The following is a 111,202-nucleotide window of genomic DNA, read 5'->3' on the forward strand; positions in this document are numbered from 1 at the left end:
AAATTAGTAAACAGAGCTGGAGAGAGAGTCGTTGGATTAGAAGCTAGAACTGGGGAAAACTTTCGGGATGAAGTGTAGAATAAGGGAATCAAACTGGGAAACAAGAGACATCACAGAACAGATGCACATCTCCAGTGTGCATAGTATTACTCAGGAGATACTGAAGAGTGACCAAGCTCTTTCCAAAACCGACACATGAATTTCTAGTTTGAAGGTCCACAGACTGCCTAGTAAGACATTACAAAAACACCAAGAGCAAAAAAAAAACAACAACAAAAAAACAAAAAAAAAAACAAAAAACAACAACAAAAAACCCTACATCTAGACACCTTTTATACAAAAGTGTAGAATATCAAGAATAAGGAGGAAATTCTAAAAGCCGCCAGAGAGAAAAGATTGCTTATCTACAAAGGTCCAATAATTGAATTGACAGTAAACGTCTCATCAGCAACAACAGATGCCAAAAGACGGTGGAAGAACATCTTCAGAGTGCTGAGAGCAAAGAACTGTGAACCTCCGTTTGCGTCTATTGCCAAACTATCGTTTAAATCAAAGGGCAAAATAAAGATATTTGGACATGTGCAGTGTCTTAGAAAGCTTTTGTCCCACAGACCTCCCCTGTTAAAAAAGGCACAGGGCCTAGAGGGAGCGGCCGGGAGCTCACAGGTGCCTTGAGGCTCAGTGGAGGCCAAGTCTCCAAGGAGGGGCAGGAGGCTCTGATATGCAGGCCAGCTGGAGCCCTTTTCAGATCTTGCCTCAGCACTAGCCAGACAGAGGAACCCAGGCCAGCGTGACCCAGCTGGGGCCCAGCTCACACTTTCCCCTCTTGAATGCCAGCCTTGCTGTCTTCTTGTTCGCTCTTTCTAGGCTATGGTAGTGGCAGATACCCAAGCTAGGGGGTGATACCGCTTGGCCCTGGGGCCGTGAAGAGGCCATGTCCAGCTACTCATGTGACTGGGCACTTGACCACCATAGGGTCTTCTCTAGATAGCTCAGATGTCACCCTAGAAAGGCCTACGTGTAGCTGGTACTGTGGAAAGGGACAAGATCAGTAGAAGCCAGGCCACACGAGACTGACAGCCTGCAGCTGGTGCCCTTGAGCAATTGCTTTTTTGTTTTTGTTTTTGTTTTTTCTTTTCTTTTCTTTTCCTGAGAAAGAGTTTCTTTGGGTAACCCTGGCTGTCCTGAACTCCCTTTGTAGACCAGGCTGGCCTCTGCATCCTGAGTGCTGGGATTAAAGACATGCACTACCACTGCCTGGCTTGAGCAATTCCTTAGCTTCTTTGTTATCTTAGTTTCTTCCTTATAAAATGGGGGAGACTGCTCACTTATTGACGATACGATTTTGAACTGAGAGTCAATGTAGTACTCCCCCTCCCCCCTTCTTGAGTCAGGGTCTCATGTAGCCCAGACTGGTCTCAACTTGCTATGTGGCCAAGAATAACCTTGGACTTTCCTGTCCCTGCCTTCACCTTCCAGATGCTAGAATTAGAGGTGTGTACTACTTATGCCCAATTTATCGTGAGCTGGGGATCAAACCCAAGGCTTTATACATTAGGTGAGCGCTCTATTCCTTAGCCTAGCTCTGTTTTCTTACACAATAATTCCTTACAAGGTCCATCCCAGAGGGCCTTGCCTAGCAGACCATCAGCGCTGTTATAAAACAAACTGTCATGGTGAGCATCTGAGAGTTGGTGGGTGTGTGCAAGTGCTAGAGTCCACAACCTCTAGCAGGGACCTCACCTGGCTTGTTTTCAGCTGGACTCAGAAAGTCCCAAACAGTAGCTGACATGCGCACAGGGTGCCAAAGAAATCCCTGCTGCGGAGCTGTGTATGTGAGCTCTAATAATAGTCTGTAGACGTTGATGTAGGAACATTGAAAGAGTCCTCGCTGACTCCGCTCAAGGAATTAGAAGTTTCTCCGTGAGAGCCATGTCAATTGGGCTTTGATGGATGTATAAGAGATCAATAAGTGAAAAGGGCTTTCCAGGCACCCGGGCCAGCACATTCTGAAAATATGGCCACAAGTTCAGGAACCAGACCAACGGTTAGAACAAGAACACGGAGTGCAGTGGGCAGCTGGGGCCAAGAGGGTGCAAAGAAACGAGAGGACCATGAACAGACTACTTACCTGCATACACAACTCCAAGGAGGGTAGTTTCCAGTCCTACTGTTATCAGTGGCCCCTCTCTTCAAGGGGTTTGTTGGAGTCTTAGCAGAAAAGGGATAGCCATACCCCCTCTATTTCCTAGAACTATCTCAAATTGATAAGAGGGCACGGACTCCACGATAAGGATTTGGGTAAGGGCTGTTTGCTGCCCCCTTGTGGCTTTGGACAACCTGGGTGGCAAGGCATCATCCAGGCTGTCTTCTCATAATCCCAGGGGTCTCCAATCCCTACCCAGTCACCCAAGAGCAGCATTAACGACTTTACTTACTACACCATATACACCCAGGGCTGGAGCAGGAGGCCTGGGGAGCTGAGAAAAGGCCAATGGAGCGGAGGGGGGGGGGGGACGGGGGACGGACATTATCTAAAGCTTTTTTACACATCCCACCTTCAGATAAAGCAAGTGGTGATGAACAGGGGTCGGAATGACCTTGGACAAGTCATTGCACTGGGCCTTTCAAGCCGCCACACGGACTGTGCTCCCTCTTCCTGGCTTCTGAAGGGTCACCGTGAAGATCATAGCCAGACAGGATGATGTGAGGAAATGCTCAGAGTGCTCCGGATAGATGTAAGGGGATCTTGCTGGGGATTAGATAGGGGCTCTTTGGGGCTCTTCACCAAAGCGTTTGTTTACATCTGAATGGGCCCTGCTGGCAGGGCCATTTAAAGGAAACATGCTGTGCACAGAAGCTGCTTTTGCCAATCACACTGATCGATTGAAATACTTACAAAACAAAGATGTAGTCCGAGTTAAGGCAGGTGGTAACTGGACATTCAAAACTGAGTAGAAGAGCAGCAGATGAGACAGAGGGTACCAGGGAACAGGTTTGCTCCGTTACTGAGACCACCCCACCCCCCGCCCCACCTGTTCACTGATGGGACATCCCACTCTGGAGGGTCTGAGTGTGGCCAAGTGGGAAGGCCAGAAGATGCTTCCTTTATTGAGACAGAACTGGATGAAGACTGATGAATGGGGGAGGCCGGGGCAAAAGGAGAGTAATTTGGGAGTTAGAGGCACACAGAGACTTTCCTAACCCTACTTACTGAGTTAATGGTGAGGTCACTTACTTTATCTTCTGATAAGGTAACTGTACCTACTCAACACCTTAAAACTGCTTTTGTAAAACTATTTTACTAAAGATTTATTATGTATACAGTGCTCTGCCTGCATGTACACCTGCAGGCCAGAAGAGGGCACCAGATCTCACTGTAGATGGTTGTGAGCCACCATGTGGTTGCTGGGAATTGAACTCAGGACCTCTGGAAGAGCCAATGCTCTTAACCTCTGAGCCATCTCTCCAGCCCCAAACTTACTTTTCTTGCTTATACTGTTAATGACTCCCTTACTTGGTCCTAGCTTTTTGCTTTGGTGGCCAGAAAGCACAGCAGATCATTTCAGAATTACATAGGCCTTGATAGCTATTCCTATTCTTATGATCCCAATTTCCTATTCAATTGTTTTTCTTTTCTCGAGACAGGATTTCTGTGTGTAGCCTGGGTTGTCCTGGGTTGTCTACTTTGTAGACCAGGATGGCCTTTAACTCACAGTGATCCACCTGCCTCTGCTTCCCAAGTGCTGGGATTAAAGGTAGGCGTCACCTTCTTAATCCTAGTTTTATAAAATCACGTAAGGTATACTTGAGCAAATGGTCTACATGGACAATAGTATTCCCCATCCAAGGGCGGTTTGGCCAGACTTGAGTGTAAATCAGCCTCAGAACCTGCAAAATAGCCAAGTGTGAGCCAGGAGTCTCTTCTGGTTTTCCTATGCCAATGCCTACTCTACCACACAAGTTTCCAGCGAGCCATCTGTCTCAAGGAACTCCTAAAGATAGCAGGCCTCCCATGGTAGAGTCTAGTACTAACTAGCCCTTTACCTGTGTAAGGTTACCCTTTGAGCCCAGAGCCCAGGGAGTTGCCTACAGTTTATCTTGGCACTCTGCCATCATTCCCGCGAGAGCAGGTATGACTACGGTTGTAAAAAGGCAAAGCCATCAGAAAGACGGTTCCCTTTTCTGTTGCCCTTGCTTCAATGGACAGGAAGCAGAAGCTGGTTACAGAAGGCTTCATGTGACGGGAGACAAGGGCCTTGGGCTGCCCTCCATGGCAGACGCAGGCCTTTGGTAATGAGAACTGCAGCAGGCAGTGTCAGGAGCCACTGCATGCTAGGGAAGACTGCAGAGACTTCCTGAGGTCCTTGTTTGCAGGAGCAGCCAGAGTACTCCAGGAGAGAAGTCCCCGCGATGCCACACAGTGTGGCCCATCTATTCTGAAGAGGAGATGTGCTCTGATGAAGCTCATCTGTAAACAAGTCAAGAACCTCAGTTGCAAGCCACCGTGTGGGTTCCCTTGGCTCTGTATACGTGCTCCTTAGAAGTGGGCCACCTTTCCTGGCAGCCAACCTAGAAACAAATCAACTCTTCCACACCTATCCCAAGTGAGTGGTCCCACTAATGTCCCAGACATGGAAATAGACTCTCAAGTACCTAAAACAAGATTTATTGCATTTCATGCAGTTGGAAGTCCATGCAGCAACGGAGATGCGCACAATCTTTAATGTATTCAAAAAATAAAATAGTGGGCAGAGCAATGCACAATGTCCTAGCTCTCCTGGGTCCTGGAGAGAAGGGCTGGGAGGAAACCAGCTCTCGGTGGGGAATGAGTTCATGGCCCACGGGCAAGAAATGTTTCCACAGCTTCTGGATCCGGAGGGCTGGCTCTAGGGAAGGGGCAGAGAGGAACGCTGGTGGGAAAGGGTTTGACTTGCTCTGAGGACAGAACTGGCAGAGTGGAAACCCTACGCACCCCTAGAAGGAGGAGCACGGGCTGCTGCTTAGCACTGGCGGCTGAGTGCCCAAGCCAGAAACACACAGAGAATTTTCCTTAGCTACACACTTCAAGAAAATGCCATAAATATGTTATTTAATATTCTTGTTTCATAGCATTGGACACACAGCTCAATATACTGAAATATGATTCCTTGGAGACAAAATGGAAAAAAAATATTGCATCTTTCTGTTGTAGAATCTCAGTCCCCAGGCATGGAAAGTAGTGCACCAGTATTTTAGCCTGCAGGAGGCACTGAAGTCCCAGGTCCTCTGGTGAGGGAAGGTATGTCCCCATCGCCTGGGTCTCTATGGCAAACATGTGTTGGGTGTCCTTGGCCTTGCCAGCTCAGGCCCTCAGTCTCCAGTCACTTGGGGGGTCTGCCCATCGGAGGGCTGGTTGGCTGACTGAATGAACATGGGCTGGGTGAGCTCCTGGCCTGCAGGCATGGTGACTTGCTGGATCTGGTACAGCTGCTGCAAGAGGTAGAGAAAAGAGTGAGGTCACTCCTAGGGTAGAGGCAGGCAGCTCTCTGTAGGATTCCAACTGGGTGGGGTCCCAGATACCTTAACTACTACCCACTGCAAGGTGTCAGAGAAAAGCGGGATAGAGTAGCAGTCTTTGTAGTGGGAGGGAGACAACAGCAGCAGACACAGGAGCCATCAGACTGCCATGTGAGATAGTTTACTGGACAGGGGAGCTGCATTGCCTGAGTTGTTCATGTCTCTGTGCTCTCTAGCTAGCTCAAACTTGCTGCACTCTTTTCTGCTCTGACAACTACAAGCACTTGACCATGGTACTAACACCTTGCAAACCAGAACCTTCCCACCTCCTTTCCCCCAAGAGTTCTGTGCAAGGAAGCTCAGTTAACCCTTTACTAAAACCAAGCCTGTCAGAGTGAGACGAGTTAGGGCAGGCTAGCCTCCTTGTTTCTTGGGGTCCTTGAAAGAAACCACCAGAGGAGCTCTGGCCTAGGAGCCTACTGCTCGTCTTGGTAGAGACCAGAGGGGCCAGAGGCCAACTCCTTTCTCTTCGGGCAGCATAAAACATAAATTTGGACATGTCACCTATCTCATCCTCAGTGGACCCTAGGACCATGCTGTGAGAGGAAAGCAGGCTAGCAGAGAAGGCCCCTCTTTCTTAGGGGTCTAAGCATGCTTAAAAGGTCCTATGGTCCTTCATTTGAACTCATCTCCATATTACGTATACTGGCTTAGGAAACAGTCCTAGAGGAACAAAGAAAAACCCTAAAGACTAGCACCGGCTCTGTATGAATATCCAAGTGAACCTGGAAGAGGCACGCCCCACCCACAGGGCTTAGTTCACTCACCTAAGAGACGGCAGTGTGGGTGACATAATGCTTAAGGCTTTTTGTTTGTTTGTTTGTTTGTTTGTGGTTCCACAGCCTGCAGCTCTAAAGGCCTCCTACTTGTGTAACAGCTCTCTGTCCACAGCCCTACCCATCCAGTCTGCGTCCCTGGACCCCACCCAGCTCAGGCTGGGTCCCTACCTGTCCGTCTGTGAACTGGCTGAACTGCTGCTGCCCTTGTTGGACCTCTGTCTGTGTGATCTGTGGGACACAAAAGGAGAGATCAGGCATGTTAGCTACAGGTTTTATTAGCCCACCACATGAAGACTGAACAACACAAAGCCTACCAAGTGCTCAGAATGAGGCCTAACAGCAAGCAGGTGCACAGCGTCCTTCCCAGTCTCCCTGCACTGAGGGCTAGCAAAGCCCTGGCCCTACAAAGGCACATCAGAACCACTCTCTTCCCTCAAGGTCTGAGGCTCAATGAGAAGACACAGCTCCTCAGCTTTAAAGTTATGGCTTTGAAAAGAAGCCCTAAGTTTTTTCTCAGCAAGTGAAAGTAGATTGGAAAATCCAGGGCAAAGAGGTGAGTGGTCCCTTTTGTCCTTGGAAGGTGGGCTCCAAACCAAACCTGTATCACCCAGATTATCTGACTGCAATATGAAACACCCTGAGCAGCAGCCTTGGCCCTCACAAGCCCTCACAGCAAGTCATGAAGTACTTTTTTCCGACACTCAGTATGCACCTTCTGGGCCAAGAAGGAGAGATGTGTGCAGTAAAAAAAAAAAAACAAAAACAAAAACAAAAAACAAAAAACATTCACTCCACACACTTCACATCCTCCAGAAGGACTTAATACTGACAAGCAGAGCTAAGACAGTGGCTGGGAAGAGTTGGGCAAGCCGGGAAGACCAGGGTGTGTGCATTCAGGTCTGTGGAACATGTAATTTGCAGCAGCCTCTGGGCCAGCTTTTGGAACCATCAGAGCCCATCTATCAGGTAAAGCTTGTCCTCTCGTGTGTCCTAAAAAGGCCCAAAACAGCTCCTGCTAGCCTACCAAGGTGGCTATAAAGACCAAGAGGGGAGCGGCTGTGAAGGACGACTTCTTATTACTCCTCATTCTAGGTCTTCCTTCCTCAAGTCCTTAAGACGCTTGAGGACAGCAGCTCTGATTAACCTATACACTTCTCTAGTGGAAAGTCACTCTTGCAGAAATGCCTGAGACAAATTACAATTCTCACCGATTAAGGCTAACTGTACCTTGTGGCCAGCAAAATTGTTATTCACAGCAGCTGAAAAGTTTAATTTACATGTATTTTATCCAGCATGCACGCAACAAACATTCATTGAGCACCTACTAGGTGCCAAGCTGTAAAATTTATATCACGGAAATTTTAAGTGGCCTCAAAGTACCCACTTTTTAAATCTCCCCTTCTCCAACTTTCTGGTTTCTATTCCCCCAATTGGTCTCTGAGGAACCATAAACCCTTCTCACTTCCTTCTGTTTCCATGCCATAAAAGGTTTCTTGGATCCCAAGCATCTTAAATGCTTCTTTTGTTCGTTTTTCCAGACAAGGTTTCACTATGTATCCTTGGCTGTCCTGGACTTGCTTTGTAGACCAGGCTGGCCTCGAACTCACAGAGATACACTTGTCTCAGCCTGGGATTAAAGGCATGCACCACCACACCAACTCAATTCATATGCTTTTATTTATTTTATGCACACGAGTGTTTTATCTGTGCGTACACCTGCATGTCAGAAGAGGCCATTAGAGGACATAGATGGTTGCTTTGGTTTTTTTGGTTTTTTGTTTGTTTGTTTGTTTTTCAAGACAGGGTCTCTTTGTATATCCTTGGCTGTCCTGGACTCGCTTTGTAGACCAGGCTGGCCTCGAACTCACAGCGAGCCGCTTGCCTCTGCCTCCCAAGTGCTGGGATTAAAGGCGTGCGCCACCACTGCCCGGCAAGGACATAGATGGTCGTGAGCCACCATGTGGTTGCTGGGAATTGAACTCAGGACCTCTGGAAGAGCAGCCAGTGCTCTTAACCTGAGGCATCTCTCCAGGCCCAATTCATATGCTTTTAAAGAAAAAAAAGGTGATGGGCTCATGGGCATTAACAAGAAACCCAAGAAACTTATGCTCCCATAAGCAGGTAGTGGGGATGGAAAGGGTCCTTTAATGATTCCAGAGATGGTCCCGAGCTCAGACATCTTACTTTTGGCTCATTCCTTACATTTGCTCAAATAAGATCTTTGGAGACCTGCTGTAACTCAGCTCTGTCACCACTGTCAATAGATACATCACCAGAAATGCAACTGGGCAGACGAGTCCAGCTCTTAAACGATTGCTGCTTTTTTTGGGTCTGAGGCAAAAGGATCCATTAACAATGCATCCCCTTCACCACTGTCCCCCATGATCTGCAAAGGATGACCACGGCCCTCAGGCCCAAGGCCTGGGGTGAATAGCCCCCTTGGCACTTAGGACTCAGTCTTAAAGACTGTAAGGTAGGTGTGTGTGTGTGTGTGTGTGTGTGTGTGTGTGTGTGTGTGTGTGTTGGGGGGCGTGTTTCTCTGGCTGAGGCTATCTGTGGAGGTAGAGAGTATGCTTTTGCAAGGGTTCAAGAACACCAGGACACTACTGCCACTGGGAGCATCGCCTGGCAACCAGGCTTCCTCCAGCCTCGAGTGTACGCACGTATACTAGGCTTCTTCTGGTACTCTTGAGACCTCTCTGTTTGTTCTTTCACCCTTCAAGAGCAAAATGGTAAGAAACATTATGAAACCAATTGTGCAGTCAATCCCATCTGCCCCTGGATACCACACAGATAAAGGTTTGGGATAAATGGTTCTTGCTGAAGGATGAGGTGATGAGAGCTCTGTGTCGAGCACTCTCTTTCCTACAAGGTGGCGGCCACTGATCCTTGCCTCTGGTGTGTACATACCTGTTGGGCGTTGGTGGCAAGTGTCTGGATCTGCCCCTGCACGACTTGGGTGCCTGATACAGGCTGCGCTAAGCGGATGTACTGCAGCTGGCCGGCATTCAGCTGCACCTAGGACAGGCAGAGACAAAGACCATAGGGGACTGAGCACAATCTCCTATACACATACTTCCTATGACCAGATTTAGGGACTACCCATGCCCTCCAAGTCCCTCAAAGAAATCTACCCTGAAAAAGTCCTTTTAAACAGAGGCCAGAACAAGAAAAACACACACAAAAGAACACACCCTAACACGGCCACGTACTCATCATCTGCTGGCAGGTGGCTATTTGACCAGAGCTTATCTGAGGCTTTCCTTAGACTGCCCGATACTTCAGAACAACTGAGCTTTAAGAGTAGGCTTCTCCCATCATCTTTAGACACTGTGAACAGTTCCAAGGTTTGCTAGAAGCCCAAAACAGATGGCCGTCAATCTGAGCCATTCAGCACATCTTGGAGAAAAAGCCTGGCCTGCTTTACTATCCCTGTCCCCAAGATCCAGGACCAATGGTGTGGGTGTGGGTGTGGGCGCATGATGGGGGATCTGTGGACCTTGAAGATCCTTGATGTTCAGCATTAGCTTCTGGCCAAATCCTCCCCAGTGGAAGCAGAGTCAATAAAACTCTCACAGAAAACCCCACCATGGGATTTTGTACAAAATCCTTGGAGTTCTTTATGCTTACAACGATGCCTCAAATAACTGGTAGTACAGCAGCCTGTGTTTAATTGTGTGCTGAAAGCCTTAACTCAAGCTCTTAGAATTCCATTGTGCCGTGAACGTACTGTTGCTTTGAGCTGGGGCTGAAGGGAGGAATGAGACAGTTACTGAGATCTGTGGCTCCACAGAGATAAAGAGTTGCTGAGGATAGTGGCTGTGCATGCCCAGAGCTCTGGGGTTGAAAGTTCCTGGGAGTAGCCGGGCAGTGGTGGCGCACGCCTTTAATCCCAGCACTCGGGAGGCAGAGGCAGGTGGATCACTGTGAGTTTGAGGCCAGCCTGGTCTACAAAGTGAGTCCAGGATAGTCAAGGATACACAGAGAAACCCTGTCTCAAAAAAGGGAAAAAAAAAACCCAACAACAACAAACAAACAAACAGAAACACAAACAAAAAAAGGAAAGAAAGGTAGTTAGTTCCTGGGAGCACAAGCACAAGCCAGAAAGCACTCTCCTAGCTGTCAGCTTGCTTCTTTTGCAAGGAAGAACTTGCTCAGGCATACAGCACCACACCATTGTACTGGCACAAGCTTCTTCCTGGCTTTCAAAAGCTAACTTCATTGCAGGAATCTAACTTCCATGAGGAAAATGCTGACAGGATAAAGTTGTGCCCTACATGCAGTGCTATACCAAATGCTTCTCTGAAATGCTGGCCTCAAAGGATTTGAAGCATCAAGAAAAACAGAAGTTCCTTTAAACAAAACAAAACACACACACACACACACACACACACACACACACACACACACACACACACACACACGGCATGCACCACAGGCTGACTCTGATCTCACTACTAGCCAACACTGAACACTGATCTTCCTGTCTCTACCTCCCAAGTGCTGGGATTGAGGGCAGGCAGTTTGTACAGGATCAAACCAAGGGCTTCAGGCATGCTTGGCCAGCACTCTACTAATAGTGCTGCACCCCTAGCCCATAACTCAAGTTCTTGGCGAACAATTCCAAAGTTATCTGCTTGAGGCAAGATAGGGGAGTCACAGCACGTCAATCTGTTGAACGTCTGATTCAATAGAAATACAGGAAGTGTACTGTGACCTGCATCACTTCGTTCCAGAGCCAATAGGAACTGTTGGGAAGTTGTGCCTGAATTCCTTACCAAATCTCTATTGCTGTTTCCTGTTGACATCAAGCCACTTCTGTGGGTGAAAGTGGTTTGGAAATCTAGAAGGCGAGCCAAGAATCCTAGGGTGAAAAATTAGCGCCTTGTTCCAGGTGTAGGTAAGGCTCCTAACAATCACAGGTGGTTACGACCTTCTCGCAGGAGATGACACCTGCAACAGCCTGGGCTGCCAGGTGATCTGCTTTGTTCTTAGGCTTGAGAAACCTAGACTAGAGTTGCCCTGTGCCTCAGTCCTCTACGACACAGCAGCTCTACTGCTCCCCGTGGCTCTGCTGCCCAAATTCCTCAGCAAGCCTCTTCTTTAGCTTTCCTGAGAGAAGGAGAGGTTCGGCTTTGAAAGTCACCACTATTTCAGAACTGCTGAGTGGCCTCAAGAGTCTGGAAATGTCAACTTCTTAGAAGGCGTCTGACAGCAGCCAACATCAAGTACTGAGCTCTGTACCAAATCTTCTAACCAATACTTTGTTCCACAGAGGGGTAAAGTCCCTACTCCAAGGTGGGAACTCTGGTTTACGTGACCTTATTTTGGTTCATACAAAACATTCATACAAAAAAAAGAGAGCCATTTAAGAGGAAGGTCTTAGAGCTGGTGGCTGAAACAATGATACAAGGTAGAAGCCAGATATCTGGAATTACTAGAATGTTTGTTATGAGAGACAGAAGAGGGGAGGAGAGACGTACTTACAAACTTTAGTTTCCTAAGGTTTTGCTTGGTCTGTTACTTTATAACTTAAGAAAAGTTCCTAAGCTGAAGAAAAGGTGCCCTTTGGACTTTCTTTCAGAGAAGAAGTGGCAAAGCAAGTCCAAGTGGGCTCCTATCAACCTACATTTCATAAAGGACTATTCCACTCTTTCCCATTTTGATTGCAAAATGATCAATGTAGAGTCTTTGCTAGTGCTTAGACACTGTTTTTCTGGAGTGTGTGTGTGTGTGTGTGTGTGTGTGTGTGTGTGTGTGTGTGTGTGTGTGTGTGTGTAGGTTCAATTCCCAGTACCAACACAATAGCTCACAACCATCTCTAACTCTAGTTCCAATATGTCTTCTTCTGGCTTCCACAGGCATCAGGTACAACTGCATGGACATGGTGTACAGACATATATTCAAACAGAGCATCCGTATGTATACGAATTAAAAACAAACAAATACAGGTTAAAACAAACAAACAAAAAACCTAAGGAATAAAATCCCTCAAGGCAAGCAAGAAGCTGCAGTCTACAGTAAAGGAATGGGTGAGTTAAATGAAGGTCAAAAATAGACTTTGCTGCAGGCTGCCCTGGGAACTGACTTATGAATATGCAGCAGGTGTTATGTATGGCCTTCCCTACATACCTCCCTCTTACTCTCTGCTAATCAAAAGACAGGTCTGGGGGTGGTGAAGTGGCACCTGCTGCCAAGCCTGATGGCCTGAGTTCTATCCCTAGGACCCACATGGTGGAAGAAAAGTTGTGGTGCCCAAGTTCCCTGCCAAATACATACTGAAGCTTTCAGCTGAAACATTAAACCACTTGTATAGATGAAAGTGCCTTGAAAAATCTCATTACATACAGTTGTCCCGATTTCCAAACACATACAAAGAAGCATACTCACCTATGCACAAACAAATAAATGCAATAATAGTAACACTACTACTAACAACAACAACAACAATAACAAGCAGGGCAGTGGTGGCGCACGCCTTTAATCCCAGCACTTGGGAGGCAGAGGCAAGCAGATCTCTGTGAGTTCTAGGCCAGCCTGGTCTAAAGTGTGAGTTCCAAGACAGCTAAGGCTACACAGAGAAACCATGTCTTAAAATAACAAAAACGCAACCCCCAAGCCCCGCCAATAATAACAACAGCGATAGGCATGAGATATAGCTACCACGATTTCTCTGTGTAGGTATAGGAGGGGAACAGAGAAGAGCTACACCAGGGGTGAGGCAAAACCTGGACTGAAGCAGAGTGGAAACGAAACACTGAACAAAGCTGGGTGTGTAATGGAAATACTGACACCATGAGCTGAAAAGATCCATGCAGCTGGGGCCAGCGGGGCCAGGCTTACCGGGATCTGTTGGATCTCTCCCGTGTTGGTAATGATCTGCTGCATCACCTGCATAGTCTGTCCAGTGCTGCTCTGGGCCTGCTGGGCTTGACCCTGAGGCTGGGCCTGCACAATCTGTACCTGCTGACCTTCTCCAACTTGCATGGTCACGGGTGTAGTCTAGAAGGAAGAGTCAAGAGAGAACTGCTTGAGCTCTGGCTGAGAACCTGTCGAAGTACATTGGGAGCATACACACACTCCATTAATGCCTACATTTGTCACCCTCTTAACATGCAGCCCAGTGGATGTACAACACAGCTAGAGTCAAGTCTGAAATAGAAACAAGAAAGCCAAAGCAAGTTTCACGCTCAAGTGCAGAATAGCTACCTAAATCTACACTTAAATGCCCAGGCTTCAATTGCTGCCAACTCCGTAGTCCTTCTGTGATGGCAAGGTACATACAACATAGGAAAACAAAACAAAACAAACAAACAAAATCAAAGCAACCATGACAACTGATATAAACAGACCCATGTCACATTAGGAGCAGGTGAGTCTGGAGAGCACTATAAAACAGAGTGGAGCCTACATGAATGCATTATACTTGGGGTCCTAGACTACATCATAGACATGAAAAACACTGAAAGGCAAATAAAGTACACAGGCTCATCTCTAAGGCCAGGCCTAGTATGCATAGGCTTTCACCGTCAAGCAGCAGAGTGAGCCTTGGCCACCTAAGCCAGGCAGTTGCTATGGAACATAACACAGCTCACCACAGAAGAGAATAAAGACACCAGATGCTGCCCTCGTTCAACAGTACTCAGTAAATCAAGAGCTTCAACAGCAGAGAACGAAGAGCTCAGGTGTAAGAAACTTCTGCCTTATGTCCATGACTTGCACTTAACAGTTTGTCACTATGAAGCCAACTCTGAATCTCAAGACCTTAGCCCTTAATGTGTGTGGTTTGTTTTTTTTTCCCCCCCTTGGGAGAGAGGCATTCAAGACCGGGTTTCTCTGTATAGCTGTCCTGGAATTCACTCTGTAGACCAGATCCACCTGCCTCTGCCTCCCAAGTGCTGGGATTAAAGTGCTGCCACTACTACCCAGCTCCTTTAATGGGACTTTTACAGAGAGAAATAAACCCAGTGTGTCCGACTTGCCAGGTAGTGGGAGTGGTAAGAGATAGGTGGAACAACTACACATCAGACACGATCTGCCCTGCTCTGAGCTAAGAACCCTGCCAATAAGATGATACGGGGAATCTCAAAGCATCATGGGCTTCAAATGATGCTGTCATTCTGATGTTAACTCTCGACTACACAGGTGCCCCAGACATAATAACGTGGTAACTAAAACTATGGAGCAAGGGGTTGGTAGCTAGGAACTACAGAAGATATTTAAGAGATTACTAGGTAAGGAAAAATTACTCTGAATTGGAAGAGGAGAGACAGCAGTCTTAGTAAAAGTCTCCTTGGTGGGCTAGGACAACAGCAAACATCTCTCCTATCTGTCTAGCATGATGCTCCACCCACCTATCCCACACTCCCAGAAAAAAGAAGTTCCCAACTAGAAACAGAGAGCACTGAATGTACTTCACCACAGTTCCTTCCAACTTTGCTATAATGTATATTCTATCTTAGGAAAGATACCTGCACTCAAATTCAAACAGTCTTCACTATCCAGTCACTATGGGTCCAAAGAGGTACGACCCAGCCCCTGGACACCCTGAAGCAGCCGGGCAGCAGAACAACAGCTGGAAGGGACCAACTTCAACTTCACCAACTTCACAAGCTTTCTCAGCTCCAAGCCCAGCAGGTCTTGGTTGGAAGGAAGACAGAGATTTTTGCTGACCCCCCCCCCAAAAAAAAGCATGCTGCCAATTCATCATTGTATTCCATCAACCCAATTTTTGAGAGGATTTCTAAGGTATTTCTAAATCATTTTAGGAAATTAAGGGCTTGTGTTAGCATGTCAGCTGCCAAATCACCTATGGTGTGCCCTGCTGTAAGTAGAGCAGCCATGGGCTTCTTGGGATAATCGCCAATCAGGGCTATCCCTTGGAACCTTCTCTTTAAGCTCACTCAGTAAAGGTACAAGGCCTTTGGCAGGTAAAGCTCTCTCACTGCAGAGGCACAAACAAGATGGTCCCTGAGGCATCAGGGTGCAGCGAACGCCTGAGGCAAGGACTGGGCTATATATTGGCTTTGAACCTTGCCTGCCTAGCAGTGTCTGACAGAAAGCACTCAATATAATTCTATTTTATGTATAAATAAATGAGCAAGGAATAAACCCTAAAGTCAAAATTAATATTTAAATCCATCCACCCCAGTGTTTTTCTTCTAGGCAAATTTAGCTCTTTACTAGAATATACAAGACTCTCCAGGATGTGTTTCCTGGACATGCCTAAATATCTTCCATGCTAATTAAATTCTCACACCACTTCCTTTGCTGTTGTTCACTTTTTGTCTGTCTGCTTGCTTTACTTGTTGAAACAGGGTCTCAAGTAGCTGAGTCTGGTCTCTAACTCCTAATTCTCCCAACCCCATGTCCAGAGTGCTGGGATTTTATGTGTATGCCACCATGTCAGCTATTTCTCAACTCTAAGCCTCTGACTATGCTGGCCCTTTGAACAGCAGCACCCACTGTATTAACACTTGCAACGATCCCTCTAAAAGCTACATTATTCTCTTCAGCAGCCTTTAACCACCTTGTCTTCCACCAATTCCTCACATTTTATAACACCCTGCATATAATTCTAAGTCTGTCTTAGTCTTACTCATCCCTGTGGTGGTATAACCTTTAAAAATATTTGTATCCCCAACTAAGACTACTGTGAATTCCTTGGAAATCAGGATTGTTTTATCCATGCTTATGTCCCCAATACCTAACATAAGACTTTACTCACAGAGGATGCTCACTGATGAATAAATAAAGTAATGACTGACAGAATTTGGATTCAGAGCTCAGTACTGAGTCCTCTGCAGCCTCTCATGACTCCCAACGGATGGTACTGCTCTCAACAGTACTATGGGGGAGAGAAAAAAATCCTCTGATTACTATTGTCAAAAGAGAAGGTCACCTGACACAAATACAGAAGGACAGAGAACTGCCAGAAAGGAGAGGTATGCAAGCTGGCAATCATGCTGCTCTCCCCTTTAAGAGTACAAACTCCAGTCCTGGTTTAGACAAACAGCAGGTGTGGAGCCCACTGGAAAGACCTTATACAGGCATCCTACTACGGCTCACCGGGGCATTAGAGAATTTATTTTTCCTTCTAAAATGTATGAGCTCAAAGGGATCCTGGAGACCATCTTGTCCACTGCACTTTCCTCATCTGACCTATGAGGGAAACAAGGTGATAATTTTGCTTCTGTGATTCAATGGAGGAGAAGCTCAGGTTTCCAGACATCAAGTGCAGCACTCTGTAAAGAAATGATGTCCCCTCTCTGCACTGGTCACACCTTCCCCACCCAAACCTAAGAGTGCTGTGTTGCTAGGCAGGTACCCTCGGCACTCACAGACCTGACCCTGCTGAGGCTGTGCAATGATGATCTGGCCAGGCTGGATGGTGGTCGTGGAACTGGTGGTCTGCTGGCCTTGCTGCTGCCCCTGGACCTGGACAGCAGTGGGCTGCTGAGCCAGCGTGAAGTAGTACTGGACAGGCTCCGCAGGAGTCACAGACTGGCGCACCTCCTCCTGTCGGGTGGAAGGAGAGGCAGGTAAGGGGAAAAAAACCGACTCAGCAACCGCCACAGTGAATTTCCACTCTTCCTCCGAACAGGCTATGTGCAGTTGCCTGCCGAATGCTGAGCTCTCCACATTTGCAGTCAAAGGAAAAGTGGAATTTGAAGAGACCAGTTGTACTAAATCAAACTAAAAATAGCAGCTTCTATAAGCTTCATAGAACATACAGCCAACTGTCTGAAACACTGAGTAATCATCCATTGTGTGATGAGTTGAAAACAGGCAAATAATTACTGTAACAACAACCACGCACCAGCAGCACTTGTCAGTAGATTCTGACAAGGCCTGTGATGGAAGAACCATGCTACCTGCTAGCAATGGAGTCCCATAAAGACAGCATCCCCCATTCCAGGATGGACTTATTAAGGAGAGGGGAAATGGCCTTTTCTGGGTTAGAATTCCAGAGCCAGCTTTCCACAGCACACTGAAAACTCTGTGCTCACCACAGACGTGTGTACCCCCAGCATCACATTTGAGTCTAGTTGCACTTAGCCACAGAAGTACAACCCAGGGGGCCTGATGATAGCTCTCCGCTGGGGTGCTGCCTTGGCTGACTAGGGAGGCAGTATTCTGTCCATCTGCTGGGTGAAGAGATTGTTCTTCAGCTGACGTTTTCCATGGCAGAAGGAGTAAACAACCCTCTCCCAGCCACCTTGAGCTCACAGCTGAGAGTGTAGGATGTTTACACACACTACAACATGGTTACAGCCCAGGGGTTGGTGGGCCCCTGACCACCCACAGAGATCGGCATCTCATTCCAAGTGACTTGTGACACATGGTGTCCCTGTCTAAGACAACAGAAGCATTTGGCTACATGGGCTGAGTAAAAATATTAGCTAATTTTATTCACTTCCTAACACAGAGCTAAGCCTGTCAGGTCTCAGAAAGGAGACACTTCTAAACTGAGACCTAACTGCCTAATGTTCTCCAAAGTGTGCCTCATGGCACTGTCCTCATTGCAAGATTTTGTACCTACACGGCAACTAACTGCCAGTTCTGCTCCAATTTGCCCTATGAGGGCAAATACTGCCCGTCCCTTGCTTGCTACCATCCCTGGTATTCCCACACAGGTACTGGTAAATGCTGCCTCAGTGATGAGTCTCAACTTAGACAAGCAGAAAGCTAGAGCCAGAAAAGTACTTTTCTGAATGCATACCGACTGTTGGACAAATCCTTCCGAACGCAACAGCTATTAAGCTAACTCTAGACACAGTGCCTAAGCTCTCCATAGTTCTCCTCAGATGCTGTGCCCATGCATATGGGAAAAGTTCTCCTTGCAGTATTGAGCTGACTGCTTTTGTGTTTGCCTGCTGATACTGTAATTGGACTCATGGACAGCTAGTCTCTGAGACACAGGAATCACTACACAGCAAGGTTCCCTAATGGTCAGCCACCCAGACCAGGAAACTACTGCTAATATTCTTGCTATATAAGCGAGTCTTTAACCGTAAGCTGGCCTTCTGGGTTATTGTATTCTGTGCTTCAAACCTACATAGTTTCAGTTCTCAGCATGATTATGCAGAGGCAAAAGGAGGGCAGGAGAACCCCTTTTATTTTCACCTAGTCTCAATTTCCAGAACATTGTAAGCTAAGTCCATTTCAACTTCAGTTTTTTTTTCCCATTTTAAGCAAATGCCATAGCAATACCCTTTTAAAACAGAAAACTGAGGCCAACTACTCTTTCCAAAGCTGTGGAAATAAGTTCAATCTCTATTTTGCTCTCACTGAAGTCTCCCTTCGTATTTTATAAATAGGAAGACCAAACCTAACACAGAAAAGCTCTTGGCTGTGAGAGCACTAAGGACTGAGCAGCAGAGCAGCTGGGGAGGCAGCAGAGACACTGGCACTTCCTGCCTCTGACCTGTGACGGCTCCAGGTATCCATGGTTAGAGTTAACAAGCATTGAACATTTTTTTAGTAAGACAAAAAGCAAATTCTTTAAATGCCTCTGCCAGAACACAAAATTCAGCTTTATCAAAAGCTATCAAGCAGGCAGGTCGCCTCTCTTATGCTTCCTACTGCATCCTCTCAGGGAATAACAAACCAGACAGTTTCTAGGACACTGTTGTCAGGACAAGGCACGGCAGCTTTCAAATCGTTGTGATGGAAGGAGGCACAAGTAAGTTCTTCCACTTTATGAAGACTCATTCTGAAAATGGAGGCCAACCAGCAAGGGAATGATAATGCTTGATTTAAAGAAATGGGTGACACGGTAATGACATTTCAATGAGCAGGAACTTTCAACTCGTAGCTTAGCCTAGTGGGGAAGAAGTCAGCCCTCAACTACCTTCTACTTGCACACAGTCTACTTACTTCCATGGAAAAAAGAGAGTTAAAGATTCCAAATCATCTCTGAGAAGTCAGAACCATAGACTCACAATTCAGTATTTCCCTTTTCCAGGTATGGAATAATCCATGGATGATACAGAAGCAGGTATTTGCTCAACATTAACAGTTGCCTTCTCCAAGGTGGAGACTAAAAAACAATGCAAGTGAACAAATAGCATCACGTCACAGGGTCGTCACTACACTGATGAGCAGCCAGCTCCAGACTAGGAAAAAAATACATTTGCTTTAGTAGCAGAGTGACCTGCTGCCTCCTTCACAGGGTATGTTCTGGAGAGTAGGCACTTTTAAAGGACTTTAGGAGGTGCCAGCCAATTTGGAGCTTGGGAAAACTTCATTGTCTACAGAGAATTAAAAAATGCTATCTTAGAATTTCAGGCCTGCTTTCTGCAATCTCAACCTTTAAACGCTAGGCAGCAGCTGTCCTGAATAGGATGCCAATCAATAGCTCAAACACCTACAAAGAACTAAACCCAGGCAGCCTAAGGAGTGCTCCTGCTCGATATTCTTTAAAGGCAGCTGGATCAAGCATCGTGGAAGCAGAGCACTCGGGAAGGAGAGACAGGCAGCTCTCTCTGAGTTCCAGAACAGGCTGGTCTAGAGTTTCAGTCTAGCCAGGGATACACAGTGAGACCATGTTGCAAAAAACCAAACCAAAGCAAAGGAAAAAAAAAGGGGGGGGGGGGGAGGAATGAATCAGAGCACTTCAAGTCTAATACCCCAAGAGAGCCAAAAAGACACACAGTTTTGGAGAAAGGTATAGGACAGTGGCTCTCAAACTGTGGGTTGCAAACCTTTGGGGGCGTTCAAAGATCCTTTCACCTGGGGGCTGGAGAGATGGCTCAGAGGTTAAGAGCACTGTCTGATTTTCCAGAGGTCCTAAGTTCAATTCCCAGCAACCACATGGTGGCTCACAACCATCTATAACGAGATCTGTGGTGGCCTCTTCTGGTGGTCAGGCACACATGCAGACAGAACATTGTATACATAATAAATAAATAAATATTTTAAAAAATGCTTTCATCTAAAACTAACGGAAAACAGATATTCATGATTCCCTACAGTAGCAAAAGTACAATTATGAAGTAGCAACAGAATTGTATGGCTGGGAGCCGCCACAACATGAAGAACTGTATTAAAGGGCTGCAGTGTTAGGAAGGCTGAGACCCACTGGTGTAAGACAACACCCTTCCTTCTCTTTAGTCAGACTATTCAGCAGGCAGCCCACAGTGAACAAGAAGTTACTACAGTAAGAGCAAGGCCTGATCACATCACAGATCTTACCACCTTGTTTTTAAAGGGGGCTCCTGGTGGACACATGAGAGCAAAACTCCAACAAGGAAAGCAAACTCATGGTATTAGCTACAAAGGAACAGAAGCAGTCTGAGTTCTTGTGACTTCTCAGAGAGAAAGGAATCACCCCAAGAAAAGGAGTCCAGTTCATGAGCACAAACCTGAATGTCTCAAAGCCGATGAGCGCAGCCGGGGACGACTGTGGCAGCCTGCCGCTGTAAACATCCGACTGAAAGCTCCTCTCAACACCTTACAGCTTCCAGTCAAGGATGTTTACAGTAGCAAAGACTGCCCTCAAAAATAAAGAGCTTCACTGAGGAACACCCTGCTCCCATATAGAAGTGACCCAGGGCTTGGTAACCCCAAAACAGTCATGCAGGGTCAGAATTAGTGTCAAATAGAATGTCCACTTCTCCAACACACTTTCTGACTGGTTACTAGTACAGGTCAGCATGGGGAGAATGGTTGTCATTAAATGACTCCAGACAGCATATTACAAAATAATTTGTTGAATAAAATAAAAACAAGCAGGACATGGTATGGCTTTGCTTCTATGAGGCTCTGCCACTACTTCCCATGCAAGCTGTGTGACTGAAACAATTAGTTCTGTAAGACAGGGGTCTACTACAATCACAATTAAGAGTTGTATGCACCCAAATGCTGAACCAAGCAATTGGTGTGATCTTTGGAGGTGAACAGGCAGAAAGAAGTGAGGGCAGATACTCTGTTCTTGTAATGGACAGAAAAATGTAAACAGTGGTTCTAAAACTCGGCTGGCCACTAAAGCATCTGAGGAGCTTTAAATGTTATTGATTCCTGGGGTCATGGTATCATAGGCTCTGACTCGGTGGAGGAAGGGCAGAGCCAGCACACTACAGAGACAGCACAGAGCAAGACAAGCAAGGCCACGTGCTCCAATCCCATCACTACGCACAAGAGAAGCTGTTTCTTAGAATCTCAAGTCTGACTAGCTGAGAAAGATTTATTTTAGATCAAGAAATCCTGAAATAGCTTCATCCCACTGTCTGTGACTAGGCTTTAACATTCACTTTGTTTTCAATGCAACGCCACTCCAGAGGCACTGAGTTAAAAGTACCCATCAATGAGAAGGAGATGTTGAGGATGGACTGGAGAGAAGCGACAGGAACAGCAAATGCCTCCAGTGGGTGGAAGGAGCCCTGGACAACACTTTGCCCGGGCCCTGCAGGCAGCACTGGGCATGCCCTCCCTGCTCACCTGGCGCTTTGGAGGTTTCAGTTCATCTCTTGGAACAATATCGATGAGAAAGTCGAACTGATCAAATTTTGTAATTGCCATAGCAATATCATTCCTCTGTAACAAAGAAAAACAGAGTAAAAAACTGGCCTAGGAAGAATCTAATTCTTTTGGCTTTGTTATTCTTCAAGTAAGATAGGGTGACCTCCCCGGCCCCCCCCTCAGCCCCTAATATCTGGGATTAAGCCTATGGTCTTATATAAGCTAGGCAGATGTTCTAAACTGAGATATTCCACAGCCTAAGGAGATCATTTTTAGGCTGCACTAAATATCCCTAGGTGTATCCAGAGCTAAAAATAAGAACAGCTAAACTTCTATCAGACTTGTTGGACAGAAACCAATGAAAAAGATACAGGTATCTCGTGCTGTAGGGTGGGACATCTGAGCCCGACTCACTTTTCTGCTTGTTCTGCTTGCCAAAACCCTCCATAAAACTGTCAAAGTACCATCCTCTAACTAATTCAGGACAAAGCCAGCAATCTCAACTGGCATTCTGTGGTCAGCAAGGTCAGCCCATCATTCACTTGTTGACCTTTTCAAGGACCTAAACACAAGTTTTTATAGGCACTTATAATTGAGCTACTTAATCTTTATATGTTAGCTATGGATTTTAATTTAGAATTCAACATTATATTGCTTAATGCATAGTTTAAATCTGAATTTGGGCCTGGATGATCAAGCCTGAATTTACTATAGGTAGGTAGAGAACATAGGAGTCAGCTGACAAGAATGTTACAGCTTGCTCAGGTGGGCTCTCTCTTCAGTCTGCAGGTCCCCTTCCCTTGAATTAATAAAAACAGACGCTTTTTGGGGGTAAGATCTGAGTATTTTATTGAAAGTGTCATGGTAAAAGAAAAACCACTAAGCTCAAGTGAGTGATAAACTTTAAGTATATAGAGGAAAGTAAATCTTGAAATGTATTTAAAGATCAACTACTTGATAGCTGAATGATGTAAGGGGTGCAATAAATTTGTTTTGTTTTTCAAGACAGGGTTCCTCTGTGTGGCCCTGGCTATCCTGGAACTTTTTAGAGTAAAAATTTAATGACAGAACTTGGGAAGAAAATATACAGGTACTCGCTACAAACTTGATGTTTGAAATCCTTCACAATAGCATAACAAAGAAAAGCAAACAAACTCATAAAAACAGTCATCAACCTCTATAACCCACATCTTAACCAAAGAGGACCCATCAGACCAAACAGGAAGGATGGAAAATTTCTGTTTTTTTCTTCCCTGGTATCTGTCATGGCCCCAAGCCACTGAAATGCAAGCCTCCAATCCACCCTTCTTGCCAATTCCCAGCCTGATAATAAACCCTCCTAACCGAAGCAATGCATATCTTACAATCTGCCAGAACTCATCCAGAATGCGTACAATAATATTGCATTCTTGACAATGTCACCTATTTAAGCTAACTAAACAGCTCATCCATGGATAGAATGAAGGAGAAAAATAAACAATGCCTCCACACATATACACAGGCAAAATTTTTCCGGAGTCTTCTGTTAATATAGATATACTTTAAATAGATCTTTTTTTTACCCTTCTCATAGTCCAGGTTAGCCTTGAACTTGCTATATAGCCAAGGACGACCCTGTGCTCTGGAACCTCCTGCCTCTACCTTCCAAGTGTCAAGAGTTCAAGTATTATACTATACCCATTTTACTGTGCCTTCCCTTTAAAATTTTTGTTTGGTGTTTTGTTTTGTTTTGAGACAGAATTTCTCTGTGTGGCCCTGGATGACCTGAAACTCACTCTGTAGACCAGGCTGGCCTAGAACTCAGAGATCCTCCTGCCTCTGCCTCCTGAGTGCTGGGATTAAAGGCGTGCGCCACCACCTGGTTTACTGTGCCTCCCTTAATATTTTACCAAGTTATACTCATTTCAGTGAAATCTAGAAATTTAAGCTATTTGGATTTTGATGAACGCATACACCCAGGAAGTTAGCACCACGCCCTACAGCAGAGGCAACACCAGTGGTTACCAGTGAAGGTGGTACTGCTTTGATATCACACATTAGACAGTTTTCTCTAGGCTCTTTCACTTTCATACAGTTTTTAGTTTTACTGTATTATATGATGTAGTGGTCTTTGTATCCTAAGTCCTAATACATTTCTTGATGTATCAGAATTTGTTTATATATTTCTGATGGGTTCCTACGCTGTTCCCAGTTGGGAGCTATTACAAATACAGTTATTATAAATACTCTTATGTAAGATGTCTACATTTCGGGATGCAAATCTAGGAGTGGAATAGCCTAGAGTGATCATGTGTTTAACTCTATTCCAAACTGCCAAGTAGGTTTTCAAGAATGATTACACCAGTCTAAAATCTGGCCAGCAGTAACTTTGGATACATTTTATACGAATACTTGGAATTATTTCTCTCTGACTTTAAGTTATTCTGGCAGATCAGACCAGCATTTGCTGCAGTTTTAAGCTGTTATTCACATATGTCTGGTGATGCTGCACACAGGCTTACTGACTACCACCTTTCATTTTACTTTATTTATTTATTTTTTAGACAGGGTTTCTCTGTGTAGCCATGGCTGTCCTGGACTTGCTTTGTAGACCAGTCTGGCCTCGAACTCAGAGATCTGTCTGCCTCTGCCTCCCTAGTGCTGGGATTACAGGTGTGTCCCACTGCACCTGGCTCTCTGTTTTACTTTTTAATCTGAATTGACCTAGATAGTAGCCTTTATAAGACCATACATATATATATGTATGTATGTATCCTATGTATATACATATATATGAGAGTAGGAGACAGTGTGCCAACACCATGCACATTTTTTTAAAAATTTAACTTTTTTGCATAGTGGTTGGGCACAGTGGCACATGCCTATAACCTTGGTACTCAGGAGGACAAACACTCCAGGCCTAGAGTTGCAGAAGTAGCTCAGTGGCTAGAGTACATTCTGTTCATTCAGAGGATCCAAGTTTGGTTCCTAGCACCCACCTATTAACTCCAGCTCCAAGAAATCCGTTGCCTTCTTCTGGCTTCCACAGCAAGCATGCAAGCAGGTGCGCAGTCTTTTTAAATAAGTGGAACAGGGAATATAATTCCAGGGCAGCCTGGACCACACAAAGACTGTGTCCCAAAATTAAATAAATAGCAAAGCATACAAATCTTAACTTGTGTGTATGTGGTATACGTATGTGTGAATGCATGCAGAGGCCAGGATTGATCAGTGTCTTCCTAAGTCTCTCTCCACCTTATTTTTTTTTTTTTTTTTGAGACAGTCTTTCACAGAATCTGGAACCCAATGAAACTGGCTGAAAAATGAGCTCCAGGGACCACCTGTCACAGAAGCACGTATAGCTTTTTACATGGGCTCTACAGAGCTGATGCTTACGACGCAAGCACTTACTTTACCTACTGAGACGTCTCCCCAATCCTTTCTATTTGCTTATTTTTTGAGATGAGGTCTTACTATGTATCCGATTTACCTGAAATTTACTGTATAGACCAGACTGGCCACAGGCTCCCGATGATCATCCTGCCCCTGTCTATGGAGGATGGAGTGACAGGCTTGCACTATCATGCCCAGATACAAATCTTAACTTGCACTCAATGCCCATCTGCACTGGATGCAGACTCCACAAGCATATGATCTGTGTATGTTTTAAACACTGCTGATGGATAGAGACTGTAACAGTGCGTGTCATGTTGTATGTGTCCAGTAAACATTTCCCATTAGAAATGAGTAGGTGTATACATTTCCAATTTTGTAGGTAATAAAAAATAAGGAACTCAATGGCTTTATTAAAAATACTTTCAATATTTTGTATCCATCACATTTTTTTTTTAATATCTGGAAAAACCTTTCTTCTAGAACAGTAGTTCTCAACTTTCACAATGCTGTGACCCTTTAATACAGTTCCTCATGCTGTGGTGACCCCTGTCCATAAAATTATTTCGTTGCTACTTTGTAACTATAATTTTGCTACTGTTATGAACCATACTGTAAACCTCTGATGTGCACCCCTCAAAGGGTATGAGCAATAGGTTGAAAACCACTGCTCTAAGGGCTAGTGCTTACTTAATAAGAAAGGATTTTGACTTGCTAGGTTAAAATAAAGAGAACACAGACAGGTGGCTCTCTCAGTGAGCTCAAGGTCAGTGTGGTCTGCACAGTGAGTTCTAGACTAGCCACAGTTATCTGATGGGGCTCTGAATCAAACAAACACATACAAGAGAACACTGGAAGCAATGTCAAGGAACGCAGACAAGGTAAAAAAGAAAACAAAACAAAGACAACAAAAACCTAGTGCACATTAGTGAGACCCTGAATTCTTTTGGGGATTGCCTTTTCCTGACAGCTCCTAGCTTCCAACCAGAAATCACATCTGGCAACAGACAAATTCTGGATCTCTTACACTTTGTTGCTAGTGCGGCAAGTAAACTCCATCACTAAGCTATGAAAATTATGTGCGAACTAGAAACTAATATTCTTAGAAAGGAAATACCATCATTGTGTCTACAAAGTATACCTGTTCCAAAAGAGAAAGATCACAATTACATACCAGCTTGGTGGGGGTCCACTGGTCCAAAGCATAGGAGAGGAAAAGGCAGATGAAGGCAGTTGCTTGCCCTAGTTTTTTTTCTCAATATGAGTCTGCATTACCTGAAGAGTACGACGCTTGTTATCCTCTGTGTGGATCCAGGCTCGAAGAGTCAGCTCAGTGATAAAAATCTGGGCTGCCTTTGCAAAGAGCACAGGGGCTTCTGCACTGATCATCTGTAAGAGATTGTAGGCCCACACTGTCATTCAATCCAGTCAGCCAGCCAGTCTCTTGCATCAACACCTACATTGGGACAAGAGCTAAAACAGAAGGTGCTGGCCTCTAGAGCAAAACAGATGCCAGAGCAGGAGTACGACAGGTGACAGGAAGAGGAGAAGAATGCCAACGCCCAATGCTGAGGTTATAGGCATTCTGGGGGTGCTTTTTTGTTTTCTAAAACAGTTTTTCTGTTATTCTAGTTGTCCTGGAACTCTCTGTGTAGACCAGGCTGGCCTTGAACTCAGAGATCTGCCTGACTCTGTCTGGGATTAAAGATGTGAGCCACCACCTCCCAGCTGGAGCTCATACCTTAAAACACAAGCATCAGGCAGAGACTGGAGTGGTACGGGCTTTTGAAACACTTCTTCCAATGAGGCCACATGACCAAATCCTTCCCCAAAGCTGGGCATGTGGCACACATCTGTAATCCCAGCACTCAGAAGGCAGAGGCAGGTAGATCTCTGTGAGTTCAAGGCCAGCCTGGTCTACAAAGTGAGTCCAGGACAGCCAGGGCTGTTATACAGAGAAACCCTGTCTCGAAAAACAAACAAACAAAGAAAAAACCAACCAAACAAACAAACAACCCCAATCCTTCCCAAACAGCTCCACCCACGGAGACTCAAGTATTTAAATGTCTGAGCTCTACGGAGGCCCCTCATTCCACCAGCACATGTACCTTTCTGATAGTCTGAGCTTTTACAAAGCAAGCAAGCAAACAAATAAAAGAGCCATTAGTGGATTAAACTTGTGAGAGGATTAATCCCTGGCCATTTTTCTATTCCTAGGAATTCACCTCTAATTATGATTCCCAGGGAAGAAGAATTCTGTCTCTTTACCTCTCAAAATGTAGATGGCATTGAATTTGCAAGGAAAACTAACAGTTAGTATAACATTCCTCCTTTTATTAGCTTCCTTCCTCGACTAACTCTATGGGATTTAATGGAATAAATATTCTATTTGTTTGTGTTCTGTTAAGACAGGTGTCGCCTCATCATATAGCCCAGGTTTGCCCAGAACTTTTGGTTATCCTGTCTCTGTCTCCTGAGTGCTGGGATTATAAGCATGTGCCAACACGCCTCCACATTTTACAGGTATGGAAGTATGCACAAAAGTGAAACGACCATGTATGTTGGTAGAACCAAGACTCCAGTTCTCATTTGATGTATCTTTAACTCTATAGCTGGTCTGTTTCTGTAGCTCTTTCCAGCTTCGGTTGAACTTGGAAGTCACACATACTAAGGCAGTTTAGTACATGTCAGGCACTGTGCTGGGTACACAGGCTACCCCCACTTATTTCCCTTAGTAACACTAGAAGTGTCTTATAACAGCAACAGAAAAGTAACTAAGGCAGTATAGTATCACCATGAGAAATTTCTCACAGCTCAGAAGAAGCTAGAAAATGCCACAGATGCTGAGAGGACAGCAGTGTTCTGTGGAGCTGATGTACACGGATGCTGAGAGACAGCAGTGTTCTGTGGAGCTGATGTACACGGATGCTGAGAGACAGCAGTGTTCTGTGGAGCTGATGTACACGGATGCTGAGAGGACAGCACTGTTCTGTGGAGCTGATGTACACAGATGTTTACACTCCATAATGACAAGAATCAGGGGCAGCACCTGATCTCAAAAGTAAACACCAAGTATCTTTGGGAGGAGGGGGGGTGAAATCCCACAATATCTCTGATTTTCAAAGAGACATCATTTAATAATTAAAGCTGTTCAATTAAAGGTCACTTCATTTTAAACAAAAGCCAAATAAAACCATAGGCAATATATCATATTTTCATTTCTGTTAAACCATGAGATCTAGAGGAACGATCAATACTTATTGTTTTAGAAATTAATGTGAATTCATTCACCTTCACATCTTCATCCAGTTTCATAATCTTCTTAATGCGAGCCAGTGGGAGTTCCTGTACTCGGAAATCTTTCTGAAACGAGCAACAAGAGGCGCGTGAGTGTGGGGTGGCCAGCAAAGTGGCAGAGCACAGGCAGCAGCAGACAGACCGGTATAGAGCCCCAGTGCAGGAACTATGGCAGGAGAAGAAGAACGGATAGATTAACAAAACACAAGCTCCAAACAAAGTTCTTCACTTAGCCCTTGCAGAGCTGCAAACCCTCAGTGTGCACTCCTGAAGGAAAGGCAGCCTCTAACAAGTTCGCCTCTGCTCAGTAGGTTCATTTCAAGTATCTCCTCTTCTTTCTTCTGTAACCAAGTTTACTCACGTACAACATGCAGATTAAGAGATAAAATCTCTGCCTCCAAGGTCCTCCCTATACTATGGGTTCTTTTTTGGTTTGAGACAGGGTCTCCTTACTGGCTAGCCTCAGATTCACAGAAATCTCTCTGCCTTTGCCTCCAGAGTGCCTCCTGCCAGCTCTTTGTTCCGTGGGAACCTAAGGGTAAGGGTAAACCAAGCAGCTATTTTCTAGAAACAGGCCTGCTACTTTCCTCTTAACAAAAATGGGATGGAGAATATACACCACACCAGCTGGGATTTAAGAAAGGGTTTTTCTGAATATCACCACTCCAGTTATGTGCCATTTAGGCTCTTCCTCCTTTTGCTTTATTTGAAACTACTGCTATTTAAACACATGTCCAAGAGTGGATATAATTCTAGAAATAAAAATTAACTTTGAGCCGGGCAGTGGTGGTGCAAGCCTATTATCCCAGCACTTGGGAAGCAGAGGCAGAAAGATCTATATGAGTTTGAGGCCAGCCTGGTCTACAGAGTGAGTTCCAGGACAGCCAGGACTACACAGAGAAACCCTGTTTTGACACTCCACCCCCAAAAAAGTCTAAAAGAACTGGCAGCACAAAGGAATACCTTCAAGGCAGAATATGAAAAAAAGGTTCCTAATGTCTCTACATAGGCCAACAAGCTTCTTGGCTACACTCAGTTCTACAAATTCAAATAACACTTTTTCATCTTTTTCTTTTCAATCTGGTAACATTCTCCATGAAGCCTCTACTATAACTAACCTTGGAGTGGTAGAGGCCAAGACATCCAGTTTATTACTACTTTACAAAGAGACAGTGGGACATCCTCTGTCTAACCTTGTTTCTGCTCCTCTTTCATTTAACTCATCCCTGTAGCCTAACCTGTAACTATGTAAAAGTAGAATCCTATCCCTATTTTTGAAGAACTTGTAATTTTTCAAAGATAGTCATATCAGAAATATTATATAGTCCCCATCTCACACTAGAGAACGTGTGTAAGTCCCACAGGGACACAAGGAAGGAAGCCAATAACCAGCTGGCAAATTGGGGCTAGAGGGAAAGAAGAGCTGGGAATTGTTCCACAGAAAAGGTGACATAGAAATGATGTTTAGTGATACTACAACTTGCATTCTCAGAGAAAGAACAGTAAGTACCAAATACCACCTGTAGCATCAGAAGCATGACTCAAGAGCAGAGGATAGCAAAAGCAAAGAGGGAGTTAGATTAGAGCCAGACACTTGAACACATTTTTTTAAATGTTTAACCACAACAATCTATCCCTTGCCCTCTTACTAGTGTGACACATCTCACAAGATAATAATGCTCAGAAATGTAAAAGAAAATGTGAGGGATGTAACTCTTAAAGTGCCCCCTGGATACACACAGCACATGACCATAAGAGTTAGCTCTTTTGCAAATATCCTGCCATTTGTCATTTAATGTCATGTCCACAAGATTTTTCCAGAATTATGTAACCAAAGCCCAGAGTTATTTAGCATGTGCGCATGTGCACACACACAAACACACATGTCCAAATCAAAAAGCCCTCTTAAACCAGCATGGCAGCACATGCCTGTAATCCCAGCACTGAAGAGGCAAAGGCAAAATGACTACTTCAAGTTCCAGGACAGCCAGGGCAACATAGCAAGATCCTAATCGCAGAACAACCATACAAAGAGACAATCCAAGCATAGTAGTACACACCCCATACTTCAAAAGGCTTATTCTAAGACTAGATTGGGTTACCAGGACTGTCTCAAACCAAAAGACCCCCAAAAGAAACAAAACCCCAAAATGAAACTTTTTCCAACTTGAAAAGAGTGTAATATCACTTTGAAAGTTCTAGGAGATGATTCCTGATTTAAAGCCAACAACAAGTAGACTAGCAGAACACAGACACTATGAAAATAGAGTGCAGGAGCACAGGAGTTGAAGAAGGGATGGGGGGGGGGAGTGAAGGAGGATGAAAGAATGATGAGCTATCCGAAACTGAAGGTGTGATGACAGACACCTTTAACCCTAACACTCAAGAGGCAGGCATATTTTTTATGAGCTCAAGGCCAGTTTGGTCTACATCGAGATCCTCATCACCACCTGCACCCCTCAAAAAGGCCTTATGTAAGCTTTAAAAAAAACAAACAAAAAACAAAACAACAACAACAAAACCTTGGTTTACTTTTGTTTTTGCCCCCCCCCCCGCAACAAGGGAGTATGAATGGAGGTACCTGCCTGAGTGGGCCACACTTCTGTCAGAAAGCATCAGTTACTAAATGAAATTTTCAGTGCCAGGTGTAGGATACCTCCCTACGAGTTAATAATAGTCAGGGAAGCCCCAGAGGACCCCCAGACAATACAGGCTACTGCTCTTGTTCTTGGTTGCCCACTGGAGTTAGACAGTAAGCTCCTATTGCTAAAGACACAACACATTTTGATTGAAGGAAAGGGAAATTTAACTAAGACTGACCTCCATGCTGACTAGCTTTAATAGTGCCTTAGGGTGCTATGCAAGAGAGAAGTTATCAACTGACTTATTGAGTGATAGATGGTGCACGGCATAGCCCTGGCCTGAAAGGCAAGATGTGCCTACTAGTACAATAGTGGCATGACTATATGGTGGTAACCAACAGCTTTCTGACTGAGTTTGAAGCCTGCTCTGCAGGAAGGAATTCTTGTCTAGAACGCTAGATCTGGTTTAAAAGGGGGAAAAAAGACGATGACGACCTGGGGGCAGGGGGAGGGGGAGGAGGCGCAAACGACAGGCCCTATTACTGTTGGTTTTGTTTTTTGTTGTTGCTGTTTTGTTTTTAATGTAAAACTACCTTCTAAATATTTATATTTATATCCACAGATTAACGCTGTTTTCAACCTTGGTCAGAGAAGCTTCTTTTTACAGTGAGTAATACATAAGTGGTCAATGTGCTGAGAATAACTGACTATTGAGCACTTAGCTCTCAATGAGACATTTATGTCAATCCCTCCAAGGCCCAGGGAAATTGTGGTAAAAGAGTTAAGAAGAAAAAAAAAGAGCTGGAGGATTGGGAGGAATATTGCGGAATGCTGTCTTCTGGATATGACATGGCTGCTGAACTTATGAATTCACAGCACCTATGGTTACTTGTACAAGACCTATAAGATCAAGCCAGTCAACATTCTGTCATGGATGAGATGGCTCCAGCTCTAACAGGGGAGTTACTGGTAACAGGCCTGCTGCAGGGGAGTGTGGCCATACTAGGTTACCCAAGCTCCCATGGATGATGGTTCCACACCCATGCCAATGCAGATAACTGGAAACAGGGAGTTCTTTCTTTTTTTAAAGGACTTGAAGGCGAAAGGGGAATGTTTAGGGAGATATGGAGGGACTGGGAGGGGAGATCTGGGGTGGATATAATCAAGATGCATTGTATACACATTATGAAAATGTTAAAGAATTTTTTTTTAAAGATTTGGTTTTTTTTTATATGTACTCATGTTTATATGTATGTCCCATGTATATGAGCACCTGCAGGGGTCAGAAGAGAAAGAGCATCAAATTCCCTGGAGCTAACCTACCCAGTGTGTGTGTGTGTGTGTGTGTGTGTGTGTGTGTGTGTGTGTGTGTGAGAGAGAGAGAGAGAGAGAGAGAGAGAGAGAGAGAGAGAGAGAGAGAGAGCGAGCGCGAGAGCTCGTGTGTGTCATGATCCCCAAGCCTGAACTCGCCTTCTCAAAAAAGGGAGTATGTGGGGCTGGAAAGATAGCTCATATTTGAGAGCACTGGCTGCTGTGTAAAAGACATGGCTTCAGTTCCCAGCACTACACGGTAGCCCACAAGCATCTGTACCTCCAGTTCCAGGGGACATTTTTCTGACATCCACAAGTACCAAACACATATGTAGTGCATATACATACATGCAGGCAAAATAAAACTCATATACATCAAAATAAATCTTGAAAATTTTTTCTAAAGCAACAGTGTATGAAAAATGGATCATAACAGGGGGTTTTGTTAGGGGTGAGATTAATTGTTCCTGACAACAGCCTAGTTTTCTATAATTCCATTCTAGTTTTCTAGAAACAAATAAGAAGCCAAAGCCAGTTTGCAGGAAAAGGGGGTCTCTCTACTGTCAGCTTACTGAAGCCCCACACTGACTTTCACGTCAGAGAACAGCACTGACTCCTCTCCCAGTTGACTCAGGAGGAAGGACTAACAGGCAGACCAGTCTACTTTTTAGGAACTGGATCATTAAGTTGCAGAGTAGACTCTCTCTGAACATTCTCATGTTCCTGACTACAGTTTGAGAACTGTACTTAAATTATTGCCATGTTAATGTGTCAAGTTTCAAGAGACTTGAAATTACGCAAATGGAAAGCCAAAGAAAAGTCAAGTAAATTCTTTAAGCTACACTACAGAACCCAAAGTTTCAACTACTCAGCCCACTAAGACACTCCAGAAAGTCAAGATTCTCACCCTTCTGAAAGCAGTAATTCTCAAAGCTGGCTTCATTTTGGAAATGTTTGGGGGACGCTCTCAAAAATCAAGTTGCATGGGCTTTGCTGTAGACTGAGACACAATAGAACTTAGTCCTTAACATCAAGCCTTTTTCAAAAAACTCACTTCAAAACTGTCATCAAGAGTAAGGGTTAATGGTCACTCTTTTAACTAGAATTTATTACTCAAATGCCATCCTTAGACTTGTAATGGAATTACCTTGAGAATGCAAAGGAAACAGACTGAAGATCCACTGCAGATTTTTAAATCAGAATTAATTTTTACCTGCTTACCTCCTGGGCTCTCACAGACATTAAATCTGTAAAGCACAGGTGTACTGGAAGAACTTACAGCACACGGCTTGTTTTATGGGTTGTTATTGATACAGGGCTTCACTATGTAGCTGGTCTGGAACTGCTATGTAGACCAGGCTGGCTTTGTCTTAGAACTCCTGGCTCTACTTCCCAAGTGATAGGATTAAAGGAAGCCACCTTGCCTGTTTGTCTTAAAGATTAATTTATTTTTACTCATTTTATGTGTATGAGTACTTTGCTTGCATATGTCTATGGACTACAAGAGTGCCTGCTGCCCACAGAGACCAGCAGAGGGTGTTGCATCCCCTAAGACTGAAGTTACAGATGGCTGTGAGCTGCTATGTGGATGCTGGGAGTTGAATCCAGGTCCTCAGGAAGAGCAGCCAGTGCTCTTAAACACTGAGCCATCTCTCCAGTCCTCAGGGACTATCTTTTAACAGTCCACCAGCCTTCCATGATCCTGCTTGATTACATGATTTGACTGTCCTGTCAGAAATGTCATTGTCTCCAGGCAGTGGTGGCGCACACCTGTAATCCCAGCAGTCAGGAGCAGAGGCAGGTGGATCTCTATGAGTTTAAAGGCAGCCTGGTCTACAAAGCGAGTCCAGGACAGCCAAGGCTACACAGAGAAACCCTGTGTAAAAAAAAGAAAAAGAAATGTCACTCTCCAACTTAGAAGTGTTACAGCATGAAAAGAGAAATTAGTTAATTACTAAATTATAGCTATCTGAAGGCTAAACTGGACACTGAGAGTAAGTCAGAGAAGATTACATTTTTCAAGATTCAGGATTCTCGCCATTTGTCCCATCTACTCCCGCCCAAATCACTACCCCCAAAGATTAAGTCAGCTTTCTCTCCTCGACCCTCAAAGAGGTCTCTACAATTACAAAACTCAATGACAAGATGTCTACTATGACTTTACATGGCGCTGAATGCTTGTAATTCTAGTGTTTGGGACGCTGAAAGGACAGAGGGTAGAGGGAAATCTGGATCCTATGAGACTGTCACCACCACTTAAAAGGGTAGGAAAGAAATCTGTTACTGACTGTTCCCAGAGCATATAATGTTTTATGTAATCACTGAGGGGTATGGTTACTTGTAGGATCTGTAACCAACTTCATTCCCATCTGAGCACTTGGATTTATGGACAATTACAGAGCTGTTAAGAGTGCAGGAACAGATGGTCAAGTTGAGATGAAAGACAAATTGCTATTACTTAAATCAGACTAAAATGACTAAGGACTGATATGTTCAATACATCATGAAATACACCACTTGTCAAAGTTCAGTTACTTGCTTTGGAACAACCTGAGTTCCAATTTAGACAACACTACTTTTTTGTTTGTTTGTTTGTTTTGTTTTGTTTTTCGAGACAGGGTTTCTCTGTGTAGCCTTGGCTGTCCTGGACTCACTTTGTAGACCAGGCTGGCCTCGAACTCACAGCACTCTGCCTGCCTCTGCCTCCTGAGTGCTGGGATTAAAGGCGTGTGCCACCACGCCCGGCTGACAACACCACTTTTACAAACATTCTTCTTCTACTTATATTTGGGATGATTTAAACACAATAGATTTTTTAAAATCTGCTCAACATTTTGAAGTATCAACCTAAGAGGATCTGGCACATCTGAGAAAGTCTGCTATCAGTGTGGCTGTGGTGGTACACTCGGGAGACAGACATAGACAAAGCACAAGTCTAGACTGGTCAGGGCTATATAGCAAGACCTTACCTCAACTCCTTTTTCTCAAAAGACTAATTTTAAGCACCACTGAGTTCTGGAAAGACACAAATTAAGAGCTAAAATGCTGCACAGTCAGAGAAGGAGAGGTCTTCCTGTGCTACAGGCCCTAGAACTAACCACAGGCTGTACTATTAGAAAGGAAACAAGCACCCCAACTTCACTCTCATGAAAACTTGGAACTGATGCTCTCTATACTAAGTCTGATTCATTCAATCATTCCTTACGCAGCTATTATACGTCAATCATTCTCCTAAGATGTTGCAGCACAGTAGAGATCTAAGGATCTTTCAGAGGCACATGGAGAGAAAATTTTAGTTAAGCCAATAGAAGAACAAGCAAAGGCAACTTCCGTTTTGTACTGCTTTTCTTTTCTTTTCTTTTTTAAGATTTGTTTATTAATGTGTATACAGTTCTCTGCCTGCGTGTACACCTGCAGAAGAGGGCATCAGAGCACATTATAGAGGAGGTGAGCCACTATGTGGTTGCCTCTGGAGGAGCAGCCAGTGCTCTTAACCTCTAAGCTATCTCTCTAGCACCCCCCCTTTTTTTTTTAAGATTTATTTATTTATTATTATGTATACAGTGCTCTGCCTGCATGTACACCTACAGGCAGAGGAGGACATCAGATCTCATTATAAATGGGCATGAGCCACCATGTGGTTGCTGGGAATTGAACTCAGGACCTCTGGAAGAGCAGACAGTGCTCTTAACCTGAGGCATCTCTCCAGCCCCTTCTTGTATTTCCTTCTCTTCACCTACAAAACGTGAACCAGAAGGGTACTCATATTGCACCTGCCTGATCCAAATCAAGTAAGCACATAAAATCAAGGAAATATAGGCAGTGGGTTCTATGATGGCTAATTCTGGCTGTCAGTTTTACTGAATCTGGGATCAACTAAAATACAAACTGCTGGGGTACTCCTGTGAAGGATGTTCTTGATCACACAGTCTAAGTGAGGGAGACCCACCCGAAATCTGGGTGGCACTTTCTGGCAGCACATATAAAAGGACGTAGAGGAAAAGAGCCTTTGCTTTCTGTCTGTTTGCCCTCACGGCAGTGGCAAGTTCCTTTATCTTGCTGCAGCATTCCTTTGCTGATATTAGAACTGACTTCTTCAGGATTCCAGTAAAGACTGAAGCAGCCTTCCAGGAACCCTCCAGGCCTTCAGCACCAGAATGGGCCTGCGCAACTTCCAGATTCTTGGCTTCTCCAGTGTTCATTGTTGGACTCCCTGTGTTGTGTCCTATAAGCCAATCTAATGTGTGTGTGTGTGTGTATGTGTGTGTGTGTGTGTTTTGTGTGTTCTTTTAGAGACCACTGACTAATAAAGATTATCTTCCAAAAATGTGTGCAAAACACACCACACTTCTGACTTCATAATTTCATTGTTATCCCCTGTTTACTCGATCTGAAACAGCACAGATAACTAACACTTGGGAATACTGAAAAGAAACATCTCTCTGGAAATCCACTCTAAAAACAGGCCACTCAGAAAGGGCTCAGCCAAGCTCAATAACCCAAAACCCCCTTTGTGTAAAGAAACACCACCCAGTGGTACATTCAGAACATTAATACCCCGATGTCAGTACTTATTTATAGTCTGTCTTGTGAGAACACGTTCCCCACAAGAGCAATGATCTAGTCTGTCAGGTGTATTATTAGAGCCACAGAACGCAGCAAAGGTCAAAGTAGGTGAAAAATAGGAACTTGTTAATTAAACATATAAACAAACAAGTTGATTTTGTTTACCAGAATATAAAGGACATTAAATCTATGACATTAGCTCCATGTCAGGAAAAAAAATCTAGCATCTGCTCTGCCACTATACTGTTACCTCCAAGGCTGAGCACACTGGCACAAGACATAGGGAGTTCCTTCAGTATTTGCTTAGACACCAGACTAAGTGTTTTTCATTAAAAACATGACAATGCTAGCCAGGTGTGGTTAGGCATTCCTGTAATCCCAGCCCTCGGGGGCAGAGGCAGAGGCAGGCAGATCTCTGTAAGTTTGAGGCCAGCCTGGTCTTCAAAGTGAATCCAGGACAGCCAAGGCACAGAGAAACCCTGTCTTGGAAACCAAACCAAGACAATGTATTTTGGAAATACTTCTGTTTTATCCTGCCTTTATCCTATTACTACTACCTCTGTACCACACACTGCGTTCCTACCCCAACCTTAATCATACTGAGCTGCCTGTTTTTCCTCTAAACACAGGTCCTTTCCTGTGGGACTCCAAGCCTTTGCACATGTTCTTTTTGCTGCCTAGGATAAAACTATTTCCCCATCCCATCCATGTGGCTAATCACTCACATTTCAAGACCCAATACAAATAAACATGCTGTTCTTTTGTTTGCTTGCTTCTTATTAAGTTTTATTAAAGCTCAAGTCATAAGGTCGGCAGCAAGTACCTTACCTGCTGGGCCACCTCAACAGCCCTATCATTTAAAGCCGTTCCTAGCTCAACCAGAGAGAAACAGGTACGACACTATCTTCGGGGCTTCCACAGCATGTTCCCGTTCATTGCTTAGGGCATTCCTGTGACTGTGCACCTAAGTACTGAGTAAATACCTATTGATTGATTTATTCCAGTTGTAATTAGAAGACTGTAAGCTTCTCAAAGATGGGCTTATATCTGATTTTTCTAACTTCACAGTTATCAATAGGAGATGATTTTAGCTCAAGGGGACACATGCCAATATACGAAGGTATTTTTTGTGTTTGTCACAAGTAAGAAAAAAAATGCTACTGGCAGGTAGTAAGCAGAGGCCAGGATACTGCTAAATAACCTAAAATACATAGGGCATCCTAAGAACAAAAATGTCATAATGCTGCTACTGAGGAACCCTGATCTAAGGGTCCCTTTTAACTAAGTCTATCTAAGTGCTGGCTCATAGTAGATCTGCTGCTGAATAAGCCCTCCAACAGTTTAACCAAATTATAGAAATCTGGTGAGCCAATAAATTAGACTGTAACTAAAGAAACAGGCTGGACTAGTAAAGGAAGGTGCAATCTCTGCTTCTCTGTATGACCTAAAAGAGCAGTTTCACACGAGCCTGCCCCCAAACAGAGCATCTGAACAGACAGCCACTTAGTCACAAACACATCCTGGTATTGTCTTGTGCAAAGTAAACTCTATTTTCATTTCCTAACAAACAGGTCAGAAATGCAGTGTGACTTTGTGAATATTCTTGAAAATAAAAGTGTCCGCATCTTGTTTCTGCTGCTCCGCTTTAGACACTCGTTGTTCCTCCTTACCACTGTTAAGTTCCGGATTTCCTCCATGACTCTGGGCCAGAAGGACTGGAGGCTCTGCTGCGCATCACTGCTGCTGGTCCCGCCAAACCCTCCTTCTGTGGACATTTTCACAACTGAAAACACACACAGGCACAAAGCACATTAGACATAATAAAGTCATACTTGCTGTCCAGGTTAGCTGTCTGTCTTTCTATAGATGCTTTCACTGGTTTAATTGTTTTGATGTATTAAGGTGTATGTTGTGCTGTCAGGCTTTCTGGCACAGATTTATTACATCTTCACAAAAAACATTTGGAACAAAATTTTCTTGGACTATTACACAGACTGTCAAAAAGTTCCAACTTAGAAATTCAAGTTTTGAACCAAGTAGTGGTAGTGTACACTTCTAATCCCAGCACTTGGGAGGCAGAGGCAGGTGGATCGCTTTGAGTTTGAAGCTAGCCTGGTCTACAAAGTGAATTCCAGGACAGATAGGGCTGTTACACAGAGAAACCCTGTCTAAAAAGAAGTTAAGAGAAGAAGTAAATCAAATTTTGAGAAAAGCCAACTGCAATCCTCAGTGCCTCACAAGTTTGAACGCATGGGAATGTCCCCACAGAACGCAATCTCTCACAAGTGTTAACGCATGGGAATGTCCCCGCAGAACGCAATCTCTGGCCCCACTCTACACCATGCCTTTCAGGATGGTTATCTTCAAAACCTTCTACACTATCCATACTGCCTCATACATATATAGCCTACGGCACGCGCGCGCACACACACACACACACACACACGTTTGGTGATAAATACAGAATAGAAAACTAAAGAGTTCTGGAAAATTAGCAGTCAGTCACATTTATCATTTTCATTTATTTATTTGTTAGACTCCATTTCTCTGAGTTTCTGATGGTGATTATTCCTTCTGATTGCCAATAAATTTGTTTTAAATAAGGATATTAGAAGTGCTAAAAGAAAGACTAGTAGTTAAGTGGGGAGTATGAAATCTCTGAACTAAAAGTGAGAATTAAAATTGAGCATTCCCTGATGGTTTCATAACTCCATGTTTGCTTTGGCATAACACCAAACAAAGCACACCAACAATTAGAAGCTTTAAATACAGTTGAAGCCATAATCCTGCAATGTGTGAGGTAGAGGCAGGAGAATGAGAAGTTCAAGGTCAACTTTGGTTAAATAGTTTGCCGGCCTGGGGTACATAAAACTTTTGTTTGTTGTTTTTGTTTGTTGTGTTAAGAAAAAAAGGCGGAGCCAGGCATGGAGGCACATGCCTTTAATCCCAGCACTGGGTGGGTGGGGGACACAGGCAGGCTGATCGCTGTGGGTTCGAGGCCAGCCTGGTCTACAAAGCGAGTCCAAGACAGTCAAGGCTACACAGAGAAACCCTGTCTCAAAAAAAAAAAAAGTTGGGAGGGTGAAATGGTTCAGTGGGTATCCATTTTCCTCAAGTTTTCCACATGAAACTAAAGCACACACACATACAAAAATAAACGTTGGGGGTTAAAAAAAAAGAAAGATGAAAGAAATGGTGGATTAATATCAGGATGGTAAGAGGAAGGTCAGAACCTACATTGGTCTAGATACTTTGTAATATAGTAAGGAAAATGAAAACATCCTCCCAGTAGCCAGAACTGTAAATAATAATGTAATGCCTTAAAAACGCTTACAGAAACAAAGTATTTTTAAAACCTCTAGCTAAAACACCTGGCAAGCAAGCAAGGAACAGCTCAAGAACTGAAGGACAAGAAACTTTTGATCTCCTAAAGAATTCCTATTGCAGGGAATTGAAAAAGTCTAATATGCCAGTGAGAGGCCACTAGGCCACTAGTAAAGAGTTACGTAAGTTTTTTTTTTTTTTTGGAGGGGGGGAGGGTTGGTTTTGGTTGTCCTGGACTTGCTTTGTAGACCAGGCTGGCCTCGAACTCACAGCAATCCACCTGCCTCTGCCTCCCAAGTGCTGGGATTAAAGGCATGCTCCACCACGCCCAGCTGCTACATAAATTATTTAGAACTAATTCTACAGGGCTAAAAATACGAGAGCCAGGTATCACAGGATCAAACAGGTAACTTTCTGTCTTGTTTTTTCAGAGACGAGGGTCTCACTATGTACCTCTGGCCGTCCTGACATTCACTTTGTAGACCAGGTTGGCCAGGCTTCAGATGGGTAACTTCCTAGGCTTCATGTGTTCAGCGGGGCAGGCAACTGTCCACTAGCAGTGTGGAATGGCTGGTAATCTACTTTTAAACTGTGAGGATGCTCAAATCACTGCTAAATGTTTGTCTAGCACTGTCTGAGCATTTTCCATTTCCCTTTTTAAAGATAAAGAGTGGGGGGAAGGCACAACCATTAAGACTTCAAAACAGATTCACTCTGATGTAATGACATTAGTAGGTGATGATGTAATGGGAAAAATGGTTGGAGCCAATTCCTGATGCTGGAACTATAAACAGCTCTATACATCAACAAGAACTCTTTAAGTATCTGGGAAGCAATGTGATCTTGGAGTTTCTGGAAAGAGTTAAAGGGAAGCGTTGAATCTCGTTGAAAATGATTAGATAAAAATCTCAAGTCCTAAATACCCACAGAGATCCCCCACAACACAGCTCCGTGGCACTTATCACCACAGGACCTATATTGTACTTCAAATGTGCCCAAACACAGAAATCATTAGGAAAAAAGTGTTTTGAGACAGCCATTGCACATGGTGCAGGCTAGCCTAGAACTCTCTACATCCCAGAAGATGACCTTGAACTTCAAATCCCCTTGCCTCCACTTCCAGAGTGCTGGCATTATAAGCATATGTCACCTCATGCAGTGTATGTGGTGTTGGGCACCAAACTCAGGCTTGGTGCCTACTAGTTAAACATTCTACTGAGCTACATCTCAGCTCCATGGAGAGAATTTTAATTTAGTTGTATTAATAATTTCCTATGAAATATTCATGACAAGAGAATGAGAATCAACCTTTTGTTAAATAGGCAAAATTTTTATAAAAAAATTTTTTCTAGTCAAGATGTGGTAGCACTACACACTGTAACTGCAGCCTTCAGAAGGCTAGGGAAAGGACCAGAGTTCAGAGCTAGCCTAGGCTACAAAAAAAAAAAAAAAAGAAAAGAAAAGAAAAGAAAGAAAAAAAAGAATGTGATGAAGTGATGAAGAAATGGGTACATGGCTCAATGGTCAAGCGCTGCCTGACATTCACATGGTTCTGAGTTCCCTAGCATCGCACACAAAAATATCATATTTAAAATGAGTGCTGAGAAAAGGGGAAAGGGAAAACTCACTGAGAGTTTATCTTTGGATTCAATGTACTTAACAGGCCCGGAAACGATCGACTTTCATAGTAGGTGAAGGACTGGGTTTTGTTTTTGCTTTTATATATTTTATTGCTTTTAAATTTATTTATTTTTACTTTGGGTATATATGTATATACATGTATGCTTGTGTAAGGGTGTCAGAGCCCCTGGAACTGGAATTAATTGTGAGCTGTTATGTGGGTGTTGGGATTTAAACCTGGGTCCTCTCAACGAGCAGCCAGGGTTTTTAACCACAGAGCCATCTCTCCAGCCCCTAGCTGAAGGGTTTTAAAAGTCAATTTGGGTTACAACCACAAACCAAATTTTTGGGGAGTGGTGTCAAAGAACCCCTTCACAGGAGTCCATAGCAGACATCCTGCATATCAGATATTTACATTACAATTCATAACAGCAGAAAAATTACAGTTATGTAGTAATGGAAATAATTTTATGCTTAGAAGTCACCACAACATGAAGAACTGAATTAAAGGGGCACAATGTTAGGAAGACTGAGAACCACTGCAGGGAAGCAATACTATAAAAAAAGGCTGTCTGAAGCCGGGCACGGTAGTGCACGCCTTTAATCCCAGCACTTGGGAGGCTGAAGCACGTGGATCTTGGTGAGTTCGAGGCCAGCCTGGTCTACAAAGTGAGGCCAGGACAGCCAAGGCTATGCAGAGAAACCAAGGCTATGAAAAAAAAAAAAAAAAGAGGCTGTCTGGTCTGGAGTCAGACAGTCTAGGATCTGCTTCTATCTAGACAATAAGGATATTTCTTTGTGCCTTCATGTTCTCATCTAGAAAATGGGATAATACTTTTGCTTCTATAGTTATCATATACATAAAAGGTCACTGAGATTATATCTACAAATTGAGTATTGGAGCTTGAAGAAAGTGGTTAATAAGCAAGAGTGCCCGTTGCTTTTGTAGAGGAGCCCAATTTGGTTTCCAGGATATACATGGTAACTCAAAAACACATGTTAATTCTACTTCCAGGGGCATCCCATACCCTCTTCTGACCTCCAAGGGTACCAGCTATGGACATGGTACACATAAAATACATGCAAGCAAAACATGCATGCATATAAAATAAATAAATCTAAAATAACTAAGGAAACAAATCAGTCAAATGTGAACAATTCACTCAAGTGTGGTGGCTTATGCAAATAAACACACACACAAAGAAACAAAACGAAGTATGGGGGCTCATACGTATCCTCTCAGCAGTTGGGGGACTGGGAAGGATTATCTGGAATGGGGGGTCAGCTAGGGCTACTGGGTGAGGGCATATCTGAAAAAGCAGAAACAACCTAACTTTTGTTGCAGGGAACCCTGGCAAGTGTGGCTTGAGCAGCATGCTGCCGCGAAGACCGCTGCCTAGTTAAGGGAGACTCCACACCACTTACAGGAATGCCTTTTCTTCACCTGACTAAATTTCACTGGAGCACAGACACTTGTGAGATTTAAAGTTTAATATGCTTTAATTGTTTCCTGATCTACCTACAAAGTACTCGATATATCATTAGGGTACATAATTCAAGAAGCACTTTTACAACAAACAGTGCATATTCTTCCTTTAACTGTATTATACATATGAGTCACCCAGACTGGCTTTAAAATTTACACTGTATTTCAAGCATAGTTCATAAACAACAAACTTTGTTTTCAGTATTTACTCACTGAAGGATGGCTTAATATTAAAGTAGCACAGCCAAACTATAAACCAGTTCTGCTGGCTCAAAATGGGGGGGGGGGGGGAGGGAGGAGAACCTGAGTTACTTATTTTAGTAATTAACCCATAAGTGGCAACTGAATTTATCTTGATACAAAATTAGCTCATTTATAATCTCTACACCCTATGAAAAACCATGCAGGGTTTATTTGGGTGATGAAACACATTTAAATTAAAAGAATTATTCCTAACACCAGCACTCGGGAGGCAGAAGCAGGAGAATGGGCAAGTTTGAGGCTAGCCTGGAGGAATTGGGAGCTTTAGGATTCTTTTCATTCTATGTTAAGTCACTACCAACCACAGGATAAAGCTATTTATGTAACATTGACAAAACACTGTCTTTAGACCAAGCACATTAACTTACATCACTCTTATGAAAAATGCAATATAGAATTCCTCAGATTTAATTCATTATTGATACTCAATTTATTATTCATGTTCATTAATTACTTTTAAAGTACTTGAATAAGACTTCCTGTTTAATGAGCTGAAGTATTCAATAGCCGTTGATGGAAGTAGCTTCAACTCCCGTATCTATTAATTCATAGTCTGATTGTAAATTAACTGATTTTATAAATGGCTTCTTTCCAAAGCTAAGTCCTTTCCAAATACTCAAAGTCCATCTTAAAATGTTGTTTCTCTACTGCTCAACATCTCCACAAACACTTCTCTAAATAGCCTCCCTCGCCTAGTAGTTCTTCCTGGAGTCTGAGCGAAGCAGGAGTCATCTCTGCTTCCACCACAGCAATCAGCAATGGTAGCTACTGTGTGGGAAAGAGTCACTGTGAACGTGGTAGCAGGGTCTCTGCAGGAAAAGGGGAAGCCTGGACACTTGGCCGGAAAGAGACTTAGCAAGGACTGCCTCACCCACCAACAAGTGCTTCTACAGGAACCTCACAATAAAGGGTTTTCTCGGGCTGGTAAGATGACTCAGCAAGTAAGGTGCCTGCCTTCCTGAACTCAGTGCCTAGGCGGCATGGAACACACCTGTAACTGCAGCACTTGGGAGGCAGAGGCAGACAAATCTCTGTTGAGTTTCAGGTCAGCCAGGCTCTTTAAAGTCATAGGGGGAAAATCCTCCCAGGGACAGAAACGATGGCTCAGTGGTTAAAAAAACGGACTGTTCATTCAGAAGACCTGAGCTCTACAGCCAGCACCATACCAGGCAGCTTGCAACCAACACCTGTAACTAGCTCCACAGGAGCCAATTCTCTCTCTCTCAAATCTACCTGAGGTGAACTTCAGATAAAAGGGATGATAGAACCACACAAGTCCAAAAATTTTGCCTTGGCATTTGTAAGACAACTGAGGATGCAAGAAGCACAGGATGCATGTCCTTGATAACATCAACTGTTTTAAAAGTAGAGCCTCTTTTCAAAAGGCACTTCATAAACAAGTTGGTAAGGAGGAGGGGCCAACACCTCTGTCTGGCTAAAGATTACCAATAAAGTAAGAAAACCACAGCTGGGCTTAGTGGTGTAGGCCTGCAACCTCAGCAAGAGCAGAAGGATCACAAGTTCAAGTCCTGCCTGGGCTACAGTACAGAGAGCGCGCAAGGCCCCATTGAGGGCTATGAATGGCAGATGTTAATTGCAGAATAATTTCTCAATACTCATGAGGCCTAGGTTCACAGTACTCTTATAGTCAATCCAAAACTGCAGCAAAAAACATCAAAGCAAAAAACAGTATGATTCAATTGGATCATTAAGAGTAAATATCTAGAGCTAGGCGTGGTGGCCCAGGCCTGTGAGTTCGAGGCCAGCCGGGTCTACAAAGCGAAGTCTAGGTCAGCCAGGGCTACAGAAAGAAACCCTGTCTCAAAAAACAAAACAAAACAACAAAAAAAGAGTAAATATCTAGCAAATAACACGTTACTTTGTCATTATTGGGAGGGAAAGAACTACGAAGTTTGTAAAAGACCTCTCAAACACGCCAAGGCATGTAATTCAGTGTTGAGCACACTAGCATCAGGGGGATGGCTCTCTTGGTATTTGTCTTTTTTTTTTTTTTTTTTGGGCGGGAGGTTGGGGGGTGGTGGTTGAGACGAGGTTTCTCTGTGTAGCCCTGTTCTACGCTTTGTAGGCCAGGCTGGCATCAAACTCAGAGATCCGCCTGCCTCTGCCTCCCTGAGTGCTGGGATTACAGGCATACACCAGTGCACCCAGCTCATGTTCTTGGTTTTAAATGGAGCCATTCTCATCCAATCACCAGTGGTAACTGGATATGGTAACGGGATGTACCAAAAACCAGCCTCACAAAATATGAGAAATAAAGCTAGGCTATCTGGCTACAGAGCAAGATCTTGTCTCAAAAATCAAAATTAAAAAATAAATAAATAAGAGTTGTGTTCCACTCCTGTAATCCAGCACTCCAGAGGCTGTTGGTAGAAGGATCACTGCAAATTGGAGGCTATAATGAATTCCACTAAGTAAGAAAAGATACAAAGAGCCTTTGGCTTGGGTGGTAAGACTGTTCAGCAGCCTGAGGAACTTGCTGTGAGCCTAGCAAACTGAAGTTGATCACTGGAACCCACAAAGCGAAAGGAGACAACCAACTTTTTGACCTCTACACACATTCCATGGCATATGAGTACCCCTACACATAAAATACACACACACACACACACACACACACACACACACATACACACACACACACGAATGAATATAATTTTAAATAAATTTTAGCTGAGCATGATGATATGCATCTTTAATCGCAGCAATTGAGAGGCAGAGATGGGCATATCTCTGTGAGTCTAAGGCCAGCCTAGTCTACATGGTATGTTCCAGGACAGCCAGAGCTGCATAGAGAAGAAAGAAAGAAAAGAAAGGAAAGAAAGAAAGAAGAAAAGAGAGGAAGGGGGAAGGAGGGAGAGAGGGAGGGAGGAAGAGAGAGGGGGGGGGAGAGGGAGAGAGAGAGAGATTAATGCCTCCAATCCTGCTTACATAGGCTCTTTGGACTGTTATCACCAACCATTTCATTGCCTCCAACTTAACATAAACCAACAAATATTTTTAAATCATCTATCTTGCTTGGGTGGGCAAGACAAGAGTACAGTGGGTAAAGGAATGTGTCACGAAGTCTGGTAACTTGAGTTTCTTTCCCTGGACTCATATATTGGAAAGAGTACCAATTTCTACAAGTTGTCTTCTGACACACACATAAAGTAATCAATTAACCAAGTAAAAAGAATAAAATAAGAAAGCCCTTATCCTCATTCCTCGTTGGTCACTGTTCTTGCAGCACTGTGGAGCTTTGGTTGTTGTGTTACTGTGGGGCTGACCTCCAAGGAACGGTGTGATGTGGAGTTCACCACTTGCCTCAACACCCATCTGCACCAGCTTCCTAGGGGCTAAGATTACCCCTGGGTTCAACTCCCATCCCTAAGGACTGGGACTGCGCATGTCAGGCAACTGCTCCACCTTCACATCATTTTACTCTCTTTTCTGACCATGTCTTCCTCTGACCATGTCTTCCTCTGTCACTGTTAGAAGTACTTTTAGTACCAGCTCCACTTAAATATTCAGTGAAGTCATTAACTCCAATTTCTCTATATGAACCAGGCAAAATTGTTGGAGTGCTATATTTAAAACAGTAACCAAGCAATGAAGGGAAAAGAATGGTTATCTAAATAAACAGATGAGGAAGAAAGGTAGGACTGAAGCTGAGTTGTGCATGCTACATTAGCATCTAAATTATGATAGAAAGTAAAAGTGAATGTGAAAACTCAGAATTTCTAAACAATTCTACCAATAATCTGCTTCTCATATTTATAAAGTAGGACCTTAGGATACATGCCATTATCAACCACGTTGGCTAAAAATCATTTTAAGCCTTCAGTTTTCTACCATAAAATCAATCACAAACTGACAACTTCAGAAGGAAAAAAGTTAACATTGTTCTGCACATTAAGAGAGTTGTTTGTGATGGCTGGAGAACAACTCAGATGTTAAGAGCACTTGCTGCTCTAGCAGAGGTCCTGGGGTCAATCCCCAGGTCTACATGGTGGTTCACAACTATGGCTAACTCAAGTTCTCAGGGACCCACCCTCTTCTGACCTTGGACACCACTCAAAAACATGGTGCACATACATATATGCAGGCAACACTCACATACATAACTATAATTTAAAGCTCTAAGAAGCTGAGACAGACAGACAGACTTGTCTACCACAGTCCATCATAGTCACTACTACAAAAGTGAACGGAGACTGCTTCCTGTCAAAGTCAACAGCAGAGGGGTGTCTAGCTCTAAGGCTGGGTTTGCCTATACACACTCTCCTTAAAGATCTGCTCACAAGGACATATTTTAAAACTGGCAACAGAGCCACTTTTTCTCCTTCAACACAGTGTTTCTGTTTTGCTATCTACGACAATATGATCTCTGAAACAAGGGCCAGATAACATAGCTGGGTTGTAACAGGAAAAGAAAGAGGTACAGCAACTATGGTGTGGAGAGGATACTTTAAGTTTTGTTGCTATGGAACAGATAATGGTGTGTGTGTGTGTGTGTGTGTGTGTGTGTGTGTGTGTGTGTGTGTGTGTGTGTGTGAGAGAGAGAGAGAGAGAGACAGACAGACAGAGACAGAGAGAGAGACAGACAGACAGACAGAGACAGAGAGAGAGACAGAGAGATTCCACAACATTTCTCACCCCTATTTGAGTGCTCAAACTGCAATCGTAACCCAAATGTATGACAGTAGTAAAATACTACTTTTGGGATTTTGTAGGAGTGAAGAATGCTCAAGCATGAGCTTAGCAAGTCCTGCCCACAAAGCAGATAGACATGTGGTTTGGTTTTATAAATGAAGTTTCCTTTAAGATGCAATCCTCATTTGTTCTCCTTTCTATCAAGGAACATGGGATGAAAGCTTAAGCTTCACAGGAGAGTTAGAACGTAAGAACTCTAAAGCTCTGCTCTTTGCATAGCTTGTTAAGTCAAAATATCTCTCTCTCTCTCTCTCTCTCTCTCTCTCTGTCTCTCTCTGTCTCTCTCTCTCTGTTCCCCTCCCCCTTCTCTCTCTCTCTCTCTCTCTCTCTCTCTGTCTTTCTCCTCTCTGTGTGCCTCTGTCTCTCCTGTTTTCAGGTATATTTTCAGAATATTCAAAGATGAACAGTCTCAGCATGGGATTATTGACTTAAATCCTTAGACCAAGCATCCCTTGCTCCCAGCATCCCTGTGGCCTTCATTTCTCTCCCTCTCCTCCATGAGGTCTCACTATGTTGGCCAAGGTAGAATCCAATTTATGGTCTCAAGTAATCTTCCCGTCTCAGCCTCTCAAGTGGTGGGACTACACACCCAAACTACACCACACCTGCTCTCCTTAGCTTTCTTTTTGTTCTGTCACTTTTTCTTTATCCTTTCCCTTCCCAAATTTCTTGACAGATTGGCATCTATTAAGTATTAAGCTGTGAACAGTGAGTGGAGGGCAATAAAGTACAAGTTAAAACAAAATACACTGGACAGGGGGTCTTTATTAAAGATTCCTGTATGCGTATGATCTTAGGCAAATATCACTTAACTTCTTAGAGCCATTATTGCTTACTTAGCAACAGACACCTACTCCTGGCCTCAACAGTTCCAGGACAGCACCATGCCTGATTCCAACAATTCCTCTCAGGCATCAGCGCTCTTTTCTCTGTTTACCAGCTTTACTTTTTTTCTTTAAAAGGCCCTGTTTCATATGCACAGAGATATAAATTGAAATAAGAGACCATCTCTTTTATAAATATCAAATAGTTAAGAACCTTTTAAATTACTCAAGTTAAAACAGAATGTTCTAATTCCAAAAAACTGATTAAAGCTGGGTGGGCTCTTAAATAACAAACATTCCTTCCATATAGTGGAGTGGCCATGTACCCAATGACCACTGCAGGGTCCTTAAGAACTACTCTAAGATCTCAAGAATCCTTGGCCTCAGATCTTTAAATTTTGCATGGAGATTCCTTCTTAAATACTTGTGTTCATTGATATAGAAACCTCTGTGCAGTAATCCAATAGAAGAATAAAAAAATAGCAATAAGGAAGAAAAGGACAGAGATGGGGAGGAGCTGTTCTCTTTTAGAAATGCAGTCCAACAGCTAATCACAGGCTTTCCTGGAAAACAGAAGATTGATGGTAAATTAATAGGTCTAAAAACAGCAAGGAGACAGTAATTCTCAATTAAAGACCTGGAGGGTTTAAAAGGTTTTTTTTTCTTTCTTTCTTTCTTTCTTTCTTAAAAATCACATTTTTATTTTATGTATCTCTCTCTCTCTTTTTTTGGGGGGGGGGGCGGCTATGTATGCCTGTGCACCACACCTGTGTACAGAAGCCAAAAGAGAGCACCAGTTCCTTGGGTACTAGAGTTACAGATTGCTGTTAAGATACCATGGGGGGCAGCGGCAGGGCCGGGTGCTGGGAACTGAACCTGCGTGGGCTAGAAGAGCAACCACCGAGCAATCTGTCCAGACCCCCCCAGGTTTTACAAGGATGCCAATACAGAGCTGATTACACTGATTGTTAAGAGTGGGGAAAACTAATCCTCCAAGACAACCGCAGTCTTCCACTTGTAAAACAATATGTGGTTATATTAGCCTCTAACAATTGTACATCTTTTACACTTTTGTGTATAAGTGTGTGCGTGGATGCATTCATGTAAATGAAAGCTGGAAGTTGACACTGGGTGTCTTCCTCGATCTCTATTTTTTAAGATCTGTTTTTTGGACTGGTTGTCTACAACAAGCCTCACAGATCCTCGTGCCTCCGCCTCCCCCTTGCTGGGGTTAAAGGTACACAACGCCACACCTCGCTTTTGACGTTGAGTGCTGGGAACCCATACTCGTGTTTGTGCAAAGAACATTACTAAGTGAGCAACTTCTCCAGTCCTATCTTTTATATTTTTAACTAGCCTCACATTCACTTATTTTGTCCTCACTACAAACATAAGAAAGTGAGCTCAGATACAACTATTCCCATCTGACAAATGAATCGGGGTAGACTGAGAGACTTGGCCAGGGTCAAGTGATAAGCCTCTGTCAGAGCTGGAATTTGAGCCCGTGTCCTGTGCCCCCTGAACTTGTTATACATGTGAGGATTCGGCTTCAGTCCACACACCTGTGATGTCATCGCTTACCTGCCGCGGAAGTGTGGCCCTGCCCGGGTCATATAAAAGGACAGACCCTCCATGAGGTCTCTCTTACCCCTCTTACCCTTCCTCTCTTCTCACCCTCTGTCTCACTCTGGTTACCCTCTTTTCCTTCTCCCCACCCCCCCATGCTCACTTAATAAACTCCTCTACAACATAGTATCTGCTGCCTGGCATCTTATTATCTTATCATCTTCTTTTCTTTTTATTAATCATAACAATACACGGTTAAACTTCTGATCCTTTCCGCCTCTACCTTCCAAGTGTTGGGATTACAGGAATGTACCACCAGACCCAGTTTGTTGATGGAATCAAACCCAAGGCTATATATGCTACACAAACACCGTAACTAAGCTGTATCTCCAGACCTTACTACCATGTTTTCACTTAAAAAAAAAAAAAAAAAGTAGCCAGGCGTGGTGGCGTACGCCTTTAATCCCTGCACTGGGGAGGCAGAGGCAGAGGCAGGTGGATCGCTGTGAGTTCGAGGCCAGGCTGGTCTACAAAGTGAATCCAGGACAGCCAAGGCTATACAAAGAAACCCTGTCTCGAAAAACCCAAAAAAAAAAAAAAAAAGTGCTGGTGTTTTTTTTGCCTGCATGCATGTCTGGTACCCACAGAGGCCAGAAAAGGTCACTGGATGCCCTGGAACTAGACTATAGACAGTTGTGAGCCACTCAAGTGAGGGTGCTGCGAACTGATCCCAGGTCCTCTGAAGAAATGGTCAGTGTTCTTAATTGCTCTCCAGACCCCACCATAGCACTTCTCACTGAACCTGCAGTCCACGACTCATCTGGAGTGACTGGCCTGGCCAGCAGGCTGCAATCCTCCTGTCTCCACCTTTCTTTCCAGCACTGAGATTACAGGAAAATGCCACCACACCCAGCTGTTTTATATCCCAGGCTGGCCTCAAACCTGCAGTCATCCTCTTGCCTGGCTAGTCCTGTGTTCCTTTGTTCAAGCTCTCTTTTGTTAAGACTGGTTATTCAAGCTGGGCAAGGTGGTGCACACCTTTAATTCCAGCACTCAGGAGGCAAAGGTAGGTGGATTTCTGTGAGTTTAATGCCAGCCTAGTTTAAGTGGAGAATTATAGGCAAGCCACGGCTGCATAGTGAGACCCTGTCTCAAAACAACAACAAAAGAAAGATACCTCAGAGTTATGAGTGCCTGCTGCTCTGACAGACGACCAGAGCTTAGTTCTCAGCATCCAATCAGGCCGCTCACACTGTGTGTAACTCCAGCTTCAAGGGATCTGGTGTCCTCTCCTGGCCTCTGTGAGCCCATGCACATATATATAGTTAAATAAAAATACATTTTTCTTTACTTGGTAAATAAAACTTTAAAACTTGTAGATTTTCTCGTTCTGGAACACATATCTACCTTTATTTTATTGTTTCTATCTTTATTGCTAACATTCTGAAAAATAGGGATCTAAAATGCAAAGCTACATACTTTTTAAGGTAGAAACTGGTTATTTTAAGCTTAGAGTTTCCAAGTTTGGTAAGTTGCAAAATCCTTCAAGGAGTGAGACCAGACCATGGGGCTACCAGCCAATAAAAATGGAAATGAAAAGGCCTTGTAGACCCAGTTCATTTTCTGGGGCTTTATGTGCTTTTACTATAATACCCAACAGCCTTGGTCACCCCTCCATTACAGATGTTTCAATAGCTGCACAGATTCCCTTTGTTCTAATTACTCCACTATAGGTAAATCAAAGATTATACATCTCAGCTAAGATATCTGTCTAAAGCAGACTGTTTAGCCATTACTCATCTAAAAATACTGATCTCTATAGTTTAAGTCAAGAGCCTAATACATAGTATAAACCATGCACCTGCATGGCTGGAAAAACCCCCACAGAATTCCTAACCCTAATCTAACCAAGTATCTATTTTAGAAAACATCTATTTGTATGACTGTAGTGAATTTAGGATTGATTCACAGAAGGCAATTCCCTAAATGTATATTAACTGCCCAAAGTATCTACCTGTAATTTGTTCTGAAATGTGGCTAAGGCCACCATTTTTCAATTACACCTTTTAAAGTAAATCAATTTTACTATGTATTTGTTCCTTTTAAAATCAACTTAAGGGGCTGGAGAGATGGCTCAGTGGTTAAGAGCGCTGCCTGCTCTTCTAAAAGTCCTGAGTTCAATTCCCGGCAACCACATGGTGGCTCGTAATCATCTGTAATGTGATATGGCGCCCTCTTCTGGCTTGCAGGAGTACATGCAAGCAGAGCACTGTATACATAATAATAAATCAATCTTTAAAAAAAAAAAATCAACTTAAGTAGCCAGGCGTGGTGGTGCACACCTTTAATCCCAGCACTCGGGAGGCAGATGCAGGCGGATCTCTTTGAGTTTGAGGGCAGCCTAGTCTACAAAGCAAGTCCAGGACAGCCAAGGCTACACAGAGAGACTCTGTCTCAAAAAACCAAACAAACGAACAAACTTAAGTGATCATTTACATAATACATGACTGCGAACTCCCCAGCACTTGGGAGGTAGAGGCAAGCAGATCTCTGAGTTCTAGGCCAGCCTGGTCTACAAAGTGAGTACAGGACAGCCAAGGATACACAGAGAAACCCTGTCTTGAGAAAAGAAAAAAAGAAAAGAGAGAGAGAGAGAGAGAGAGAGAGAGAGAGAGAGACAGACAGACAGACAGACAGACAGACAGAGACAGAGACTAAGAACTCGAGAAGTTTTTTTGTGTTCCTTTTGTTTGGAATTTTTGTTATTGTTATTTTTTATTTTTTTATTTATTTTGTTATCGTCAAGACAGGGTTTCTCATCTGGGCATGGTGGCTCACGCCTTTAATCCCAGCACTCAGGAGGCAGAGGCAGGTGGATCCCGTGAGTTTGAGGCCAGCCTGGTCTACAAAGCAAGTCCAGGAAGGCTATACACAGAAACCCTATATGTGTGTGGGGGGGGGGGGGATGGGAGACAGGGTTTCTCTGTGTAGCCCTGATTATCCTGGAACTAACTCTGTAGATAAAGCTGGCCTTGAACTCAGAGATCCCCAGTGCTAGGATAATGGATTAAAGGCACCTGCAACCATCCACCTGGTTTTTTTCTGTCCTTTTTTTTTTTTTTTTAAGATGGGGTCTTACTCTATAAAACAAAATGGTCTTAAATTTTTGGTAATCCTCTTCATCAACTTCCCAAGTAGTAACATATGGACATGAGCGGTCCCCACTTAAAAACAAAAGCCTATGTCTTTGGGTAGGAGTCCACACAAGAAAGGGGAAACAGAGAGGATCCCAAGTCCTGTAAACAGACTTTTCTATATACAGTAGGGTTGTTCATTGTAAAAAAACACAAGGCTCATTTCTTCAGGCTCTCGTGTCTACTTCCTCACCCTCGAAATAGAGATCATTTTCTGTCCTGCTTATATTAGTAGTAAGAGTACAAGATCACTTAACTGTGAAGTACTGAGTCACATCAATACTGCACAATGTTTCAAGCTTAGTTATCATTGAGAGTAGCTGCATGGGCATCTGGCCAGTTAATTACCAGGAGGAAAAAAAGAAAAAAAAAAACCCACAAGAGTTCAGGATAAAAATAACCAAGTAAGACAGCTGGAAATTTACCATTATTTCTCTAGTGACAAATTTCTTACTGTCTTTTTTAAAACTGAAGATTATTACAACATATTTAACCTAGAAACTAAATACAGGTGGTACATAGTGAAAATTCTGTTAGATCCTATAGATCAGCAGTTCTCAACATGTGAGTCAAGTGTAGTGGATGTAAACTTGTCTTTGTTTTGGGATGAGCCCCCTTTGGGATGTGAATTATTTGCTAAACAAACACTGCTAAATTCTTACACACATTTCAGACTTGTCAAAGTTAGTATCAGTAACACTAAATCCAGTGAAACCCAGGAGTCTAATTTTTGCACTGGATGGAAATGTACACTTCTGTATACACACATTTTAAGGAACTACCCATTAAGACCTCAAGGAAATATTGCACATCTTTAGAGAAAGTGAAGACTACCGGGTTCTGGAGATGTATTTCTCTTGCAGGTCAAAACACAAAATGAGAACTAAATTAACATGTCTACCTTGTTATGGATACCTAGTTACAGACTGTCTCTAGCTTGCTTGTTTTTTAAGACAATGTATGTAAAGCCCTGGCTGGCCTCAAATTCTCTATTTAGACCATGTTGGCCTCAAATTAGGGAGTCACCTGCCTCCCGAGTGTTAAGATTGAAGGCATGTGCCATCATACCAGGGTTCTAATATTTTGTTTGTTTCTATCTCTGGTATGAAGCTTGGTAAATTCTGCCCATTCTCTCCCTTGGTTCTCTCTGTCACCCAGACTAGCTATAGCTATGGTGAGTTTAAATAACAATTACTATTGGCTAGGGGTATAGCTCAATGGTAGTATACTTGCCTACAGGCACAGAGCCACAGATTCAACTCCCAGGACTGTGGCAGAAGTGGGAGAGGTCAATGAGGCTGTCCGAATATACTGCCCATTCTGATGTTTCTCCAATGACCAGTCCTAAACGTACCATCTACCCACTGGATATTTCCAACTAAAAAGCTAAGCTAAACAAAACTGAAATTTCTCATGTCCAAACTCAAAATTATCTTTTCTTTAAACCTGCTCCATTCCCTTTTCAGTTTCTATCTGCTAGTCATTCGGGCTGTCCCTCAAGCTCCATGACTGCTAAGTAACGACAGCGCCCACGAGTAGTGTCCACACCTGACCTTTCTTCATGCTGCCACCATCTTCTTCAGGCCTCCATAACCTCCATGAGATAATAAAAATAGTGATTACACTGACAGCTGATATCCATTCAACCATTACTATGGGCCAAGTATAACTCTAAGCCATTACTATTATAACCTTCCTCACAAGCCTCTGCAGACATGTGGCATTGTGACATTAACAAGTGACACTGTCATCCACAAAGGAAAGATCAGGTTAAAAGAAAAATCACCAATCTCTAGTACCATCTTCGTTTTTACATAGGATATGCAACAAGTTTAGTAAAGGAACACTAGTGATGAAGCTACGCCAGTCTTCTACCCTAGATCTTCAACGGTCACGCATGCCAAGCAGAAGCCAATCTCAGCGTCAAGGCCTTTCCAACCCCTGATCCCAACGTCCCCAGATGTGTCTCTTTTACCATTCCTTCCTGTCACTCACTCATTTCTTTATGCTCTGAGCAAAGTGACCTACTTATTGCTCTCCTCAGTGCTAAAGTTGCACTCTGTGAATCATGACCTTGTTCTTACTGTTCCTTATGCCTCAAATGGTCTTGTTCCTACTTCCTGAAGTTTGACAGAGCCAGTTCAACTGTCTGCCTTCCTAAACAGAGGTCTCCTCTCTTGATTTAAGCATAGGCTAGCTTTGAAAATGACCTTGAGCCATCATGGTGGTGCATACCTGTAACCTCAGCACTTAGGGGGGCAGATGCAGGAGAGTTCAAGGCCAGCATGGTCTACAAAGCAAGGCTACACAGAGAAACTTTACCTCAAAACAATCAAAAAACCAAAACAAAATAATAAAATTTTAAAAATAAATTTTAAAAAAGGAAAAGAAAGAGAGAAAATGACCTTGAACTTCTGATCCTCCAGTATCTACCCCATCCCCTACCCCTGTGCTAGGATTACAGAGTCATGCTACCACTTGGGCTAAGTTTTATGAATGTTAGGCAGGTGCTCTACCAACTGAACCACATTCTAATACACAACACACCCTTTGAATTCTACGTACTTTCCTTGCACTCTCCACATCAGTTCCTAATATTTGTGTACATCCTAAGTCTCCTTACCTGACTGTAAGTTCTGCAGTAAAATTTTACATGTGCATCTCAAATTTCTACACACACAAAAAAAATATGCAGACATAATGAACTGGTGAAAAAGAATGTGTAAGGCATCTAACTTCAGGATGATACTCAGCGGTAAGAATTGTATAGGATAGGGAGAGAAAGAAAAACCTTGTTTTAGCCTGGCGTGGTGGCAGGCCTTTAATCCCAGCACTCGGGAGGCAGAGGCAGGCGGATCGCTGTGAGTTCAAGGCTAGCCTGGTCTACAAAGCGAGTCCAGGACAGCCAAGGCTACACAGAGAGACCCTGTCTGAAAAAACAAAACAAAACAAAAAAAAAACAAAAAAAAAAAAAAACCAAAAAAAAAAAAAAAGAAAGAAAGAAAGAAAAGAAAAAGAAAAGAAAAACCTTGTTTTATCTGAGTATTTCTAGTCATGCAGTCTTCCATTTAGTTTCCTATGTAATTAACACCACGAAAATGGGAGCCAAATGACAAATACTTTCAACAACAACAACAAAAGATCACGAAGTAAGTCAGCGCTGCAGTTGGATGTGGTTATTTATGCCATCTTTCTCCCTTTGAACAAAGGAACACAAAGTTATAAGCTATGTTATGGGTAATTTAATGTTACTTACATGGTGTTTTCTTCCTTTAGTTCTTCTTTTACACTGGATTTTATCTATTTATCCTTAGCTGGCCTCTTGTACTACAAGGTGCTGAACTGAATAACTTACAATACTTAACTTTGGGTCAATTACGGAATGGAGAGAAAGGAGATGAGACTCATAAAGAAGCAGAAACTGGCCAGGCTCTAAGGAGTTGGTCCTAATGCTAAGAACAGATTAAAAAGAAAAGTTTTGTATAGTGCAGACATGAAGAACATACTATCCAGCTATGTCTACAATCAACTTCAATCAATAGTACACTTCAGGAGTTAATATTGTGTAAGTTACATGATTCAATCCCTCATTCTTACAATAAACTAATTTTTATTCAAATATATGATAGTGGTTAGAAAAACTTCTAAATTTCAAGAAACAGGTTACCAAAAATAAACAAACAACAAAAATTCACAACTACCCATGAGCACATACATTGATACCATTTTGCTGGAGTAGGAGAAGCTGGCATAGTCAAAGTATTACTCTGGGCATACATAAACAAGGATTCCTACTTTAGTCTTGTCACGTGTTAAAAATCTTGATTTCATTAAGATGTCACCTTACGGACTCACTTGGAGAACTAGGGCCAAACATGTGTGAGAACAGCTTGCTCGTGAGGAGCAGTAACAAACAACACGAGCTGGCACGCAGGTACTCCGCTTACGCACTTTATTTTACATCTCTGTAATGTGTAAGTCACCCAGTTCTCTGGGACACCTCAGCCAGGTGGGCACCATTAGCTTCCTAGCTGAGTCTCAGTTTTCAGAACAAGCAACTGGCTGAGGCAAGAGATTTTCAATCCCAAAGGGACACTATCCCTGCTGCCACAGCAAACATCCTAACCAACAGGCCCAAGTGTAGACTACTGAGCCTCCTCCATGGCCTACTTCTCTGTTCTTTCTATGTCCTGTACAGGTGTACCCAAAGAAAAAGAAACATGAAAAACAAAACCAGCCAGAGGAATTAAAATAAAAAAGATGCCAATGCACTGAGTGGGAGTAAAAGCACTGGTCTCACACAGGCTAGCCACTAAAAAGCTGAGATCTTAATAGAGCTCCAACACTCTCTGGCCTCAGTTGTTCCAAGAAAAACTAGACTAGATCCCATGACTCCAGGAGGGGCTGCAGATGTGTTAGAATGTGTGTCTAAATTATTCTATCAGCCTAATTTAGCACCAATCAAACTCTGGGGTAAGTATGGGCAAAAATAATCTGATTCACAAAGACATCCATGATTCACTTCAAGAATGATTTTTAGAGGCTATGGAATGTAGCTCAGTAGTAGAGCATTAACCTAAGCTTTATAAGGCCCTAGGTTTGATCCCCGAAAAAAGGAAAAGAGAGGAAAGAAAAAAAAAGGGGAGCAGCAATAATGCTTTTTAGATCCTGAAGCCCCCACAAAAGTATACAACTTGGTCTTTTCCTGTTATTTCTTTTTACCCTTTTTATGCTTATTTATTTTTATTTCACACGTGTGTATATTTTACCTGCACTTATGTATATGAACCACATTCATGGCAAGGGTCTGTAGAGGCTGGAAGATGAGGGCCATTCTGGAGTTACAGGAGGCTGTGAGCCACCATGTAGGAGCCACCATGTAGGAGCCACCATGTAGGAGCCACCATGTAGGAGCCACCATGTAGGAGTTGCTGGACACTGAGCCACCTCTCCAGCCCCAGAACACAGCTTCTTGAAAAGGTGGCCTAATCTTTTTAAAAAGCCCAGTGACCAAGGAGGCTGCTGTTTTTAAGTATACACTAGCCAGGAACTGGAGTGTTACTTAGCTAAGGTAACGTTAACTTTGCTGAATTTTATTCTGTCCGAATTAAGTTTTTCAATGCACAAAAAATTAATAAAAAAAAAAAACACAACAGTATCAATGCCTCAGATTGACCATGCCTGAGAAGAAGTAACAGGATAGGAAATCAAAAATCACAAAGTATCAACTGGGATGGGGCACACACAACCCTAAAAACAAGTAACACTAGACATGTAAAATACGTGTGAAAGACGCTTCCATGGGTTCTAGCACGTATGCTACAGAAGCACCACACAGTATCAACTGTGTTAAATTTATGTTCATGCTTAGATTTTAATGAGTCCTGTTTTCTTCAACATTTACTTACTCGCTACTATTCTACAAGGTGTAACTACTTCTCAAGCTCCCAAATAACTGCAGAAAGATGACTTCAAACAAAAAAAGGCTCCAGTGTGTTTCATAAAAAGTTGGCACACAAACTGAAAACTACTACCTCTGCTAAGCAATCAGCAATGATAACAACTTACCCACATTAATATAAAATGCACACCTCAGTATATGATTAGAACAGGCGTCCAGGCTTTACTCCAAGAAGCTCCTAAATTTAATGATATTTGTAAAAGCAGCATTTCAATTAAAAAAAAAAAAAAAAAAGGCCAGGAGACGGGTAAGTGGGTAAAAGCACTTGCCAGGCAAGCCTGAGGAGCTGAGTTTAATGTCTGAACTCCACATATAAGTGGCTACCCTCTGATTTGCGTGTGTGCACTCATACACACAAACGCACACAACTTTTAGAAACAAAACAAAACAGATCACTACCACCACAGCCTGCTCTGTTGTTTATTTTGGTTTGGTGAGGCCAGCTTCCTGTAGCTCAGGTTAGCCCTGAACTCTCTACTTAACCCAGGGTGATAAACTCCTGATTCCTCTAGCTGAGACCCTTAATTTTTAACAGAAAGTTTAAAATTCCTTCATGAGAGCCTTGATGGATGACGGTTTAATAATGTCAACACAGGTATTAAACAGACAGGATCCAGCTGGTGGGATGTCTCAGCAGGTCCTTGCTGAGATCTGAGTTTCATCTCTGAAACCCAGGGTAGATGTAGAAAACTGATTACTGAAAGATGTCCTCTGACTTCCACACATATGCCATTTCATATGCATGACCACATTTAAACACATGTGCAAGATAATAAATACATCAGTTTAAAAACAGGATCATGTTAAAACAACTAGAAATATGCAGGTGAGGGAATCAAACATTATTTTATAAATATATCACAACACCAGCATTTTTTTCTTTGATGTCACACCTACCTCCATAAACACTTCAGTCCCTCCACTGGCCTGCATCAGTAACAGGCAATATTTATGCAGTACTTCCTAACATGCATTGAATTTTCAACATATAGAATCTCATGCAAGACTCACCTCTAAGTAAGATGCTGCAGGGATGTAGCTCAGGTAGAGCATTTGCCTTGCAGGCACAAGGTCCTAGTTGCCATCCTCTAACACCAGGTGGTGTACATCAATAATCTCAGTACCCAGGAGGTAGAGAAAGGTCAGGAGTTCAAGGTCATCCTTAACTAAAGTATCCAAGGCTTGCCTGGACTACATAAAGTTCTGTCCTAAAATAAGGCTTTCTCTCTCTCTCTCTGTGTGTGTGTGTGTGTGTGTGTGTGTTGGGGGAGGTGGGGGAGGGATATGGAGGGAGGGAGGGAGGGAAGGAGGGAGAGAAGGAGGGAAGGAGACCTGGTGGGGGGGGAGGGGAGGAAGGGAGGGGGGGAGAGAGAGAGAGAGAGACAGACAGACAGACAGACAGACAGACAGACAGACAGACAGACACACACCAGGCGCGAGTACGCGCACACAGGTAAAGGACCTTGCCTCCAAGCCTTTCAACATAAATTCAACCCCTAGATCCCACAAGGTAGGAGATAACCCACTCTGAAATTGTACTCTAACCTCTACATGTATACCATGGCATGATCATGACCCACCCACACACACACACACTAAAATGTAATAAAGAAATTTAGAAAGTAAAAAACAAAGGTGTGGGGGATAGAAATATGGCTTAGAGAGCAAGTGTGTACAAGCCTAAAGGTCTGAGTTTGGATACACAGCATCCATGTCAAAAGTCAGGCGGGTGATGCAGGCCTGTTTGTAAACACACATGAAGGTATGTGTACACAGTTCACACACATAGAGCATCCCACTCAGCAAACTACTATTTCTAGGTCTCTTTCTTGAGACATTGCCCAGGCTGGTTCTGAATGACCCTGCACTTCTGATCCTCCGTTTCCCCATTCCCAAGTACTGGAATTACAGGTATGGGCCACCATGCCTGGTTTATGAAGTGCTAGGACTAGGTTTCCTATAAGCTAGTCAAGCACTCTACCAGCTGAGCTACAGCTACAGCTACAGCCTCTTAGGTCCCATGGTTTTATAAGCTGACTCTAAACAGGTGACTTTCCCATACACACAAAGCTGAGTGGGATCTGAACACAGGACTCTTGGTTTTAAGTAGTTTATGTTCTACTGCCTCAAAATATTGTCTGTAGGTCAAGCATGGTGGCGCACGCCTTTAATCCCAACAATCGGGAGGCAGAGGCAGGCGGATCGCTGTGAGTTCAAGGCCAGCCTGGTCTACAAAGTTGAGTCCAGGACAGCCAAGGCTACACAGAGAAACCCTGTCTCAGAAAAAAAAAAAAATTGTCTGTCAGAGACAAACTAAAAAGGTCCAGGTATTAGGCCCTATCCCAGCCTTCCTGACCTAACCCCTTCTGCCACTTACAGTCTGAGTCATGGTTAATTCCATAGCTTTTTTGCTCTTTCTGGATATAAAGTTTTCCTCCTTTGTCTAGAAAATGTTTCCAAGTCTAATTTATTAAATGAGGGAATTGCAGAAGTGCCATTCAACAAAGTATCAAAACAAATGCCATTCAACATACAGGAAATAACTTGGCTGCCTCAGGTTGTGTTACACAGAAGTACCTGTGTTTTCCCAGGTAGTGGATGACCTTATAAAGATAAAAACCTTGGCTAAGCAACTAGCACCACAAAGTTCTAGAGTACACAGAGTTTTATCTCACGCTCCTTTTTTCTTCCACCTTCATTTTTTATCCCTCTGTTCCAGACCTCTCTCAGAGCCAATAAGGTCACTGAATACCTGCATCCTTTTTAAAATCATACATATAACTTGAAACAACTAATATATACCAACGCCTACACTAAACACATTTAATTAAGTATCACTTAAAAAATATTTAACACATACTCCTTTTTCTTAGGACTTAAAATTAACCCAAATATAACTTTTTATTACCATCAGCATTCCAATCCTCCAAAAGGAGTTTCACAAATACAACTATCTGCACTGCTAACATACCATTTTCTTCAGTAAGAACCCTCTAGATTACAAGGGTGAGCGTGACATGCGAAGAATTCTGAAGCTGTTAGGTAATTCATTCAACTATCACATCAGAAAGATTTAGACGTTTTCCCTGGAGTGGGAATGAGTAAAGAAATGGCAGGGGAAGGAGAGGATGGACACAGGCCTGTTGCTCCTAAGAACTCCTAATGTGAACTGTAACAAATTCCTGGGAACCACTGGACCAGAACATCCAAAAGTGCCGTCTTTCATCTTAAGAGAGCTTTTCAGTTCAAATCCGAATAAACAAAACTTTGTCCTTCAATCTTTCAACTCCTCGGCAGTGTTTCAAGGTCACTTTTCGGAGCAGCGACAGCGGCCTGCATCTAGGGACTTGGGCTGCTATCAACTCCAGCTGCGAGCCTCTGACCTTAGCCCCCAATGGGTCCTTTCAGGTAAACCCTCCCCTCAAGAGGAGGCAAGGGGGGGGGGCAAATCAACACCTTCCAAACTTCTCCCCTAGCCAGGCCTTCTGCTTTCCCTGTCCAGAAACTGCTGCTGCCTCTCTGCTCTACACTCAATCTGCAGCAGGAATGTTCGAATGACCTTCATTCAGTATTTGCAAATAAGGAGAAAAACAGAATTGCTCTGTAAAAATCAGGCATATTACAGATCTTAGTACATAGGACTGATGATCCCACCAGCCATAGAGCTGACCTGTTACTAATGAGCAACCTACATTAGCTTTACATCCTTAAAGGTGGTAAATATCAAGGGCAAAAAGGCCATCCACATACTTAACTTTTCTAGTCACAAACTGCAAGGAATCACCTTCTCTGTTTCATACCGAAAACAAAAAGCATCTGTTTAAATCATCTTAAAGAACCAAATCAACAGCTGACAAAAACATAAGCTCCTCACTTCCAATATTAACTGGACTCTAATCAGCATATTAAACCAAAACGAACATAATTACAACAAAGACTTACTCAGCTGATAGCTATTAGAATCGAGAGGCAGACAGGTAGACCGAGAAAGTTACAGAAAAATCTCAGGCTGGCATGTGGGCCTTCCCCATTAGAATCTGCATCAGTTGCAAATCATATTTTCAAACAAATTGAAAGAGCAGTAATGTGGCTTCTATCTTTAAAACGTATATGTCAACAAAGTGCATGGAAATAGAAAAACTCTTAAAACAACTCAGCTTATTCTGCAGAAAAGCTTCAGTGCACTTGAACAAAGGAAAATTATTTGGAAAACAGTTAAGTTTACCCAATGCAAAGACAAAGTGCTTTGCTTCTATATGCCCGTGAAAAATGATTAGCCTTTTTTGCATCTGTCTTGCCACTATTAAACTCCGAAAACGCTAGTTGAAGGGCATGCAAAATCTAAGCAGAGCCAGGCAGGTAGGTGCACCAGAAGGTGTGCATGCAATGTCAAGTGGCCATTTTCTGAAACAGTGCAACTTGTCTACATTCTCTGAAGCCGAACAGTCTCTATCATCTCAACACAAAACAAAGAATTAAACTTACCGAGAACTGCATTAATTTTACATGGAGTTATTTATATCTCCTCGGACAGGGAGAATTTAAGTCACTCCTAACCGCCCTCCCCCCGCCCCAAAAAAAGAACGGAGGACAAAAGGAAGGAGAAGATGCAGAATCCTGAGTCTGGAATGTTCACTCCAGTGAAAACCCGAACAGCTGTCCTCCCACCCCCCCAGCAAACTATTCGCCATTTTTCTTTGTCTTTCAGCTGACCCCTGCCTCAGTGAAAAACTCTGAGGCTCCAATGAAGCCCTGCAGCCTCCTTCCACTTTAACAGTCAAAGGCATTCAATCTAGCCTGCTATTTGACACCAAACCTTGCCTCCAAAGCAGCCCCATTGGATGAGCTGCTTTATCGGCTAAGAATACAAAGCCATGATTGGCTGTTCACGTCATCAGTTACCTCCTTTGTACACTTCCTGTTTTAAAGTTACCTTGAGAAGCAGAACAGGGGTCAGATTCTTCACTTCAAACCCAAGAACTTAAGGAGTAGAAATATCTAGCAAATGCACAAAACAGACACATACGGTCTCATGCGATTCTAAAGCAGCGGGGAGAGCAAATGTATTATTGTTCTTTAAAGAAATCAAAGGGTTGCTACATTTCCCACCTAAAGGATTTCCTATTGGCTATAGAGTTCCATTTAAAAAACTGAAGGTAACTTCACTGCTTCTGATTGGCTATGAATGGTGTCTGTAAGATACTGCTACAGTAACCTATGGCAGTAAACCAGAGAAGCAATGTGCACAAGGTTAGAAAGTTCTAACCATCTCCTTCCAGGTTTTTGTATCATTATTGACAGAATAAAACCTGGTTGGGTTAATCAAAGAAAAATCATCCTTCTTAATATGGAAGTGAAGCTATACCTATACAACAGTTTTCAGGCTTTCCAAAGGCGCCTGCCTTTGTATTCATAGTAATTTTAAAAGCACAGATTACTACCAAGGCAATACATTTTATTTTAAAACACCAACACACCAAAATAGGATTTAGGGGTAATGTATGAAGTTGGTGGTAGAGATGGTAACATTTTAAAAGAAGCTGACCACAATGTTCCACTCCACTTTACTCAAAGTATAATGGGGAGAAAATGCTTTCTATGACATCAAAACTGAACTAGGCATGGGCGCACATACATGTAATCCCATCTATCCAGCAGGAAGGATGATGCAAAAGAATTCAGAATTCCAGTGTGATCTACAGAGAAAGACTCTGGGTTTTTTGCTTTATTTGTTAAATAAGTGGCAGGATTGATCTCAGGAGAGATTAATAGGTTTACTAGGCTACTGTTGTTTCTGGAAACATTCCAAGGCGTTGAAGGTCACCAGGGTTGCCTATAGACTTTGGGCTCTACTACCTAGGTTTTAATTGTATGACAGACTAAGCTTGAGCTACTGTAACACAGTAGGGACTAAATGAGTTATATAGTATATTATGCTGTGCTTGAAGAAGCACTGAAAAAGCACACTGCTTGAATGCCATCCAATTTTACCTTCTGCTTTTTACAGAGGCCACCATGCAGAAGGAAACAAGCCTTGTGTTAAGGCCCTAAAGCTACTTTGCAGTCATTTCTCTTCTATGCCATGTACTCCTGCAGCAAGCAATTCCTCAGCTGGGAAAGAGGACTCCCAGCTGGAACGAAAAATCCCTGGTTTTTAGGCCGGAAATCCAGGCCTTTCACCACCAGTCACAGCGAGGTCTGGTTACTGTTCCAGAAGTCTGCCCTTCAACTCGGCTTTTGATGTACCAGATTAAACTAATCAAGTCCCGTGCTACTCTGTGAAGGTCTTGGGCATAGTTTTTATTAGTTCCTGGCAGTTTACAAGAAAAACACTTCAACTCCTATTTCTCATCAGCAGTCACCACAGTCGAATTCAAACCACAGTGGGAAGAGAACACAAATTATCCTTGAATTTCCATTTGGCAACCTGACCCACTCACTTACTATAGCTTTTCTCCTCCCTAGCTGATATTACTGTAGACTAAGTGCCTCGTGGGATATCTGGGACTGTAACTTCCATTCTTTCCTGGCCCTGCATCTTGGCAGCCCTCTATACCACACAACTGCACCAACTCACCCTAAAGAGCATTCTCATCACTAAGACAGAAAACCAGTAACTCAGGTAACACAGGTTCAAGCTCCACTGCTCTCACAGAAGACTGAGATCTCATGCTCTTGGCCACAACACTAATTTCTGACTTGAAGCTGCCTCCTTATTAGCTGTTTGATATTAGCCAAGTTACTTAACCACTCCTGAGATTATTTCTTGTTGAAAATGATAAAATAGTATTAATTCACAGGAGTGTTGAGATAAACAAGAGCACTAAGCAAATCTGTAATATAGTAGGTACTCAATAAATACCTAAACATGCATTTACTACTGTATTTTATATTACTATAATTTATTTCTAAAACAAACATCTTTTTATTACCAAAAAGATTCTTCAAGGCAGCAATTGTGCCTTTCTTACATTTATTCCCAATGCTCAGCATGAATACATAAATCAGGCACACATTTGTAATCCTTGTTCTCTGGAGGATGAAAGAGGAGGATTTCCATGAGTTCAAGGATACTCTGGCTGCACACAGCAAACACCAGACCAACCAGAGCTACACTAGATCCTGTCTCAAAACAAACAAAAAAACAAAAAAACAAAAAAACCCAAGTCCCTCCTATGCCCCTGACAAGACATAAACCAATCTTGACTTAGGCCACAGTGTCAGTAAATAAGATAGAAAGAACTGAGGAACACTGTCGAGTGAACAGTCTATCTAAAGGGGCAAACACTATCAGCTCTAACAAAAATGGTCATGTGGTAGGAATACTGGTCTATCCCACTGTGAGCTCCAAATTGTTTGTTTGTTTGGTTTGGTTGTTGTTGTTGTTTTGAGACAGAGTTTCTCTGTGTAGTCTTGGCTGTCCTAGACTCTATTTGTAGACCAGGCTGGCCTCAAACTCACAGAGACCCACCTGCCTCTGCCTCCCAAGTGCTGGGATTAAAGGTGTGTGCCACCACCCCTGGCCCTGAGTTCCAGATTTTTTAAAGACACAAAAGTCAGATTATTTTAATGCCAAATCTATGTATTTTAATGTTTGTTTCAAATATTTTTAAAAGTTATAAGAAAATTAGGCTGGGCACGGTAGTACATGCCTTAAATCCCAGGATTTAAGAGACAGAGCCAGGCAGATCTCTGTGAGTTCAAGGCCATCCTGTTCTACATAGAAAGACCCAGTCTTGAAAAGTTATAAGCAAATGAAAGAAAAAACCAGAAGCTATTCGCAGGATTACAGCTTCTGACCCACATTCCTCCCTGATTTAGTTCTGAACAACTATTAGTTACCACCCAAATCAAACCCACCTCAAGGTTTTTTTTTTAAGTGTCAGCATATTTTCAAAAGAAAACAAAAATAGCCAAACCTAGCTACAGGCCTATAATCCCAGCTACAGGGTAAGGCAGTAGGGTGATAGGTAAGGTCAAGGCCAGACCAGGCAATTTAGTGAACTACCATTTAAAAACGTAAGAAGTACTAAGGGAACAGCTAGTGGCTTAGCGGTGGAGCACTCGCCTGCACACACAGGTTCACTTCTAACTACAGAATAACAAAACCTACCCTAACCACTAGTTTTTAAGATATTCCCCAAAGGCAGCCCAGGAACAGTTAGAGCAATAAATATCATCAAAATAATAGTGCTTAGAAAACAGTTACTCAATGAATGAATGGAAGAAAAAACAAAGACTTTAGGTAGATTATAAATTCTAAATTATTCTGGTAAAAAAAAAATTTTCCCCCAAGGCCAGCCTGAACTACATGGTAAGTTCCAAGCTAGCCAAGGATACATAGTGACTGCTAAAATTAAAACACACAAGGGGAGGGGGACAGGCAGAGACTCCAAGGCATAAAATGAGACCAATGGATTAAAATTATTCTGGAGAAATTTACTTCAGCTCTCAGCTGTCCAAGCATGGGGACAAGCTGCCTGGAGAAGTATGAATGGGGCTGTTAGTCAGTCACAGGCTGTCTCAACACTTGACAAGGATATGTAAAGACAAGAAAAGGAAAAGCGCAGCCATGGGGAGCAGCACACACAAAAGCCCAGCCCTTGCACCTAGACAGATTTAAACTCCAATTCCTCCTCCTCATGACTGTGCAGCTGACGGCCCCAAGCTTGTTACTTACAGCTCTACTGCAGCCACTCTCCTGTACTGCAATATCTTACAAGGTTGGGGGATCAGGGTAAGTTTGTTTGTTTAATAAATACAGGTACAGAGCACAGACACAGTGCTAAGCCCCAAATCCCAAACCAGACAAAATGTCTGTCCTCAATGGGGTTAGAGTCTATTATCAGAAACTTAACCCAGAGATCACGACGTTGTGTTAAGAGTTATAAGGACATTGTGTTAAGAGTTATAAGGACATACAAACACTGCTACAGGAAGATTAAGCAGAGGACCTCACAGTGGGCTTTTTTGGAGCCTCCTTGGGGGAGTTAAGATCTTAAGAGTAAGAACCCTTGGTATGGCAGCAAAGTTAAAAATATGAACAGGAAGCTAAGCACAGTGGTGTGTGTGTGTGTGCTCATCACTCAGAAGACTATATACTAGATCATGGCCAGGCACTGTGATGCAGACCTTTAATCCCAAGATTCAGTAGGAGGGCAGGAGAGGATCTCTATGAGTTCTAGGCCAGACTGATCTACACAGTGAGTTCCAGGACAGCCAGGCCTAAATAGAACCTGTTTAAAATACAAAAATAAAAATAAAGGAGCGGGGGGAGGCCAGTGAGAAAAGGGGAGAGAGGAAAGAGAGGAGAGGGAGTGGAGGAAGCAGGGGTGAAAAAGGGAACTATTAAGATTTTTTGAAGAATCAGTAAGACTCAGTGGTTGTAATGTTACTAATTACTACTTCATGTATGGGTTGTGGAGGTCAGAAAACAACTCCTGGAAGTTGTTGTAGGTTCTCTCTTTCCACCATCAGTTCTCAAGAGCAAACTTGGGTCATTGGGCTTGCATGGCAACACTCTTCACCCAGTGAGTCATTTGGATGGCAATGAGATACAGTGGTTAATGACACATACAGAGTAACAATAACGTGCCCCATACAAACTCAAAACAACAACAACAACAAAAAAAAATCAACCCCCCAAAAGCCATCATTAATTACATAATTACTATCAATTAGATTGGATAATCTTTGAAATATTAATCTGTAAGCATCTATGTCACTTTTGAAGACATATTTCATTCTCAGAAAAATCCTTTCCCATAGAATATTTAATTCACAGACTACCCTAGAACTGCTCACCTGAGCTCACTACATAATGATAACACAACATTTTTTAGTTCTCACAAACACACATGTACAAAGGCCTGACTAATTGTAAAACAAGAAACTATATTTCACTTGGTCACTCTTCAGTAACACATTTTTGTGGAAAGGCTCCAGGCAACTCTATTCACATAGCTTTCTAAAATAGTTAAGAGTTTAATGCACTAGCTGGTCGTAGTAGCACATTCCTTTAGTCCCAGCACTCGGGAGACAGAAGAGGATCTCTGTGAGTTCAAGGCCAGCCTGGTCTACATAGTGAGTTCCAGGACAGCGACCCTGCCATAACAAACAAACAAATAAATGAGGTTTAGTATGCATTGTTTTCCTTCTTAAGTTTAGGATTACTGAAAATGACATTAAATACCACCATAAACAAAGTATTTTTCCTTCCAAATTACTGCCAACCAAGCACACACTGTTTCCTAAACTATGCCATTTAATAATGCCCTCCAGGGAGAGCAGTAATTTTTTTTTTAATATTTTATTTAATTTTCGCTTATGTGTGTTGGTGTCGGGGTGTCAGATCTTGGAGTAATAGACAGTTGTGAGCTGCCATGTGGGTGCTGGGAGTTGAACCCGGGTCCTTTGGAAGAGCAGGCAGCGCTCTTATCCACTGAGCCATCTCTCCAGCCCGAGAGCAGTAATTTTTTATTTTATTTATTTATTTATTTTTGGTTTTTTGAGACAAGGTCTCTGTTAGCCTTGGCTGTCCTGGATTCACTTTGTAGACCAGGCTGGCCTCGAACTCACAGCGATCCGCCTGCCTCTGCCTCCCGAGTGCTGGGATTAAAGGCGTGCACCACCACGCCCGGCACTGGCTAGTAATGTTTTAAAGACAGTTTAAAGTAACAAAAATATTCAACTGTGAAAATATAAATCTCATTAGCCCTCATTCTTTTAAAATGGACAGATCATGGGCAAAAATTTTCACTCCATACTACTCACTGGGATTGGAGCAATTAGATACCACAAACAGCTTCAGAAACTCATAGCTTTCCATCAGTGGCACAATATAAAACACACTATACGGTTGTATCATTTCCCGAGTCATTTCATTTTTATCTTACTGAAACACTGTTCAAGATCACTGTTTATGCCAGACATGGTGGTGCATGCCTGTAATCCCAGAACTGGGGAGGCAGAGACAGGCGGATCATTGTTAGTTCAATGCCAGCCTGGCCTACAAAGTGAGTCCAGGACAGCCAAGGCTGCACAGAGAAACCCTGTCTGGAAAAACCAAAAAGATCACTGTTTATGATTCATACTTAGAGCAATCCTTTAATCTTACATATTGATCTTAAATGGACAGTATAGCTTAAATAGGATACCTTTATGTACCTTAGACATTGAAAACTTTAGTCTAACCTATTCTAGAAACATTCAAATGCAGGAAAGATAGACTGCAGTTCACCTCTCTAAACTACATGTGAAGTTTATCCATTAGAAAGCTCTTGGGGCTGGAGAGATGGCTAAGTGATTAAGAGCATTGGCTGCTCTTCCAAAGGACCTGGGTTCAATTCCCAGCACCTACATGGCAGCTCACAACTCTCTGTAACTCCAAGATTTGACACCCTCACACCAATGCACATAAATTAAAATTAAATAAAATAGTTAGAAAGAAAGTTCTCTCTGAGCAGGGCGTGGTGGCACACCCCCTTAGTCCCAACACTTGGGAGGCAGAGGCAGAGACAGGTGGATCTCTGTGAGTTCAAGGCCAGCCTGGTCTAAAGCAAGTCCAGGATAGCCAAGGCTACAAAAAAAAAAAAAAAAAAAAAAAAAGCTCCCCCCCACCCCCCGCAAAAAAAAAAAAGAAAGAAAGAAAGAAAGAAAGAAAGAAAGAAAGAAAGAAAAGAGCCGGGCGTGTTGGCACACGCCTTTACTCCCAGCACTCAGGAAGCAGAGGCAGGTGGATCTCTTTGAGTTCAAGGACAGCCTACAAAGTGAGTCCAGGACAGCCAAGGCTACACAGAGAAACCCTATCTTGAAAGAAAAAGGAAAAGAAAAAAGAAAGAAAGAAAAGAAAGAAAGAGGAGGGAGTTAGTCCTCTCTATGTACTGGGACCATGAGCGCCTCTCACTGAGACCACACAGACACAAGAGAAACATGAAAGGTGAGAAAGGTGCAACAGTCTTGCAACCTGCCAAAAGGGTTGTAGGCAGGAAGATTTTTTCTTCTGCTTACTTAAAAAAAAAAAATCCTATTTCAACTAAAGTTTTCTACATTAGAAAAACTGAAAGAAAAAAACCCACTATAACACAAATTTCTGGACAGAATAATACTGGTTGCTCTAACTTTAGTAACTGCTTTTGGTATATATGAAAAGCTTTTCATTCCACTACCATCTTTATTTACCTTGATGCAACTGGGAGTTGGCACAGGGTATCATGAGACAACTTTTCCCTGAAACAAATTACCCAACCTCTTTGAGCATGTAGAAGTTTAAGGCTGACTTTACACTTGCTGTGGAAAATCAGCTTCTAAGCCTCAACAGCCCAAATGACTTAGGGTTCTCTTTCCTTTCAAGTGGTTGCTGCTCCGTGTGCAAACCTGCTGCACACAATGGAGGAGAAAACTCTAAAAGACCTCCTTGTTGACGAAGCTCTAACTGAACGTCAGCTAGAATGGCACATTTTATGCTGTTCCAAGAAGAAAATAATGAGTTCTCTCATTTATTAAGGTTGACAATATTATCTTCTCATATGCTATTACACTCATTTCTTATAACTCCTACTTTACAAAGAAAAGGAGAGGGGGAAAAAACCCACTAAAACTCCGTCAAGACTACTCCAGCACACAAAGGAGAGACTGAAGAAACTGCAGAGACACGATTCTCTCCTAGGTCCAAATTCAAAGTCAGCTGCTTTACAGCCCCTTCCCACAGGCACTTTGTGGTCAAAGACGGAATCCATTTCCTCCTTCAAATGACCCACTTAAAATATGTGGGGTGCTTTAAGTCTCTGCAGCGAAAATACTATAAAATGAACTAACTTGTCACGGTCCATGCATGAAAAACTGAGTAAACAAAAGAGGGACTATAAAACATCAGATAACTCACAACTAATTTCCTCTGAAACAAGTAGAATGGAAAAGAACAGCCTGCTAGCTAAAGAATGTCCTTAAATTGTAATATCTGAGCTGGGCGTGGTGGTGCACACTTTTAATCCCAGCACTCAAGAGAGGCAGAAGCAGCAGAGTCTATGAGTCCAGGACAGCCAAGGCTACACTGAGAAACTCTATCTCAAAAAACAAAAATGTTGCCAGGCATGGTGGTGCACAGCTTTAATCCCAGTACTCAGGGAGGCAGAGGCAGGTGGATCTCTGTGAGTTCAAGGCCCGCGTGGTCTACAAAGAGAGTTCCAGGTCAGCCAGGGCTATTACACAGAGAAACCTGTCTCGAAAAACCAAACCAAAACAAAAAAGTTTTTTTAAAAAATTAAAAGATTGTAATATGAGACTGGAGTAAAATTCAAGGTCATTTGTGACCCTAAGTATATCCTCTGCCATCCTCCTTTCAATGAATGAGGCAAACTTGAACTTATTACTTAAAGTCATCACTAGAATCATGTGGTAGTGCACTTTCCTGACATGTGACTCTGCGCACTGTACCAAAGGGGTTAAAGAAAAGTCAACTCATACCCTGTAGATTCAATATTCAAGAGAATCCCAAGTTAGATGACAGCTCCAGCTACCTGGGAAGACTCTGCCTCTTTTTATTTCATCTTAATTAGTTAATTTAGAGATAGAGTCTCATATATTCTAAGCTGGCCTCCATCTCCTGACCCTACTTCCCTACCTCCTAGGTGCTGGGATTACAAGTATGTAGCAAATCCGAGGCTTAGTCCACGCTAGGCTCATACCCTACCAACTGAGGTACATCCCCAGCCCAAATGCCTGCCTTTAAAGGGCATTCCCTACCAATAAGTCAACACTTCCATAGGTGAGGCAATGCTATCCACTGACTGGGGATAAACATGGCTTATGTTTGCAAAGCTAAGTGACTGTGACACAGTCCTTTCTTTAGGACCTCAGCACAAAGAACATGCCTAGAAACAGCTAAAGGTAAGTTTCTGAACTAAGACACAAGGGTTTTTCTGCTCCCACAACAGTCTATAGTATCAAGGTAATATAGTTTAAAAATAAGGGGTCCAGTTGGGCACGGTATCGTACGCCTTTAGTCCCAACACTTGGGAGGCAGAGGCAGGCAGATCCCTGTGAGTTTGACGCCAGCCTGGTCTACAAAGTGAGTCTAGGACAGCCAAGGCCACACAGAGAAACCCTGTCTCAAAAAATAAAAGGGGGGGAGGGGTAAGGCCACTCCAAACTGGGCGTAAACATTAATCCCAGCACTTGGAGAGGCAGAGGTAGGTGGATCTCTGCCAAGGCTACACAGAAACCCTGTCTCTAAAAACTAAAAAAGTCAGGTGGATCTCTACAAGTTCCAGGCCATCCTTGTCTACCCTGTCAAAACTAAAAATAGAAAATAAGCAGCCAGGCAGGATGACGCATGCCTTTAATCCCAGCACTCGGGAGGCAGAGGCAAGTGTGAGTTCGAGGGCAGCCTGGTCTACAATGCGAGTCCAGGACAGCCCAGGCTAACAGAGAAACCCTGTCTCAAAACAGAACAAAAACAAACAAAACAAAACAAAGCTCCAGGTTGGCAAGATGGCTCCCCTGATAAGAGCTCTTGCCACAAAGCCTGAGGACTGGAAGGCAGTATGTGGGTTTCACGCTGTAGTAGATGTAACATACACCCACAAGCTGTCTTCTGACCTCAACCATGCCTTGGCTCACACACCCACATGTATGTAATAAATTAAAACATCGTAATTTCAAAATTAAAAAGAATTAGGAGCTCCAAGATGCAAGCGTGGGTAACCTCATTGGTTAGGAAGTGGAGCCAGAAGAATGAAAAATGAAAGATCATTATCAGCTATAGAGTGAGTTCAAGAGCAGCCTACACCACACGTGCTTGCCTCAAAGTAAGTAGGTAAAGGCAGAGGAGGAAGAGACAAGAAGATGGAGAAGGAAAGTTTTGTTTTTAGAAAGTCTCACCATCTCTTACAGGCTGACCTCAAATTCCTGGGCTCAAGCAACCCTCCTACCTTCCCCTGCACACTGGGGCAAGGGCACCTGGCTCCAGCAAATTACTGAACTCTTGTTCCCTCAGAGAATGAGAGTGGTACTGTTATTATCTGTGTGATATGTAAAATGCACGCATCCCCCAGCTGGCACAATGTAAGCACTCAATGCAAGGTAGTAAGTGGTCTATTCCTCCTGAGTTTGACTCACGGACCCTTAGTGATTCCCTACCTTTGAACCAAAAGAAACAAGAGCAATTTTGGGGAAAGGGGGGGGGGCGGGGTGTAGCTCGGCTGGTAGAGTGTCTAGCATGCACAAAACTCTGGCCTTGTATTCTTCTTAGAGCAGGAAAATTTCGTATGTTAACATCTCAAAACTCGCCAAGATCCCAAATCCTGTAACCCGTAACTTCAAAAACCATACGCCTATCTTCTGGAGCTGACTTTCTGATACTATTTAATGTAATGCTGAAATTTGGCATTCCGTTTCTAAAACTCGGCACACCTGTCCAATAGGATCCCTCTTTCTGTTTATCTGTTTCTTACACCCCATTACAGGACCCAAGACTGGAACTCCGGAGTTCCACCCAAACACTCCAGGTTTGAAAACCCCGAATTTAACAGCAGAATCCCTAATCTGATTCTGTGCTTCGGGTCCTCACTCCCTCTACACCCATACCATGCACTCAAGACTTCTATTCAGGGTCATTCCCGAGCTGGTCCACGCTCCAAGTTCAGTACCCCTAGAACTCGAAGACCCTTCTTCCGTAAACTCCTGTTCCGGTGTTTACAAACCAGGGGTTTGCACGCCCCCATCTTGTAGCTGGCTGAGTGCCTCTGGGATTACGAGTACACCCCTTTTGCAGGCCACAAGCCAGGCTACCACTCTCTCTTTCTCCTTAGGGCCTCCGGCTTCGTCCCGGAGTCTCCCTCGCCACGCTGGCATTAGAGGAATCGTCGCCCCCGTCTCTAGAGCCCGAGCAGCTTACATCCCTCCCTACAGCCGCCAATTCCTTCATCACCCCCGGCCCCCCCCCCTCCGCCCCGCCAAGGCCGGAGCCGGCGTGACCAATAAGGTGCCAGGTCCGCGGCCTCCCCGCTGCCGACCAATCACGAGCGAGCCCCCCCGCAGTCGCCTTCCGCCAATGGGAGAAAGCCCGCGGGCCCAGGCGCACGGACCCCGGGAGCGCAGCCGCGGCGACAGCGGCGGGCCCGGCGGAGGCATAACATGGCGGCGGGGAGGCCGGCCGAAGTGCAGCGGCGGCCGCAGAGGGAAGTGAGATCTCCGCCAGGCGCGGGAAGCACCGCCCCTCCCTACTGCCGGCCGCCGCCGCCGCCGCCCTCTCCACTCTCATCACCCAAGGTCCCATAACACTCACAAGCCTCCGCTCCAGAATCCAGCGAAGAAACCAGCCGCCCCCGCGCTGCTGCGCCGTCGGGCAATGCAGAGGCCCGGGCGCTGCGGAGGGGAGGGGGAAGCGTGCGTCACGGAAAACGGAGCGCGCGCGCGGAGCGGGGGCGCAAACAAGATGGCGGCCGCGCCGTTTGTACCGTCTCTCTCCCCCCCACCCCACCCCACCCGCGCGCGCCCCTCCCCCTCCCTCTCCCTCCGCGCCTTGACTCCCCGCGCCGCGTAGCGCGCAGCAGCTTAGCCACCTGAAGTCTCGCGAGAATTGAGAAGGTCCGACTGCGGGGGCAAAACGGAATAGTGAGAGCTGAGACTCTTCTGACCCCGCCCCCTTCCAGGGGCTCGGGAGGCGTTTCCTGATGACCTCCGAGGACGTTCTAGCCTTGAAGATTTCAGCTTTCATGCACTTGATTCTGAATTTTAGGAAATAGTGTTCCGTGATTTGTTTTTAAAGGAAATGAATGGTAGGGTTAAGAAGGACTTTGCCAACATGCCGAGCTTAAAAACCTGCCAGGGACCGGCAAAAAGGCTCAGCAAACCTGTCTACCTGAATTCGATCCATAGAACCCATGATGGACCAGGAAGAACGGACTCCTGAAAGTTGTCCTCTAACGTGAGCACCGCGGTGCACGCTCACACACCAATAAATAGATAAATATAATTTTAAAACAGGGCCAAAAAGTGATGCCGTTTTCAAACGTGAGGATTGGCATGACAGATTAGAGATGGGATTGGGAGGTGGTTCAGTAAAATGCTTCCCACAGGCATGAAGACCTGGGTTAGATTCCCCTAACACCATGTAAGATCCTCCCATAATTGCCGAGCTTGAAAGGAAACGTGCCAGCCTAGCGGACTCCGCAAGCTCCCGTGCCAGTGAGAGGCCCAGTCTATAAAAACCGGTTGGGGCCTGGCATGGTGGTACACACCTTTAATCCCAGTACCTGGGAGGGAGAAGCAAGAGGAACTCTCTGAGTTTGAGGCTAGCCTTGTCTAGGAATCGAGTTCCAGATCTGCCAGAGTTAACACAGGGAAATCCTGTGTCCAAAAAAAAAGAAAAAAAAAAGGTGAAGTTGCCATTGAAGACCTGGAGATGTTACCTTCTATGGCACATGCATACCCATGCACGTACACTAACAGAATGTAGGGCGAGGTGTGGAGAAGCACGCCTCTAATCCCACCACCCAGGAAGCTGACTACGGAAGCCAGCCATTTGGCGAGGGGTGGGGGGGTGTAATATTTCACACAGTCTTGCTATAACTGCTTGCTTTGGTGCTCATTCTGTAGTCCAGGCTGACCTTAAACGCCGCAAACTCTATCTTGCTTAGCCCCCAGGAGCCTGGGATTATAGACATAAACTACCATGCCCAGCTCAAAAAAAGACATTTTTTTTTTATTGGAGACCCTGTTAGTATTCTGCTTCAGTCCTCCGCCTACCTATGATGTCATCGCTTACCTGCGTGCTCATTTAATAAACTCCTCTACAACATAATATCCGCTGCCTGGTACCTTCTTATACCTTCTTATACCTATTGCCTTATATCTTACTGCATTATTCCTTAAATATAACAGATCCCAAATAAGAAATTGTATTTTGGTTGAGCTGTGGATATAACTGAGGGGTAAAGTGAATAATTAAAATGCTTCAGACCCTGGGGTCAAGCTCCAGGAGCAGAAACAGAAGGAAGGAGGCAGGCCTGAGGATGGGGTGCAGTGGCAGAGTGCTAGCCTGGTATGGAAGCACTGGGCTCGGACCTCAGCATGACATAGAATGCGTGGTGGCTGGTTACATGCCTTTAATCCTAAAACCCAAGGGGTAAAAGGATTAGAAGTTCAAAGGCGCATGCCTTTAATCCCAGCACTCAGGAGGCAGAGGCAGGCAGATCGCTGTGAGTTTGAGGCCAGCCTGGTCTACAAAGCGAGTCCAGGACAACTAAGCCTACCCAGAGAAACTCTGTCTTGACTGGGGGGCGGGGGAGTTCAAAATATCGATGTGGTGGCACATGGCACTCAGGATGTAGAGACAGACCTCTTGAGTTCAAAGTCAGCCTGGTCTACAGAGTGAGTTCTAGGACAGCCAGGGCTACACAGAGAAAAACTGGGAAGGGCTGGAGGCGGGAGTACTCAAAATCAAGTTAGTTAACTAAATGGTTCAGCCAGTAAAGACACTTGCCTCCAAGCCAGATGACTTGAAATCAGTGCCTGAGGCCCAAGTAGTAGAAGGAAAGACCAGACTCATGCAGCTCTTCTCTGAACTCCACAACTACACTGTGTCATATGCATAACACACACACACACACACACACACACACACACACACACACACACACACACACAAAATAATGAGGAAAAAATGTTAGTCAAGGAAATCTTCTATATTTAAGGGGTAGGAGGTTGATTTAGAGAAAAAAAAACTTGGTAATTCTGCAAATATTTATTAGAAAATTACGTTTGTAAACCAGGCGTGGTGGCACACACCTTTAATCCCAGCTCTCAAGAGGCAGGTGAGTTGATGTGAGTTCAAAGACAGCCTGGTCTACAAAGGGAGTCCAGGACAGCCAAGGCTACACAGAAAGACCCTGTCTTTGTTTGTTTGTTTGTTTTTCCTAGACAGGGTTTCTCTGTGTAGCCTTAGCTGTCCTGGACTTACTTTGTACACCAGGCTGGCCTCGAGATCCACCTGCCTCTGCCTCCCGAGTGCTGGGATTAAAGGCATGCGTCGCCACACCTAGCTAGAGAAATCCTGTCTTGAGAAAGAAAGAAGAAAGAAGGAAAATCATGTTTGTGAAAAGTGTAAAAACTGTATAAAACAGCCGGAATTATTAGCATTATACTGTAATCAAATATGGACAATATGCAGAGGCTACATATTTTTTTCCCTGTGGAGTCTGAAAGTTAGATTACTCTTAGGATTAAATTAAATGCACATCTACATAGTAGAGGAGATTAGCCAACAACTACCTACTTAAGAAATAATACTTGCTGGGCGTGGTGACACACACCTTTAAGCCCAGGACTCAGAGAGCCAGAGGTAGGCAGATCTCTGTGAATTCAAGGCCAACCTGGTCTACAGGACAGGCAAGGCTACACAGGAAAAACCTGTCTTGGAGGAGAAAAAAAAAAAAAAGAAAGAAAGAAAAGAAAAGAAATAATGCTGGAACACCGGCCAAGCAACCAAGAAATCCATTTAGAGGGCCTGTCAAGATGGCTTAGCCATTAAGACTGTGGGCTGCTTTTGCAAAGGACCTGAGTTTAGTTCCCAGCACCCAATGGATGAGTGCACAACCACTTGTAACTGTGGCTCTGGGGGATCCAACTCCCTCTTCTGAACTCCACAGCTTACCTGCATATACCCACGCACAGACACATCAACTGAAAATAATAAAAAGAAGCCCAGCTGAGCGTGGTGGCTCACACCTATAATCCCAGCACTCGAAAGGCAGAGGCAGGTGGATCACTGTGAGTTTGAGGCCAGTCTGGTCTACAAAGCGGGTCCAGGACAGGCAAGGCTACACAGAGAGACCTTGTCTCAAAAAAACCAAAAATAATAAAAAATAAAAAGAAGCCCACTTAAAGAACTGGGCATGTAGTTCCATGATAGAGCATGCAGTCTGTGCACAGCAGCCTTAGGTGGATCCCCACCACAGGAACACTAGGAGGAAGAAAAGAGAGAGTCCATTGAGGGTCCTAAAAGTATCCTACACTATTTCTTTTCTCCTCCTCCTCCTCCTCCTCCTCCTCCTCCTCCTCCTCCTTCTGTTTTTTGTTTTTTGTTGAGACAGGGTTTCCCTATGTAGCCTTGGCTGTCCTAAACTCTCTTTGTAGACCAGGCTGGCCTCGAACTCACAGAGATCTGCCTGCCCCTGCCTCCCAAGTGCTGGGATTAAAGACCATCATAACCAGTAACCATACCCAGCCCTATGCTACTTCTTAACCCTTCTCTTGCTGGTTTCTGAATACTGTTTCCCAGGGAATCACAGGAAGGGGCGTGAGACAGTAGCTATTTGCCAGTACTAAAGTATTTCAGTGATTTGACGGTCAGTGGTACAACTGATACCTGAGATAAACATGAGGCCTTGCTGTGGACTGTCCACAATCTTTGTGCCTCCCTTTCCAAAACTCTTGTGTGGCAGGTCTCTAAGGAACTGAACTTCAGACCCTATTCTCAGTAAGAAAGGCCTTGTTTTGAAGTTTAGCTCATCAATTGATTGGATTTCTTTCTGTTGGTTGGTTGGTTTTAGCTTGTCTTTAGTTAAAATGTTTTATTTGTGTCTTTGTAACATGTACACATGTGTACCTACTTCCATGCCCTGTGGAAGCCAGAGTGTGCCTTCCTCAATTGTTCTCCACCTCACTCCTTGAAGCAGAGTCATCAGTTTGGGCTAAAATGGCTGTCGAGAACGTTCCAGGGGTCGGCATCTCTCTCTGCCCCTCCTACACTGGATGATTGACATCTGGCCTCTACTAGGGGGCCGAGAATTCAAACTCAGGTCTCCATGATTGCAAGGCAAGCACGTTACCCATCCAACATGTCCACAGCCTGGATCTCTGTTTAAACGGGGTCTCAAGTAGCCCGGGCTGGTACCTAACTTGCTATGTAGCTGAAGATGAGCTCCTGATCTTCCTGTTTCTACTTCCGGCCTGCTTAGATCACGTGTTTGAGAATGTGATGTCTGGCTTGGTTTGGTTTTGTTTGAAACAAGGTCGAAACTCCTTTGCCTCCACTTCTCTAGTGCTAGGCGTGTGACAACAAGCTTGGCCCAGCCTTGTTTTGATCAAGGAAACACGACTAGTAGGCTAGAGATACAACTGGTAGCACAGTGTTTGCCTAGTTCTTTCCCAGCATGCACAGGGCCTTGGCCCAGTAGTAGGAGTCAGGGTGGGGGCAGGGAGCACTAACTGTATTTTTTAGTTTGTTTTTAAAGACGGGGCTTCATGTAGCCCAGATTAACCTTGAATTTTCTAAATTGTCAAAGATAACCTTGAACTTCAGACCCTCCTACTTCCACCTCCCGATTGCTGGCTTGAAACACTTCCAAGCAGAAATTTATGAACTGTCTATGCTCCTGCCTTATTATTTTTCCTCTGCCAAATTAAAGCTGCTGCTTCTCCAAGAATGAAGATGTGCACAGCTGACGCATATGATGTATAACATCATTTGAGCAAGAACTAAATCTTTGTTCTTACAAAGCACAGCTCTCTTTAGGGGGTAAGCCAAGGGCTTATCTACAATACGATCACAAGACAAGACAAACTCTGGTCAAGTTAGATGCGAAGAATCTTAACGCAAGTGTGAACATAATTTAAGAAACAGAAGCTTAATCGGTTTTGTCAAGAGGTCCAATTATAGCCAGGTGTGATGGCACGCGCCTTTAATCCCAGCACTCAGGAGGCAGAGGCAGGGGGATCGCTGTGAGTTCGAGGCCAGCCTGGTCTACAAAGTGAGTCCAGGTCAGCCAAGGCTACACAGAGAGACCCTGTCTCGAAAAACAAACAAACAAAACAAAACAGAGAGAGATCTAACTATACTCTGGTAGGAGAGATACTTTGAACCGAAGGGCTTGATCAACCATGGCATCCTAACTCAAGGTAGACCCAGGATGTAACATTAGCATTGGACACTGCACATTGAACACTGGGAGTTTTGCACCAGATGTTACCCACGTGACAGATAAGTATCTCAAGCAGCCTTTGCTAAGAAGAAACGTCTCTTAAGATCAGCATGGGGGGGTGGGTGGCTAGAGAGATGGTTAAGAGCAATTGCTGCTCTTCCTGAGGACCTGAATTTGGTTCCTAGCACCCATGTCAGTTGGCCCAGAAGCGCCTATAACCCCAGCTCCAGGAGATCTGAGACCTTCTTCTGAACTCTGTGGGGACCTGCCCACATGTGCCTTACATTCACACAGGCACACATGCAGACCCGTGAGTAAAAAAATTTTTTTTTTAATTTGAAGATCAGTAAGCAACAACGTGACCAGCCAGCTTCTTGTTTCTGGCCCCTGTCCCAACCCTGCTGCCACGTCTTTCCCCGACATAATGAATTGAGAGCAGAAACCAAGCCCGGGAAGGAGTCAGATGGCTGGACTGTCCTCCAGGCCGGGGCGTCAAGCTGTATATAAGGAAGCCCTACCTCTACCCTTCCCAGATACATAAGCCACAAACATTTCTCTTTGTGCTTATGCCAGGTTGTCTCAACTGCTCCAAAGAATAAAGAATTATCCCTGATTAATAGAGAAAGAAAGGAGACGGGGGAAGGATTCCCATGTTGTATTTGTTTATTAGTCAGGGTTTTCTAGAGAAACAGAACTGATAATGTGTGTGTGTGTGTGTGTGTGTGTGTGTGTGTGTGTGTGTGTGTATAACTTATTAGAGTGGCTTACAGGCTGTGTAGTCCGGCTAGTCCAACAATGGCTGTGTCCCAACGGAAAGAATCCAGTAACCCACAAGGCTGGGTGGCTCAGTGGATCTTCAGTATAAGTCCAAATCTAACAGGATCCAAATCTAGTCGGATCTAATACCAGTAACCAGCTGACAACAACCAGGCAAACACCAAAAGCTTCCTTTGCACAGACTGCCACCAGAAGCTGTGGCCCAGATTTAAGGTGAGTCATCCCACCTCAAAAGATCTGGATGTAGGGTTGGCCTGAGGAGGCCTGGCTAAGTCAGTCTAGCCAAACCCGTGACAGGCTTCGGTCTTGTCAGCTTTGCGCAAGAAATGAGCTCTGCGGTTACAGAAAACAGCAGCCAATCAGGGACAGCCTAGCCACCTGGCCCGAGGAAGATAAGATTTCTTAATGTCAGTTTACTACTCCTGGTCTGGAAATATCTTGTCTTATGACTAACTCACGACCGCTGATTAAGGTTGCCGTACCTTTTTAGTCTGCCTGCCCTTTTTCAGTTTGAATGCTCCAATCGTGTTCAAGGATGCTAACCCCTCCCTTAAAAAAAAAAGCCTGCAAGCTCACCTCAGGGTGATCCCTGCATGCTGGACATCTGCAGAAATAAAGGATCCTTGCTTTTGCATAAGGCTTTGGACTCCTGTTGGTCTTTGGGCGTAACAGGTTTCCCATCTCAAAAGATTTTTAAAAAAAAAATCCCTTACAGGTATACTGAGCCACTTGGGTTTTAGTTAATTCCAGATGTAGCCATGATGACAATCAAGAATAGTCATTACACATGCTTTCCTGATGTGATTGCATGTTGACCCAGCAAACGTCTATTAGAGATAGTTGTAGAGGAATTTAAATTCAGAACATGGCTGTTCTGGCAAGAGATCACACCAAAGACCTTATAGGTCTGTGTGATCTGGCTGGAATACAAAGAGGCCTTTAATCCAGGAGATGGAGGCATACAGATCTGAATTCAAGGCCAGCCTAGTATACAGCAAGTATCAGGTAAAGAAAAGTTTAGGTAGTCCAGGTGTAGTGGTACATGCCTTTAATCCCAAGCAATGAAGATAAAAGTTAGTCTTAGAAGGAAGCACCCATGTTTGAAAATGATGTCTAATTGAGTGGCAGAAAAGGAAAATGACAAATCCGAAAAAGTTTTGACAGACTAGGATATGCCCAACTCTCATGAGAAGACAGAGGAAAGGAAAGCTACCTAGGGGAAACGCAGAGAGAGAAGTAGCAGTTTTACTGGGACAGTAATAGAGAGACAGGTTGCAGAGAGACAGTTTAGGTGAAGACAGAATGAGCCAGAGAATGAGAAGGAGCCAGGAGATTAGAGCAGACTGCTGGAGTTAGTTTAGTTTAAGGCCAAGCAAAGCAATTCGGAGGCCGAGAGAAAAGCCAGATTGATAAATCAGCTGGGAGAGGAGTTTGAGCCAGAGCAGTTGAGTTGAACCAGCCAGCCCAGATTTCAGAAAGAACAAGAAAGGGTGAGTTTACTTTTACTAAACTGTAAGTCTCAGAGGCTGAAAATATTCTAGGTCTAGGTTAGAGGTACAGAGGCTAGAAGCTTCCAGGACTAGGCCTAGGTGAGCAGAAGGAGGCAGTACTTCTCTGAAACAATTGTAACAGGTGAATAAAAGTTTCTTTAACAGATAATATCTTGCTGGTGTGGGAAAGATTGTAAACTTTGTCACAGGTGAAAGCAGTCTTGGTGGGTTTTGCCCTTGAACACACCATGGATACTCCCTGAGATTAACCTTGAGATAGACTAGGTGGAGCCATCCTGGCCTTGGAATTCAGGAAGGAGACTCCACCTGGATATTGTGTTTCTAATCGACCCTCAATGAGAGATGGAGACCGCCCCTTGCACGTGAGAGACAGGCAGGTGGGGAGGACAGAGAGGAGCAGCAGGTTCAGACCAGTCTTGAGCGCACATGGATCCGGAAGAGGATCAGCGAACAGGCTGGACCAGCGCGCAGGCCAGAAACACCTAGGGACCCATCCGTGGAACAGATACCGGAAGGTTCACTCTTTTGTCCCTTTAACCTTTTTTCCCTCTTGTGTAAGCTAGTTGGGTTGTATAATAAAGTTTAATTGTTAAGAAACAGAGCCAACATGCTGGGGCTGGTCTTCAAATGCCTGGGCTCAAAACACCCTCCAACTCAGCCTCCTTAGTAACTAGGACTGCAGGTATGTGCCACTAAAGCCAAAACTCCTTGAATTAGTCTTCATAAATTAATCAGATTCCGATTTATATATTAAAAAAAAAAACAGTTTCTCCGAGCACATGGCCATCAAAGCTCCCCAATATTTGCTTCCACACACTCACTCTCTGCTCACTGTTAAAGGTCAGGCTTCTGAGTTTGAAAAATTAAAGATCAGGTCAGGCCATGGTAGGTTTCTTAAACACTCCAGAGAGGGCTGTCTGGAAGAAGACCAGCTGGGTTTCTGAAACCCTTCTCTTCAGGGTGTGCTGTTTTTGATCTGAGAGGAAGAGTGATGTGCTGTTGGGAGTTAGAGAGAGAGAGAGAGAGAGAGAGAAAGAGATGGTCAAATTGAGGCTCTTGGGGGTTAGTTTCTTGCTAGGGAGAGCTGGTGGTAGATTTTGGTTGGTTAGGTTTTATTTTGTTTCCAGTTATTTCTGGTTTTGCTTTTTTTTTTTTTATTCATTTTATTATTTGATTGGTTGGTTTTGTTTTGATGTAGGGGTTGTTTGTGAAATATATGTTTGCATGTGTGTGTATATGGCTGTGTTTGCATGTGTGTACATGTACATGTGGAGGCCCAAAGCTGACATTAGACGAGTTCTTCATTCTCTTTCCATATTATTCACTGAGGTAGGGTCCCTCGACTAGACCCAGAGCGCACTGAAATGGCGAGTAAGGCTAGTCGGCTTTTCTCAGGGATTCTCTCTCTGCCTTCCAACGGTTGGAATTAGAGGTGGACTGCCTTACCCTCCCAGTGTTTCTATGAGTGCTGGGGGTCTGAATGCTGGCCCTTATGCTTGCACAGTGAATTAGCCAGGGTTCTCTAGAGGAACATAACAAATAAGATATATATTTTTTGGGGGGGGTAGTTTGTCCCGTCCAGCAGGACCAGTAATTACGGGGTCGCGAGGGGAGCCATACCTGAAAAGATGGGACGAGAAAGAAGGAGACGAGACCAAGTAGAACTCCTATCAAGGTCTGTTTATTGAATCAAAAGCAAAAGCTTATATGGGGTGGAAGCAGGAGCCAAGCAGTAGGGGGTCTGAGAATGCCTCCAGGTGATCTCAGCAGGGGAACATCCTGTGGTTCATCTTGAAACAATTCCTATCTTATTTTAGCTAACTATCTCTTGGAAAGTCCCGAGCCAACCCGGCTAAACAACATCTGCAGAGGTCGAAAGGAGGAGGTTATGCAGAGGTCGAAAGGAGGAGGTTATGCAGAGGCTGAAATGAGGAAGTTATGCAGAGGCTGAAATAAGGAAGTTTAGCTTTGGAATGGGGCATCAGAATTTTGCCTCAGCCAGTAGATTCTTTTAGCCTTGAATGACCCTGGGCTGGCTCCGGACATCTGCCCCTTCTTTATTAAATAGAAGCAGAGAGAGAGAGAGAGGGGGGAGTAGAGGCCTGACCCTCCTGAAGATGGGCGTTGCGTTAAGAGGTCACTGCATGGCCATTTTTTCAGGTCACACATGTCCCCAACCTCCCAGACGCGTTTGCGGAGGACAGGAAAAGGATAGTAACATCCTTTATGCGCGTCAGCCTGTATGCAGTCAGGCGTGCTCCTCAGGAACCTACCGAGGTGTCTGGCATGGTTCCCTGCAGTGCTTAGCCTCGCACCCTCTCAAGTGAACAATCGACTCAAGCCCTTAGGTCTCAGCTTGTTGAAGTCGAGGCCACTTTTAGCCGCATTATCAAGGACGGCACAGTCTTCTGCCTCGGGGTCAGGTGGTTCGAGCCTGTGGTAATGAACTTCCACATGGGTGGGTCCCTGTATGGCAGAGTCTATTTGGCGTTTGACAAAGTCAGTAATCTTTCTGAAAGCCCACGGTCCAAAAGATATTAGTATCAAGAACCCTATAAGAGGTCCCAGCAACGAAGGGAGGAGGGTAGTCAGAAGAGGGGAAGTAGAAAACCAGTTTTTATACCAGGATTCAGCTCTATCTCGCTCCCGCTTGCGATTTTCTAGACTTTCTCTGACCTTCCTCATGCTATCTTCTACGATCCCAGTTTTATCGGTATAGAAACAGCATTCTTCTTTGAGTGCTGCGCATAATCCCCCTTGTTGTAAAAACAACAAATCTAGCCCTCTCCTATTCTGCAGTACCACTTCTGCAAGGGAGGAAAGCGAATCCTTTAAAGCTGCCATAGCAACCTGTATTTCAGCAATATCCTTATCTATGGCTGCACTAAGCTGGTGATAGTTTTGATTGGAGATCACTAAAGATGAAATGCCCGTCCCGGCTCCGACAGCCCCGAGCCCCAGTAGAACCGCGATGGTTGCGGCTGTAATGGGCTCGCGTTTGACTCTGGATGGTGTACCCGGAGGAGTCCAGAAGTTGAGAAATTCATCTGTAGAATAAACTGTTAATCGAGGAAGTAGCTGAACAAGCACACAGTAATCATATTGTTGTAGGAAAGGCTGTACCACGATAAACGGGGTTAGGCCAGTGGAACATGCCAAATATGTATCATTTGGGGCTACCAGGTAGGTGGAGCCACCACTGACCTTAAGGGTCTGATTACACAGAGGAGAAATAACGGAGGGTAAACGCATCCTGGGTCCCCTGATGCAGAGCCCCAGGCCTGAGACTTGGGCCAGGGTCATGCCTTCCCTGGCCTCTGGGTTCCAGCGAACCTGGGAGGAGTCGTTAGTAGCAGTAAGATTGTTAAGGATAGCAACACCCTCATAAAAGGGTGGGGAAGCATGATAACATAACCAACAATCATCTGCAAGGTTGGGACGAACAGCGTGCAGGGCAGACCAGGATTCATTAACCATGGTCAGGATAATATTAACAGAAGGTGAGGGACCGGGAGGTACGGTGGGTTGAAACAGGGTGGTATGGGGTGTACCAGTGGCTGTTGGGTGGCGTGAATCAGACCGCAGGTTCTGTAAGACCTGATTTGGACCAATGGCCACCGGTTTTGAATTGGGAATGGTCTTGAGTAATTTAATTTTAAAAGTAAGGCCAGGATCATATCCAATTGTATATAACCTAAGTCCCCACTCTAGGCCTCGATTCTCCCATGTGCCTTTCTTTCCTTTGTCAGTGAAGGTAATCACAAGGGGGTTGCACCAATTACTACAGCCACGCGTGTCAGAGGGGTCAACTGTCTCTGGGGGATCCTTTCTTTTAACAGTTATATAATCCCAAGAAGATGAAGGTTTCCAATAGGTATCTCCCGTAGTCTCACATCCCCAAGCGGCACAGTAAAAGTCACTAGAGAAGCCACATTTGTGACCAAGGGAGCAGTCTCTGTGTCCCCCGGGACACACATAAATGGGTATTTCTCCCAAAAAGTACCTGGGCACTTGTCCATCACATCCTGCTTGGACACCCTCAGGCCGAAGATCCAGTGGCTTATCTTGGGGCATATAATAGGAGGGGGTTCCCCAGGCCTCGCTGGCTCCCAAGGCCAGCATACATAAGTCCACTTCCTAAGTAGGCCACGGTGTTTGATGAGTGAAAGAGGAAGAGGAGTTAACGATGTCCCTTTCCTCAAATAAGAATAGGGTCGGGACCCTGCCACCGGGAGGTGAATGGATCTTTCCATAAGGCTTGAGCATAAGTCTGAGAGGTTGTAGTATGCCATAAGTGATCCGCTGCTGATCTGTGATTTTTGTCTAGGGTAAGGAAATTTAAGACAAAAAGTGCATGGCACAGAGGGTTTTGTTATTGCCCAATGTGGGGAAGAGTGTTCCCCCTGTACCTTGTAATTTCAGCAGCATATTTTTAAGCGTTTGGTGAGCTCGCTCGACAATTCCCTGTCCCTGCGGGTTGTAGGAAATGCCAGTAATATGTTTGATGTTTAATTGGGCACAAAATTGCTTAAAATTGGCGCTGGTATATCCAGGTCCATTGTCTGTTTTGATAGTTCTGGGCTGTCCCATGACGGAGAGGCAAATCAGTACATGGTTGATGACATTTTTAGTGGCCTCTCCTGTTTGAAGGGAGGCGTAAAGAAAGCCACTATATGTATCAATGGTAACATGGACATATTTTTGTTTTCCAAAGGAGGCAACATGGGTAACGTCCATTTGCCACAATTCGCCTGGGACCAGTCCTCGAGGGTTGTCCCTGAAGTGGGCTTCAGGGAGAAAAGTCAAACAACTCTTACAATTACGAACTATCTGTCTAGCCTGTTCTCTGGTAATTTTGAACCGCAACCTAAGGGTGTGGGCATTAAGATGGTGGAGCTCGTGGGCCTGTTGGGCTTGGGAAATTAGATCAGAGGGATAATCTTGAACCTGAATAGACCCGACCATCTGGGTGGCGGCATCGACTAACCGGTTTCCCTCGGCAAGAGGTCCAGGGAGTCCAGAATGAGCCCTAATATGTCCAACAAAAAAGGGTTTGGTGCGCCAATGGATAAGGCTCTGTAATGCCGCAAATAATGGGGCAGCATTAGTGGTAGGTTTTATGTGAGGCACTGTTTCTAGCAAGGGGACCGAACAGGCAAGGTAGGCGCTGTCGGTATATAGGTTAAAGGAATGGTCTGGGAGGGCTGTAAATACCTGTATTATAGCATATAACTCAACTAGCTGTGCCGAAAGAAAAGGGGAAGACACACGAGTGGTTACTCCATCAATGGAATAAGCTGCTATACCATTAGAAGATCCATCCGTAAAAATTAAATGAGTCTGGGAGATAGGGGACAATTTCGTCCTTTTAGGGAAAATAATAGGCATTTTGTAAAGGAATTGAAGCAACCTATCGGGAGGATAATGGCTATCGATTTTGCCTTGAAAATCTATGCAATTAATGGCCCAGATATCGGAATTAATAAATAGCCAATTAATCTGAGCTGGAGTATAGGGGAGGATCAAAATGTCGGGGTCTTTTCCAAAGGTTTTTCTCGATTGTAAGCGGCCTTTATGAGTTGGGCCACCAGAGATGGGTAGGTGGCAAGAACCTTAGACAATTCCGAAGGGAGGTGTACCCAGTAAAGGGGGGCGCTCTGCCAAAACACCCCCGTGGGCGTAAAAGGGGTGGGAAGGACAGTGAATTGTAAGGGTTTAGTAGGGTCAAAAAAGGAGATAGTTTGGTTGTTAATGGCAGACTCAACACGAGCTAGGGCAGCCTGTAATTTAGGGGGTGTCAGAGGCCACTGGTCTACCCAGACAGGGGCATCACTTCTCCAAGAGATCTTATCTGCCTGGGGTGCAGGGGATACAGTGAAAAACAATCCTTAAGTCTAATATAAGTTTAAAAACTTACATCTTTGTAAGAAACTTAGCTTATCAGCAGATCACACTCTGTGGAGATCAGGTTGAAATTTAAGAGTTCTGTCTCTGTTAATCTCGAAGTGTTAGGATTAAAGGTATGCACCACCATGCCCTGTCACAGAGATCCACTTGTCTCTGTCTCCAGAGTGCTGGGATTAAAGGCAGGTGGCACCGTAACTTGTTTAATTGTTTTATTCTAATTTTAGTAAAAAAAAATTTTAAACATCTCAAACAAAAACTAATCAGGAAAACAAGAAAATTCTAAGTCCTAGGTAGTTAACTACATTCCCTAGCCTAGTTTAGAAATCTATCAGCCTCCTAGTTCCGCCTCTCTAACTAGCCACGTGTCTGTAGCCATCTCTGTTCTGTAGGAGTCAAGCCCACAGATAACTAGGAGCAGTGTCTGTAAAATTATCGGGCCCAAGGAAATATTAGCCCTGGACTTGTTTAGTTAGTTGGATCTAAGCTGGAAACTCTCAGCTGTAAATGTTTGTTTCCAAGGACAAAACTTGTTTATATCTCTTATTTGAGAATCTAAAAAATTTTTAGAAATATTTCAAGTAAACATTAAGCAAATAAACAAGAAAATTATAAACACCTTGTAGCTAAGGAATTTGGAATTAACTCTATTTGCTAGACCAATTTGAAAAACTGTTAGTCACTTACAAGCAAAAAAATTAAGCAAGAAAGTTCTAAGTTTTAGGCAATAAACTCTATTTCTTAGACTGTGCTTTTTCAACTTGTCACATGTTTGCAGCCATGCCTGTTCTGTAAGAGGCAAGCCCCACAGGCAGCCACTGTGCCTGGGTTCAGGCCCTGGAAAGGGCAGGCCTGCTCCTGCCTCAGAGGCAATACTCTTACTGTCTCATAGGCTGTGTGTGCCATGTTGTGCTGCACTGTTTTAGAAAATTGGCCAGCGAGTAAAGCTTAGCCCTCTTTCAAGACATAGAAAAATGAAACAGTATTTTAAAAAGTAAACAAATTTACAGACATAGACATAAAATTTGACATGACGATTATAAAGCAATACCCGAGTTCCCTGTGTCCTGAAGGACTGTTTGAATCTCTGTAAGAAAAGCTAATGCTTACAAGGGCTTTTTTAACTCTAACTCCTCTTTCCCTGAGAAAAATTTTAAGGTGGCGAATAAATTACGCCTCCTTTGAGAGACTTTAACCCATCTTATTGACAGAGATGAACACTTACCAAAGTGCGGAGAGATCCTGTGAGCGGCAGGCCCGCACCTAGACGATCGGAGGTACTTTTGACCTCGGCGAGATACTTGACCGCGGCGTTTCTGAATTATTTCCCATGAAGGGTCTCTGTCGTGGTAGAGGGCTCGTACCTCATGGCCACGTTGGGCGCCACTTGTCCCGTCCAGCAGGACCAGTAATTACGGGGTCGCGAGGGGAGCCATACCTGAAAAGATGGGACGAGAAAGAAGGAGACGAGACCAAGTAGAACTCCTATCAAGGTCTGTTTATTGAATCAAAAGCAAAAGCTTATATGGGGTGGAAGCAGGAGCCAAGCAGTAGGGGGTCTGAGAATGCCTCCAGGTGATCTCAGCAGGGGAACATCCTGTGGTTCATCTTGAAACAATTCCTATCTTATTTTAGCTAACTATCTCTTGGAAAGTCCCGAGCCAACCCGGCTAAACAACATCTGCAGAGGTCGAAAGGAGGAGGTTATGCAGAGGTCGAAAGGAGGAGGTTATGCAGAGGCTGAAATGAGGAAGTTATGCAGAGGCTGAAATAAGGAAGTTTAGCTTTGGAATGGGGCATCAGAATTTTGCCTCAGCCAGTAGATTCTTTTAGCCTTGAATGACCCTGGGCTGGCTCCGGACAGTAGTTTGTTTTTTATATTTTTCTGGTGTATCTCTGTGTGTGAAATGTATGTTTGCATGCATACATATGGCTGTGTATGCATGTATATATATACATAATATATACATTATACATAGTAAAAGAATGCATCACATTTCCTTCTGTTTGAGTACTAAGAGCTGTCTCGCTCCTGAGAGGCTGAGAGCCCAGCAGCTGCTCGTTCTTTAATGGTGGGTGCCTCATTTAGTTGGATTAGTCCCATAGTGGCTGTCTCACTGCACAGGCTGACAACCCAGTTCAGTGGATGCCTAAGCAGTCCCAGTCTGGTGCTGGAAACCTGGAAGGTTCCTGGAGAGCCACTGGCTGTTAGTCAATGATGGAGAGCTGGAAATGTTGGTTCTGATATCAGCAACAGCAGGATAAGTCAACTCAGTAGCCAAAAGGCAAGCTAACCAGGCAAGAGGGAAAGCCCTGAAAGCAAAAGACAAACAAAACCTTCCATCCTCTGTTGTACCCCTTTTAAGTCAGGGCTGCTCCCAGAAGGTGCCTCCTAAATACACCTGCTGCGTCTTCCCACATCAATTAAGGCAAGGAGATGCACAGCTCCCTACTTGGGTGATGCTAATTTGGGGGCAAGTTGACATTAAAACCAACCATCACACACTGAAAGAATTGTATCCACCGAGTCATCAGCATAATGGTATCTTTTATTTGCCTGATCTAATTGTCATCGCTGAGGCTTACTGCCTCCATCTGCTAACCTAGGCCTGGGCCTGGAAGTTTCTAGCCTCCATATGATATAATCTAGGCTTAGGATGTTTTCAGCTTCAGAGACTTATTGCTGAACAAGCTCACCCTTTCTAGTTCTTTCTGAACTCCTGCTGGCTGGTTCATCTTAACTATTCTGGTTCAAAACCCTCACCAAGCTGACTGACTTCAATCTGGCTTCTCTCTCAGCCTCTGACTGAATTGACCATCTTGGTCTCATACTAACTTTGGCAACATGTTCTAATCTTCCGGCTCCTTCTCGTTCTCTGGCTCATTCTGTCTTCACCTGTGTCTAGCTTGCTCTCTCTTCAACCTCTCTCTGTAAAACTGTCCTGGCAAAACTGCCTTCAAACTCCATGAATTGAACTGCTATGAACTCATTTCCACTGCACGGCCTCTCAGCTCACTCTCAACTCAACAGCCTGAACAGCACCGACTAGCACTCAGAGATCCGCATGCCTCTGTCTCCTGAGTGCTGGGATAAAAGTGTGCCACCACGCCTGCTAACCACGCTTCTCTTTTCTATTAATATTTATTTAATGTGTGAATATAGTTTTGCTTTGTTTATCAGTTTATCCAGTGAAGGACAGTTGAGTTATTCTCACCTTTTGGATGCTGTGAATAACGCAGTTGTGAATAGCAGTGTACAAGCAGAGTGTGGTAGCTCACACTTGGGAAGCTGAGGCAGAAGTTCCGTGAGTTCAAGGCTAGTGTGGGCTACAGAATAAGAGCCTGCTTCAAGACAACCACAACAAAACTTAATGTAGTGTGTTTTGGAGTTCTTTCAGCTCTTTTGCGGTCCATATCTACAAGTGACTTTATGAATTATATGGCAAGCCATTATTTTCCAGTGTCTAAACTATTTAACATTCCCAACAGAAGAACTTCTCTCTCTCTCTCTCTCTCTCTCTCTCTCTCTCTCTCTCTCTCTCTCTCTCTCTCTCGTTCTTTGAGACAGAGTTTCTTTGTGTCCTGGACTCACTCTTGCTCACCTCAAACTCACAGCGATCCACCTACCTCTGCCTCCTGGAGTGCTGGGATTAAAGGCGTGCCCCACTCCAGCATCCTAATGGAAGATTTTCTAAAGGTGAATGTGGTATGGTCAAAACCGTGTTTAAAGACAATCCAGAAACCAGAGTCAAATGGACTAACATCGCAGTGTGGTCAGTTGGGAATCCTACAATAGTTTGGACAAGACATCATGTGGACCTGAATGAGGACAGCAGTGAGAATCCAGGAAGAGGACATGGATGCAAAGAAGGTTATCACTGAGGTGGAATTAAAGGAATTGGCTGTTGATGACCATCGAGGGGACAGAAAACAAGGGTGTTGGTATGACTCTCAGATTTCACATCTGGAGCAATGATAGGTTTCCTGCAGACGGAGGCTAAGTTCGTAAAACTTGGCATGTGGCATTTCAATTACAAGAAGCTTGTGGGTTAGACACACACCTCCTGTCTCAAGGCACAACTGATATCCCTTCACCCTTCCAACTGGTAACACAACACAACACAACACAAAAAAGGTTTCTTTCCTTTTTTGAGACAGGGGTTACATGTAGCCCAGGCTGGCCTGGAACTTCCGATGAGCTCCTTCACGTGGTTAATCACACCCTACTCCCCCTACCTCCGCCCTTTTTAGGATGTAGAGCCATCCTTCACCTCTGTGTGTTCCATCCAGCCTCAGAGAGCATAAAGCCACATGAGTGTAACTCTCAGATCTCTGGCCAGGGGAATCATCGTCATTAATCAACTGGTAGCTACAGAGCTCTGAAACCCATCGTCCCTTACTCTGCGGCCTTCCTTCACACAGGCTGCTCCCAGCTCAGGACACAGACAAGTGTCTTAGGGAAGACCTGTATCCAGAATAAGCGATGCTTTTCTGATGGATTACCTTGACTCAAGGATACCTCTGTGCCCTCACCAACCTTTTTCTGCAACCACACCGCTCTCTAGATGGTTCCCTCTGAACTTCTTCCTTCCTCTGTCCTTCACTCAGTGTCAATCCTCCTGCATCACTGCCTTCCCCAGCTCCCCTAGTCTTTCCTACCTCATGCCCATTTTCTCTCATAGATGCTTTGTTTGTTTGCTTGTTTTGTTTTGTTTTGATGAGTTTCTTGCATTATGCTGCTGTTTTGGTCTCAGGCTTTCTGAGGATGTGCACTGACATGAGGAGACGCTTCCTTCTGGAGTTGCTCTCCTATGCTCTATCTGACCAAACATATTGATTGAGCCACATTTTAGTGCAGTGCTTCTTCAGAACCTGAGCATCATTTGGTTTCCAAACCACTAGCCACTTGATCCATCTCTGCCAAAGGCAAAAGTGACAAAGTGAGCAGAGCTACTTGTGCTTGCTGTCCCGAGGCCACCGTGGGACAAACGTAGACAGTCTATCTTTGCCTTCTTCTGAAACATCCATACCCTGGTAGCACACTTCCTCACATCATAAAATTAGGTTGTTGAGCTAGGCGGCGGTGGTGCACGCCTTTAATCCCAGCACTTGGGAGGCAGAGACAGGTGGATCGCTGTGAGTTTGAGGCCAGCCTGGCCTAAGGAGTGAGTCTAGAGTGACACTGAGAAACCTTGTCTCAACAAAACAAAAAATTAACTTTGTTGCTACTTTGTTGCTACTTTATAACTATCACTTTGCTACTATTATGAATTATAACATAAATGTCCAATATACAGGTTGCTACTTTATAACTATAATTTTGCTACTATTATGAATTATAATGTAAATATCTGGTATACAGGATATCAGATACCCAAGGGGTCACAACCCATAGGTTGTGAGTTCGAGGCCAGCCTGGTCTAACCCTGTCTCAAAAAATACAGAAAGGGAAGAACCAGTAGAGCGAATACACACACACACACACACACACACACACACACACACACACACGATTTATTATATTGGCTTACAGTCAAACCATAACCGGTCTTTTCTACGTTGTGGTTTCTTCTTTCTTCCACCCTTCTCCAGCCCTTTTCTTCTACCCTTTCAACTCCCTAACACTAGATAAGAGAGAAGAGAGGATAGAGAGGAAAGGGAAGAACCCCTGGATAAAGTCAGGGGTCAGAAAGGGGACAACGCTGTGGTTAGACTACTTACCTGCTGATTACGGGCACTGACATCCTTGGGGTTGGTTTGATCTTCGCCGTCAGGACATCTAATTTCTTCCTCTTGTTGTTTCTTCTTTCGACAACCACAACCAACAGGAACCAACAACATACCCTGCCTCTTGGGATCCTAGCATTTATACACCATCTAAAAAGTCCCCAGAATCCCAAACATCACACAATCAGAGAAACTATCTGCACTTGGCAAAACCGTACCTCTGCTAGGGCACGAGGCTGGGAAACAGCCCCAGGTCCTCACACTTGGGATTAAAACATGATCATATTCTTACAATATCTCTGTGGGTTTTTTTTTTTAAACTAAAATTCCAAATTTGTCTCTACATCTAACAAGGGCTGTGAGCAATGTGAGATACTGAGCTGCCAGTAGCTGCTCAGTGCATAGAGGTAGGTACCGGTACCTCAGCAGTCCCCAGTCGGCCTCTGAAAGCCCAGAGGATTCCTGGAGAACTGTTGGTTTTCTGCCCACACTGGAAGGCTGGGGAAGCTGACTTCCAATGTCAGCAAAGGTTTCCAGCCACAGCATCAGCAACAACAGACTAGATGCACTCACCAGCAGGAAGGAAAAGCAGGCAGGCAAAGGGAGACCTGTTTCCCCCCCCCCGAGACCTCTTTATGTCTGGACCTCCAAAAAGTGCTGTCTGATGTTAGGGAGGGTCTTCGTCCTTCAGTTAATCCTTCCAGAAATCCTCACAGCCCCGTCTAATGACTGTCTCTCCATTGACCTAGATCCAGTCAAGTTGACAAACAAGATCAATGTAGCCAACATGGGCTACATAGCAAATCCTGGGTCACCCTGGGATACAGTGTGAGACACACTCTCTGTCTCTCTCTCATATATATATATGTGTGTGTGTGTGTGTGTGTGTGTGTGTGTGTGTGTGATGTGTATATATAATCATGTCATATATCATATGAAATGATACACACAGAGATATAGATATAATAATCATCATCCTGAGTCTTGCAGTGGGAGCTGTCAACATGGCTCAGTGGGTAATAAAAACGCAGTCTGATGACCTGAGTTGGATCTCAGGGACCCAAATGGTGAAAGACAAGAACTAACTCCCACAAGATGGCCTCTGACTTTCACACAAATGCTCAGGCATACACACACACACACACACACACACACACTAAAATGCAATAAAAATTTCAATAAATAATGAAAATAAAATGCTATGAATTGAGCTTCATGTGATGGTGGAAATGCTTTCTATCTGCTTTGTCCAACACAGTGGCTGTTAGTGAGGACTTGAAGGATGATGCACCTGAGTGTGTTAGTCAGGCTTCTCTTGAGGAACAGAGCTGACAGAATGAGTGAATATGTGGGATTATTATAGCAGCTTACAGGCTGTGGTCTGGCTTGTCCAACAATGGCTGTCTACCAACAGAAGGTCCAGGAATCCAGCGGTTGTTCAGTCTAAGAGTCTGGATGTCTCAACTAGTCTTCAGTATACATCGGAATCCCAAAGAAATGGGCTCTAATGCCAGTAAACTTGCCAATGAGAGCGAAAGCAAGCAGGTCTCTTAACTCTTAACTGCTGATCTCTCTCTCTCTCTCCCTCCCTCCCCCTCCCTTCCCCCCTCCACCCCCCTCTTCCATGTCCTCTATATAGGCAGCCACCAAGTATGGCCCAGTTTAGGGTGGGTCTTCCAACCTCAAATGATCCCATCAGGAATGAATCCCTCCCAGGTATGGCCAGCTACTCAGGCTTTAATTACAGATGCAGTCAAGTTGACAACCAAGGCCAGCCACCACACTAAGAAATGGAATTTTGTTTTGTTTTGTTTTTTCGAGACGGGGTTTCTCTGTGTAGCCTTGGCTATCCTGAACTCACTTTGTAGACCAGGCTGGCCTCGAACTGACAGCAATCCACCTGCCTCTGCCTCCCAAGTGCTGGGATTAAAGGCGTGCGCCACCACGCCCGGCTAAGAAACGGGAATTTTTTTCAAAATGTTTTTTATTTATTTTTGTTTTATGTGCATTGGTGCTTTGCCTGCGTATATGTCTGTGTGAGAGTGTCAGATCATGGAGTTACAGATAGGTGTGAGCTGCCATATGGGTGCTGGGATTTGAACCTGGGTCCTCTGGAAGAGCAGTCAGTGTTCTTGACCGCTGAGCCATCTTTCCAGCCCAGAAATGGAAATTTTAATCTAACTTAATTTCAATTTAGCCTAGACTGTTGCATACGTCTGTAATCCCAGCATGCCAGAGGGGAAGGTGGGAAGATCATAATTTTAAGAGCAACCTGAGCTACATGATAAGGCCTTATCTTAAAAAAAAAATTTTTTTTAAAGGTGCAGTGGTAGAGCACTTGCTTAGCATGTGCAAGACTCTTAGAAAACTTAAAGAGCTACATAGGGTAGAGAGAGCACAGTGGGGAGCACTCAGCTAAACTTTTGATCTATGTCAGGAGGTATAAGGGAGTATTAGTTACAGAATGTGACCTGGAGTCAGTCTGATTTGGTTTTGAGCCTCAGCTCCATTTACTTCCTGAGCTAGAGAACTGAGAGATGCAAACAGCAGTTGCCCAATGGCATGCTGTACCACAGAGGGAGAAAGGATGGAAGGTCTACAGCAGGATGGCTGTCCGTCCAGAGCCCGGGGTCTGCTTCTTCCCTTCAGGGTGTCCAGGTGCGATGCATGCTAGACTAGTGTTACAGCCCTTTCACTACACAGCTCTTCCGGAGATACAGCTCTCTTTATTGGGGGAGGTGGGGATAAGGGCTATATAAACCTTGGGGAAGTGGGTAGGGGTTTTTGAACTCCACTGACTGGGGATGAGATGCTGGGAATGCTTCATCTGCGTGTGTGGGGGGGGAATTTAGGTGCTGGACTATGACTTCCTCAAGAATCCTGTGGTAGTCACAGGCACGGAACAGGAAGGGAGCGGCCCTTAGTCCTGCCAATCTTTTTGTTTTTTGTTTTTAGATTTATTTATTTATCAATATATATACACACAGTATTCTTCTTGCAAGTACACCTGTACACCAGAAGAGGGCAACAGATCTCATTATAGATGGTTGTGAGCCACCATGTACGTGGTTGCTGGGAATTTAACTCAGGTCCTTTGGAAAAGCAGACAGTGAGTGCTCTTAACCTCTGCGCCATCTCTCTCCTGCCAATCTTAAGATTAGATTTTCAGAGTTTGGACATGACCCCACTCTAAGCTCCCACGTGCCCCACACAGGACTACTTCACTGGGTTTGGCAACGTCGTGGTCTCAAATAGAACAGGTTCCATGGGCTCTTATGCTTCAGTGCTTGGTCCCCAGTTAGTAGAACTCTGTGGGAGGGATTAAGAGGTGTGGCCTTAGCCAGGTATGGTGGCATATGCCTTTAGTCCCAGCACTTGGGAGGCAGAGGTACATAGATCTATGTGAGTTCGAGGCCAGCCTGGTCTACAGAGTGAGTTCCAGGACAGCCAGGGATACACAGAGAAACTCTGTCTGGAAACAACAACAAAACCCAAACAAACAAACAAACAAAATCTATCCCAGGTATCTCTTTATTTTATTTATTTATTTATTTATTTATTTTTGTACGTGCTAAATTCAGTTTGGAAGCCTATTGGGAATGTAAAAATTCCTCTCCTAATCTTGTTGGTCACAAAATTCAAAGGCATGTGAAGGTAGGACTCAGAGGTAAACACTGAAAAAGAGAGGCCAAAGCACTGTCAGTTGGAAGGGTCTAGAACCAAAACAGGGGAAACAAGGACGTACAGGAAAAGATCTCATAGCCCATCCGTGTTACACAGCTCTCACTGTGCCAGCCAGGTCATGAGTCCTTTGAAGCCGAGGACTAAGAGCACCTTGGGAACGCCAGGCCTTGTAAGTATCTGACATATTAGTGGTGATTAGCATCCGTTTGATGTAAGTAAGCCAACCTACTCTTGGTTATGTGGCACATACTCCAGTAGTTAATGCCAATTAGGTTATCAGAGGGAGTACTTAGAAATCCTGGGCTTGAAAACCCTTTCTGTCTGAGGTCCTTAGACTGTTGCCTGGCACGGAGGACTTGATCAACAAGTAATCGCTGTGGTAATTAATATTAGCAGGGTGAGGGGCAATAGTGAGAGTTGGCATGAGCTGCTGTCATTTTACCCCTGAACCAACTTAATGAGATGATTTTGCTGTTTGGTTTTCTGGCTAAGACAGAGCCTCATGCAGCTTCGGCTTGCCTTGAACTCACTAGGTAGCTGAGAATTCCTGGTCCTCCTGCGTCTGCCTCCAAAACGCTGTGACTACACGGCTGCAGCACTATTCCAAGCAGGATGGGTTTTATTAGGTTAAGTCGACAGGTATAAAGAAGAGATGGAATTTATCCAAAGACCTTCCACTCAGAAATGACAGGACTGGTGTTGAATGTAAGCTTACCTGACCCCAGACATCAGCCTGGGGGAGCTAAGGTGTGGGAGCTAGAGAGCAGACTGTCCCGAAAGGAGAGCTTAAGGGAGGCTACTCTGGGATCAAAATTCACTCTTGCTTTCTACCGCTGGTCCTGCTCTATCCCTCCTGCTGATCTGCCTCATCCCTGCTTCATTCGACCACATCTTACAGACTCCAGAAAGCAGCTAAAATACATTTTATAAGGGCTTTATGTTGATTTGTTTTTGCTTTTTTAAGCAGGTGAGCAGGCTAAATATTATGGCAGCCAAGGGGTAATTGGCAATGTAAGGGGAAAGCTATAGGGCTGCAGAGATGGCTCAGTGGTTAAGAACACTTGCTCTTCTTGCAAGACTGAGCTCAGTTCCCAGCACCCATGTTAGGAGGCTCACAAACACTTTTTAGGCACCTGCACTCCTGTGTGTACATCCACACACAGACATACATATACATAATTAAAAATAAAATAAGTGTTCCGGTTAGCTATCATTGCCTATTTATTTATTTTCATGAGACAAGGTCTCACTATGTAGCTCTGGCTGTCCTGGAAATCACTTTGTAGATCAGCCTGCCTCAAACTCAAAAAGATCCACCTGCCTTCTGCTTCCTGAGTATTGAAAAATTGAGAGAGAGAGAGAGAGAGAGAGAGAGAGAGAGAGAGAGAGAGAGAGAGAGAGAACTAGTGAGGTCAAGCATCCCACAGAGGTAAGGGTAAGATCTTGAGGCCCTGAGCACAGGTCATGGGAGAGGTTCATTTCTGATAGGAGCTGGGACACAGCAGTGGAGTAAATAATGACGGAGAACATGAGAAGCAGAACAGTTGGTAAAGTTTAGAATACCCCAAATCCAGGTTTTGGTTGGGTATGGTGGCACATGCTTATAATCACAGCACTTGGGAGACAGAGGCAGGAAGATTGCTACAGAATTGTAACCAATTTGGTTCTAGATCAGCTGGGGCTGCATAGCAGGATTCTGCCCCAAAAAAAGACTGAGAGAGGGAGAGGGAGAGAGAAAGAGAGGGAGAAGAGTTAAAATTTGAAGCACTTGATGTTGGCAAAGTATAGGATATGGTTCAAGTTGCAGGTCAAGATATTAATAGATCATGAAATCATTGAGATGGTTGAGCCAGCTTTTATTTTAAAAGATGGAAAAGGACAGCATAGAAGTAGGAAAATGGAGTTAACTGCACATAGCAAGATTAAGTACTGTGAAAACTATTGGAATGATTGCTTTAGCCCTGTGTGTACCAACAAGGGCACTGGTCACAATGTAAGGTTATTTATTTAGTGATTTATTGTTTATTTTTATTTTATGTGTATTGGTGTTCTACCTGCATGTATGAGGATGTATAATCCCCTGGAGCTGAAGTTAACAGACAGTTGTGAGCTGCCATGTGGGGGCTGAAAATTGAACCACTGAGCCATCTCTCTAGCCCTTGTTTGTTTGTTTGTTGTTTGTTTTTAAGATTTAATTATTATATATACAATGGTTTTGCCTGCATGCACTCATGCATGCCAGAAGAGGGCACTAGATGTCATTATAGATGGTTGTAAGCCACCGTGTGGTTGCTGGGAATTGATCTCAGGACCTTTGAAGGAGCAGCCAGAGCTCTTAACCTCTGAGCCATCTCTCCAGATCCCTGTTTATTTATTTATTTATTTATTTATTTATTTATTTATTTGGTTCTTAGAGACAGGGTTTCTCTGTGTAGCCTTGGCTGTCCTGGACTCCCTTTGAAGACCAGGCTGGCCTTGAACTCACAGAGATCCACTTGCCTCTGCCTCCCAAGTGCTGGGATTAAAGATATGCACCACCACACCCAGCTGCTTGCTCATATTTAACAACTGATGAAACACTGTATGATGCATGACCCTGGCCCACTCTGCTGGAATTCCCTCTGGTGGCTACAGTAAATCACACAAATCCACCACTACCACCATCATCATCATCACCCCCACCACCATCATCACCATCACCACTATCACACCATCATCACCACCCCCTAGTCTTCAGCGTTATTCTACCTTCTTGGTTTCCACTCTCCGTGTTGGCCCAAGACACCCATCCATAGTTCTAAATGTTACACATTTCCGTTTACAAGTAGCAAGGAAGAGAGTCTGTTGGCCAGACTCCCTAGCAAAATGTCTTCAGAGATTCACTCTGATTGGACAGCCTCAGTTCATATGCCCAACTGGTTAATCACCACAGCCAGGAGAAGTATTGAGTTCTGATTGATTTGAGCCGGTTCTATCAGATGGAACAAGCCTCCTAATAACACGCAGGTCCTGGAAAGGTCTTGAGGGGCCAGTGGAAAGGGAGAAGTGTGGGTGGGGGCATTGTGGCTCATACCTGCAAGTTCAGCACTGGAGAGAATTCCAGCCTGGGCTACAGAGCAAGACCCTGTTTCAAACAACAACAACACACACATAGATAGATAGATAGATAGATAGATAGATAGATAGATAGATAGATTAGCCAATGCATAATACATAGCAAAGGTGTAGCTCAAAAGTAGAACACTTATTTAGCTTGTGAAAACCCCTAGTTTGATCCCTAGCATCACCCCACTTCCAGTACATTACAGACTCTAAGAATGATGCCAAAATGAGTTGAACATTTCAATAGTATTTATGAATAGTATTATTCATCTGTTTGCCCTTAGCTTCACACAAGCCACCCCACACTGCTTTGTACTGAAGGATGCTGAACACACACACACACACACACACACACACACACACACACACACTCCTCATACCCCCAACAAAATAACATTTCCCGGATTCCTCCTGCCACCTGGCTTCTTGTCATGTTGACAAATAGAAAGTTCCGGTGGGAACCTGTGTGCCTGGAGAGGGGCTGGAGGTCAGGAAAGCAAAGCTCTTATTCTCTCTGCAGCTGCGGTTGCTTCTGGCAGCAGCTAGTGCTTAGGGTGTGAAGACCTTGGAGGCTCTGGAAGGGTTGGAGGCGGACCACTGTCACAGTCAGTCAGTGGCTTGGAGGTATTGCAGTGGGTTCCTGTATGCCCCAGAGATTACAGGCAATCCTTCTTGCAGCATCATTGAAACAACAACAACAACAACAACACACAAATAAACAACAACAACCCCCCCCCCACTGTTCTAGGAGCAAAGATCATACACTTCCCCTGTGACCATTTAATGTAGTTCTTCACGGTGAGGTGACCGCCCCCAACCCTAAAATTATTTTTATTGCTACTTCATAACTGTTATAAATCATAATGTAAATACACGATATGCAGAATATCTGATCTACAACCCCTATAGAAGTTCACTTAATGCCCCTTCCCAAAGGGGTCATGACCCATAGGCTGAGAACCACTGCAGGGGTCGTGACCCATAGGCTGAGAACCACTGCAGGGGTCGTGACCCATAGGCCGAGAACCACTGCTCTGGGCCTTGGGATGGTAGAAATTTTCTGCGGCTACTAAGTTGATAGCACCTTACCCTCTTCCCTCCTCTGGGTCTTCTAGCAGGTTCCTAAACAGCTCGTTGAGCTAAATTCCTTGTTTGGAAATCTAAACACTGCTCTGGTGTCTTGTCCTCACCACAACTGACGACACAGCTTTGCCCTGGTCCTCAAAAAAAAAAAAAAAAAAAAAACCTGACAGAAATGGCCACCTCCCCAGCAGTGAGGCCTGACCGCTGTGGAACTGGGTAATGCTGTCAGAGGGGCGCATTGAGCACCAGAAAGAAGTGAGGGCAGCAGACCCCCCCCTACAAGTACTGGGGAACTGCCTCCTCCCTTCTAAGTGAGCCCTTCCCTCCCCTCCGCCATGAGAACTGTCCTTCCATTTTGCTTTGCCTGAGACAGGGTCTCTGGTAGTCTAGGCATATCTCAGATTTGCTACATTGTCAAGGACGACCTTGAATTTCTGGTCCTCCTGCCTCTTCCCACCTTGTAAGTGCTGGGCTTGTAGGCGTGTGACTCTATGCTAGATTTCTCCTGTGCTGGGGATCAAACTAGGGCTTGTGCATCCCGGATAATTGCTCTATCACCTGAGCTACACCCCCACCCTAGGACTGTCTTATGGAAAGTTCTAGGCTTACCTCATGAGATAATTTGACTCTGCTGTGGCAGTTTCAATGGGCTCCAAAAATGACCAGATAGACCCCCTAGACACAATTGACAAGGGATCCCAAAACAGAGAGGACAGGAACGTGTGTGTATGTCGCAAAGTAGAGTTTAGAGAGAGAGGGGAGTCAAAGACTATTACATTTGCTTGTTTTTGTTTTTTGTTGTTGTTGTTTTCCACGGTGTTGACAGAGGGGCAGACTAGAGCAGTGTTTTACCTCTCACTGCTGTTCTCTGCAATCAGGACAAGAAGTGTCTCAGCAGCATTTATCCTTGCCAACACCGGAGGAACTGTTACAAAACCCTTGCATCCAACTCAGATTTCTTTTGTGATCTCTTGGTGCTCCCCAAGTCATCATGGGGTAGTCAGGTCCTGGAGGGGGGGTCACTGTAAATGCCCCCGAAGACCCCGACCCAGCCGCCACAGGAATGCTACCTTCTCATAGGAGCACTGCCATATCAGTGCCATTGTGCAAGCTGGGGTCAGGCGAATGCTGAGAAGTTAATTACATGCAAATGTGCCCCTTGACTGGAAACCACCTCGACTCTACTGAGCCATTCACTTGCTGTGCGATCGTGGACAAGTCGTCAAGAAACTCAATTTCAGTTGGGCGTAGTGCCGCACGCCCTTAATCTCAGCACTCGAGAAGCAGAGGCAGGAGGATCGCTGTGAGTTTGAGGCCAGCCTGGTCTACAAAGTGAGTCCAGGACAGCCAAGGATACACAGAGAAACCCTGTCTGGAAAACAAATCAAAAGGAAACAAAAACAAAAACAAAAAGAAAGAAAGAAAGAAACTCAATTTCAATATTTTCATTGGTTGATTGGTTTGTTTGTTTGTTTGAGGCAGGGTATGCAGCTATGTAGCTCTGGCTGGCCTGGAACTCATTGTGTGGATCAGGCTGGCCTGGGACTCACAGAGGTTTGCTTGCCTCTGTCTCTCAAGTTAATTAGGAATTAGGATTAGAAATGTGCCACCGTTCCGGTTCAAAGAGTAGCGTAGGGATAATAAAAATTATTTTTAAGCTAGGCAGTGGTGCTCATGTTTTAAATCACAGCACTCTAGAGGCCAAGGCAGGTAGAAGCCAGCCTGGTCTACAGATGGAGTTCCAGGACAGCCAGGGCTACACAGAGAAACCCTGTCTTGGAAATCCAGTATCTTTTTTATTTTATTTTTTAACAGCCAAGCATGGCATTGCCTGCCTGTAACCCCACCATGAAGGAGGATGAGATAGGAGGATAAAAAGTTAGAGACCAGCCTAGACACATCAGAAAAACTATGGGAAAAAAAAAGTTTTTTTAAAGTAAGTTGTTTTGCTGGCATAGTGTCACACACCTATAATTGCAGCCCTTGGGAGATGGAAACAGGAGGATCAGGAACTCAAAAGTTACAACCTCAGCTACCTATTAAATTCAAGGCTAGCATGGTCTACATAAGACACTCTCTAAAGCCCATAAATAAATATAGTTCTAAGTGGAGAGGAAAAGTGGGGGATGGGGAGTGGTGCCTTCTATTCTCTCTTGCCCTCCCCCTGGGTTTCTGTGATTAGCAAATAAGACGGTGCCTGTGAAAAGTCTCTGAGAAGTACAAAGCACCATAGAAAAGCAAGGACATGTCACCAACACCACGGTTCCTAGCCAAGGAGGAAGGCAGGGCACAGGCTGAGAGCCAAGCAGCTGGAAGGCAGGAAACGTCGACACTGAAGAAGAAAACTTTCTTTGTCTCAAATTCTTCCTGGAGTGGCACTTTCTTTGGAACAAACCTGGCACTGAAGTTGTCGGAGAGGCTAAAGCAGGTCCAGGGAGGTGTTAAGGGGGCAGGTAAGGCATTGAGCAGCCGGAAGATGCTGCCAAGAACACCACGGAGCTCTTCCTCTCCTTTGTAATCCAACAAAGGATATGATGGAAGCCGGGAGGCCGAGTCTATCAATGGGCAATGGGGCTCAGGTTCAAAGCCAGGTGTGTGCTGGATCCGCTAACCAGCCGCCAAGCTATTTTGGGAGCTGGGGTGTCAGGGTTGTAAACCTCGTCTCGTTTACCAGCAGCAGAAGCCGTGGCCTCTACAGACAGCGTTGATCTGGAGAAGACTGTGTAGATAGTTTGGTAAACCAAGTTCTAAAGAGGGATGGGCCCCCGCCCAGATGACAATGGAATAGGGCTGGTTGAGCTGCAAGAGACAGGAGCCGTGGCCCCACGTCCCGGGAGCATCTCCTAAGAACTGGAGCTGGCCGGCAGGAGGCAGGTCTAACGCCGTTCTAACTGTACTTTCTTCTCGCCCCATCCGCTTCTCCAGATCCATCTCAGGACAAGATCGCCCCCTCTGCCCCGTACCTCTGCTGATCATCCTACTTTCATTTGACTTCCAGTCCTGCTCCTCCTCTTCCTCCTCTTTTTAAATTTTAAGACGGAAAAGGATGAATGGATGCTACGTTGTCCAGAGTATGCTTGCCACCTTTTAACCTTGGCTTGCAGGAGGCTCAACTGCGCAAGAGCCGCTTGGGGGCTGGAGAGATAGCTCAGTGGTTAAGAGCGCCGCCTGCTCTCCCAAAGGGCCTGAGTTCAATTCCCAGCAACCACAGGGTGGCTCATAACCATCTGTAATGTGATATGGCGCCATCTTCTGGCTTGCAGGAGTACATGCAAGCAGAGCACTGTATACATAATAATAAATAAATAAATCTTAAAAAAAAAAAAAAAAGCATGGTGGCGCACGGAGTTCGAGGCCAGCCTGGTCTACAAAGCGAGTCCAGGACAGCCAAGGCTACACAGAGAGACTCTGTCTCGAAAAACAAAAAGCAAACAAACAAAAAAGAGCCAGCCACTTGGCCTCTCTACTTCGCTTTCCTCTGCCACCTGGAAACCTCCTCCTGTTCTTTTATCCTAGAGACACTGTAGGCGGCCTGTGTAAAGCCATCAGTTAGATGTCAGCAGTTCATATTGGAAATAGCGCTTCTTGCCTCAGAGGAGTCCCCACGTGCTCCCCCTGGTCCTCTGGTCTCATTCTCATGTTTCATCCCGGAGATGGAAGTAGAAGGAGACACAGGAGGCAGTTGGTGGCAGTCGGCAGCAGCATCCTCCTGCTGGCGCCCCCACGCCCGCGTCTCTAGGAGCTCTCTGCCTTTGGTCCTGGAATGGACTCTCAGCATGCGTGAGATGATGCTGAAAGTGGGTGGCTTTCCTCAGAGTGCACTTGAGTCATGCAGAAACGACAGACACCATGGCTAGGATCATGATTGGAGCTCAAGGGTCCAAAGCTCTTGTCTAGAACTTTCCCCCGTGGAGTTACCATTTCTTTCCCTTAGTTATTCAGCAGCACCGGGTCCTGATCGCCGCGGCTTGTGTACATCTGCTCGCTTGTCTTTACAACTCCCCTCTGAAGCCCGCAGCACATTTCACACATGCTGAAGGAAACAGACTCAGAGAGCGGTTCCCAGAAAATAAACAGCACAGCGGGGCGGCTCTGCTGCCAAAGCCTACTCTGCTCATACTGCGCTTTGCAGCGTGTACCCTGAAGTACACGCGCCGAGGACCATCTTGGCCAGGGATGACAAGAGAGCAGGGGCCTTCCAGGGAGGTGGGCTGAGACTGAGCAAGAGCTCACCGGGCCAGAGGTAGGATAGGGGAACACTGTAACCATGGGGAGCCACCTGTGTGAGCTGAGCTCCCAGCATGCTTCACAACCCTCGGGGAGGGTTTCTACCAATAGGGAAAAAATGTGAGCCCGAGGCCAGAGGAAGGGTAGAGGGAAAGTGTTCCTCTGCCTGACTTCCAGGCCTGCTTTAGAGCGCTTCCCCACATCTATCCCAGGCTGTGAATTTCAGGAGGGCCACGCTGGGTCTTATTCACCCTTCCATGCTCCACGGTGCATGGCTTTTACAAGCTGCACGATGAAAGAGTGACAGGTGGCCTCCAAGGGGTTTCTGACAAGCGCTTTAGGCCACATAGCCCTCCTGTCCCATGTATCATAGTTTTGTTTCTTTTTAATTTCTAAAATTTATATTACTGTTTGCACACGTGTGTGTGTGTGTGTGTGTGTGTGTGTGTGTGTGTATGTGTGTGTATGTGTGTGTGTGTGAATGTTTTGCCTGCATGTGTGCATATGTGGCACAGCTTGCCTGGTGCCTGCGAAGGACAGAAGAAGCTGTCAGATCTCCTGGAGCTGGAATAACAGTCACGTGCTGTCGTGTGGGTACTGGGAATCAAACCTGGGTCCTCTGCAAGAGCAGCAAATGCTTTTAACTGTTGATCTCTCTTTCCAGTACCTGCACCCACACACACACCTTGTTTTTTGGGGGCAGGTCGCCAAGAGAATTCTCTGAACCCATGGTAGAGAGAGAATTGATTTCTGAAAATAGTCCTTTGACTTCCGAACACTTTTGGCATGTGCACACTGGCACTCCCACACATATCACTCACACACACACACACACACACACACACACACACACAAATAATAACTTTAAAAATTAAAAAGGCTCACCAGACAGTGGTGGCACATGCCTTTAATCCCAGCACTCGGGAGGCAGAGGCAGGCAGATCACTGGGAGTTCGAGGCCAGCCTGGTCGACAAAGTGAGTCCAGGACAGCCAAGGCTACACAGAGAAACCCTGTCTAGGAAAACAAACAAACAAAAACAAAAACAAATTACAAAGGCTCATTTTGCCTCAGTCTCAGTGCGTGGTTATTTGGCTCAGGGAGGCACATCATGGGCCACACAGTACAGCAAAACTGCTTATTCCAAGGCCAGGAAGAAGAGGAGACAAAGAGGAAGGAATGTTCGCAGGATCCTCTTGGAGAGCATTTCTTCCAGTGAACTCATATTAAAGCTTCCCCCGTTCTCAGTGTGCTGTGCTTAGGACCCAGGCATTTCCATAAGGAGGTTTGTTGGGTCACTTAAAAATAAAGCCATCGCTTGAGAACGAAAATCAATGAGAGGCCTCAGGGGGTAAAGCCACATGCAGCCACGTCTGACCTCAGTTCAGTCCCCAGGACCTACATGGTAGGAAGAAACCAATGGCTTTTGATGCCACCCCACAGATACAGACACAGACAGACATCACACACAGTAAGTGAATTTTTGTTTTGAAACCATGGGGTACAAGAGATGATTCAGTGGGGTAAAGGTGTTTGCTCCATAAGCCTGCCCATCTGAGTTCAATCCCTGGAACTTACACAAAGGTGGAAAGAGAAACTGACTGTCCTCTGATCTACACACACACACACACACACACACACACACACAGAGAGAGAGAGAGAGAGAGAGAGGGAGCGCAACCATGTGAAAGTCAATACTTTGCTCTCTTAAGGGTGGAAAAGACTGTTAGCTTAAAAAAAAAAGTTTCGCGGGATTGGAGAGATGTCTCAGAGGTTAAAAGCATTGATGGCTCTTCCAGAGTTCAATTCCCAGCAACCACGCGGTGGTTCACAACCATCTGTAATGTGATATGGCGCCCTCTTCCGGTAGCCAGGTGTATATGCAGACAGAACACTATACAAAGTAAATAAATCTAAAACAACGACAACAACAACAACAACAGCTTCTCCTCTCTGATTGAGCACGGTGGCTCACACCTTTAATGCCAACACTCAGGAGGCAGAAGCAGATGGATCTTTGTGAGTTCGAAGCCATCTTGGCATACAAAGCGAGTTTCATAACAGCCCTGACTACATAGTGAGGCCAAGAAAAGACAGAAGTGAAGTAGCTTGAACTGAATTAGCAGTTCCTAGAATGGCCACGTGAGGGAAGTGGTGAGCAGAGTGCTGGCGGACTCTGGCTCAGCCTTGTCACCTGCAGAGGACCCAGATGGCAGAGCTGGGGTTTCCAGGCCTTCCCGGTCCTGGAACAGGTGGGCGCTGGCCGGGATGCCTTAGGAAGAGTCTCCTCAATGCGCTTGGCCTGGACTTTCACAGGTTCTCCTGTGTATTTCCTCTAGGCTTGGGCCAGAGCGGCAGAGTGGAGGGCATTTGCTATTACGGTCATTTCTTTGGTAGGCAAGGAAATCGAATGTCTCTGTTTTCAGTTATAACTTCTCAGTTTATGGAAAGTCTTTGATCTCCAGATAATCAAAATATCCGCCCATGCTTTTCTTCAGATGTAGCATATGCTACTATCATTTAAATAACGTGCTCCGCTTGGAGTTTCTTTCCCTGCCAGTGTGATGTTGCTTTCTTCTGTTTCCCCATGTGATGAAAGGGTGATTTCCTCCCCCTCCCCCCATTTCTCCACCGTTGTTTTCTTGAGACAGGTCTTTCTATGTAGCTCAACTCCCGGTCCTGCCCTCTCAGCCTCCCAGGTGCTGAGATTACAAACCTGACCCACTTTGCCCATCCCAGCCCCGTCCCCCAGTTTATCTGAAGCCCCATCTTTGTCGAACGAATTTCCCCAGTGTGGCTGGGCCTATTTCTTTCATTTAGTTATTGTACGATTTTATGGGGCAGAGAGTCATAATTCAATACATGTAAACAGTGTGCGGTGATCAGATTAGGGTAGTTAGCATTTCCCTTTCCATTAAACATTAAAAACATTTTGTTAGCACACACTAATTGTGTCTATTTATGTAGGACAGTGTGCTAGCTCAGCACGTGTACGGTATGTCCTGGGTAAGTCAGGGCACTTAACATTTCCATCTCCTTAGCATTGCTTTGTGTTTGGAGACCTCAAGTTTCTCTCTTCTAGAGATTTAGGAAATACTTAATTTCCCTGTGACTATAGTCATCAGTGGTTCCGTTTCTGTCTTCCGTTTTGTTTCATGGATCTGACTAGTCCTGCTTTGCTAACATACTGTGTTATCCACATGGACTTTATAACATGTTTTGTTTTTGTTTTTGTTTTTTCGAGACAGGGTTTCTCTGTGTAACCTTGGCTGTCCTAGACTCGCTTTGTAGGCCAAGCTGGCCTCAAACTCACAGCAATCCACCTGCCTCTGCCTCCCGAGTGCTGGGATTAAAGGCGTGTGCCACCACGCCTAGCTTATCACATGTTTTTAATATTATTTAATTTTAACTTAAAAATTCTGGCCAGGTGGTGGTGGCGGCAGCGGCGGCACACGCCTTTAATCCCAGCACTCGAGAGGCAGAGGCAGGCAAATCACTGGGAGTTTGAGACCAGCCTGGTCTACAAAGCAAGTCCAGGACAGCCAAGCCTAACACAGAAAGACCCTGTCTCGAAAAACAAAAAACAAAAAACAAAACAAACAAAAACAAACAAACAAATTCTGTATACTTAATTCTTTTTGCATTAAGAGTCACCTCACCTCAACCTTCTGGAAACATATACATAGCTTTGAGGTGCCTAGAATTATGCACAAGATGTACATTTGCATATTCCTTCAGAAAGGAAGTGCAAAGTTTTCAACAGTGGACAAAGAGACCATGATGCCACAGGCAGCACCTGACTTCCAGGTCCCTGTGACAGAGGGCGGAGAGGAAGCATGCTCCCCTCACAGCTCTGTAATCCCCAGCTCCCCTCGCAGCTCTGTGATC

The 111,202-nt window shown here is 44.4% G+C and overlaps 1 protein-coding gene and 1 long non-coding RNA gene across 5 annotated transcripts; one reads left to right on the forward strand and one right to left on the reverse strand.

Moving 5' to 3' along the window:
- Positions 1–4,653: 4,653 nt before the first annotated feature.
- Positions 4,654–75,900, reverse strand: NFYC (nuclear transcription factor Y subunit gamma). Of its 4 annotated transcripts, none has more exons than XM_084784889.1 (10): positions 75,663–75,900; positions 38,599–38,711; positions 28,464–28,535; positions 26,448–26,561; positions 21,780–21,875; positions 16,683–16,856; positions 13,182–13,340; positions 9,249–9,356; positions 6,507–6,566; positions 4,654–5,472 (listed from the first exon to the last, which is right to left on the reverse strand). In XM_084784889.1, the coding sequence occupies exons 2-10, from the start codon at positions 38,701–38,703 to the stop codon at positions 5,353–5,355; spliced, it is 1,008 nt and encodes a 335-aa protein (XP_084641015.1). In that variant the 5' UTR covers positions 38,704–38,711; positions 75,663–75,900; the 3' UTR covers positions 4,654–5,352. The 4 variants fall into 4 exon arrangements, with proteins under 4 accessions (XP_084641015.1, XP_084641018.1, XP_084641016.1 ...); XM_084784892.1 differs by lacking the exon at positions 75,663–75,900 and adding an exon at positions 74,963–74,987; XM_084784890.1 differs by lacking the exon at positions 75,663–75,900 and adding an exon at positions 63,863–63,948.
- LOC311599190 lies at positions 60,724–70,908 on the forward strand. The gene is made up of 3 exons (XR_014779798.1): positions 60,724–62,785; positions 65,385–68,114; positions 70,888–70,908. It is a non-coding gene; the product is annotated as an uncharacterized lncRNA (long non-coding RNA).
- Positions 75,901–111,202: the final 35,302 nt, after the last annotated feature.

Source organism: Acomys minous (genome assembly GCF_964271855.1).
Source record: "Acomys minous genome assembly, chromosome: 6".
NCBI classification, from domain to species: domain Eukaryota; kingdom Metazoa; phylum Chordata; class Mammalia; order Rodentia; family Muridae; genus Acomys; species Acomys minous.

Bases quoted from the DNA above. Each gene is read 5' to 3' on its own strand.
- NFYC (XM_084784889.1), bottom strand. From the start codon at position 38,703: ATGTCCACAGAAGGAGGGTTTGGCGGGACCAGCAGCAGTGATGCGCAG. The intron at 26,562-28,463 runs GTGAATGAATTC...AATCTCTTACAG, and splicing joins AACTGGATGAAGATGTGAAG to ATGATCAGTGCAGAAGCCCC. The intron at 6,567-9,248 runs GTATGTACACAC...TGTGTCCCACAG, and splicing joins TTGCCACCAACGCCCAACAG to ATCACACAGACAGAGGTCCA.